The following is a 141,644-nucleotide window of genomic DNA, read 5'->3' as shown; positions in this document are numbered from 1 at the left end:
GCTCGGCTCATAAAATTAAACATATTTAACAATTTGCAGAATCTCTGACAAAGAAAGGCTGCATATACATGGATTTAACAAAACAATCTCATTTCTAAAGCGAAGTGTCAAATTTCACTCGATTATCAAATTGTCGCATCAGAGGGAGGCGTGTTTATTCTTGAGGGTCACTCATGGAGCAGATTTTCAATGGCATTGGGGGGGGGGGGGGGAGCGAAGTGAATTTTAGACCTTTGTTACTCAGAAAAAAAAGTCGTTTTGATTTTTTTTCTTCTTTTTTTTCTTTCTCTTCTCTCTTATTTTTCTCTTTTTTTTTTTTTTGAGACTAACGTTTCGGGGGGGGGGGGGGGTTTTGTCCCCCACCCTTTAGCTACGCCCCTGGTCAAAGCAAGTTATAAGTTACGGCATTTGTTTGTTTTTCCTTTTTCATCCGTCATTAAACAGTGGCTGCAGCGCCCTCTATAGTTTATTGGAGTTGCGAATAAAAACACTGCCTTGCAAAAAGGTTCAAGTAAATATTCAACTTTTTCTTTTAAAATGTTTATATTCAATTCAAATTCTTAACAATGAAATGCACGTAAAATATTCATATCTAAATCCTCTATGCAGAAAAAAAAAATCATTCTAAGGCCAATTATATTTTTGTTTAAGTATCGTCTGCTTTCAAAATTATCTTCATTCTCGGTAAAAATCAGGGTTTCCAGACGTAGTATTTTTGATACTACGGTAGTATTTTTTCACCCCAAATTAGGGGCGTAGTATTTTTTGTAGTATTTCGCTAAAGATGGTTTATATGTGATATTTTTTTATTTAAAAAAAAGAGAGAGACAAAACAAATTACAAAGTTTAAATTTAAAAAAAAAAAGCAGAAATGTGTCCAATTTGAAGAAAAAAATCGGTAAAACAGGTAAAAATGAAGTGGAACAAGAAAAATGAAACAAATAAATATATATATATATATATCAGTGTTAAGATTCATATACATATATGTACTTGTAAATATTGTAGTTTTATAAAATGTAATGTAGATGGCGCCAAATGTAGTATTTTGTGGTATTTTTTCAGAGGAGGTGTAGTATTTTTCTGTTTCAAAAATCTGGCAACCCTGGTAAAAATGAATCCAATAAAATAAAACACTATAAATGATAGCACCAACACATTCTTTGAATATAAAGAACAGAAAAATAAAATGGTTTAAACAGGTTTGAACGCCTGAAATTTTGAAAATGATACTTCTCAGATGGCAGATTCTGTTACATTTGTTTTTACCTGTGCCTACGAGGGAGGTTACGGTATCAACAGAGCAAAATCCAAACAAAGCAGGATGTGAACGCGCTTAGTGTATTTAATACACTAATTACTAAGCTATTTTTGTTGTAAGTGTGCACTGTGCAGATACTCGTAAAACTGACTTGTAATAGTCACTTACGGTGAAATTAACCTAGTACAAGCATCCCTTGTACAACAGGGTACTTCTAGAACACAGTTTCGATAATACACGGTACCAAATTTGCTATTATTATACACGGTTTCGATATTACACGGTAAGAAACTTGAATTTAATACTTCATCTTTTTGATGTAACTTGAACGTTATATTTATAAAGATGGAATTTTTTTTTTTTTAAATACACTCTGTTAATGGTTGAAAATTCCAATAAGCTTTTACTTTGTTTTTATGAAACTTGGTTTCGATAAAACACGGAACACGGTTTCGATATAACACGATATATCTTTTATCTGATTTCTCTCATGAACAAGCATAATTAGTATTAAAAATAAGTAAAATGTCATTTTTAAAAAAGACTCGTATAAAGTGGTTTCGATACTACACGGAACGATTTCACTGTCTTAAACGAGGGACAGCTGAATATGAAGACGTTATTGAAGTTAGAGAATGTATTAACTACATTCATTAATTTTAAGTAAAGACTTTTATAAAAATACTCTCTAAAGTAGATTAGATAAGTTCTTTACGAAACGACTACCGCGAGTTGCGCATTTAATTAAGTCCCAAATCTAAGAAACGAAACGAGTTATAAAACTTAAATCATCAATTTGTTTTTGAGCTCTATTAATATGACAGTTGTGGTAGCACAGAATAACTGAAATAACTACCAGTATTTGGTGTCCTTCGATTAGCTAGGTTATATATATATGCTTTTTGTTCTTTCCCAGGCGGGTGGAGAGGAGGATTCACTATGCAGCGAGGTTTCGCCCATCAGCTTCGATGGCAATTTGTGGCCGCAAAGTACACAGACGGCTAAAACATAGTAGTACCTATTGTCGCAAATGGTTTAACAAATAACACGTTCTATCAATGAATACCGAAAATTCACAAAAAATATTACATCTGTCTAATCTACTCGTTGCAAGTGTCACTCTTTGACGCCTTTTGTTTTCCTCAATCGTATTTCTCGCTGAGCGGTTTTTATTAGAAAGCGAGATTTTTAGACAAAAGTATTCTTGAATCACGTTTTTCGCAGAGCGGTCTTTGTCACTAAGATCATGTTGCAGATGATAATAGGGAAGTTGCAACCTATTAAATATTCATATTTTGACTATTGGATATTGTTAATAGACCCTCAAAACTAAAAAATTCCCCATCGCGGAATTTTAAAACACCGTGATTGATTTTAAATGAATTTTTAAAAATCCACGCGCAAAAGTGCGTTTTTCTGAAACGTCACGAGCTTACGTCACAGGGCACTAATGGGCGGCCTTCCACCGAAGATCCCTTGTTTTCGCTACGGACATTTTGAGCGCGCTGATATTTTTATTTTTTAGAAATTCAATAATCCTTTTGAACACACTATGGAGGCCGGATTCGTTAAAGCACAATCTAAATAATCTTCCTCAAGTAGCATCAATGATGATATTCGAATATTTCCGAGAGGATGAGAGGTTTAATGTTCCAGAAACGCGAGGAGTTAAATGCGAGGAGATAAGCCTTTTACATTTCGTCTTCGAAGCCAACTTCGAAGCACGTCCTTCGGCTTCTCCCGTATCGGAAGAGCGCATGACGTCACTTCCTATGCCATTTGACGTCACAAGCGCTTGAACTTTAAAAATTAATTTAAAAAAAAAACTACTTATCATATCGCAAAATTTTTTTCAGCTATGATGTTCATACTATCTCTATCATATAAAAATAAAATTGAAAAATCGAAAGCTTCCCTATTACTTGTGGCAATGGAGCCACTCGAGATAAACTGTATCGGCCATTACATTGGTTGAACCGTGTTTGGGGGCAGGAGAACCATTTATTTTTCACTGCTACGTTGAGCATCATTATGCAGTTTAGTGTTACATTTTCTCAGGAGATAATATAGAAAACAGTGCCTCTTAATACAGAGCCACTTAATCTGTTTTCTTTTTTGCCCATACATTTATTAGTTTGCTGAACGAAAAGAAGTTATGGAAAATAGTTAAAATAGTCGCTTTTTCGGTTCAAAAAGAAACATAATGAGTAATTTGTCGTTAAAAAAATGGTGAAAATTTAGTTGGCATTATTTTGTGTAAAACGTTAAGGGGGACCTAGACCCATATTGAAAATTTTTTTATTAACTACTTCAGAGTTTTGAAATGTTTTGCACTGATTCACCATGTTTTTATAAGCAAAATCATAACATAAATATTAAAAAAAAAAAATTGAATTTATTGTTATTTTTTAAAATGTGGTTGCTTTAAATTGCTATAACTAGGTCAATTTCCAATTTGTTTTCAAAAAATTATGCACAAATTTCTAAGCTTTTATTTTTATTCGGCGATTTTAAAAATATTAATTTAATTTTAAAAAAAACTAAAAATATTTGAAGAAAAATTCGAAGATAAAGTCCTTTTAAGGAGAAGAAAACGGAGTAGTTTTTAAAATGATTTAAAAAAAAATCAAAATCAAAATTTGACGATTTTTGTGTCCCGGACCCCCCTTTAAAAGCGAGAGTGTGATGGATAGAGAAACCCATTTCACGGGAAGAAATAATGCTAACAGCATTGAAGAAATTCGGGCCCAGAGAGAAAAACCTTAAAATGCGGGGGAAAAAGTTCAATTCGAAAGAAACAGCAACCATATGTTAAGCCAATTGCTAAGCGAATATTCGAGAAGAGCAAATAAATCTTTAAGAAAAATAGCAGAAAAAACTCTATAAATACAGGGTGTCCAGCAAAGGACTCCCTGGTTTAAAAATTATATATCTCGAAAACAAAGGACGATATTGAAATAAAATAAACGGTATGTTTATTGTGAAACCCATAAAAATCATATACAAGGATTTGGAAATTAGTTTAAAAAATTGCCAACAGGTGGCTCTGCCCGCTGTTATTGCAATAAGTCTCCATAAATAGTGCTCCGAAGAGATTGGACGATAATTTCTAGCGTATATTTAAGCATATCTGAGAGACTAAACTACTGCTGAAACGACAGACAAACCTCTTCACAGCGCTATTTATAGAGACTTCTAAAGCCATTACATTGTAAAGCGCCACCTGTTGGCAGTTTTTTAAACTAATTTCTGAGTTCCCGTATATGATTTTTATGGGTTTCACAATAAACATACCGTTTATTTTATTCCAATATCGTATTTTGTTTTCGAGATATCTAATTTTGAAACCAGGGAGTTCTTTGCTGGACACCCTGTATGTACTCATTAATGCTGTACTATATAAGCATACTTAAAATAGTTTTAATCTAATTATATCTGTGAATTATGTTAAATATTACAGGGAGGTTCTTTACTGAAGATCTGGAATGCGACTCTGACTATGCAAAATGCGATGCTTCCAATAATTTTTTAAAGAAATTTTAGGATGCGAAATTTTTGTCGGGTACGAGACTCAATAGAGGGACTCCTATGCTCTATGTTTGTATGTGCAAGCAATGCAAAATGCGATGCTTCCAATAATTTTTTAAAGAAATTTTAGGATGCGAAATTTTTGTCGGGTACGAGACTCAATAGAGTGACTCCTATGCTCTATGTTTGTATGTGCAAGCAATGCAAAATGCGATGCTTCCAATAATTTTTTAAAGAAATTTTAGGATGCGAAATTTTTGTCGGGTACGAGACTCAATAGAGTGACTCCTATGCTCTGTGAAATAATTGTGAAACAAAAGGGGGAAAAAAGAGATGGATTTTGATGATTTTTATGTTCTTGGAATCAATTTTTCCTTGTAAGTAGAAGTTGTTCGTTACAATCACGATGCAATTTTGTTCGTCAATCAATACTTTACTTGCATTAGTTCACACTACAAGTACTGAACAGTTCAAAATTTAAAAAGAAAACGAGCTGATGTGTGCATCACATGACTTCCTTTTACTCCAATTTAATGTAATTTTCTCATTATTGACAGTTTTAATGTGATTCAATAGTTTACTCTCTAAATATCACCAACAGTGGCCAAATTGAAACCAGATTTAAAAAATTAAAATTAAAAAAAATCGCCAAATTTGTCGACAAGTTGGCGACAAAACTTGGCGACCAAAAGACTGGCGATATATCGCCAAGTGTCCTTCAAATCATAACACCACTTGAGTTTACATCGAAATTAACAATGATTTCCCCAAAAAAGGGGCTCCCTTTGGAGCATCCGAATGCAACCAAAAAGAGAGGTGCACAACTAGACCCCACTAACAGTCTTAGTACCAAATTTCAACTTTCAAGGACATTCCGTTTTTGAGTTATGCGAGATACATACACACATACGCACATACATACGTACATACACACGTCACGAGAAAACTCGTTGTAATTACCTCGGGGATCGTCAAAATGGATATTTCGGGTGTCTGTACGCTCCTAGGCATATATCCACGTAATGTCGGGTTGAAAAATATACTCAACATTCATTCGGGGGTGAGCAAAATGGAAATTAAGGCCGATTTTTGAGTGAAAATTTTTTCGCGAATACAATACTGCCTTTTTTGTAAAAGGAAGTTAAAAAATGTGCTGGGTACTAGTAATATTGAAGGGAAAAAAAACAGTAAAAAAAATGCTTTGAGGTTGCTATTTATCTGTCAAAATACACAGCCCAAGGTGATTAAATCAAAATAAGCATGACAGCTATGGTAATACACTCTAAGATGTTGTCTGGTTCATTCATAGCTTTACCTTTGTAAATTGAGGGTTTATACGAAATGGCTTTGCTATAGCTATAGTTATTTGGCAATTCATTTTTTAATAATGCATACGAGTACATTGTAAAGTCAGTGATTTACGAAATGCTGACGACTTCTTAAAATAAATATATGTATTTATAGTGCTGTAACTTTGCAATATCTTTAAAATAAACATATCACATTTTAAATGACGATCGACGCGATATTAATTAAGCAAATAGCAAAAAATTGAACTTTAGAAAACAGAATCTCTGAACAATATTTGACATTAGTCTGCTGGATTGCGATGTTAGCTAATTTTCGGTATCTATAGAAAACTTCGGACATCCGATAACTGTTAGGACTAGATTTACTTACATTTTAATTATCTTTCTTGCCGCTAGATGGCGGCACCAATTTAGCTGTTGAGTTACTGCAGTAGTGGTGTTGTGAAATTAAAATAATATCAAATCTTGTTTGAACCAATTATAAATGTTCTACATAATTTTTTGCATTTGTTAATAATTTTTCATCATTGTAAAAACTAATTTTGTAATTTATATTTTTAAGTTTTTATTAATTCAAAACAAAAATCACCTAGCACACTGTAAAATATGTGTTAACTGTAACATGGAGAGAGTCTGAAGAGCTCGCACGGGAGGTAGAAGAGAGGAGATAAATATTTCCTATTCCTATTTAAAAATGACGATTGACGTGATCTTGATTAAGCAAATAGCAAAAAATCAAACTTTAGAAAAACAGAATCTCTGGTCAATATTTGACATTAGCATGCAATGTTACGAATAGCTGGACTGCGATGTTACATAATTTTCGGTATTTGTAGAAAATCTCTGTTTCGGATTGCCGATAAAAATTTCAACAATACGAATTACGAAGCAAAATTTGTCACAAATTTTATCAGCATCTTGAACTGATATCTAACCGATGAAACGAATACAATAACGCAGATTTGATTTCAAAAAAATCAATCCTTATAGTTAACGTATTTCCAGAAACCACTAGTGCATCCATAATTGCCTTTCTGTTGGTCATCATTAGTCTTTAAGTCCATATAAACTACTATACTAGGATTGGAAATTGGCTTTAAAACCGAGGACAACCGGGGCTGTTTCATTTTTTCGTTATGTTCCATTTTCCTGCGCCGCAAAGAGGTTGCTTTGCAACTCAGAAACAAGTGCATCGTTTTTCCTTGCTGTTTGTCATTTATCTTCACTCGAATTAACGAAATATTCATAAAATCTGCTTGAAACAATGTAATGCTTTGAAAAAAAAAAAAATCAATAACCACTTTAATCGAATTAAAATTGACAACAGAAAATTGAAGGGTTTGCAGCAACAAAGAGTTAACTCCATTTTTTGGTTGTTTGGCCCAACAAGAAGTTGTCTCCGGTTGAAAATTCTATTGTTATTCGTTAGAATGAGTTAGCTGCTTCATTCTCTTGAGGCAACATGGAGCTAACTCCAAGAGATTTCCCAACAATCAAAAAATGGAGTTAACTCTTTGTTGCTGCAAACCCTTCAATTGTCGTTTGATTTAAAAAAAAATTATTTAAAAATTATTTTTTAAAAAATTATCTTTTAATTCAATAGCTTTTCATGTTCCCTTTAATATTCCCCCTTCCACAGGAAAACTGAAATGACGTAGCTAATCATATTCGAAAATACGTCATAACTTTTGAGAGTTGTGCTACATTTTTCAGTGCAATTGGTTTGTCATTATGTATTATATTTATAACAAAGAAAAAATCGTTATCTTTTTAAAAACTAATTAAGTGAACGGTTTGCATTCATTAAATTATTATAATCTTTCCGCAAAAATAATTTCAGACACTAAATATTTATTTATACATAGGTGCATTCAGCCTAACTCATTTCAAAGCTTGAACTTCATTGTTTTACTATAAAGCTGTACGGGTTCCAAAAATTGCACCCAAACCCAACTAGCTAATCAAGAGGTGCGGATCTTGTGTCAATTGGATTCAGCACACTACTCTCACGTGACATTCATCGAACAGCATCACCCTCAGACAAGGACGGGTGCGGAGTGAAATTCCGATTTCGGTCAGATGAATCGTGTTCTATTAAAAAAACTGGTAACTAGATAGTTTAATTTTTACGTAAATGGTATTAAAATAACTTTTTCTGAATTTTAAAACACACTTTCAGCTGTTGTTACCGTGTTTCTCCATAAACATCTCATGTTTAAACGCTTAACATCCGCAAAATTTTCATTGATTCATATTTAACACAGCGATAAAAATTGGCATGGCGTTTAAAGCGATTCAACATTCTTCAGCTCTAACATCCTGAATAGATATCTCGTAAAAGTGCAAAACAAAGCTCAATTTCAAGTGAATACTCCAGTAATTTCTAACTTCACGCATTATTCTACCTAGTTTTTGAAAGAATTACCTTTACTTGCAATATTAATGAGCATCCAACTAAGTCGCTGTTAAGAAAACATTTGCTATTTCTAACAAAAGATGGCAGCAGAGTACTGAAGCGCCCTTCTAAGAAGAAAAATTCCTTCACTGAACAGTGCGCACGCATTCATAGAATCTTGCGGTCGGTAACAGCAGAGGGATTGCTAGTATAAAAGTGGCAACGTTTGTTCACTTTTTCCAGAGGGCGCTGTATGTGCACCGCTCCCGACAATCGCAGCAGATCAATGTTAATGATGCTAAGTTTCTCATTTTTTTAGAGGCAGCTATTAAAGCAAAAAAAGAAAAATACTACTGGGAATTGGTTGTAATAAGGGGCCAATATAGTGGACGATGTACGGCTTTCGTCCACAGGAAGTTAGCGCAGTATTTTGATGGAAAATTTTATTTTTTTTTCCTCGCCAACTTGCGGAATTCGTCTGCTATTAATATTGCGCTGTGCGATGTTTTATTTTTTACGAGTTGGAATGTTTCTATTCCTGTAAATAATTGACGAAATGAGAATGTAGTAGAATTAATTACGTAAATACTTTTTTTAATTTGTTGTAAATTTCGTGACATGTTTCGAGAACTAATTAAAGCGAAATAATTTTTTGCTTTCACGATCTTTAACAGATAAAAATAAATGTTAATGTTCTATTCACTTAACTTCAAGCTGATATTGATTATAATCATTTTATTCATGTATTTACGCACTGCTTAGAAAAATTGTTATCATTATTTTTTTATTATTATTGCATTTTTTTCTACAACCAAATCGAAAAAAAAATCGTGAAACCTTTTTCATTTAAAAAATACATATGATTAATTTCAACAGAAATCCCCACAAACTATCTCAAAAAAGCGTTCCAAGGTATAATTTTTTGAATGAATAAGGTTTCTCGATTTTTTTTCCATTTGGTTGTCGAAAAAAATGCAATAATAAAAAAATAATGATAACAATTCTCTTTAAGCAGTGAGTAAACACGTGAATAAAATGATTGTAATCAATATCAGCTTGAAGTTGAGTAAATAGAACATTAACATTTATTTTTATCTGTTAAAGGTCGTGAAAGCAAAAAATTATTTCGCTTTAATTAGTTCTCGAAGCATGTCACGAAATTTACAACTAATTAAAAAAAGTATTTACGTAATTAATTCTATTACATTCTCATTTCGTCAATTATTTACAGGAATAGAAACATTCCAACTCGTACAAAATAAAACATCGCACAGCGCAATATTCATAGCAGACGAATTCGGCAACTTGGTGATAAAAAATAAAATAAATTTTTCCATCAAAATACTGCGCCAACTTCCTGTGGACGAAAGCTGTACATCGTCCACTATATTGGCCCCTTATTACAACCAATTTCCAGTAGTATTTTTCTTTTTTTTTGCTTTAATAGCTGCCTCTAAAAAAATGAGAAACTTAGTATCATTTACATTGATCTGCTGCGATTGTCGGGAGCGGTGCACATACAGCGCCCTCTGGAAAAAGTGAACAAACGTTGCCACTTCTACATAGTAAAGATTTATCTCCTTCCCTTTAACCTCCCTGGAGCCCGCGGAGCGCAACAAACCTTGATTCCTATTGGTTCAATTTTTTGATGACGATTTTATGATCGGATGCCGGAGTTGTGAGCAGAGTAAAAGCACTTATTCTCGCGAGTAGTAAATGTAGCAAAAATGAAGATACCGGTGACTTCGCCAGCTAAAAATTTCGGGAATATTTTGTGAACAAGAGTGGAATTTATATATAAAGTTGAAATATTTCGGTAATCTAAATTATTGCAACAACGACGGGTTTGAGAAAATTAAAGCCTATGACAACAAGAGCTTTTACAACATCATTTTTTCCCATGAAAAGAAACGATGTTAAATCGTCCTGTTAGGACTTTTAAACTCTTAGGCTCTTGAGAAAATTGTTTGGTTACGGAGAACTTGTATATTCTCAGTCTACTCAGTAAAAATAAGGGTAAGTAACGGAAAACAAAATGCCCTAAAACCAATTTAACTAATAAATTAAAAAACTTAAGTAAATGAAAAAATACTTTTTTAGCATTTTATCAACACTGAAAATCTGGAGAAAAGTGCAACGCCAAAGGAAAAAAATTCTAGCTGCCTTTTAATGTAGATTGCCAACAAACTAATGATGTGGTTAGTGATCTTCAGCAGTAAAATATAAATCTTACACAAGAAACTCTATGTATCGGAGCCCCCCCCCCTCCCCCATTATCATAAATGCGCTAAATCTCTATCTTTACTATTAATAAAACAGACAATTTGGATGTCAGGATCCCTGGATGTATGTTTGTATGTCTGGATTTGCCTGTTTATGCCTGTCGTATGCCTGTGCTTTGCGTGAGAAAAAGATAGCTCGGCAAGTTTTTATTAAATTCGGCCTAAAATAGGTTTGAAGTAGGTGCGGGTGCCCCTAGAACGTTTATTTTTTCTTCTAAAATTTGAATACGTGTTTCTTTTTTGAATTTCAAGCTCATTTTTCACACAAATTTTCCAATCTGGGGACGAATTATTCGAACCACCGCAGAGATTTTGTCCCGTTGAATTTGTGAAATCGATCACTGGTGCTCCTGGAGAGAAATACAGTCGAAATAAGGAGGTTAAACCTGTTGCTGTTTTCCAAAATGATCAAAACGGAAACAAAGGCGTGGTGTTCGAAATGAAAACCTTCTGTTGTCAAATGAAAGAGACGAAAAGAGAAACAAACGGTTGTTGGAAGTTCAAATTTAAAAAAATTAATAATAACTTCGCTTTATATTTGTTAGCAAACGCTTTTAGAAATAATAACTCTGCTGAAATGTAGGGGGGAAAATTAAAGTTTAAATATGAAAACCTATCATAAACAAGCCGATTTCGACCTATATTACAATTGTATAGAAAGAAAAGGTTTTTAACCTGCAATACTTGAAACTAACCACTGATTAATCCTAGCAAAATCTGGCAAACTAGTGTTGATATATTTAAGGCCATTATTGCTTGCTGAAGGGGAACTTGAAATTAAGCATTTCTCTGATTTCTTAATGTTTAGTTCATTTTCTCATTTTTTATCCTCCATATACCAGTTAGACGATCTACCTGTATGGTCGTCCCCCTGTATGGTAGGCTTACCGAACGGATTGTAGTAGTCGAGTGTCCTCGCTTCTCCGCCACTTAACACAACCATAGAAAATCTGCCACAGCTGAAGTTGCTTCTTTTAGCCCTTAATTCCATTAGGAAATGATTGATCACCTGAGTCATTTCATAGAAATGTCAACCTCAGCCTCAGATTTTTTTTTTTTTTTTTACAAACCCTTAATTCTGACCTACCATCTCATGCAGCATACTTTCTGGTATTTTAATCCAGTAACAGTTTGCAAATCCATTCAGTGTTTCTCTTCTGACTCTAAACATGCAAGGTTGTAGAAAAGGCTTAGCATACACACACACACACACACACAAAAACAAAAGAATTTTGACCTCTTGAATTCAAATTATGTTTTTCGCAATCACGAGTGTGTGTGTATGTAGGCATGTGTGTTTATGTGAGTGGGGGGTTTGTGTGTTTGTGTGTAGGGGTATGTGTATGTGTGTGTAGGCATGTGTGTTTGTGTCTGTGTGCAGGTATGAGTGAGTGGGTAGTTGTGTGTATGAGTGTTTGTGTGTGGAGGGGAAAGTGTATGTGTGTGTAGGCATTGTTTGTGTCTGTGTGCAGGCATGAGTGTGTGGGTAGTTGTGTGTAGGCATGAGTGTGATCAGTGTGCGGGTAGTTGTGTGCAGGTGTGTGTAGGCATGTGTGTTTGTGTCTGTGTGCAGGTATGAGTATGTGGGTAATTGTGTGTATGAGTATTTGTGTGTGGAGGGGAATGTGTATGAGTGTGTAGGCATATGTTTTTGTGTCTGTGTGCAGGCATGAGTGTGTGGGTAGTTGTGTGTAGGCATGAGTGTGATCAGTGCATGAGTAGTTGTGTGTGTATGTGTAGCTGTCTGTCTGTATGTGTAAGTGTTTATATGTATGCGTGTGCGTGTATGTATGTCTTTGAGTGTGTGTATGTGTGTGTAGGTGTATGTATTTGTGTGGGCGCGCGTGTGTGTAGTTGTGTGCGCGTGTGTGTGTTGTTGTGTGCGCGTGTGTGTGTAGTTGTGTAGCGCGTGTGTGTAGTATATGGACGCAACCTGGAGACGGTTTTCGCTATAGGAGCAGCATCGTGAGTAGCCGGTCGACGGTGATGCTGCAGAGGGTGCTGGCGGGAAAACAAAATGATAGCACAACAAAACAGTCAAGTGAGAACAATAAGCAATCGTGATTGCTCAAAAAAATCATACTTCTAAGTTTTCTGACGTAAGGTAAAAATTTTCGCAAAATTCTGCCAACGACACATTGGAAAAAGATAACAACTCTGGAAAGTAATTGTGATTACAACTAAATTCATGTGCGTTACTCAGAAATATTCATTTAAATAAATTAACCTAAAAAACCTCTCGATTTAATTGTGTGTGTGCTGTTTCGCCATATGTTATTATTCGAATGTACTAATAAACAGGGTGTCCTACAATACTGACTGCTTTCAAATATTTTTTTTCAGGAAAACTTTTAATTTAAAAAAAAAAAAATTCCTGCAGAAAGCTTACGTAACAGGCTGTAAATTCCCCCCCCCCCCCCCCACGAGTTCCATATTTTGTTCAAAAGGTTTTCAGTAAATAGCGCTTCAGATAGTAAGTCCATAAATCAAAAAGGAAGAATTGAAATTCACCGAATCGTTTTACAGATTGTAACATATGATTTCCCCCGACCATAGACATTTTGAAAATATGGTTCTGTAATTTTTTTCGTAAAAATCTTTTTTCGAAAAAGAATGATGTAATTTTCAATATTTCTTAAATGGAAAGACTTATCTTTTAGAAAATTTTTGAACTAAAATTTGCAACTTTGTGAAGCAAAAATTATGACCCACCATATGAATTTTCAGCAGGATTTTTTTTTTTATCATTCACCATTTTCTTGTTATAAGTTTTTGAAAACAGTCAGTCTATTTCAGGATACCCTGCAAAAAATCAGTCCTATTCATTAAACAATGGATGCTGAAACAAATGCAAAAGAAAAAAAGAAAGCAAAAATAGAGCGATCACGAAGATTTTGTTAGGGCATGACATTTTCATTACGTGATAGCTGTACTGGGTATTTTTAGAAGATTGAAATTTATTTTGGAAAAATGAAATTTTTGAAAAGAGCGATGAGAAAAACAATCATTTTGAAAAAAACCCGCTTGTGAACAGTAATATTTTCTCTTTTTAGGTAATTAAATTTTATTTAGAAAAAATGAAATTTTCGAAAAAAGCGAAGAGAAGAAAATGGTTTAAATTTAAAAAAAAAAAAACCCGCTTGGGAATAGGAATATTTTCTCTTATTAGGGGATTGAAATTCATTTTGGAAAAATGAAATTTTCGAAAAGAGCGAAGAGAAAAACGATCGTTTTAATTCAACAGAACCGTTAGTGATTAGTAATTATTTTCCCTCACTAGATGGCGCTACAAAGTATTTTTTGTCAAGTTTGGAAAGTAATTTTCCGGAACCAGTTCCAGCATATCCAATGACCGGAAGAAATTAGAACTACACATTGGATCACAGAGTCACATTCTGTGAAAAGCTAGTTTCATATCAATCGCTTGCCCTTCCTGTTTAAGAGCTTGCGTTCAAGTAATAAACAAGATAATGTAGAGACTGCCTTTGGTATTCAAAGGTTTTAAATATTTATTGCTATTGATGTGCGAATAATACTGGTAGATAACATTAGTTGAAAGTTTTCAGCAAATACAAAGTAAATAAAATTTAACTAGTGGAAAACTATCTACACTTTTTGCCAAATTTAAGTTACGGTCAGCAGGCGGTTCTTAGTAACATATTTCACCAAAATATAACGTTTGATGTCAATGTGGAATAAATTTTAAAAATTCTGAAAAAGCTGCATCTGAAATCAAATACATGAGGGCACAAATCATTGCACAGACAGAAATAAATAATACTAGTCGACCCGTGCGGAACTCCGCACTGTGCTTCGAATCGTTTCATAAGGTATTTCGCTCTTTAAGAATTTCAAAGGAAGAACATTATGAAGAAGAATCGAAAAAAAAGTAAGCGCAGAAGAGAAAGCATGTAATTTAAAAACATCAGTAACAAAACCTCGTTAAATACAACGTTGTGATAATTTGATCATCGCTCACCTTTTGGTCGTACATATTTTCAATTCAAACATAAATATCATTAAAAGTGTGGATGAGTAGTGACTCGTGAAAAAGCAATAATTGTGCATGTAAAAAAACAGGTTGTGGCAAATACAGTCCTGCCCATGTGAGCATCTAACGGGAAAAAAAGAAATATTAAAGAGATATTTATTGGCACGGATTCGAATTGGCGCCATTCTGATTAACAGCCCGACACCCCAACAAACCTAGCAATTGCGCATTCCTTTTCGAAAGCTATTCATTGAAGGAATGCGTAGTAAAAAACAGCAAAAAAGCTTTTTGCCCAAAAAAAAAAAAAAAATACAGTCGACGCTCATTATAACGACCAGTGGTAGAAGTCCCAACTTTGTCTCTATAAACTCTATGTTAATTTGCTTTCGTTATAACGACCGTTCTGTATCGTCTAATCCAATACAGCGACCGAATCAGCGGACGCTATTTCCTGTGTTCTTTCCAATAAAACAAATTTGTAGCTTAAAATGACATTGATTATTGTTTACAGACATCTGCTTGAAGTTTTCAATGTCAAATCCAACTTTAAGAGGGGTGGGGGGGGGGGGATTACCATTCACCACAGCTAGCACAGAAAAATAATGGGAGGAAAAATCGAGGAAATTCCAGATTCCTAAGAAAAGGGAGTTGACAGATGTATTGGTAGTTTGGTGTTTGAATCTAGTATTTTTAACGACTTGGGGTTCTCGAGGGACTTTTAAATGTTTCTTTGGAAAGCAAGAGAAACACAATTTATCACCTATATCTGAAACAGAAAATAAGTTTTTACAAAAATCACGTCTGCTAAAAAGGCAGACCTCTGTTTCTGGTTTTATCTTCAGAAATTGTTGTGGTAGTAGTAGTAGTAGCAGATCTGAAAGTGTGTAACATTTTCCTCCCTATATTTTCTACTTTAAAACTTTTAATATTCTGTCATAATATTTTGCACACTACTTTTCTAAAAATTCCTATGATAAAAAACATTTGGGCATTTACTTGGGCATGCATGATGACGGTGTACATTTTTTAAATTTATACCTCTTATAACGACCACTCGTTATAAAGACCTTTTTCTCTGGGACGGAGATGGTCGTTATATCGAGCGTCGACTGTAATAATAATAATAATAATAAGATCATGCTTCTATGTTTTGTCATTAACCAGCATGATACGATTTAAAATTATTCGAAAAGCATGGAATTTGATTAAAGAATGACGAAGATCTCACGTAGCGATTGAAACGAACATTCTAGAGAAGTAATAAATTAGATTGAAAATAAGTGTTTTTATCTTTGAATATTGAACTATTTCACATAGAAGGTTGCTTTAACAGTTACGGCTTAAATGCCCGCACATGTTTCTCTTTTAATCGAACACTTAAAATTCAAAACCAAAACCAGTTGAACTGAGTCCGTTTTTTAAATGTAATTTTTCGAACGTAGACAAAATGTATTTTTTTTTCCAGCAGAAAGCAGAGGAGTAGAAAATGATTTCTTGCTAATGAAGTTGATAATAATTTTAATGCTTTATATAGTATTCGCGGGAATAAAAAAATAAAGGTTTACTGGGTGAAACTCGTAGTTTTAATTTGGCGTAGTATTTTTCATTTGTACAAAAGGTCGAACACTGCTATAAGAAACATCTACATTTCAGCATACAATGAAAATGCTTTTCTGCACAAAAAGGATTTCCTTTAGGTAAATCTAATACTTTTTTATGCTTACATTATGCTGAGTATTCTGGATGTAGTCAAAGCTTTAACAAAAGGAAGAACACTCTAACAGTCAACTTATCCGAATGATAACTGTAGCCTGCATAAAGGAGTCGAAACACCAAGTAGCATTCCCACTGCATTTATTTTATTACGTTTGTATGTTATGAGTACATGTAATGCGTAATACTAATATAAATTTGATATTCTTTCTGACAGCCCAAACTTGCCCGAAGTTCAGATAGTTTATAGCCGAACGCTCTACCGAAAAAAACTTATCAATTTAACCGAACAACTATGTCCAGTGCTTTTAAGCTTTATTAAAATATGAACACACACACAGGCTATTTTTTTTTTGCCGAAAGCTACGTAAAAAATGGAAAACTGCATTAGAACTTTGCTTTTAAAAAATGCATAAGAACTACAGGCAGCATCAAGGTTTTGAAACAGCAAGGGGCGTTTTCGAAAACTTGATTTTTCGACCGTAAGTCTATTTTTCTTCATTAGCCAGCCTGATAAGTTTTAAAATGAGAAGGGAATAATATATAAGATAAGATATCGAAGAAACATTTTTTTATTCTTGAAAATTTTTACAATTTGTTACCGCAGACTGCTTGAACCGTTATGACTTAGATGGCAGCACGTGTTCATCATTTAACAGCACGGTTAAAATACAAAATAAATTGAACTATGCTATTTTTCAAGCGTAGCTTTTCGAATGTAGTAAAAATGTGATAAGCTATTTGTTTTTTTTTTTTTGCAAAAAGAAGAAAAAATATACATTTTACCCTTCAAATTGATGTAGTAATTTTTTTATTTGTACAAAGAGTCAAAAACTCATTTGAAGAATATATATTTCAATATACGATTTATTATTTTTTTCTGAACAAAAAACAATTCTATTGTAGTCTGAAATCTTAAACCTGTTACTTATATTTTCGCTTGCATTATGCTTTAATTTTCATACCAGAGCCAAAGCTTAAAAAGAAAAAAAGAAAAAAAAAAAAAAACGTGCAATTCCGAAGTAATTTAACACAAACTCACTTCAAGTTTTCACATCAGCAAGGAGCGTTTACTTCTCATTTATTCTATTTCTTCATAGTTGTTATTCACTTAATTAAGTGTTCATGTAATGCGCGATATTTCTCTAATTTCTTGTTGCAGATTGTCCGGACGTAGGCCCGAACACGCATTCTCCTGGTTACGAAGAGAACGCTCTGCCGATCAAGCTATTCAGCTCTGTCGGTCATAGCGCAAATTAAAGTTATAAGTTTAACCGAAAACCTCATTCTGGTTCTTTAAAACAGGTTTTTCGGCTGCAAAAAACAATTTTTAGACCGTGGGTCTATTTTTCGTCAGTAGCCAGCACCATAAGCTTTGAAATAAGGCGTAAATCAAAGAAATCGATCAAGAATTGAGGAAAATCTGGCGTAGAAACCAAAAACAGGCTACAGAAATAATATATAAGGATTCGCCAGAGCAAAGCTCTTTTACCAGGTATAAGCAATATGACAGGAAGGAATTGACTTGGAGCAAGATGTGGAAGGGGTGAGGGAACAATATATTTTTTTTAAAGAGTATTTTCTGGCATAGAAAAAAAAAACACACGAAGCACTCAGAATCATTTAGTAACTATACGTACGGGGAGAGGAAGAAAGGTGTCACCCAGCATGGATCCTCTTGAAAACATCGTACAATATTAAATTGTAATAAGGGACCATACGTAAATTAAAATGAACACAATCTCTGAGTTTTTAAATAAGAACCCCTGTTTTACACTACAAAAAGAGTTCCTCACACTAAAATCATTTAGGTTACATTATTTCATTGCATTCTGAAGAGTAAATCCAAAGTTATCAGCGAAAAACGATTCAGGGACCGCCACCGTATTCAAAAATGGTACTTTCAAAGTCAAAGTATACTTACTAATGCAGTCGAGTTTATTAAATTGTAATTGATTTTTTGAGAGGAATTAACTGCTGCTACTCACTATAATGCATTAACTTTCAGGACTAATTGATAATTGTCGGGGTTTGTTAAAGATATACAGGGTGGTCCCGAATTCATGGTACAAACTTTAATGGTAGGTACAGGACATTGTAACAAGGATTTATTGTACAGGAATGTATAGTCGCAAATGACGTGGTTAGGCGTAAACAGGGGAAATAACGGCCGAAAAGGAAAAACAAAGATTTTATTGAAATCGTTGTTGACAAGTGTCATGTTTACAGTAAGTGTTCAAAATTGCGTTCACCATTAGCGATACATGCTTGACAGCTTCGGTGCAGCGATTGGCGTACACATTCAAAGATGCCTGGTATTTCACGCACACCTGCAGCAGCTACAGATATGCGAGCGACGAGATCCTCATCTGAGTCAACTGGAGTCTCATAAACAAGACTCTTTAGATGTCCCCATAAAAAGTAATCGAGGCTCGAGAAATCGGGAGATCGGGGTGGCCAAGGGACTGGTCCACCACACCCAATCCATCTAGCACCAAACGTGGCATTCAGGTAAATCCGTACATCAATGCTGAAGTGTGCTGGCTCCCCATCGTGCTGAAACCACATGCGGTTACGAATGGCGATCGGAACATCATGCAGCAGTTCTGGTAACACTTCTTGCAGAAAAATAAGATAGCTTCCGCCACTGAGTCGCGTGGGTAGTAAGTATGGGTCAATCAAAAAGTCGTTCACAATACCAGCCCACACATTAATACTGAAACGTTGTTGAAACGCATGTGGACGCGTTGTATGTGGATTATGTGGGATCGGTTGCCCACACATGGGAATTGTGCGCATTAAAGACACCCTCGCATGAAAATGTCGCTTCATCTGTAAATAGCACATGACCTACGAAATCCGGCTGCAACGCACATTGCTGCAACACCCACTGGCAGAAGTTCACGCGAAGAGGATAATCTGCCGGATTCAATGCTTGTACTTTCTGAAAATGGAAGGAGTGTAAGCGATTTTCCTTTAACACTCTGCATACAGTCTGATGACTCACTCCTACGTCACGCGCAACAGTTCTTGTGCTTGACTCGGGTCTATCAGCCACAATGTTCAAGATGCTTTGTTCCAGCCTTGGAGTGCGTACAGCTCCGATACATTCGTAACGCAGCTCTGGCGTTACCATTTGCACGGCCGTACATGTAATGCATGTCTGCTTTTTCTGCATACGTAAAGTCACCCATCGTCTACGGCAGCATAATTGTGAATGGCCCTTTTCCCTACTGCGATGCATCATGTTCAACGGCGGCTAGAGATCTACTGCCCTCTACCGGCAGTGATACCAACCGATCACTCCATTTCTCTTTCCTTTTATTTTCCCTGTTTACTCCTTAACGCGTCACTTGCGACTATACATTCCTATACAATAAATCCTTGTTACAATGTCCTGTACCTACCATTAAAGTTTGTACCATGAATTCGGGACCACCCTGTATCTATTTTTACTCAACTTGGAAAAACAAAGTTGCGGTTACAGATTTCAAAAAAAAATTCAATCTTCTAGCACTTTGCTTAGAACTTGAAAGTATAATTACCCCCACTTTCTAGCACAGCTAGGATAAATATTTTGGAGGGAGTTTTAAACGGCCTTATATGCATATAAACTATTGTACTAGGATCCGGCAAAGAATGTTAAAACCAACGCTTTTTGAGGAATTTTTATCCCCCTAATCTGCATCACTGCCTCTAGGACCCTCAAGCATGAAAAAAAAAAAAAAAAAGATATTTCAGCATATTATAACCCCATTACACGCAGGTGTTAACGACTTACTCAAGGTCTCTCTTTATTTAAAAACACATAAAATTTTCACCATTCATTTTATTAGTCTAACTCTTGTCGCATTATAATAGTGGAGTAGTTATTGCAGCTATCACTTATTAAAAGTTTCTCCCTGGGCGAATTCACTCCAAGCTATGCTAATAAACATTTTTAAAAAATCCTTTAAGTACCAACTCCGGGTGGTTTTATCTTATAAAATGAATCTGAGAAAGTGGCCAATACTTTAAAAAATGATAAAGTACACCTTGATGCCTTGGAATAAGACTGCGACCGTGCAATACTATGTGATTCCGAACCGTCTAGATGTGCTCTATCACCCCTTAAAGTTTTGGCCACATTTTTAGATTCACCCTGCATAATTAGAATTTTTTTATTTATTGAAATAAAAGGTTTAAAAAAAAAGATCATGCTTTATAAAACCTTCACTAGGCCAATTCTGCCTAATGGTTCAGAGGCATGGGCAATGAACCATAAGCACAAGTCTCTTTTGCCAGTCTACGAAAGAAAAATTCTACTCAGCATTTTTTGAGGAGTGGAAGTAAACGGAGTATGGAGAAAAAAATATGACTTCGAGCTCTACAAATGCTATAAAGGTACGGACGTCGTAAAATACATTAAATTATAAAGAATAAGAGGAGCAGGACATGTATCCGCATGTCCCCTGAATCCATTCCACTTAAAATCCTAAATGCAAGACCAACTGGCAAATGCCCGAGAGGAAGACCGAAAATTCGATGGCTGGATTGCTTGGAAAGAGACTTCAAAACTATTGAATCCCAAAATTGGAGAAGCACTACAAATGCTATAAAGGTACGGACGTCGTAAAATACATTAAATTATAAAGAATGAGAGGAGCAGGATATGTATCCGCATGTCCCCTGAATCCATTCCACTTATAATCCTAAATGCAAGACCAAATGGCAAACGTCCGAGAGGAAGATCAAAAATTCGATGGCTGGATTGCTTGGAAAGAGACTTCAAAACTATTGAATCCCAAAATTGGAGAAGCACTACAAATGCTATAAAGGTACGGACGTCGTAAAGTACATTAAATTATAAAGAATGAGAGGAGCAGGATATGTATCCGCATATCAAGCGAAAAATAGATCCAACTGGAAGATACTTATGGGAAAAACCAGGATCCATAATGAGTTGTCGAGCCAATGATGATGATGAAAAATCAAAGGTATAGTGGAATTAATTCGGAGGCGAAGAACATCCAGCAAGAGATATATGACAGCTGATAGAAAAAAAAATCACATACGAGAAACTAGGCTAGGTTAGTTCTGTATTAACTTCTGTAAAGCTTAAAAGTTCTTGCTGCGACACCATGAAAATTCACAAAACTGTAGGTATAAAGTTAAATATTAGCTACTGATGCAGGCTTTAGTGAGAAGTAACAGTATTTTGGAGAACTTTATTTTCATTTATTGAAATACAGAGTAGAATACAATGAATGTGTTAATATGAGATTTCAAAAGCAGTTGTTCTGGTACACGATATAAGCCAAAGGTGAGGGCCAGTTACAACGCCCGGATATTCTACTGTTTGCTGATATCAGAGATGTCCGACTCAAACTGCGATCCAGCTGCAAATAAAACAGAAATCAAAATTAGGTAATGGTATTGAGTTATTTTGTATGAAAATGTTTAAATCGGAAATGATTCAAATCATGAATATTATTCTTGACACATATTTATGACGTTAAAAATTACCTGTTATGACTTCTACTAGAAGTCTTCTAGTCAGCTAACATGATTAAAAGAAATTGTTTTTACAACAAGCTAAAATTAATTCTATGTAAAATATATGTTCCAGCTCTAGTCCACGTGGTAAACCCATTTACCACGAATGCAAATAAAATTCTTCAATACTACTTTTAATGCTTTTTGTCCAGTTAGACCCGACATATCCTTTGGAGAATCTTTTTTAAACATAGAAGATACCGAATACGGTTCTTTTTTAACTTTACTTTTACTGTTTTTTTTTTTTTTTTTACTGAAAGGATACATGTCAGCTGATAATGTCAAAGTTTCCAACACATTCTCGATATTTTGCTTATGAATTTTGTCAGAATAGTGTGTAATTACCCCTACGCACAAGCGACGTGGAAGACAAATCCGATCGACGGTCATTAGTTAAGAGTAGAAATATTACTATACGGTTGCACAAAATGCACGTACAATGGTACTTACAGGGTGTCCTCAAAAAGACTGATTGTTTTGAAAAATCTATCATAGGAAAACGGTTAATGATAAAAATATAATGCTTGCAGATTATTCATGTGGCGGGCCGTAAATTTTTTCCCTCCAAAGTAGCAAATTTTAGTTCGAAAAATGTTTTTAATGAACAAAATTACGTAACAATGGGGTCGTTTCCAAAAATTTAAAAGTAATTCTTTTCTGAAAGAGCATGCATAAAAACATAGGATCTGACCATTTTTTAAATAATTTATTTAAGTTTAATATTTTTTAAAAAATATTTAAATCGGCGTGCTTTTATTTTTTACGCTTTTGTCGTGTGACATCACAAATGATGAAATGCCATTCACGGTCCAAAATATTTAATTCACATCTTTACTCACGTGTATTGGCAACGATATGGTTGATAGCAAGCGTAGAGCGCAATTTTAATTCGCTGCTTTAGCTCCTGGACTAGTTCAAAATTCTCACTAACTGTTTGATCCGGTGATGGTGCTGCCATCTATCGGTATATAAAATAATGGAGGCAAGGCACTTAGTATGCAGTCCTCGACACAAATACAGTTGAAGTCAGTTGTGACTCTTGAATAGAATAGAATAATTCGCTGCTTGATTATCATAACGTGGAAACGTAGTAGAAAGATGCTCCAAACTGCATAATTTGTGACGTCGTAAAGACCACGCCTTGTTAGAAAAATCGGACATTTAAAAAAATTAATTAAAAAAAAACTGTTAGGAAAATGAAAGTATTTTCTGGGTCCATGTAATTTTTTTTGCTCATTCTATTCATTTCAACGACTAAAAGTAGTACTCTTGACTGAAGGAAACCGCCCCATTTTTCAAAGTGTCGACCGTCGGCTGCAATCACGTGTCGCAATCAAAGGAAAAATCGGTGTATTTCAGTTCTTCGTGTTTGACTTACAGGGTTACTATCTGCAGCGCCATCTATTGAAAATTTTTTGAACCAAAATTTGGAACTCTTCGGGGAAAAAAATTACGGTGCACCACATAAATATTCTGCAAGAATTTACTTTTAATCATTAACTGTTTTCCTGTTATAAATTTTTGAAAACAGTCAGTCTGTTTCAGGACACCCTGTTGTTGCATCAATGGCGGTCCCGTTGTCTCATTTTAAGCATGAAGCCAGGGCTCGAACTTCTCAAAGCTGGAATGCAGAGTTTTTGGCATCATAAAAATTTTTGTGGACCAAAAGGTTCTTCCCATCTATCTTTCGGCGGTTGAAGTGTAAAGAATTCTTTACTGGTTTTAAGCTAACACAAATTCTCACAGGACATGAAAATATTAAAAGTTATTTGTTTAGATTTAATTTGGTAAGTGATGATTTGTGTTCTTGTGGTCAATATTCTGAAACTGTTGAGCATATTTTCTTCTTTGGTAATATTTACTCAGGTTCAAGGAAATTTTTAAGAAAGACTTAAAACAGTTGGGTTGTTGGCCACCTAGTTTGTCTCTATTTGTAGAGAGCTTGTTTTTCGTAATTTTATTTGTCACTTAAATTTGTAAGATGTCTTTACCTTATTTTGGACTTTCTCGCACATTTGTGTTTTATTTGTGTTGCTTTCATTTATGAGTGCTTCCGGTTTCTCATTGCTGGAGATATTTTAAAAGCCGTAATTGTATTATTTCCGCTGGTTTGTTAGTGCTTTAACTTGTAAACTGTTTAGTAATGTTGTAAGATTCTGGGCTGTTGTGCCGTGGTCTGAGTGTTGTCACTCCAAGCGTTTCGGCCGCATCTGCGGCGGCCATCGTCAGTGTTAGCGCGGTCGAAGCTTCCAGGGAAGCGACTTCCTAGCAACTGATGCAGATATCGAATTGTTATCACTATTTATGTGGGAAGAGCTAGCTCTTCCTTTGTCTTGGACCAGGATTGGCTGATGAATATTCGTCCTTGTTTCTGGTGGGCTAGAAGTATCTCTCGGGGGGGATAATCCGTCTAATGTAGCATGCCAGAGTATGTTGATCTTTATTCCTTCTTCCTTTTTGTTAAAGTTGTTGGGATGTTTGAAAATTTTGATCGCTTCTCTGTTTAATCTTTCGTAATGATGGGAAGTCTTTGAAAGTATTTTGGACTTCATTCTTACATCATGAACTGTGTATTTCTATTTCAGTCATCTTCTTAACTTATGTTTTTAGAATATTGCAATTGCTGTTTATCACTTACTTCTGTAAGCCTCATGATATACTGTGTATAGCATGAGGAGTTTTTTTGTGAATCTTTTTAAATAAATTAAAAAAAAAAAAAAGGTACTAAGTGCGCGTTGTGGGAAACGTCAGATTAAAACATGTATGAAAGATAAACGTTGGATGCAATGTACCGACAGTTCGGTTATCCCATCCAGAGACTGAAGATTCGTTCTTGTTTCAACCCATCAGTTTAGAATAAGGACTAACCGAGCTGCAAGCAGATGTCATCTGACTGAAGCTGAGAGCGCCAACAAACAGGTAAATAAAGTAAATTTGTTCGCCTAAGCCATGATTTGAGAGCAGTAAGTTACTGCTTAATAACGTTGGAATTCAAATTTTACTTTAAAAATAAAAATTTATTTGTCGGGCTGGAAAGGGAAAAAAAAAAAGTCGTAGACTTTGCTCTCTTTTTCAAATTTTCACATCGCATGGCAGTCTTACATTTAACCAGGATAGACATTGGTGACAAGGACGGATGCAGAAATTTTTCAAGAAGGGGCGGTTGATATTTTAACTTTTCCACGTATTTAATTGAAACATAATAGGGTGGGTGAAGGAGGGGGGGGGGGGAGGCGTACAACATTTTTATCAACCTGGGGAATTCTTCATAATCCTTTTTTCTAACATCGCCAAAAATCGTCTGATATTGTATCTTTGTTATTTCAACTCTGTAAAATTTCTGAGAAAGAGATTCGAATTCGAATCCCATTTATTTCCTTAACTTCGTCAAATCTGGCCTATGTTTGCGTTTTAAGACTTCAATTCGAAAAATTTGCTGGTGCGAGCTTCCTCAAGAGAGGGACGATAGCTTCTACCTTGTATCTGTGATTGCCTGGTGAGAGTTTTAGCGTACTTACATCCGATGTTGGTATGTTGATACTGTTCTTCGATCGAGTGCTATGGTGAAATCCAGGAGCCGATGACATGGAAATTCCGGATGATTCAGCAGATGGAGGAAGGGTGGTCCTCCACGTATAGACAATCCTTGCCAATTGCTGACGGAACAATCTTGTCGTCAGAGTGTAAAGCAGAGGATTTAGAGCCGAATGGATGGGCAACAGAAACACAGCAACCCAGGCGTACAACTCGGAAGGAATTTTGATGCCTATAGAAAAGAGGAAAAAAGAAAGAGGGTACATTTCCGTTAGCCGACGCAAGCGAAAATTGCCAAATGATTACGCCCAGCGCCAAGCGATTATTCGCCAAATTGATGTAGAAATCCTCCAATTTTCTTACTACCCTTGTTGGGCGTATTTGCTTGGCGAATCATTAGACGAATCATCGATTGGCGTTGGCGGTAATCATTTGGCGATTTTCGCTTGTGTCTGGCTAATGGAAAAAGTACCAGAAAGAGTACTGCATACACCTGTTTCAAAGCTACAAAGAAGCCCTTTCTCCATGCAAAATAGGTGAGTTTATGGATGAAAAGATATCCACTTTCGTCGGATGTCTTTTCATTACAGCTCCCTTATTTCCCATTGAAAAAGGAGTTCTTTGTAACCCCTAAACACGTGTATGCAGTAATCTGCAATATTTGTGCAATTAAACGTTGTTATAGCTTGTTTTACTTTTCAAGCACAAAGGTACGTATTTATTTAGCTTTATACTACAGATCAATTCCCACTCAAATAACAGCTAATTACAAGGTCTTGGTAGATCTCATAATTAGCTGTAAAACTATTGATAAAGAGATTGTATTACCGATAGTTTCCCACATACATAACAGCTAATTGGAAATTCTTAGTTAATTTTTTTAATTAGCTGTGAAACTATCTATAAATCGACTGTACAACCGATTGCTGCCAACACAGCTAACAGACAATTGGAAATTCTTTGTAGATCTTTTAATTAGCTGTGAAACTATTGATAAATGGGCTGTACAACCAATTTCTGCCAACACAGCTAACAGATAATTGGAAATTCTTAGTAGATCTTTTCATTAGCAGTGAAACTATTGATAAATCGACGATACTACCAACTGCTGCCAACACAGCTAACAGATAGTTTGAAATTCTTGGTAGATCTTTTAATTAGCTGTAAAACTATTGAATAAATCGACTGTACTACCAATAGTTTCCCACACTGATAACAGCTAATTGGAAATTCATAGTAGATCTTTTAATTAGTTGTAAAAGTATTGAATAAATCGACTGTACTACCAATAGTTTCCCACACTGATAACAGCTAATTGGAAATTCTTAGTGGATCTTTTAATTAGCTGTAAAAGTATTGAATAAATCGACTGTACTACCAATAGTTTCCCACACTGATAACAGCTAATTGGAAATTCTTAGTAGATCTTTTAATTAGTTGTAAAAGTATTGAATAAATCGACTGTACTACCAATAGTTTCCCACACTGATAACAGCTAATTGGAAATTCTTAGTGGATCTTTTAATTAGCTGCACCCCTATAAGAAATGAAATACCTGAGACGGCACAGATCTTGATGAGTATGATGGGCAGCCAGCAAGCCATGTCAGTCGCCACAATAAATGCAAATCGTTTGGCAAGTGTTCTATCCAGCTGTTGCTGAGAAGATCTGAGGCCCAGTCTGGATCGACTAATTGTTAGGAACATCGCAATATAGGCATATGACACGAAACCAAAAGCAACAGTGTTAATGCCACAAAATATCACCATAGAATACTCCCAGCCTCTGCAAGAAAACGCAATTATAATAGATTAATTTAAAGTAGAGCCCATTTAGAGGACGGGCCGATTTATCCGACATTTTGGCTCCAACAGAGCGTTGCATCCAGTCTTCTTTTAAATACTTGTAATATTATTAAACTACATAACAACGGCAAAAGTTTCCTGTGACCAATTGCATTGTGATACTTCACGTGTTTCTAATCCGAGTTAAAGAAATCTTCACGTTTTAAAGACTGAAATAGTCAAACATCATTCAAGCAACAAATATGAAGCTTAGACAACAGTTTTCTTTAACTCAGTTAGCAACGTAAAAAAATACGTTCATCAATTTCCAGTGAAAATCAAGTGTCTTTGTCAAAAAGTTCATTGAATTGCTAAAAATTGCACGAATGCAGACTTTTTACTGTTATGAAATAAATTTTAACTACCAGTTTAAAAATTGACTGACCGTAATACATTTAATGTATCACGTAATATTCAAACGGCTGTTTCAGTTTGCGTTCGACAAACCTCAATGGACGACCGGTGAGTAACCGGTTACTAACCGCAGCGTTCTTGAGAGCTGCCGGTTAACTGGTTGCTTCCGAAGTCGTTTAATGAGCCTCACCGGTCAACCGCAATTTAAGCTGTTTCATTGGTTGATGGAACCACGTGACATTTTTGACCAATTATAAGTGTTTTTCACTTGCGTGATATTCGTCTGCGCCATTACTGCGCAAGTAACCGGTGATCAACCGAAAGTGTTCGATGAAGCATTGGTTCGTGAACAACCGGTTAGTAACCGCTGATGTCATTGCGGTCACGTAATTAACCAAACAGTCGCTACTGGTCGTGCTCGTCGAACGTAAGCTTAGATTGACTAACTTATAAATAGCCGCGCTCTCAACACACTTTTGAACTTCGCAAATAACCGCTCTGGCTCCGGAAAAAAAAAAAAAAAAAAAAAAACAGGTTAAAGAATTCCCGTTTACATATTGAAAGAGATTTTCCAGCATCCTTAGCAGCTATACCCAGCAAGTCGACTACTTTTTGTCGCGTAATGTATTCTAGGTACAAACTCTGCATTTACTCCAGAAGGAAGCAGGAAGGGGAAAAAAAATCCACATTTCACCGGTAAATAACAAGAAAGCGGTGAAAAGCAGGTTATTTGCGGGATCGAAACTGTCCATGTAAACGCGGCTAATGAGAGCGAATAAGTCTCAGGATTCTGTAGTTTTGTAAGGTTGATATGCAAGACGCTTAGCACTTACTTGCAGTTCCGTCTTAGCAATGGCCATGGTTGCAACCGTGCTTTAGGAGCTCTCCAGGTAAATCATATAAAGGCCAAGCTATAATTTTATACCTACTTAAGTTTCCGTTGAAGGTTTTATATTTGTTCCAGAGTCCTGTTGCACCGAGAAGATTTGTGAATTATCCAGAAAGATTCCAAGTTAGTTTTAAGACGCGATTAACCGCGTCTTTAGTGGAAAACGTACCTGTTTTTTTTTCTTTTTCTTTTTAATTTTTAAAATTTTTTTCCAAGATATTTTATTGGTAGAAATTAGATACGTTAGCTGCCTTTTATTTTCCAGGAACACTTCTGAAATATTTTTTGTGTTCACGCACATATTAACGACATCATTCGTACACATTTGGAACAAAAATGTTGAATGGGTAGACTCCTCTAGTACAGTGGCCTTACATTTAAATGATACCAACAAAAAATGTTGAACAATACCTGAAATTTCCTGCGGCGTAACACAATATTAGGGGAGCCAATTCAGGTGACATATTTGTTCCAAAGGAGAACACGCGGGGATATATACGCGGTAGTTTATGTACCAAAACTGGTGAATAAGCTCCTAGGGAAGCCCCAACGGGACGTCACTATGACCTTTTAAAAATTTATTTATCTGGCAAATTTTGTCTGATGATTCGACAAATTTGGATTCATTACTGCAATATTGAAATTAAAAAAAAATAATAACAATGATTCTCATTTTTTTTCCAATTAGAGATGTAAGTCATTCGGTAAAATTTCTTCGCTTCATTTCGTAAACTGAGAATTTTCCTTTTCGAAAATTCAATTTTGGGGAGTCCCTGTAAGTCTTAGATGCGTTGCTGGATTGATGATTGACTATTTTTGATTATTTGAAACAAGTGATGTATGAAACGCAATTGAGGCAGTGAAAAGCAAAGCGATACAAATGATAAAATTTTGGAGAAAACCAGTACAAATGGTAGGAGAATCTCTCCATTGAGTTGGGGCAAGAGATAGTTCTAGTAGTCCTGATAGGTGCTGCTCAGTGGCGCAGCAAAGGGACGGGGGTGTGAAAACACCCCCCAAGCCATTTGTTTGAACATAAATGCAAATCCTAATACAGTAGTTTATGCATAAAAAAGGGCTCTTTTGATAAAAAAAAAAACCTTCAGAAGGTATTTTTGATCAAAGATCTCCTTCAAAAGATTTCATTGATCACCCCCTACTAGAAGGCATTTTTGTTCAAAAAAATCCCCTTCAGAAGATGTTTTTGATCAAAAAATCCCTTTCAGAAGGTATTTTTGATCAAAAAACCGCTACAGTAGGTATTTTTGATCAAAAGATCTCATTCAAAGAGTTCTTTGGTTACCCCCTTTTCAGAAGGTATTTTTGATCAAAGATCCCCTTCAAAAGATTTCATTGATCACCCCCTACTAGAAGGCATTTTTGTTCAAAAAATCCCCTTCAGAAGATGTTTTTGATCAAAAAATCCCTTTCAGAAGGTATTTTTGATCAAAAAACCCCTCCAGAAGGTATTTTTGATCAAAAATCCCCTCCAGAAGGTATTTCTGGCTGCGCTAGTGTGCTGCTGTATAGCATAATTATAAAAAAACATTTAATGAAAACCTACAAAGAACCAGACTTTTAAACGATTTCCAATCAAACCTTGCTTCTCATCGCCTCAGTGGGGTTGTTTTCTTCAGTCAAAAGTAGTACTTTTTGTCACTGAAATTGATAGAATAAGCAAAAAAAAAAAAAAAAACATGGACCCAGAAAATACTTTCATTTTCCCAACAGTTATTTTTCAATTATTTTTTTTAAATGTCCGATTCACAAATGATGCACTATGGCGCATCTTTCTATCGCATTTCCACGCTATGATAATCAAGAAGCGAATTACAATTGCGCTCTACGCTTGCTATCAACCATATCGTTGTCAATGCACGTCAGTAAAGCACGTGAGAATTAAACATTTTGAACCGTGAATGGCAACACTGAATGACATTTCATCATTTGTGATGTCATCGGCAGAAGCGTTAAATGATGAAAGAGCACCGATTTAAGTAATTTTTTAAAAATATTAAACTTAAAGAAATTATTTAAAAAATGGTCAGACTCTATGTTTTTAAGCATGCTCTTTCAGAAAAAAAAAATACTTTTAAAATTTTGGAAACGACCCAATTGTTCTTTGCAGGAAACTTGCCCCGATAAGCTGTTTTTAAATTCAAATAAACAGTTAACTTGCTTGTTTCTCTCAAATTGCGGTTGATTCAATGCTTTATCGGTTACTTTTGTACTTTAGCAACCAAATGGCGGCCATAAAAACGCATTCTCAAATACTTCAATTTATATCTGAAATTCACCAGGAGCCAAAATGTCGGAAAAGGTGGTTTGTTCTTTGAAGTGGTTCAAGTTTTCCCTTTCGTCTGTTTAAAGACGAAAGAAAAATGTAAAGATAAACGGATTATATTGGGCAAATTTTCTTTAATGGATCATTTTTTGTTCTCTAAAAATGTAAGGATAAATCCACATGGATAATTGATATAATTGATGAAGAGAATTGTAGGATTTAAGTAGAAGATGATAAATTAACGGAGACTTTTTCAAAAGGAAAAGAAAAAACAGTTAGTTTATAATTTTCTGAAGATAAATTTAGAAAAAGCTGCTTCGTATATCATGTACTCCTTTGTCATTATTGTCAAACCAGGGAAATTGTGAACAGACGGGATAAGAATGACTGAAATTGAATAATTGAAGGGGAAAAAATGCTGACGACTCTGTTTGTTATTGTTTATGTGGATTACGCTATGAAAATCCTTGTTAAAAATTCTGTTGCGGTAAAAATAAGTATGCATCAATCTGTTTTCCAAATACAGCTAAAACTGTTTTTATGCGGTGGATAGGGACCGCATGAGAAAAATCTCACATAGGAAATAACCCAAAATGTTATATTTAAATTAAATCAAAACAAACCAAGTGATGATAATTTTGCCCACTTCCGAAAAATTTCCCGAATAAGGAAATTTTTAGGAGGCACAGCGACTTTCTATCGGGATGCCTCTGTTGTCACTTGAAGATACTACCTCGCACTCGTTTTATAAATAACTTCCGTTTGTTTTATAAATAATTTTCATATCCCGCAAAAAAAAAAAAAAAAAAAAAAAAAAAAAAAAAAAAAGACCGCACAAAAACAGATCTGGTTGTTCTTAAATGATTATTACATTTGAAAATTATTTTTAATTATGAAATAAGTATAAAAAGTGGAAGTTTATTAAAAAAAATATTCGTGAACGTTACCTGGAGAATGGATCGTGTATATGGAGAGGCAAGCAAACGCCATTGTTTCCGTAAAAATCGTCTCCAAAATAGCCGAAATTTAGAGTGGGCAAGATGGCAATGGCAAGAGCAGCACTCCAACTGGCTCCCACACAAAATACTGCCCACAGTAGCGTGCGCCGGCGCATCATCAAAGGATATACTATTGAAATGTACCTGAAAAGAGATTTTAGCCGGAATAGTAACATGTGTTAGGCAATAAGATGGGTTTGAAAATTGACATGCAGCAAAATTTCCTTCATTTTTGGATACGCAATAATAATTATTCATCATACGAATTACACTCGCCTGCACGTATTGTTTCCAAATTGGCTAAATTGTCCGAAGTAGGTTCTGTGCGTCTACAGTGGATTGCCTCTCATGTTGGTATCCATGGCAATGATGCCGCTGACAGACTCGCCGTGGAAGGCAGTTACCTTTCCATTCTCCCATCATCAATTTTAAGAGTTTCATAGGTTCGTTCCATGTTAGTTGACAAGATAAAATCAACTTGGAGGATTCCACCTGAACGCGATTGGTACACCGCAGAGTATCCTGGATTGACCTTGCAGAAGAGCTGCGCAAGCCTTGCCCAAACTGCCTTAGCTAGGCTAAGGTCGGGCCACATTCGCAGTCTGGTCTTCGATGATTCCACCAAGGCTTTTTCTACTTTCCCATGCTCAGTTATTGCCTCTTCCCCTCATATTATTTGTTGTATCGGTGCCTTTGTGGGTCAACTGACGGATGAGATTATCTTAGATCTTTTAGTGCGACTCGATCTCTTGGACTTGGTCTAGGGGGGGGGGGGGAAGGGGGGCGGGGGCTAGACCAAGTGGATGCACAACAACAACAACACACTCGCCGGCGAATTTAAACTTTTCGTATGTTACCTTAAGGAAAAAAATGGGATTTTCTATAGCGTTGATATGCTGAATCGGAATTTTTAACATGATTGCTTCTACCACAATAGGTTTTCTTGCGAAATAACTTAACATAGTTGTGTAATTACATGAATTTCATTAGAAACGTTTTCTCAATCCTATACAGTAAAGAAAAACAGTACTTAATGTACACAATTTACTTAAATTAGTGTATATGGTTGTTAATCCTTGTTATTGGGGTGTTGTTCCTTTTTTTTTTTTTGGTCTCGTTTACTTCTCTATTGCAAAGTATCAAAAGGTTCCTGATTTTTTTTAGAAACTTGACTGGCCTTGACCGGGAAGATGCTATGACAATTTTAGAAAGGTTGCTGACTTTAAGCCGAAAGCGTTCCTGGTTTTTGCAAGATATGCTACTGGCTAAAATTGGGCATATTAGCTGGCCAAATTTCCCAGGAATGTTTCTGAAAGCAAAATTTGTATTGTAAAGCTATAATACCTCACTTGTAAAATGATGAAAAGTGCTTTGGGCTAGAATATGAGCAAAGTGGGGGAAGGGGGGGGACATTAATAAACCACAAATTGTCAAGAAAATACTGCAATAGAAATTTCCAAGTTAGTGGAATGTTCATCAGTTCAAAAAAGTACTCAATGCACAATAACACAGTTGCGAGGAAAAGATGCAATACACTGTAAAAACGATTCAGAAACGTTCCTGGAAAATAATAGGCAGCTGATGAGCCCAATTTCTGTCAGTAACATATCTTGGAAAAATCAGGAACGTTTTCCGATAAAAGTCAATAACCTTTCTGAAATAAATCTTGAAACTTTCTGAAGAAGTGCGAAGTTTCCCCTGTTTAAACCAGTCCTGTCTAGAGAACCTTCCAAAAAAATTAAATAGGTTTAGTGTTATTGATTAGAACCTTCCTGAATTACCAACAAGGCTCCATAAAAATCAGAACGACCACGGCTATACAAGGGGGAACCAAGCATATCTCTTGCCTGCATTTCCTGCCTTGCAAATCTGCAGCTATCCATTGACTTTTCCGCTCTCATTGAGAGCTTAGTCAGGCAGGACAGGCCGGTGAACAACCTAAGGCCGATACACTTAATAAACACGCTCATTCAATCTTTAAACTGGTTGCAAAAAATATTTTCCACAACAGTGAAAAGTCTGCACGCGTGGGCGATTCAGGAAACTTTTTTGTGAAGATACTTGTTTTTACGGGGAAATAGGTGGAAACGTGTGAAATCCTGAGACGTTCCACGGAAATAACAAGTAACGTTTCTGAATTTTTTTTAGTGTACCTTGTTTAAAAACGCAGTTCGGTTATAATATGCATTTAGAAAGTTATATACTGAATCAGAATTTTTACCATGTTTGCTTCTACCACAATAGGATTTCTTGCGAAATAACTTTACATATTTGTATAATTACACGAATTTTATCAGAAACGTTTTCTTAATCCTATAAAGTAAGGAAAAAAACAGTACTTAATGTACACAATTTTCTGAAATTAGTGTATATGGTTGTTAATCCTTGTTATTAGGGTGTTTTTCTTTTTTTCTTTTTTTTTTTAAATCTCGGTTACTTCTCTATTGCAAAGTATCAGAAGGCTCCTGATTTTCTTAAGAGACATGACTGGTATTGACCGGGAAGATGTTATGATAATTTTAGGAAGGTTGCTGACTTTAAGCCGAAAACGTTCCTGTTTTTTGCAAGATATGTCACTGGCTGAAATTGGGCACATTAACTAGCCAAATTTCCCAGGAATGTTTCTGAATTACGTTTACAGTGTAAAGAGACTGTTAATGGGCTCAAGTTATGCACCTTAGCTGCCTCCACAAGAAACCAGAACGCGCATTAATTATTTAATAGTAGCAAAATTTGTATTGTGAAGCTGTAAGACCTTACTTGTAAAATGATGAAAAGTGCTTTGGGCTAGAATATGAGCAAAGTGGGGGAAGGGGGAGGACATTAATAAACCACAAATTGTCAAGAAAATACTGCAATAGCAATTTCCAAGTTAGTGGAATGTTCATCAGTTCAAAAAAGTACTCAATGCACAATAACACAGTTGCGAGGAAAAGATGCAATGCCTTGTTTAACAACGCAATTTGGTTATAATATGCATTTAGAAAGTTATATACGAAGAAGAGAAAGCTATGCGAGCAATTCAACTTTTAAATATCACTAATAAAATAATTGTCATCAGAAACTGTCGAGTTGAAAAGAAAGAAAAAAAAACTTTAGGAACTAAAAATTGAATTGAACTTACCTGTCCGCTGTAATTAGAGTGAGAATAAAGACAGAAGCCTCGCTGCTAACAGTACTTAGCATACCCGCTAGTGTGCACTGCCAGCTGTGCCTCCATTTGACGTCATAACGGATGTACTCCCCACGGAATGCAACGTCATGTCCGGCAATTAAAAAGAGGTACAAGCACATCAAGAAATCAGCAACGGATAAATTCTGTTTTGAAAGAAGTTTCAAAGTACAGATAAAAAATGGGAATACATAAATAATTAAAAATACTTTATTTTTAAATTATGTTCTACAAAGGAATAAACATCTGATTTTTTCAAATTGAATTATGCAAAAAGAAAAAAAAACAACTGATTCGAACGTTTAACTTTTTAAGCGCCAATGTTCCCAAACGGAAACATCAACTTAAAAAAATCGTATGAAATGAAGTATCACCTGAAGGGTTTTTAACTTTTTTTTAATTAATTGACAAAGGTAGACTAGATTTTATTAGAACAAAACTAGTTTTTCTTTTACAGTTGTTGTTTTCTACAAAACTTCGCAAAAAATGGTTTTTTGTTGATTTTCACGAAGATTGATAAAGAAATATATAAAAATTTCAAAACAAAAGCGCAACTGTTTTGACATTTTAGAGTGACAATATTGATCATTTCGTTAATCATACATGATAGAATAATTTCCAGCAGAAATGTATTTTTAATAAGATCGATCTACTTTCTTTGCTTCTGTTCAGGAACATTGGCATATTCTGCTATACCAAATCGAGCACTTTTGCACCACGATGTAAGTAGCGTTGACGCCGATATTTCAAAATATGCTCTAATCTGTCTGCTTCAAGCATTTAGCGAAGCATACTCTCTTGAATTTCTCTTTCTACACAGAATTAGTGATATCTACAACAGCAAACTTTTTAAAATTATATATACAATACCCCATGAATGTAACTGGTAGGCAATACGAAAAAAACAATTGATTTGATTAGTATTATTTTAAACAGATTTTACCTTGACTATCAGTTTTCTCGTTAGTTAAAATGTATTATTTGAATAGAATATTTTGCAACTTCATTAGTCATTATAAAATAAAAAATATTATAATAATGTAATTAATAAACTCCATGATAAAATGATTAGTTGGTTATTATTTTCACAGATGGCGCATCTAACCTCAAATCTGAAAAAAAGTTCCGTTTTTAAGCACCATATGTTAATACTAATAAATTTCACTCCCTTGTTACGTAGACTTCTCAGAGACTTCGCCCCCCCATTTCCCCTCTTTGTTGAAGTTAAACTTTCTATTTTGCTAGAAGTAGCGACAGTGCAAATCAATGGGCGCCCATATAGGGGGCAAGGGGGAGGTCGAGCCCCCCCCCCCCTTAGAAATTAGGACTTCCTTGTTTTTAAATATATTTTTTTCTTTGCAAAAATGTAAAAATATTTCTTTCCCAACCATTAATGAATAAGTAATTACAAGAAGTTCTGTCTAGATCTAGACGAGCCTACTTTCCCATATACCCAGACTACTTTCTAGTACCTGATCAATATTCTCAAAAAATAGCTAAAATCGCAAATTTTTTAAAACATATTTTTTTTAAATATTTTAAGCTGATTTCTAGGAATAAAATATTCCTAACTTTTCTTTAAAAAAAACGAACAAGATAAAATAGCAGCACCTTTTAAACAAAGCAGCTAATACACTTCTTTCCATTAAAAAAAATAATCTTTAACAGCTTTCAAAACAAGAAAATAATAATAATAAATTCATTAAAATAAATACATCATATAAAAAAAACCGTTTCTTTTTCCCCTGTTGCCAAAAATAATTTTTTAAACGAATTAATGCACTTACCAAAATAAATAAAAACAATAAAATGTCAACTTAAAGAAATAATTTTCATTGTCAAAAAAAAAAAAAAAAAAAAAAAAAAAAAAAAAAAAAAAAACCGTCTGCGCATATCTTGAACATAAAATGACTTCGAGTTTATTCGCCGAAAACTGAATTCGGAACTCCAGCGCTCGAATACGCTACCTTGCGGTGATTTACAAAACTGCAAATGAAACTAAAACATTGCCACGATGCGTTCCACGTGTGTCTGTTGACGTAAACAACAGGCAGTTTGTTCTGAGTATTTACTAACGCAATCGATGTGTCTTAGTTTGCTTTCAGCTACAGAAATTAATTCGTCCCTTAGTAGTATTCTCGAGCTTCTCAAAAAAATGTTCGTTTTCATTATTTCCTTAATAATAGGTGAAAGCGAAAATTCTGGTGTTAACAAACTTGGATAACGTTATACAAGGTAAAAATTTTTATTGTTTTGTATGAATTTTGTAAGAATATGGGGTTTTTTTTAATCTTAAATTAATTAAACTTACCATATTTTACAGCAGCATTTAGTTGGGAATGGACAGTATGCAAAATATTTTCTTGAATATATTATCGTAGAACAAAATGAATTAACCGAGAAAGAATTTACTTTATTCCTTTTATTCTCAGCTGAAAGGTTTTCGCCAAATTTGTTTAGGGTTATAGTTTTAGTAGAGTGCGAGCAAAGTAGCCTTGGCGAGGATTTCGCGTTTTTAGTTAAACCATTTTTAATTTTTATCATGAGTGGAATAAAATGGCAGTAAGATTACAGAATTCGATAAGTGAAAAGAAATAATGGTCAATCAACTGAAAAGAAAACTACCACCATATATCCGTGAGAATTTTGTTGATGATTTGCATAACATTGACACAATTAAATCGTAACTCAGAAATTAGAAAAATCGAAACAGAAAATTTTTAAATAAACCGATTCGGGAATTCGAGAGAAATAACTCAGCAACAAATGGAAAACAATAAGCGCTAGCCAAGCAAGGCAAAAAAGTATCATCTTCTTTCGATAACAATTTGTAATGTCATATTGAATTTTCTAGCATTAATTGTTATTCTTGTCAGGCCACAATTATTATTTAGTTTTATCAATAATTGATAAATATCGAATTCAACATCGTGGAAATAGCTGCTTAGAACTACGAACTACGTAGTTTGCATTAATCTTTGACGTTTAGTAATGCTTCTTGAATTCTCATTTCTTTCTACGTGGGCCAGAATGTCCACAAGACTTTGAAAATTAATTTAAAAAGAATAAAGCGAAAAAATCATACGTACGAACAAAAATCACAACACTTATAGTATTTTCTTCGTTACCATGTGCGTTTGTTTTAGTTTTTAAGTCCGCCATTAGACAGTGACTTCAGTGCTCCCTATAGTTCGTTGGAGTTGCGAATACCTAAATTAAAACTTTAGCGTGAAAATAAAAACAAGTCATATCAACAATAATTATTTCACAGTTAAAACCACAGCAGCGGAGTCGGAATCGGAGTCAATCTCATTTTGGATAAAAGAGTCGGAGTCGAATATCCAAGAATCTGAGTCAGTCATTTGTCCTCCGTGTATAAATGTTTGCCAAAGCTACGAAGTCAGAGTCGAAGTCGGAGAGTCGGAGTCCGATTAATTGTCGGGCACAGGAGTCAGAGTCAGGTGCCCCTAAATTCTCGGAGTCGGGAGTAGGTCGTCAAGAGCTATTTCCAACAAAGTTTGTTTGAAGTAAATCCGCCTTTAAGTTCGGAATCTATATTGACTTTCAGTTTCCCCTTAGGCGCTAATGTTAAGAGAATTGAACTGTTCAAAATTGAACGAAAACTTGTTCAAATCAAAAAGATATTTTCGATACATGTTTTTTATCAAAAGCTTTTCCCTACAAAGATTGTTTAGAGCCACTTTGCATCTATGTTCAAGATTTATTTTTAATTTGAATTTCCCCGTAGGCGCTAATGTAAAGTTTTTTTGAACTGTTCAAAATTGAACGAAAAATTGTTCAAATCAAAAAATGAATTATGGGACTGAGATGTCCTCGCCGAGATCTTTCTAACAAAAAAATTTGTTCGAATCGGACTATTCATTCAAAAGTTATTAGGGGGGGGGGACAGACAGACAGATCGACAGACAGACCGACAGACAGACAGACCGACAGCCATTTTTCCCCATCTCAATACCCTACTTTCCAATTTTTAATTTTTCAATATTTATCTAACTATTTGATTTATTTTGGACTTTTTTTTTTGTTTTTCGGGATATTTTCAAGATGTATTAAGCCTTTTTTGTGCTTTTTTCTCCTTTCTCTGATTTTTACTGGGAAAGTAGGCTACAAAATGTCCAATTTTAATGACTCTAATCGGTCCTGAAATTGGTTTTCATGGGCAAAATATCATGCTTAACCATGGTTAAAATATCTGAGCCCCCCGCTTACGATTTTGCATATGGGCGCCCATGGTGCAAATTAAGGCTCCTATATAAGGGGAGCTGACTTATCCGACATTTTGGTTCCAAAATTGTCGGGCGAAAAAAATAGTATTTGTACAAAAGCCTCATTGCAGAAAATTGGTGTCCAAGCTGTAGATGTGTTGATTGATTGATGTTTGATTATTTTATTCTGTAGATGAATACGATTTAATTACTACAAATTAAAAACAAATAAGGTGTGAAAATGAGGTTTATTACGGTAAACATTCCCCGATACATTTTTGCTGAATTTGTGAACGAAGTTATCTTTCTAAATTTACCTTAAGTGAGATTTTACTGAACTTATCATCAATTATTTTACGACTTAGCAACCAGCGAATATTATAACGTATTTATAAATGCTAGAAACGAGGTTGGATCCAATTCTGTCGTGGATCCAAAATGTCGGATAAGTCAGCCTGTCCTTTTCAAGGGGCTCTAGTGCAAATAGTTTCTACCATTGCAAGAAGTGATTGAATATTTACAGCCATATCTGATACAGATGAATCAGCAGATTCTGTTATAAAGATTTGCCAGACTTTGGACGCTTTCTTAAAGAAGTGGATTTGAGTTTACTTCGAATGAAATCGAAATTCCATGTCACCTTACTACCGAACGGCACGACCTTGAGGGTCACGGATTTGGGCAAAATTGTAGACATATTTCAATTCCCCTTAGATATGAGCCCAGGTAGAGCGGTTTGACTGCATAGGCCCTAGTTCGGCTGCAACGGGGGTCCAAAGTTTCTAAATTGGACCCAAAAATTACGTGTATTGACATATAGTTTCAAGATATTTATCGTTTGTAAATGAAACTAATTATTTTCATTTTATATTGATAGTCCGCTAGTATTGACTTTTTGCCAATAACAGCCATTCACACTGTAAAAAAATTCCGAAACGTTACTGGTTATTTCCGTGGAACGTCTCTCGATTTCACATGTTTTTACCTATTTCTCTGTAAAAACAAGTATCTTCACAAAAAAGTTTCCCGAATCGCTACAAGTTGCACGTGTGCAGACTTTTCACTGTTGTGGAAAATATTTTTAGCAACCAGTTTAATGATTGAATGAGCGTGTTTTTTAAGTGTATCGGCCTAAGGGTGACTTACGGCCTATCCAGGTTTACTAAGCTCCTAATGAGAGTGAAACAAGTCAATGGATAGCTACAGCTTTGCAAGGCAGGAATTGCAGGCAAGAGATATGCTTGGCTCCTTCTTGCATAGCTTTGGCCGTGGTCGCTCTGATTTTTATGGAGCCTTCTTAGTAAATCAGGAAAGTTCTAATCAATAACGCTAAACCTACTTAATTTTTCTGGAAGGTCCTAGAGACACGGCTGACTTTAACAGGGGAGGTTTCGCACTTCTTCAGAAAGTTTCAAGATTAATTTCAGAAAAGTTACTGACTTTTAGCGGAAAACGTTCCTGGTTTTTGCAAGATAAGTTACTGGCAGAAATTGGGCACATCAGCTGCCTATTATTTTCCTGGTACGTTTCTGAATCGTTTTTACAGTGTACTTTAACTGGATATTTACCATCTTCTATCAAAGATATTCCCCATTGATAAGCAAAAAATGGTAAAGTTCCTCATCTACCATTTAGCTCTGAATTTATTGTATATAGCACATTAAACGACCAAAATATAAGATTGTTTCGTTCAAGTTTAGTACACTTTTCAAGTTTATTTGTAATAATGCCTGCAAATAAATAGACTTTCTCCTTTCCACTCGTAGTACTAATAAAAGACGCCGAATGTGTTGGGAAAACGAACATTGTGCTGAAGTCTGAAATTCCAACGGGAGCGCTAATGGATTTCTGGGGGTCAAACTAGCAACTTTGAACCCTCGTTGTAGCCAAACCAGGGCCTATGCAGTCAAACCGCCTTACCAAGGTTCATATCTAGTGGGATTTGACGTAAATGTAGAATTTTGTCAAAATCCGTGACGCTCAAGGTCGTGCCGTTTGATAGCTAGATTCTTGCGCCCATCAAAAACAATCTGCGCCGCAATCAGACGGCCACCATTTGGTATCATCACATGAAAGACGCGGTGTTGTGTGTCAAAACAACAACAGCAAAAAAAAAAAAAAGTCCTTTGAGTGCCAAAAACGTTTGCATAAGCATTCCTTCCCTTCTTATAACTTACAGTAAAGTGCATTGAAAAATAATTATCAAAAGAAGTTAAGAACATTTTTAGTAAGGTAATTTGATTTTTAAAAATGTGTTACATATGGTAGTTGTAGAGTTATTGTTTTTAGTTTTAATTGTAATTTTAGAGCTTTTTTTTCATTCAGTTTTTTCTACATAAAAGTTATTCTCAAGTCTTCAATGAATTTGTTCAAGAAAATTCACATTGATTTTTTTTCTTTTTTTACCATTTTTTAAAACTTAAAATTGAGGTAAATGTGACAAAGAGGTTCATATATATCAAGCGTTTCTACATAAATATAAAACTGTAGCCATCTAGCGTAAAGTATAATCCATCAAAAACTTCAGTAAAAAAACTTAACATAACATGCCCAAGATATTCAATAATTGTTTTTTCTTTTTTTTTTTGAAATTTTCTTCTTGGATAATTTAAAGAGATGCCTAATAGTCTTATTTTTATAATGCAACTTAATTTTTAATACATGGAACATAGAAGGGATTTAAAAGGATAAAATAAAAAACATTGAAACATCAATAACAAATCATTAAGTAATGTAATCCTCTTTGAGCCTGAATAATACACAAATGAAAACGGATAGATTCAGTCACAATACGAAATAATAGGAGCAATTTGGTAATTTTTTTAAAAGTTAATAGTATTAAATATCTAATTACTTCAAAAACAAACAATTAAAAAGGATAAATGAAATAAATAATATTTACTTTCTACACAATTTCAAGAAAGAAACGTACAAATTTTATTTGGAAAAAAGATTATGTTCATAAAATTTTAACAATTTAGATTTAAAATACAAATGATGTTCAACGTTAAAAGAAGCATTTACCAGGGTTTAAGCTGGGTTCAAAAGTTCTTTAGCATAAAAGCTAAAATTGATGGAAAAATGTTAGCAAAATGCTAAAATGTTACACATTCTCATATTTATATATGCCTCAGTGTGTTTCATCTCCAGTTGAAAATAAAATTCATATTTCATTTTTGACATCCTTGAAGAAATAAGTACAACAGCAATTTTTTAAAAACATAAAATAAAAAAAGAAAACATGATTGGTGTTTAGAACGTTGCATTCCCCTCCTCCTAATAAAGCAGTTTTTGGGGGGACATAATGCTGTATAAGACTAATAGTTATTGAACTTAATTGTAGTTTAAACATCTAAGCTAAGATTTTAAAAAGATTAAGTTGATTATCGCCATGCACGCTTCCTCTCTAGGATCATACATTTCTTCTTTATTTAAAAAACTAATTTATTTTTATTTGAGCAAAAAAGCGAAAATGCATTGCTTTATTTTCGCAATTCAGATAGTGTTTTCGCATTGTGCGAAAAATGCGACTGTAGCGGAAACCCCGATTTATACCAATGTAATCGTCTAACTGATACATTATAAGAAATCGGTACGTCACTATTAATAGGAAACACTAACAGAAACAGCAGAAATAAGGCTTTTTATTAAAAAAAATGATAGTAAAAATACGAGCATATATGTAAATATTGCCAACACTTGAAATATACACTGGTTAAGGTAAAGTAAGGAAAAATAACAAAAACAGCGATAACTTATTCAAAAATGGGCCAAACCGTGTAAGATTTGTATAGGTTGCCAAGTAAGAGATACCGAGTAAAACTGCAACATACAAGTTAGTGACGCGGTGAACGGAAAGCATGATAGGCGCACTGTAAAAAATTTCCGAAACGTTACTGAGTATTTCCGTGTAACGTTTCGAGAATTCAATGGTTTTTATCCGTTTTCTGGAAAAATCAAGCATCATAGTCGAAAGGTTTCCTGAATTGCTACAAATCGCACGAATGCAGACTTCTCACTGTTGTAAAAAATTTTTTAGTTCCCAGTTTAAAGATTAACGGAGCGTATTTATAAAGTGTATCAGCTTCAGAGCGATTGCAGTCCGTCCAGACTGAAAAAGCGTCCAAAGGGCGCAAATCAGTCACTTGACAACGTAGCTTTGTAAGAATTGCAGGAGGGTGAGATGCTTGACATTTGCCTGCAAATCGGTCTTAGCTTTGGCCATGATTGCGATACTGTTCTGGGAGCTTTCCTGGAAACGCACGAAGGTGCCAAACTTTTATAGTTTACCCACCTATGTTTAGTTTAAAATTCCAGAGATACGACTGACTTTAAACGGGAAGGTTTCTGAATATTTTAGAAAATTTCCAGGATAATATCAGGAAGGTAACTGAATTTTAGCGGAAAATGTTCCTGGTTTTTGTGAGCTATGTTACTGGAAGGAATTGGGCACATCAGCTGCCTATTATTTTCCAGGTACGTTTCTGAATCGTTTTTACAGAGCGAGGAATAAAAAAGTTCATGTTTGAAAGCTAGGCCTATTTTATTATCCGAAATCAATTTTTTTGAGAACAGAGTTATGTACACTGTAAAAACAATTCAGAAACGTTCCTGCTAAATAATGGACAGCTAGACTGTCCTATTTCTGCCAGTAACATATCTTGCAAAAAACAGGAATGTTTCCCGCTAAAATTGAGTAAACTTCTTGAAATTATATTGGAAGCTTCCTGAAGAACTCAGACATCTTCCCGTTTAAGGCCAGTCGTGTCTCTGGAAATTTTCAGAGTTAACTTAAGTAGGTATAATATAGTAGCTTAGACCCTTCCTGGTTTATCAAGAAAGTTCTTAGGGCAGTATAGTAAACATGGTCAAAGCTAAGACAGAATTTATTGCAAGTAGGTATCAAGAATGTAGTTCGCCTGCAGTTTTTTCAAAGGTACGCAGGCCAATGATCTTCTTGCTTCCTTTGGGAGTTCAATCAGGCTAGACGGCCTGTAGTTAAAATGAGGTCAATACACTTAATAAATACGCTCAGTTAAAATCTCTACTCTAACTTTGTGTTTTTTCTTAAAAACCGTGAGAAGTTTGCATTCGTGCAACTTGCAGCAATCCAGGAAACTTTTGGACAATAGTACTTCATTTTCTCAAGAAGTGGATAAAAACAATTGAAATCCCGAAACGTTACACGGAAATAATCAGTAGCGTTTCGAAATTTTTTTAACAGTGAATGACATAAAAAGCATGACATAAAAAACATGAACAGACTTGAGTATAAAAGAGAAGCATTCCTTTTTTTAAGAAAAGAAACAACTTTGACCTTAATATAAAAGGCATGCACTCCATCTGTCTCTCGTCTTATGACAATCATAGCTCGTCCAATGATGACAGCAGCATTTCCGAGACAGGCGATTCCTGCCACGATCCACACACCTGCGCGAGCTAACACGTTGTCCAACAGGTGACTTTGTGAACTCAGACCATCCCCTCGAGGCTCGCACACTCGGACCTTGCGCGCAATGGAACACGAGTAGAAGCTCGAAAAATATCTGCAATCAAAAATTAGAAAGTCATCGAAGAAATGAGTTGTTGTAAAACATAAATAATATTTACAGAAGTTGATCTTGAAAAGCTTTAAAACAAAACAGATTTAACCTTAAAAAAAAGTTTTTTTTTTAACTTACCTCCTTCAGCTGGAAGTGGTGTCCCCGTTTGTGACCACCACCCTTCTTGAGCAGAAATTTTTTTCTGAAGTGGTTATGTTTACCTCATACAAAAATTGGAATGATTGCAAATATTTTAAGTTTAAGCATTCTTATTAATTTTTTCAGCAATTTATAACATTAAGAATATTTATAATGCAAAATACAATGTTTTTTCTATAAAAATTCTAAACTAATAGTGAAGAAAAATTCAAGAAAGTTCATATATGTTATCGTAAATAATTTAAATAAGCAACTTAAAATTGCTAAAACTATTTTTTTTTTGCCCATTGCTATTGATTTATGTGTATTCTTTTTGTGCAACAAAATATTAAAAAAAAAAAAAAAAATGCTACTATATAGTAACATTAAAAAAAAAAAAAAAATCAAAGCTGAGATTGTAAAAAGTAAACAACTGTCTGACAGGAAAAGCAAACCTCAAATTTGTGCAGTCATGGGCATTCAAACTCAGCTGTTCTACGTCAAGAACCCAAGATAAATGAACAAAACTGTTTTGGAAACGATTCCTTTGGGTCCCTTTTCCCCGAAATGTATTATGTTACAACTTTCGCCCACTACAATGAGATCAGTGCTCTAGAAGCGCCGTGTCTACGTTTGGGGACACTTGGAGAGAAGCCCCCTATGCATTCAAAAATGAACTCGAATCTTTTGCAAAATAATAACTGAATTTCTCAAGGTTGCTGGGGGAAAATGGTTTACTAGTTTAGTTTAGGGTGCGAATTTTAAAATCTCGAAAAAATTATTGTATTTGAGCTTGAAGATTGAGATTTTTTGAACAAGAAATTAAGCCAACAAAAAGAGTCATATTTAATAGTCCTGCCATCCATGTGCTTTAAAGAGAAATAGAACGTACTTATGCAGCGATTTTTGAGGTTTTAAAGAAGAAAGATTTTTTTAAAAGAAATTTTTGAATTTGGTGTCCTTTTTTGTGACCACCGAGCCGGAAAGGGTTAATTCTATCACTAACTTAAAACCCGTATTGAATGTCAGTGGCTTACCTAATTAGTATGACAACATGACCAAACTAATATCTGGACGCTGTTCAAAATTATTAACCATCCCGATTGAGTACGAAGGAAATGAATTTAATTTTTAATTGTAAAAACATAGTGAAAATAAAACCGACTACTTTAAACATGCACAAAGTTGCAAAAGTTGCATACAAGGAACTTCTTTCGCAGTGGAAAAAGATGTAAGTTTTGTTGGTAAATTTTAATTATGGGCATTAAATGTATAAAGTCTTCAAGAAGAAGAATATTACTGTGCATGTATGCTAATGAGTTTCCTCATATTAGAAGATGCATTTCTGTGATAAGTGTGATTCTGAATTCCCGGTATGCTGGTCTTCATTTAAGCTGTACTTGGTTTTAGTTAGACATTTAATAAATATGTTACTGTTGGATAACTGTCTGATTTTTAAAGACGAAGCTGCAACTCTGCTATGTTGAAAAATACCCAACTTGTTTATTGGTGAAAAGACACGCAACGGAAGTTTTACATTCAGAAGCCGATTTCTTTTTGTATTGAAAGAGGGGTTCCTTGTAGTCGCGAAACAAGTATCTGCCTTTTTCTTTTTTTTTTTTTTTTGCAGCTTTGAGTAAATTCAACGATGTTGATTTTCGTAACGACGTGTTGACTGTCAACATTGTTCTTAGGCTGCGAGAATTTTGAAATAGGCAAAATTCTCGCAGCAGAGTACCAGAAAACATGATAACATTCTGGCAGGATGGGGGGGAAAAAAAAAGAACTTTGACATCTTGAATTCAAATTATTTTTTTCGCGATCACGAGTGTGTGTGTATATAGGCGTGTGTGTGGGGGGAGGGGGGGGGTATGTTGTGTGTGGAGGTTAGGTGTATGTGTGTAGACATGAGTGCTTATGTGTGTGTGTGTGGGTAGTTATGTGTATGTGTGTTTGTGTGTGTGGGGGGGTATGTGTATATGTAAGTAGTTGTGCGTATGTGTAGGTGTATGTATATGTTTGTGTGTGTATGTGTATGTGTGTGTATGTGTTTGTGTGTGTGTATGTGTAGGTGTCTGTACGTATGCGTGTGTGTATGTGTTTGTGTGTGTAGGTGTATGTGTAAAGGTAGGCAAGTAAGTGACGCAACCTGGAGACGGTTTTCTCTAGAGGAGAAGCATCGTGAGGCAACCGGCCGACGGTGGCACTGCAGAGGGAGACGGGGAAAAATAAAATCATAGGAATTCAAAACTGTCAAGTGAGAACAATAAGCAATCATGATTGCTCGAAAAAAAAAAAAAAAAAAGATCCGCGAAGTTGCACGCGCATTAATACGTCATTTACCCCAATTCAGCCATTTTTCGGTCCACGTGTGACCTTGTGACCGGAGGGTCCCTGGTTCGATCCGACGAAGATCCACCGTTTTCATTAAGAGTGACTGGGGGACGTTAAATATGCTCGTGATCACAAAGTCCTCCAAGTGAAACGATACCTCTGGGGGTGCTAGGCCAGAAGTTATTCAGCTTCTGATCTGGTTCTAAATTATCGAACTGACCACAGATGTTGCTGCCATCTATCGTGTTGTCTGAGCCAAATCGGACTTCTACCTAGAAATGGGCGGTCGTTGAAACGGAAGCCGTACGTCTCTGCCTTAAAATCGAGTAGCATTACTACTCGAATTCGGGTTCCCGAATGGCATAGATAACAACGAAAAATCAACTTACAAGCTTACAAGTTAAACACTTTTGTGAAAATGTCTGGCAGTAGGTAAATACCAAATAAATAAACAGGTATAATTTCCCATATATTTATTTATTTCTTAGAAATATATAGAATATGAATGTTTTAACAAAAACAACCCATGGGGGGGGGGGGGAGCATGAGATATTTCCTTTCAATTGTTTTTTAGAAATTCGATAAAGTATAAAAATAATAAAAAGCTCAGAAGAACAGATCCTGTAAAACTCAATTCATTGTGCATTTATTTCCCCAGCAATTAAATCCTCTATTGTCTATTGTAACAAAAGGGTTAAAAAGCGAAACACTGATCAGTATCTACAAGCAAAGCGATTAGTCAGATTTCTAATAGGAAGAATATTTAAAAAAACTTTTCAACATACCTATTTAGCTTTTACTCAGGCATTCATTTTAGCTTTATTCCGATTTAATATAAGAAGCGTTTTCGTAATATTATGAATGTTCGAATAATTTAAAACCTTTTGAAACTCCGCTGACTTTTTCACCAACGAATGGATAAAGAAATGAATACTTACATGTAGCGAAGCGATATCAAAGGATTGAAACAGGCTGCTTGCATGTGTCGTAAAGGATTATTCTTCAGGTTCCTAAAATGAAGCATTTTAAAAGTTACAGTAAAGTGTCAAAAATCCAAACGCACTTCCATGCTCCTTTCAAAAAGGTTCCTTTTTGTTCAGTAAACAACAAGGGTAAATTTTTGTTTAAAAATGAAATTACATATTACAGTTGGACCTCGATATAAGTTCACCCCTCGGGACTTCACGAAACTGACCTTATAAGCGGGTTGACCTCATAACCGATTCATATATATTCATTGATAAATAAACATTTAATTCATTAAATCACTTCAAAATTTAATACATTCAAAACTATCAGTTAATTAGGTTATTATAGTTAAATTGATTTGATCCAATTTAAATTTTCGGAATCAATAAGAAATTTTGAAATTATTTTTTTAAACTTTTCATTTAGAGGAAAGTTGCATTCAAATATCCCCAAGCAAACAACTGATGTGCAACTTAGCTTACTTAAAATTGTCATTAATACAGGACTAATGTGTTTTTTCTTTAATTTAAACAAAATGGTTTCTAATTATTTTCTGAAAATTTCTTCAGCTTCTCATGATTTTTAAAAGAGCGCAATATGTACACGCTGAGTGCCCGCATTACTGCGTCATATTTTAGTATCACTATCGTAATGCTCACTTGCTACTACATTCTGTGCACTACCTGCGACGTTAATAGGAAAAACGACTTGTCACTTTTTTAGGATCATATATCGCGGTGAATTCTTGGAAGTGAATCTGTTAGGCACTGAAATCATTCAAAGAAATATGACAAAAGTGACCTTATAAGCGATTCATGTATTATGACCTGACCATTTATCCGATAATACATGACAGAATTCCTATTCAGTGAGCCGGGACTTTAAAAAAGTGACCTCATAAGCGGGTGACCCTATATCGAGGTCTGACTGTATAGCGTTATGTACTCGTATGTCGTGTACCTATACATACATATTGTATAACCACTCTGTTTTATTGAACGGCATACTATTTTCCTAAAAGGTATTTTCTTGGTTATTTCCGAAAATCCGAACAATTTGAAAATCCAAAATACCTATGGTCTCAGTTAGTTCGAATTTTTGACGCTATACTGCATATTATTTGATTCTGATTACATGTTTCTTTGGCTAAAATATAGGTAAAAATCAATGTACAATTTTATGAATACATTGCTGCTCGAATTATTTGCAACTGCGTAAATATCAGTAAATAAATAAATTTGTAGATTATGCTTAGGGATTGCAATACCGGACCAAAAATGCAATACCGGTATCCTGTATTTTTAAAACCTGATACCGGAATACCGGTATTAATACCGGTATTAGAAATTTCTAAGAAAATAATCGCAAACATATTGTTTCGCTGCCACACTTCATAATTTTGTGCAAAAATTGTATTGTTTATAAAAGTGTTGTGAACAAATTTCAGATAAAGGAACAAATGTCATAATTAAAAATCAACAAGAGTAAGAAATCTAATGCATCTATTGAATTGTCTCTAATCCTCGTGATTATTTTAGTGCACGACTTTTCTGCAATTGAAAATACTCTTTCTGAATTCACGCAGCCCGCTGGTACTGTTAACAAAGAGCGATACACCTCCTCTAATTGCCTCCTTCATCTTCAAATAATCCTTCATCTTAGTCTTTCATCTTCAAATAATTTAGTCTCTTGCGTATTATTTTCGGATAAATTCTTTTTTTTTGTGTGTATGTTATTTATTTTGAATTGTATGTATTAATATTTTAATCTTCTTCTTCCTCTTTTTTTTTGAATTTATCACTTGTTGTAATTTCTCTTCGAAGGACGAAACTTTTCCATTATTAACATCACCTTCAACGATTTTCTCTTGATCAGGATGGGCTTGTGTTTGCCTTTATCAGCAATTTGATATGAAATTTAGGATGTGTTTAACTAAATTTGATCATGTTAGTTTATTTTAATCGTTTTCGTTTTCTCTACCAAATTCTTTAATAATAATTATGCAAATATCTGACAATATGTTTCAGTTGTTTGTGCCTTACCTCTATAGTAATTTTAAAAAACACTATATAATTTCCAAATCTTATTTTGCCTTCTTACCAAGAACACTGTAAAAACGATTCAGAAACGTTCCTGGAAAATAATAGGCAGCTGATGTGCCCACTTTCTGCCAGTAACATATCTCGCAAAAACCAGGAAAGTTTTCCGCTAAAATTCAGTAACCTTCCTGAAAAATCCAGAAATCTTTCCGTTTAAAGCCGTCGTATCTCTGGAAGTTCAAAGTTATCTTGGGTAGGGATAATGCTACGCAGCTTGGCACCTCCCTGATTTATCAAGACAGTGCCAAAAGCAGTACTTCAAGCATGACCAAAGCTAAGCTAGAATTGCAAGTAAGTATCAAGCATCTCGCTTGCTTGCAATTCTTGCAAAAGTACGAAGTCCATACTTATTCGCTCCCTTTGGGAGTTTAATCAGCATAGACGAGCCGCACATGAACTGAACACCTTATAAATACTCTCAATTAATCTTTAAACTAGGAGCTAAAAATATTTTTTACAACAAAGAGAAGTCTGCATTTGTGCAACTTGTAGCAATTCAGGAAACTTTTTGTCAATGATACTTGATATTTCCAGGAAGTGGATAAAAACCATTAAAATCCCGAAAGGTTACACAGAAATAGTAATGTTTCTGAATTTTTTTACAGTGTATAAAGTTAATAGCGAGACAGGAGAACAAACCAATACCGGTGACGACAAATTACTATTTGTAATTCTAACAAGAAAAACGTTTTTGTCAAATTCAGTACAATAAATAAATAAAGTATTACTATAATTGATCGTAGGAACAAATTACTTAAGAGACAAATTAATTCTAAATTACTCTTGAAAATAACTTTCAGGAAAGGGAAAGTGAGTGATCATGGAATTGGAAAAGAAGAAAAACTTGGAGCACATTAGAGCATGAAAGTGCGATTTATCTCACCATCCAGTAATGAAAATATCATAATGGAATCTTTTTGCTACTTTTATTTAATTATGTTCTATTAGTTTGTGCTTTTGAAGCTAAATTTTTACATCAATGAATTGATTTTGGCTCTTTATCATGGAAAAAGAAATGTACATTTAAAATAAAAGGACGTACAGTGCTGGCCAAATTATTGGACTAAGACTGTTTTAAAAGCAAATTCTTTATTGATTACATAACTATAGACACATTAACGAACAGTGAAATAACGAACAGTCTAATATTTAGTATGCATTCCCTTGTTCTTGATGAGCATTTTAAGTCTTTTGGCATACTTTTCACAAGGTTTACACCATTTCTTAACTTTTTAAAAAAGGAGGTAAAATATTGTTTATACTCACTATTATATATACTCACATACACATACTCACTAACTAACTAAAACTAACTTTAAATATAACAGAACACACTAATGAAAAGAACTAGTGAACTGTTTAAGCTGATTGAGGTTATGTTAATGGTAGGCCACAAACCTTAAATTATGCTAAAATAACGTAATAATCAGTGTACAGTATGTACTGTACTTTAACTGTAAAATAAATAGTATTTTAGTACAAATAGTGTACAAAGAACCAAAAAAAAAAAAAAACTCTTTTGTCTAATAATTTGGCCAGCACTGTACATTTAACAAATTAAATTGAAAACTCTTTAACTAAAAATATTGGTTATTTTCAACTAGTACCGAAAATACCGGTATTTTACCTCAGCAAATACCGATATTTCGAAATTTCAAAATCACTCGAAATACCGGTATACCGGCATTACAATCGCTAATAATAGCCGATGATCGAGTAACGCGCGTGTTTCAAAACTGCGTGTGTTGATGATTTGATAATGTGTTTTGGTAATGTTTAACATGCAGGGAAAGGCTTTATTGTGACAAGGCTGAACTCGATCCGGCAACTTAACAATTTTACTGGTAAGACTGTGTCATTTCAGGGGAATGAAGAAACGAAAAAATGGTCAACATTGAGCGCTACCTACTGGAGTTTACATTGTAAAAAAATTCAGAAACATTACTGACTATTTCCGTGTAACCTTTCGGGATTTTAATGGTTTTTATCCACTTCCTGGAAATATCGTGTATCAAGGACAAAACGTTTCCTGAATTGCTACAAGTTGCACGAATGCAGACTTCTCTCTGTTGTAAAAAAATATTTTTAGCTCCCAGTTTAAAGATTAATTGAGAGTACTGATAAGGTGTATCGACTTCAGTTCGTTTACGGCTCGTCCATGCTGATTAAACTCCTAAAGGGCGCGAATAAGTATGGACTTCGTAGCTTTACCAGAATTGCTAGCAAGTAAGATGCTTGATACTTACTTGCCATTCTAGCTTAGCTTTGGCCATGCTTGCAGTACTGCTTTTGGCACTGTCATGATAAGTCAGGAAGGTGCCACGATGTAATATTATCCCTACCACAGGTGAGTTTGAACTTCCAGAGACACAAAGGCTTTAAACGAAAATATTTCTGGGTTTTTCAGGAAGGTTACTGAATTTTAGCGGAAAACATTCCTGGTTTTTGCGAGACATGTTACTGGCAGAAAGTGGGCACATCAGCTGCCTATTACTTTCCAGGAACGTTTCTGAATCGTTTTTGCAGTGTAGAGTTAATCCATTGGAGTTAGGGTTACAATTTCAACTATCAAAAGATCACCAAACAGGCAATGGCTTCGCTCAAATGTAGAAGCAAGTTTCACCCGTCATACCTTGATGAGCGACTTCCTAGTAAACTTATAATTTCACAAAGTAAGTCCTCCCTAAAGGAGAAGAGATTTAACGTGTAGCAATGATTCCGAAAAAGAAAATATTTATAGGTGGCTGATTTCGAAACCTAAAAGCACTTATTGAATTATAATGTTGCAATGCTTTGAAAGAGAGTATTATGCAATTGTCAGCATTGCTACACAATAACTTCTTTCCAGATACTTTACGTGAAAGATTTTTCGTCACACGGAAACATTTTTTCATGAATCAAGTAACACTGCAAGAAAAAAATCTGTTTCATATACTACCGAAAGAAAATAGCTGGAAATATTCATGCAATCGTTTTAAAGATACGAAAAAATGCTATCAACATGGATGGGTTGAAGTAATATTCGTTTTTTTTTTTTTTTTTTTTTTTTTTGTCTCGACGAAAGAATTTCTAAGCGTCTCTCTGGAACTATTTCTTAGTATTTTCCACCCCATATATGGACGGTTAGAATGACAGAAGCGTAAGTCAAACATTTTTAAAGTTGAAGTAAGACTGGATTGGGTTCCTCTTGAGTTTCTTTACTGAGTGTAATGGCGCTACAAATACTAAATTACATTGCCCAGAAGGGGAGCACGAACATTGTCCACTAACCGAACACTGTTAAAAAATTCCAAAATGTTACTGAGTATATTTCGGGATTTTAGTGGTTTTTATCCACTTTCTGGAAATATCAAGATCATTGTCAAAACGTTTCCCGAATTGCTACAAGTTGTACGAATGCAGACATCTCTCAGTTGAAAAAAAAAAGGTCCCAGTTTAAAGATTAACTGAGAGTGTTTATAAAGTGTATCAGCTTCAGCACGAATATGGTTCATCCAGACTGATCAAGCTCCCAAAGGGAGAGAATAAATCTTTATTCAACGTAGCTTTGCAAGAATTGCAATCAAGTAAGATGCTTGATACTTACTTGTAGTTCTGACCTAGCTTTGGCCATGATAGCGATGCTATAATGCCTAGAAAGAGTAGTGTGTCGACCGCCGCTGTTTTGCCGGCGATTCTTGAAGACGAAATTGAGGAATTCCGCTAGAGGGCAGTGCGGTTCGGGAGCACGTTATTTTTGACGGAGTTCATATTATTTGATGCGGGATTTAGTTATAATTCGGTTATGCGTTTATGTTGTTTTTCCGCATTTCGTAAAATAATTATGAAAGAGTTTTAAAATATTTTAATGGACTCATCAAAGTTGAATATTAAGATAGATAAAAGCTACATCTTGTTTTATACCAGCGCCAGCGTGCAAAAGTGGTTACGGATCAGGCAAAGAAAACGTTTCGCTTTTCATTGTTACTAGAGATGAGGAGAAACTTAAGCAGTAACGCGTACCCAGCATCGGTGTCACCCTGGGCGCAAATTTGTGGTGTCACGCCCCCCCCCCCCTCTCCCTCGACAAGAAAAATTAGTATCCTTTGTAAGCATGAAATTCATACTATTTTCAGTCCAAGTACTGACAATATAAATCTAATCCTGAGTATAGTATTCACCCCATGATGTGGGGTGAAAGAGTAGTGTTCCGGGGGTTTACCTCCGGAAAAATTTGAATTTTGTAGTCCTAAAAATGCATTTTAGCTTCATATTTTTCAGAAACTTGCAATTCCACTTTGGGTGTCACCACCCCAGACGGGTGACATCCGGGCCGAAACGCACCCCCTAGTGACGCCACTGACTCAAGGAATGGAACTCTTTGATTTTCTCTAAAAATTTCAATGGTGCTGTCTGCGCCATAATTCCGATAAGTAAAAAATTTAGCAATTTAGGAAACGTTTTGACAAAAACACTTGATTTTCATAGGCAATAGATGAAAAGCAGTGAAATCCCGAAACTTTCTACCGAAATAATTAGTGACGTTTCTGAATTTTTTTAGTGTTCAGGTGAGAAGGACAGTGGCAGAGTTCTATTTCCAGGTTGCTGATTGGACCAGCCTCCCAGAATTTTCTGGATTCATCTTACTCATAACAGTTCTTGCACGTATTTGGCTTTCAGTAAATCCATTGTAATTGTAGAATGACCATAGCATAGACCTTAGAGCAGATATTAAAATGGAGGGAATAATTTGAATCATTGGCTTAGCAAAGGCTGACCTAAGGACCCCAAGTCACGTGACTCAACAATGACGAATGATTGGCACATTTTGTGTGAAACGAGTGAAAGAAACCTGATTTCTTCCAATGCTTTGCTTTAAAATCTATCACGTGACTTGGGATCTTGGTTTCATGAATGAAAGTCTTCACTCTCTCCAGCTTACCGTTTCTGAATTGGTTAAACTAGAACCTCTTGAAAGGGACAGGCTGACAAATCGGACATTTTGGTTCCAAGACGGCTTTGGATCCAACTCTGTTTCTGGTATTTATAATTACGCTATAGTATTCGCTGATTGCTATTTCGTAAAACAATTGAAAATCAGTTGAATAAAATGTCATTTAGGGTAAATCTAGAAAGATAACTTAGTTCACAAATTCAACAAAAATGTATCGGGAAATGTTTACTGTAATGAACCTCCTTTTCACACCTTATTTGTTTTAAATTTGCATTATTTAAATCATCTTCATTTGCAAAATCAAAAATTCAAACATTCATCAGGCAATACATCTATAGCTTGTTCACCAGTTTTCTGCAACGAGTCTTTTGTACAAATACTAATTTTGCCCCTCCTTCCCCGACGATTTTGGAACCAAAATGTCAGATAAGTCAGCTCCCTTTATATAGTAGCCTTAGTGCAAACAGTAGCGTCCTGCGGGGGAAGGGGAGGAAGGTCAACCCGGACGACGCTTTTGAGGGGCGGGTGGTGAAACCAAAAATTTATACCTGGAAGTTTGTACCTTAAGACCTTGAAATGTACGTAAAATATTACTCTTAAACGCGATTTTCTCAAAACGTTAATTTAAAAACTCATGTTCCTTTTTCAAAAACCCTACTTCACATATTTCTTTGAAATTTTCACCTCATTTTATTTTTAGACTCGTAATTATCCTTAAGTAAAATTTCTGATTTTGGACTGACAGTTTTTCCTAAACAGCTGTTTTTACGGTCAAAAACGGTCTTTTTCTTCATTTTTAAAGTGACTATGGATTGAAATTTAATAAATAATGAAATAAACAGAAATGCCTTAAAATTTCACTTCAGTTAAGTTCTGGATATATCTTGAAAATGCTGAGAAAATTGTAAGTTTCAATCATTAAACGTTTTGATAAAAAAATACATAAAATTTTGCAATTTAACATTTTTTATATATGGGCGATTTCTCTTAGGAATTTTTCATAAAATTATCAGAACAAATTTGAATTATCAGAAGTTAAATGCGTACGATTTCACATATATTTAAAAAGAAAATGAAAACTATTAATAGTTTTAAAAAACCAATGCTAGTTATGAAAGTTTTTCTGTGTTTTTATTTAATTTATGAAAATGTCGAAGGTACAATCAGCGACAGCATAATTATAACGACATCCTTGTGCGTTAAGTTAAACGTTATTAAAATTGCAATATTCTGAAATTTGTTCTTTGTAAGCTTTTGTATGTGCAAAATGTGAAACTTGAAAATGTCGATTAATGACTTTCCATCAAAATCCAGTTTATTGTTAAAACTTATGTTTAAATACAACTAAAATATTTAAAAATATCCATTACAATAATTGCCAAGTGAATTAATTTAAAAAATAATGAAGCAAATAATGTCTGCGAAAAGTAAGCAAAATTGGCTAGAAAACCTTGGAAAAGTCCGAGTTTAAATTACGTAAAAAACCCGGAAAATCAATTAGCTTAGTTGGTGGTTCTCCTAATAAATATAAATGTCACTTTTACAAGTATTAAATACCGCGAATATCAAACAATAATGCTCAAAATAAAGTTCCAAATGCATTTCAAAGGCCAGAAAGAAAAATCACCATAATGAATTTAAATTTAACTTTTCGATAAAATTTACTTAAATTTCTTCGATACTTACAGGGAATCCAATCTTTTTAGCATATCAAAAGCATCGACTTCAATTGTGTAAATTCCGTTGTCTTGTAGATCTCTGAAAAGAAAAGGAAAGGGTATTTTCAATGCTTTTATCTAACCGAAGTAGAAGATTGTGATGAGACCATTGAGAAGAGATAAAATGGAGGGAGTGAAGACTTTCATTCATGAAACCAAGACGCCAAGTCACGTGACAGAGTTTAAAGCAAATCATTGGAAGAAATCTGGATTCTTTCGCTTGTTTCACGTAAAACGTGCCAACTATTCCTCGTTGTTGAGTCACGTGACTTGGGGTCCATTTTAATGCCTGCTCTAAAGGTGAAACACAATGAAACCCCGATTTTACGTTTCTCAAGGGACTGGGTTAAAAACGTAAAATGCGAGAAATACATAGCAGCAAAACTGATGATACGACTCGATGGGAAATGTCGTATGTGGGAAAATGTAGGTTTGGCGGACGTAAAATCGGGGGTTTCACTGTATATGCAAGTATTATCCAGTCTTAAACGAAATCAAAGTAGAACGGCTGTAACCGTCTAAAACAAAATGTCTTGCAATTTTTTTATGACTATTATTTTTCGCTGTTAAAAAAAAACTATCGCGTATTTTTGAATTTTTTTTGAAGAGTGAGAAATGTTTTGACTACTGTATACTAAATTTTCAAAAAGAAATCTCTCATACTTTTGGCGGGATGGGTTTAGAAAAAAGTTAAACCCGGGAAAAAACGCAAAATTAAAGTTTTTTCAAAAATTCATAAAAAATTCAAAAATTGGTCAATCTTCAAACTTTTTCGATCATCACATTTTATGGTGAATTCCCTACACTAAAGTACGAAAAAAATATTTTCCTGACGTAATTGGTTGGAAATCTGTGACGAAGTAAACACAAAAAAGGGCTAATAATCATTTAAAGCATTTAATTAAGAAAAAACTAATTAGAAATTCGGAATTTGGGCTTCAAGGTGCACACCGCCGTGGTACGTTCGAATTTTGTGCCAAGTTTCAGAGCTGTAGGTGCTATGGAGTCTTCTAGCCATCGGGTACATAGAAAGAAACAGAAAGAAAGAAATAAACCCGTCACCTTCATATATTTAGATTTAAGCTGTTTTAAATGCTTTGAAATTACCGAACACTATGACCACGTAGTCGTACAATTCAAATTAATTTTGTTTCTAATCTCTGCATGTGTTTGTGTGTGAGTGTGCTCAATAGCTAAAGGGTAAGTGACTGAGTAACCAAGTTCCCAAACCATAAAGTGCTCTCGTGTGTTAAATGTAACTAACAAACAAACATTCGCTTACACCGCCAGCTCAGTCATTTCCTTCAGTTCCTTCAGTCATTTTTTCACGTATTTCTGCTTTAGCCCTGGCTAATGGGCGGTAATTTACTGAATATACCTTGCCTCGCGTTCAATCTTCGAGTTGAACCGAACCATTGCTTCGGTCACTCGTCTGGTCTGCTAATTCTATATTAGCTACCAGTTTGTTTCGCACTCTTGGCTTCCTTAATTGGTTTTCCATCTCCAGCTCAGTCACTTTCCTATGCCGGGCTGTTGAGTGTTAATAAGCACGAAACTGCAGTCCTCGGCTGGAAATGACTGAGCTGGCGGTGCACTTCGTGTATTTCTGCTTTAGACCTGGCTAATGGGCGGTAATTTACTGAATATTCGCTTACACTGTTTTTTAAAGAAAAAAAGAAATTAGTCTGGAAAATAAAGGAGAATCTAATGTGTGTAATTTCTTTCAGTAACAAATATAGCAAGAAGCAAGAAAGTTTCCCGTTAAAAGTCTGTACACTTGCTGAATTGACTCGGAATCTTTCCGAAGAATTCAGAAACCTTACTAATCAAAAACAGATTGATCCTGGAATAAATTGAGAACCTTCTAAGAAAAGTTGAATATGTTTATAGTAGTAGCTTAGTGCTATACTGATTGGCCAGGAAAACTACTGAAGAATTTTAGCAAATATAGCCAAAGTTATGCAAAACACTTTTCAAATAATGTAGGTTTTCGGAGATTTCTTTTATTCACGTCATCTATTTTAAAGTGCAATTCCCCTTGCTTAAGTTCAGCCTTGAAATTTGTTTTTGAACTTTTGTTAACAATTTAACTTTTTAGTAACTATTATTTTTCATTGTTTTTCGCTACAATTAAAAAGCGCATTTCGAGCGTTGTTTCCAGAATTTATAATATTTTTTTCAGTAAAATACACAATTTTGTTGTGCATTTTCACCAGTTAGGCACAGAAAGAACAAGAGTTGTGTGAGAAATACTGTGAGTGAAGTGACAGCTCAAAATGCAAAAAAAAAAAAAAAAAAAAAAAAAAGAGAAAAAGGGAAATAAAATATAAAAATTTTCCTTCTATATCATGTGTCTTTACGACACACCCATTTAAAAAAAAGTTTTTTTACTAAAAATTTATTTCCGAAAAGAAGTAAAATCAAGAAAATTGCTTTGGCTTTAGTTCGAATACACGCTGTTCATTTTGATAACAATAAAAAGTTAAAGCCAGTGCGGAGATGTCATTCCAAATTCTAATTTTACTGGAACTTAATGTTGAACTTCTGACAATAAATTATTCATTAACGTTTTGTTAAGGATCCTTCCCGTAAGATTTAGTCCTTCCAAGCTCACATCCCTGCGAAAAACTTGTGATCGTCTCATTTGCATTTCAGACAAATCTCTGTTTGTCTTATTCTAGTTAACAAGCTCGTCTATTTGACATTTGATTTTCAATGCTTATTTCCGAAAACAAACTAAAACTTCTTATTAGAATAAGCGTAGGGTAGTTAAAAATAGAGATAACGAGGCGCAAAAATATAATGAATGACTGTATGTTAAAATTTAATAAAAAGTATGGGGGGGGGGGGGGAATTAAGGCATTTGAATTTCGACATCTTGGATTCTCAAATTGTGTTTTCGTAATCACCGATTGCGATAGGACGCAACGCGTTGATGTTCTTATTACTTTCTTCTATATCTAATGTATAGAATAAAGTATTGGATTCGTGCAAATTTTCGAATTTCGACTTTTGACGGATTCGAACGTTTTAAGATGTGCTGAGTCCATTTCGACTATTTTTGGAAAATGTCTGTCTGTGTGTGTGTGTTGTGTGTGTCACGTCTGTGTGTGACCAGTTTTTTGTGGCCGCTCTACAGCAAAAACTACCGCATGAAATTGAACGAAATTTGGTACACATATATGCCCCTATGTGAACTTGTGCCCATTGGTTTTTGGCGCGAATTCCTCCAAGGGGGGTGGAGCAATGGGACGTTTTTTGAGTTATGCGTGCTTGCTATTCCTCAGGAAGTAACTGGCGGAATAAAACAAAATTTAGTCCATATGTTGCCCCTAACAGGAGCAGGTGCTGATTCAATTTTGGTGTCAATAGCTCAAACGGGGGTTGAATTATAGAACGTTTTTTGTCGTCAATTGTAACTGCTGTATCTCAAGAAATAACTAACGGAATCAAACAAAAATTTTTTGACAAGTAGCCCTTAGTGGGTATAAGAGCTGATTTTATTTTGGTGTCAACAGCTAAAAAGGTGGTAGCGCGATCGCTCGTTCTTTTTTTCCATTGTGAGTGCCCTATCTCAAGAAGTAATGCTACGTTCTGGTTGAAATTTGGAATATATGTGAATCCATACGTAAACAGGCTTTGGTTCAATTTTGACTCCAATCGCTCCAAGAGGTGTTGATTTTTTTTTTTTTTTTTTTTTTTGCGAATAAAAATAGTTTTATTAATGCAACAATAAGAAAGATAAATCGTAATAGATTGTCGTCTGCGTATTTCTCGTGATTTTAATTGTATGGAAATGATCGGAAATATTATCTCAATGATTTAAAATTTTAACTGTTGCCATCTTATGTTTGTTAATAAATAAAATATTTGTAATTAATTCAAGTAAGGCTTTTAAAGTAACTTTCCATTTTCGCTCTTTGTTTTGTTTTTACAATAATTCAGACATTGGGATGGTCGTCAAGTTTTTGCATGTGTAATTTTGTTTTTGTTAGGAATATTGCTTCCTCGTCAAGCATGGGGAGGGATCAGAAAAAGGAAAAATATAGAAGAAAGTTTCGTGATGGCCACAACATACTAGTTTTTACAAATGGACTGGAATAGAAACGAGGGAGAAATTCGCACCTGTCATATTACAGTGGTGGTAAAAAAATTTGCATCAACCGCGCCGCAACCGTGCATCAAAGCAATGGCGTCCCTTTTTAACGTCACAACTGAGTGAAAGTTAAAGTTCTTTTTCAGTGATTAAAGCTTCTGATTTTAATTATTCACCAAATTAAGGGGTTACAGTAATTCAAAAATGATGAAATGATCAAAAATATTTTTATTGCTTATTTCAAAACTAAAAACTATTCTGAACACAGGGGAAAAGTTTCATTGCTTTAGTTCAAATATTTAAAAAGTTATGAGTGGTTTTAGGCCATGCTCGCTATGTGTTCTTATGCAAAAAAAAAAAAAAAAAAAACTTTGAACTGCTTTTTCTCGATAATGGTATTTTTGTGTTTTCATGTCATTAAAATCCCTAAGGATTTTTTTCTATTAAAGATACAGCTTTAAAGTAATACTTTTTGCAATTGGGATAACATATTTGATAAAACTGTGCATTGGATAAGCATTTTATAAATTACTCAAATGTTTAGAGCATGTTAAACCTTTAAAAGCTAATTTTTTTAAGAAAAACTTTTTACATAATTAATCACAGAGAATTTTCTAATAAACTCATAAGCAAGTGAATGCACAGATTTTTTGAGATGATTATAGTGATCGTTTAGCAAAAAAAAAAAAAAAAAAAAATAATTAGTGCAAAAAAAAAGAAAAAAAAAGCCTTAGGGATTTTAAAAAATTGAAATTTTCTTCAATTTTTTGAATTTTAAAAAAAAGTAGGCAATATTTTTAAATTTTGAAAATAAATTATTGATTAAGAAATAAGTATGCATGTTATGGTTTCAAAGAAATATAAAATTTACTTTAATTAAAAAAAAATGTTTGAAAGACTGTGACCCCTTAAGTTAAAAAAGTGAAAAAAAAAAAAAAAAACAGACTGAGAGTAAATCCGTCTTTGTTTCTATTAATCATGTTCTCGAATAAATTGAATAAAATAAACTCCCTTTATTGATCAGAAGTAATTTAATCAAAAGAAGAATGCATATTTTCTTTGACTATAGATAAGTCTTTGAGCCATGACGCAAGAGCAAACTTATGCTCAAATTCCCAAGCCTTAAAATATCTTTGCTAACTAGAATAGTTATTGCCTCCGGGGGAATTAGAGAGAAAATTCAGCTTTGCATTTAAGCACAATGATGATATTAGTGGAAACTAGAATTCTTCTTACGAGGAGCAGGTGGCTATAGCACTTAGATGCTGCATTTTACGAAACTATGTGAATAAAAGCACAACAATTCATTTAAAACGTACATTTTGAAAGCCAATTAAAAGTAGAAAATCAAAGTAATAAGAGCCGTAAATCATTGTAAATCCCAAAAGCGTTATTATGATCTTAGGGCAAAGAAATATACGTTGCAGTTTAAATAAAATTGTTCGCATAACACATTTTGAGAAACTAATTAGCATTCTGTTATTGAAGCGTTATAAGTTTGGCAGTTTATGTAATTGAAATAATTATAATAACTTCTCTTATTAGGAACAGGAGGTTTTAGCTCGTAGATGTTGCGTGTTGCAAAATTTTTATCTTGTTGGTAAATGGAAGTATAAACATTTATTCGATGCGTATATTTTAGAAGCAAATTAAGAGCAGAAAATAAAAGCAATATGAAATGATCAATTTTAGAAACTAAATAGCAATCAGTTATTGAAGAGCACAGTATTCGCCAGTGTACAGATTTTGCATTTACAATAATCAAATAGGTAAGAGACTGTCCTTAAAATATGCCACACTTTGGTCACCATTTTTTATCCGCCACCTCCCTGTGCTGCACTCCATCTTACCCTTCCCCATTGCCGCATGTCACGCAGCTTTTCACACGTATATTATTAAATAATAATAATAATAATAATAAACCTTTCGAATTTTCAAAATTAATTTGAATCCTGAAATTTTGAATTCAAATTATGTTTTTCGCAATCAGGAGTTTCGACAGAACCCTACTAATTGGTTACTACCCCATTCGCTTGTTTCTAGAAACGGTTCCTATCCCTGCTCTTGGGCGGTTACGTGTGTAAAGTTATGAATGTGTAGGCTTGTGTGTGTGCGTAGACTTGTGTGTATGTACACTGGCGTGTGTGTATGTGAGCAAAGGCGCGTGTGTGTAGGACATGGATGCCACCGACCAGGAACAGCCGCTACCGGGAGGAGTCGCGCCTGCACTGGATGGTGGGGTTGAAAAAAGAACCGGACATCAAGGACAGTCAAATAAAAACAATTAGCAATCGTGATTGCTCAAAAAAAAAAAAAAAAAAAAAGAAAGAAAGAAAAAGAAAAAAATTAATTTGAATTTTGACATCTTGAGTTCAAATTATGTTTTTCGCAATCACGATTATGTGTATGTAGGCGTGTGTGTTTGTGTGTGGGGGGTATGTGTGTTTGTGTGTAGGGGGTATGTGTGTTTGTGTCTGTGTGCTGGCATAAGTGTGTGGATAGTGGTGTGTATGAATGTGTGTGTGTGGTGTATGTGTATGTGTGTAGGCATATATGTCTGTGTCTGTGTGTGCAGGCATGAATGTGTGGGTAGTTGTGTGTATGTTTTTGTGTGTGTATGTGTAGGTGTCTGTATGTATGCGTTTGTGTGTGTGCATTTGTTTGTGTATGTGTGAGTGTATGTGTGCGTGTGTGTGTGTAGTTGTGTATGTATGCGTGTGTGTGTAGGACATGGATGCAAACTGGAGACGGCTTTCGCTGCAGGAGCAGCATCGTGAAGAGCCGGTCGACGGTGATGGTGCGGAGGGTGGCGGTGGGAAAATAAAATGATAGGACATCAAAAACAGTCAAATGAAAGCAATAAGCAATCGTGATTGCTCAAAAAAACCCTGCGATATCACACTTCTTGGTGTCACATTTCCTTTCTTACCTTTGTCACAAACTGTTACAATTTCACGAACCTTCTCCTCCCTCCAGGGGCGGACTGGGTTCCACAAGAGGGCGCCAACCTTGGCCTCTAAAGTGGGCAAAAAAAGGTGCAAAAAAGTGCCAAAAAAAAGTTGCCAAAAATAAAAATAAATAAATAAATTCAAAGAACGGGGGGGGGGGGGGGGGATCATACACAGGTTTACGAGTTTAAAGAATAGAAAAAAAAAGCAAAGTGAAGTTGCACAATTTTGTGAGCAAATAAATAAATAAATAAATAATTGCACAATTTTGTGAGCAAATAAATAAATAAATAAATAAATAACAATAAAAAAAAGCTGTTGAGACTTGAGGGAGCCAGCCTGCGGGCCGATGGGGCCGCGGTCCAGTCCGCCCCCTGCCTCCCTCAAAGCGTGATATCATTTGTAGACGTCACGAAATAGAATCCCTTGAAAGGGACAGGAAGACCTATCCGACATTTTGGTTCCAAGACGTCTCTGGATCCAACCCTGTTTTTAGTAAAATATTCAATTATCCAACGTCTTGAAGCACAAAACATGCAAATTATTTTAGACACGTGTTTCGGTGTTACAAGGAACACCTTTTTCAATACAAATAAGTGTGAGCTTCTGGATGAAAAGTCATCCGATCAGAAGAAGCATGCTTTGCATTGAAAAAGGTGTTCTTTGTAACACCGAAACACGTGTCTAAAATAATTTGCATGTTTTGTGCTTCAAGACGTTGGATAATTGATTATTTAAATTTTCAGCACAAAGGTATTTATTCGTTACTTGTTTCTAGTATTTATAAATACGTTATAATATTCGTTGGTTGCTATGTCGTAAAACAATTGATGACAAGTTGAGTAAAGTGTCACTTAAGGTAAATCTTTCACACCTTGTTTGTTTTAAATTTGTATTAATTAAAACTTCTTCATTTACGGAACAAAATAATTAAACATCGATCGGGAAACACATCCAAAATCTGTGCACCACTTTTCTGCAACGAGGCTTTTGCACAAAGACTAATTTTGTCCCTTGATAGATTTGGAACCAACATGTCGGATAAGTCAGCTTCATTTATACACTGTAAAAAAATTCCGAAATGTTACTAGTTATTTCCGTGGAGCGTTTCGTGATTTCAGAGGTTTTCACCTATTTCCCCAAAAAATCAAGTATCTTCGCAAAAAAGTTTCCAGAATTCCTAAAAGATGCCGGAATGAAGACCTTGCACTGGTGTTAAAAATATTTTTTGCTACCAGTTTAAATATTGACGGAGCGTGTTTATTAAGTGTATCGGCTTTAGATTGTTTATGGCCCGTCCGGATTGACTAAGCTTCCAATGGGAGCATATAAGTCACTGGATAGTTACGGCTTTGCCAGGCAGGAATTGCAGGCAAGGAATATGCTTGGTTCTTGCTTGCAAATTTCGCGTAACTTGGCCGTGGTTGCTCTAATAGTTCTGGAGCTTTCTTGGTAAATCAGGAAGGTTCTAATCAAATAAATTAAATCTATTTAATTTTTCTAGAAGTTTCATGACTGGCTTTAATAAGGGAGATTTCTTAATATTTCAGAAAGGTTACTGACTTTTATCGGAAAACGTTCCTGGTTTTTGTAAGATATGTTACTGGCTGAAATTGGGCACATCAGCTGCCTATTATTTTCCAGGAACGTTTCTGAATCGTTTTTACAGTGTATAGTGGTCTTAACCCGAAAGGAATCGATTTGTTATGAATAACTCTCAAACGAAAAAGTACAATAAAAATGAAAACAGCATTAAAGCTTCTTCGTAAATCTCTCAGCTTTGGACGCATACGCAGTCGAAAACTCAAGCTCTTGTAAAAACTTTCCCCTGTATCAACTGTATCCGGTCTCATATTTCGTTAAGATTTACTTTTTTTGCAGCTATAATTGGAAAGCAGAGATTATTCCTGAAATAATTGAAAATATATCTTCCGAAAAGATTATTTAGCGCAGTTTTGAAACACCAATTATCGTTTTTTTAGTAGTTTAACTTATGAGATTTAGCAGCGTTTTTAAAAACGAGATTTGGGGAAAATTTGGCAGAAAAAAAAGAAGAGAAATAGTCTATCATCATAAGAAATGAGTATGAACCAATATAGTATGCAATAATATTACAAACTTTCTACATACAGTGTCAGTAAGTACGTCATGTTTCCAAAATGTCGTCTTTTCAAATGCGTCAAGGAGTTCGATGTCAAGTACCTAAAAGGAAAATGAGAATTGTTATTTAGATTAAAATAGTTAATACTTCATGGGGGGGGGGGGAGAGAATGTGAGATTTATAAAATACCAGCCTATTGCAGCTCCTCAAATGGTGATGACGCCATGCCTACCACGTGCAGGCCCGACGAGAGGCCATGTCAGCCTAGTCGGAAACTAAGGGCCCGGGCCATGAGGGCACCCGGCGACACTGACGCAAAAAAAAAGAGAGAAAAAAGAAGGAAAGAAAAAAGAAAGAAAAAAAAGGGGGGGGGGGTAATAAGAGAGAACGTAAAGATTAAGTAAAATTTACTCTTTTGGTATTTACTGTTGGGGCACTTAAAATAGAGTTAATTGTTTTCTAGTTAGCAGTTCCATTTTTTTTTCTTTTTTCTATTTTCTTTCCCCTCTTCTTCTTTCCCCTTTTCTTTTCTCCCCTTTTTTATCTTCATTTACCGCTTCCCTTTTCGTTTTTTCTTTTTTTTTTTTGCCCTCCGACATAACTGACAAGGGGCCGGCCTTGGCTCTCTGCGGCCCTGGCCACGTGAGAGTGATGATGTCATGAGCCAAACAGCCATTTAGAAGTGACAATTCAACGGACTGAGATACATATATATATATACTAGCTGACCCAGCCACGCGTTGCTGTGGCAAAGAAGTTGGATTAAAATAAAATTTTACTCATTATTTTGATAGAATCAAATAAATATTTTTAATGGAGTTTAAAATAGTATAGCCGATTTTAAAACATATGAGATTGATAATGGGCGTGATTTAATGTACAAACGATTCATAAATGTTCCTGGAAAATTATGGGCAGCTGATGTGGCCAATTTTTGCCAGGAACATGTCATGCCAAAACCCGGAAAGTTTTCCTATAAAAGTTAATAACCTTCCTGAAATTATCTCGGAAACCTCTTTAAAAATTCGAAGATCTTCCCGTTTGAAGTTAGTCGTGTTTCTGGAACTTTAGTGTAAACTTAGGAAGGAATAAAAAAAAAGCTTAGCACCTTTCTGATTTATTAAGGAACTTCTATAAGCAGTAATGCAAACATAGCCAAAGCTTAGCCAGAACTGCAAGCAAGTATAGAAAATTTTTACTCAGTAACGTTTCGGATTTTTTTTTTTTTTTACAGTGCAGGCTGAAGAAAGTACTTATTGAATTCAGTCAGTACTAACTAAATTTTTTTATGGAAAAAGCACTATACTTACGCTTAGTAAAATTTGTAAGTATGACTTAGGCCAAAAAAAAAGCAAAAATAACTTGAAAGTGATAGTAAATATCGAAACTGATTGTAAAATAACCGATTGTAGAAGCTAAGCGTAAACCACCATACGCTCTTAGATTCTACACAACATTTTATTCACGTCTGCTTTCTCTATAGTTTGTAATCAATAACTTCTTTACAAAATACACTAACTAAATTAAAAACATAATAATTAAATTTTTTCAATGAAGTAGATAACATTGACTTCGAACTATTGTTTCTATTATTTGCAAACTGAAAACTGTCTAAGCACTAAGTTGTGCACAATGTTCTTGCTTAACCAGTCTTTTGCTAATACGAAAAGTATGATAACTTTCCACTTGTGAGTAGGTGATATATGGTTGCCCATGAGAGAAATATTTATGTTTCAAGTCCAAACCGAAAGAAGACATTGTTTGTTCTTGAGATCTATTTATGGTCTTTGCAAAAGCTAAACGAATCAAAAATTGAAGCCTTTCAAATGTGTTTGAAAATTATGACGCTATTAATGGATTACGTGGCAACACAAACCTTTCTCCTTTAAACTTTATCGTCAAAATTGCTGAATTTTGATGAAGAAACGTGTACCGTTGCAAAATTTAGGTGGGTTTAAATCGCGAAAAATAATAAACTGTTGAGCCAATTTTCAACCGGAAATCGTGTAGTCGCATTCCTGGTGTATCCAGGGAATTTAAAAATTCAGTTGGAATGTTTACTGCTTTGTTTTCATCGACAACTGTATAGACTTGTTCAGCATCAATGGGGAGCTTTTTTTTCCAGCCGTCAGTAATGGCCCATTATTCGCAATAATTGTAGCTAAGACAGCGTCATTGCTCTGTTGTTATACGTTGAAAATCAGTGTTAACTAAGTCGGTGGCCCAACTGTCAGGTGACGGCATATCATAATAACTAAGTGGCAAATTTGAAATTAAAACGCAAACACCTTCAGTTAAAACTAAAACTTCATATTTATCTCTGGTGTAAAATCTGGATTTAAATATTTGTGTGTTTGGTAAACATTATGAAATACGTCTTCAAACGTTAAATGTTATATAGTTTCTCTTTAAAAAATGATGATTGTGTTGGATAGAATGTCGTCAAAATTGTTTTAAACAGTTGACGAATACTGTTTCTCCTTACGTCAAACCTGCATTAGAAAGTCTCAACTCCCAATGACTTTGTGCGACCAATAAATACAATTTGTGACATGCATAGGGCTATGTATTTGACAGTCGACAATTGACGATCCACAAATACTCCTGTCTGTTCGAAAATGTTTACCGAAACCAAAACTGCTACAAAACCAGCGCGATTACAGAGGCAATTATGATTTAAAAAAAAATTAAATTTATCTGGAAATAGACTCTTAATCAGTTCACTTTTCGTCTCAACGGCAGTGTAGAAAATGTCTGTCTATTTGTTGTACTGTATATTTTGATACACTTCCATTTCACCGTTTCCAATACCCAGCAATTGCTTAGAAAATACTTCAGGGATTAGATTATTTTGCGTTTATACTCGCATGTTCATGGCCAATCGCATTATCTCGACATTACGCTATAAAAACGATTGTTTTAAACATGCGTTGATTTCATCGGAATAACTGGTAATGTCTGCCGGAAGTCCCCAGACAGTATTCAGACAATTTCGCCTAAAAGTTTATCGTTGCCGTTCAAATCTTGCACAATCTTATGATGTGCTTCGAATGAATGCTTTTACTCATGAGCCATAGTACACTTATCCGAAATTTTAATTTCACTCCTCTCTTGCAACACTACATCCATTCCACTTTTTTTTCTTAAATGTTACACATTGAGTTTTGTTTGTTATGAATATCTAATAGGCAACTTTAAAGCTGAATGTGCTGTTCGTCTACCATCTAAAAAAAGTAGCAGCAATGCCTGACGATGCAAATGTCACTGCAATTTTCTGTTGCGAACGTATCTTTGCAAGAATTAATGATATTAAAAGTTTCTTGAGGAATAAAATAAAGAAAATAATTGTTTTCCGCTTAAATTCATTAAACTTCCTGAAATTAACCTGGAATATTTTTGAAGAATTTAGTAGTCTTCTTAGTTAAAGGAAGTTTTGATTCTTGCACCTTCAGAGAAGTCTAACGCAGGTTTAATATAATAGCCTGGAACCTTCCTGCTTTTCTAAGAAAGCTCTCAAAGCATTAATGCACACATTCCCAACGCGAAGACAGATCTCAAGCAAGTATCTCGAATGCAACTCTTGCAAAGCTTCGTGATCCAGATGTCTTTTCGCACACATTGGGCGTTTAGTCAATCTGGACGAACCGTAATCGCTTTGAAAACGATACACCTATTTAATACGTTTAGTTAATCTTGATACTGGTGGATAAAAATATTTTTCACAACGGTGTGAAATCTGCAATTTGTAGCAATTCAAGGAAACGTTTTGAAAAATATTGTTGATTTTCTCAGGAAGTGAATAATAACCTGTAATATCCCGAAACGTTATATGGAAATTCTAAGCAACATTTCTGAGTTTTTTTATCATGGTGTTTTTAGGAGTAAGTCATACGATGTTAGAGTTATATCGATTAATTAACTTACACCGCCATCTATTAAGAATTTTTAGAACTAAACAATTAATTCACACTATTATTGCATAATTAATATGAAATTTGCAATAAAAAATTATAAAAACTATCCTATCTTTTAAGTTGGACCAAATTACAGATACGTATGAAATTTGATAAAAATCGGTTCAGTAGTTTCGGAGTTTACCCCGAACAAACATCGTGACACGAGATTTTTATATATATAGATATAGATACGGTCAGATTTTAATACTTTAAATTACAAATTCATAAAATTTTAAGAAATATTCTAACGAACATTTAGCTTTCTAAATATAGTCCAGGCTAGTGTCCATTAGGGTGCATCAAACCCCCCCTCCGGAAACAAATTTCTTTGTACAGTCATAGAAAAAAAAATGAAACACTTTTTAATATTCGACCATTACACATGCTAGAAAGGAAAGAAAGGTGTCATCCGACAGGGTTTAAAGTCTTCTTTAAAACTACGTAGGGAAAATTTTGATAAGGGACCATATACAAAGCAAAATGAGCATCAACTCTTGATTTTCAAATGGGAACCCCTAATTTTTGCTACATAATTATGTTTAGACAGCAAAATATAGCCAGGATACGAAATTTCACTGCATTCCGTGCAGTAGAACAGAAGTTATTAACGAAAAACGGTTTAGGGACCGTCACCACATTGAAAATGCTTCTTTCAAGGTCACGGCTCATCAAGTAACGGAATGTAAACAAAGGAAAGATCGAGATTATCCAGCTCAATTCATGATTTAATGAAGTTCTCTTTTTTTCCGTAATCCGATACATTTTAGCCGATTATGTTGCGGCAAAAAGCGATTTACGATCGAATTTTATTTATTTATTTATTTATTTTTTGAAAAAAAAAAAAAAAGTAATAATATTTACTGATTTTTGTCTATCTGGATTAACCTAAGAAAGACGGATGGGGTTTGGCTGGTCTATCGTATAGATCGTTGTTTAGTAAATCGAATAATGACAAATTAAAAGTAATGGAACTTTTTGCCTTTTTTAATATGAACATATTGGATTGCTTATATAATCATTCAGCAAATTAGCCTCATAGAAATGTAAATATCCAACCTTATACCTAGAAACATGATGTGAATATGTTTGATAAATGTATTGCACCTATGTTAAAGGTTTATTTTGGAATGAATAGAAAGTCTTTTGATGTAAAATGGAATTGCGCGTTTTTAATTTCGCAGAACATCGGCAGAAGTTTGGGTCATCGCACACAAAAATATAAAAAATATACCGCACTACGTGGGAAGACGCAGCATTAAACAGATTGGAGACTCGAGCGAAGCAAGGTCAATTTATTCCGTGAAAATTTGCTCTAAATACATAAAATGAACGAAGTATCAATTTAAAAAATAAAACAGAAACAGGAGAATATAAATACCCGTTGATGAGCAAACCGTTCATACTCGAACTTTATTTGGGGAAAATTTGGTTATTTGAATTAACCCAGTGGACAAACACTGTAATTGTTCTGGAGGCTTTTTTGTGATCAAAAAAAGAGAATTTGTTTCAAATCCTAATTTATGTGAAAGATCATAATGCGTGGTATTATTAAAAAGTCATAACACAACCGGCGCGGCGGTTTTAGTTAAATATGTAAGGGCTTTTAAAAGCAATTTAGGAAAGTAATTTCCCGATGCTGTTTCTAGCAACGAGATTCGAGATGGTCCAACCCGTAATTTAAAAAGACAAAAGTAGTTTTAGCTTAAACCAAAGTGAACCGGATTCTGACTTCTTGTCATTTCTCCGATTTTATAACATTACAAACAAAACTTAGCATTATTTGATTTTGTTTCGCGCACTATATACCTGCAAACTAACATATGCTATAGGACCTGGCATTAAACTGGCGCACGTGTAGCAATATTATGCGCAGCATATCCGACAGGCGGGTTGAGCTATCCAGAAGCTACAATTTCGACCTCGCTGTAAATTTCGCAGATTGGAAACGAAACTAATCATGCGGGATGCAGAAGTCACCTTATTGAAGCTGAGAGTGCGAATAAACTGGTAGATAAAGTAAATTTATCTGCTGTATGTTTACGGCACCTCACTGGTGAGAAAAATTTTCTTCATCCACCAGTTTTTAGGCACTCTCGGCTTCAATGACATGACACCTGCTTCATTGTTCGGTTAAATTTGGTTCAGGGTTGCTGTGCTTATCATTAGGACCCACAGCAGCCTTTGAATGGGATAACCAAACCGCAATTAAATCGCTGTGAAGACGCGGGTCACATTCAGCCCGCGAATTTGGTACATGTGGCCCGTTGTATCTTCAAAGAATAAGAAGAGAAAGTAGAATTAGTTCCAGTGTCATAAAGTTGGAGCCGAATATTCAGATAATGGATTCTGAAAAACATGCATTTAATAAAATAGGCAGTTGATCACAATAATTTTTTTCACTTTCTTTGACGATATTTTTCCATGTTGTTCGAAAGGGAAGAAAATAATTTGAAATTTTATCTTTGTCTTGCGAGAATGATTTTAATGTGAAATGCACGGACAATGACAGAGAAAGTAAATAGAAAAATATTATTTAAATTATAATTAAGAATCGACAAAAACTCAATCTAACACGCAAATTAATGTTTTGTTAAATCTTTGACGAAGTCAAAAAAAAAAAAAAAAAAGTTCACAATTAGCCACAACTACTACTTTTGTGCAGAATACTCCTCTAATACATCCTAACGCATGGAAAATTATTCAAGCATTATCCAAAAAAAAATTAATTCCTAAAAACCAGTAAACTTATCTAAGAGCAAATATTACCTATTGACCCATCTGGATACTGTTAAAGGCGAAACTTCACGCTGTCGGCTATTTTTCGAGTTCTTTTTACCGATTTAGAAAAGGCAATAATTTTTCCTTTTAATAAATTATCTCCGGGAAGAGTCATTAATTCTACACTGTCTATTGCAACATGACTAGCAAGACAATGAGGTTTTGTTGTATGTTTCTGTGAAAAAGTTGTGCATGCTAATTTTTTTGAGCAATCACGATTGCTTATTGTTTTTATTTGACTGTTTTGATGTGCTATCATTTTATTTTCCATACCAGCACCCTCTGCAGCACCATCGTCGGCCGGCAGCCTCACGATGCTGCTCCTCTGGCGAAAACCGTCTCCAGGTTGCGTCAATATCCTACACATACACACGCATACATACACACACCTACACACACACACGCATACATGCACACACCTACACACACACACACGCATACATACACACACACACGCATACATACACACACCTACACACACACATACACATACACATACACATACACACACATACATACACTCATGCCTGCACAGACACAAACACACATGCCTTACATGCACACACACGAACGCCTACACGCACACGCGCGTACACACACAGCACTGCATACACTGCATACACAATACGCGCATACGCGCGCACATGCATACATACACACACACACGCTCGTGATTGCGAAAAACATTATTTAAATTCAAGATGCCAAAAATTCAAATATATATATATATATATATATATATATATATATATATATATATATATATATATATATTTTTTTTCTTTTTTTTTTTTGAGCAATCATGATTGCTTATTGCTTTCATTTGACTGTTTTGATGTCCTTTGATTTTATTTTCTCACCGCCACCCTCTGCAGCATCACCGTCGACCGGGTCCTCACGATGCTGGTTGCATCCATGTCCTACGCACATGCGCATACTTACACAACTACACACACACGCCTACATGCACACACTCGTGATTGCGAAAAACATAATTTGAATTCAAGATGTCAAAATTCAAAACATTTTTTTTTTTTTTGAGTTATTGTTTTACAAAAGGCAATGGCTAAACGCAGAAAGAAAGAAAAAAAAAAAGAAAACAGAAGTATTTTAAGTGTAGCTTTTAATTTAAAAAGTTCTATAAAATATTCTTTTATTAGACAATGAAGGAGTGTTTCGCATTATTTACACATTGACGTCTGAACGATATCCACAAAAAACTGACGGTTGCAATATTGTGTTGTTCTTCTGCGAATAAATTTATGTATTTAAAAAATTAATTGACGTAATTCTAATGTAGAAAAACTACGTTATAATTGGTTTGCTTATTTTGTTGAACAATTTTTTTCTTTTTTTACGAAGAAACCAACTTTTATAATTTCTGTTTTAAAAAAGTATACGGTCCCCTAAAGTAGGAAAAACTGAATTTTTAAGCATAGCACAAAAACTACTGAATATTTTGAGCTAAAATTTTGGATTCCCACATAAAAGCTCTTCTAAATTGTTTTTCTGTTAAAATTTAATATGGTTTCAGATCATATTTTTTTCAAAAAATATTAAAATAATTCATAAAAAAACTAAAATTATATTTTAGGTGTTGTAAATTATGTTTTTTTATTGGGTCGATTCATATTTTGATATAAAAAAAAAATCTTTGCCTAGCCTAATCTAGTTTTTGTGTTATGAGTAAAAATATCAAAATACGTTTTAACATTACGAGAGGAATTTTTCAAAACTCGATTCTGAAGTAACGGCTGGATCGAATTAAACAAAACTTTGTATACAAAGTTAAAAAAGGATGCTGATCACAAATATGTGATAAAAAAAGGGGGTTCTCATTGAAAAATTTGAAGTTGATGCTCGTTTTAATATGAAGACGACCCCTTAACAACAATTTTTTAACATAATTATGTAGAACTTTTTATTCCTGAAACAATAACACCTTACACGTGTCTCTAGCGTCAATAGTCTTTAAATACGATCGAGTGTTTCGTTTTTTTTCTATGACTGTACCTACTCTAAAAATGTTCCATTACCCTTAAAACTTGTTCATATCAAATATTTTTGTTTTCCTAATAATTTTAAGTGGTCCACGCCCACTTTGAAATTTCAGATTTTCCGCAAAAATCGTCTAAAATTAGTATTTTTCATAATTAATTCCTTCATATTTTAATTAATTTTATCTTAACATTCAGTAAGAAGTAAATACGTAAGTGTAAAATGCAAAATGGATCATAAAGTCATTGAATTTTAATAAATAATACGGTTTTTGTGCTTTTTAATCTGCCTCTCCGACGAAAACAGCTAAATTAATTTTTGCTATAATTTTTTGGTAACATTGAATAGTGACTACAACTTTAACTCTGTTTACAAAACAGAGCAATATCTGCTTTTGTCAACTTGTATTTTTTACTTTTAATTTTGAGCCATTAATTAACTTTTATTTTGTTCAACTTTTGTTTTCATTCAAATTTTAAAACGCTAGTCTAAATTTAGAAGTATTCTATTTTGCTTATTTCTACTTTTTGTTTTGATTTGGAAACTCATGCCTTAATTTAAGTTAGTTTTTGTTCTAATTGCACTACGGACACCAGATTGTCCTCGCATATTTTTATTCACCTATTGCCTCAGTGTGCAAAAGAAGCTAGGACGTGTATTTCTTTGGTTAGCTTGCTGTAATCATATAGGCAAAATCATTTTGACCCATGTGTTTGATGATTTAAAAATAGAGGCTTCAAAGTCTCGAGATATATGCCTATTTAAACGATTCCGTGATAATTTCGATTATCTTGATCTTGATTATAGCCAGTTGGCTGAAGAAGCTGAACGCATAATTAGTGGTCTTAAAACTAATGCAATCAAAACAGCAAAATATGCCTTAAATTCTGAAAAATGCAGAGATGATTACATGGAGTTCGTGTGTGTAAAATTTTGCATACTATATCTAGAGTCTCCCAATATGACACAAGAAGTAAAATTGAATCGCTCAGGAGCCTTGCACAAAGCATGTTGGACGGCTAAGTTTTTATACACAATTAAGATCTACCTTCTTGAGGAACAAATAACACAACTACCTACAGGCAACTTCAAAGAAACAGACTGATTATAAAACTGTGTGAGTTTGCAAATTTTGTCGCTCTTATATACAGCACCTAATGGATAACCTATAATTCTGCCATAAATGTCCCTTGGAATGATTTACAAATGCTTTGCTCTCTAATAGAATACAAAGCTGTCCATCCCACCATATCCGATGGTGCAATCAGTGCCTTTGCAAGTCACTACTGGTGTCTTACAAAAGAAACGGTGCAACAATGTTCCGACACAAGAACAAAAAGCCATATCTATTGCACTGCTAGCTACAAAACCAAGTTTTACTAATACTGGTTTTAAATTGAAAGGTAGATGGGTTTTGGGATACCCAAATTTCCAAAAAATGCCTACTTCAATTAAAGGATTTCTGATTTAATTGGAGCAGATTCTTGGTTTTCGTTTCCTTTGGTGGAACTGGACTCGAATTTTTTAAAAGAAGACGTTTCAGTATGGCCTAATTCTACATCCTACAACACATTCTTTGCAAAGTTACAAGCACGAAATGACTGTGCAGAACGTGGGGTCAAGCTAAGTAGTGACTTCATCAAGTCCTCAAAATGTGAAGAGCACTATCAGCATGTTATGCAAGTTGTTGAACAAGATCGACAAAAGCGAAAAAATCTAAGAAATTGACTAAAAAAAATTAAATGAATCTAAAATAGAGTGCTCGCAAGAATTAAAATAAAGATAGAAAGCAATTAATGCATGTACATTTGTTCTTTTGTTGCATCCTAAATCACTCTAATGTTTATATTTTTGTTCGAATAGATAATTATTTTTTCCTCATAACCCTGTTTTTTTTAAACAATTTTTATATTTCGGAGGACCGGGGAACCACATGGATATTATTCAAAACTCATGAAACTTTATGTGCATACGTTTTCTGGCATTTGGAACAAAAATAACATAGGTACAGTCATAGAAAAAAAAACACGAAACACTTTTAATTATTCGGCCATTATACATGCTAGAAAGAAAAAAAGGTGTCATCTGACTTGGTTTAACGTCTACTTTAAAACTATTTAGGTCAAATCTTGATAAGGGACCATATATAAAGCAAAATTAGCACCAACTCTTGATTTTCAAATAGGAACCCCTACTTTTTGCTACATAATTATGTTTAGACAGCAAAGTTCAGCCAGGGTACGAAATTTCATTGCATTCCGAGCAGTAGAACAGGAGTTATTAACGAAAAACGTTTTAGGGACCGTCACCACATTGAAAACGCATCTTTCAAGATCACGGTTTATAAAGTAACGGAATCCAGCTCAATTCATGCTTTTTTTTAAAGTTCTCTTTTTTTCCGTAATTCGACACTTTTTGGCCGATAATGTTGCGCCACAAAGCGATTTACGGTCGAAAACTTTTTGTTTTTTTGAAAAAAGGTTAAAATATTTACTGATTTTTGTCTATCTGGATTAACTTAAGAAAGACGGATGGGGTTTGACTGGTCCATCGTATAGATCGTTGTTTAATAAATCGAGTAATGACAAATTAAAAGTAATGGAACTTTTTGACTTTTTCTAATATAAACCTATTTTATTGCTTATATATTCATTCAAGACTCATAGAAATATAAATATCCAACTTTATACCTAGAGTCATGATGTGAATATGATAAATGTATTGCACGTATGTTACAGGTTTATTTTGGAATGAATAGAAAGTCTTTGATGTAAAATGGAATTGCACGTTTTTATTTCGCAGAACATTGGCAGAAGTTTGGGCCATCGCACACAAAATATATAAAAAAAATTATACCAATATTATTATATAATTAATACCATTATTATAAAAAATTTTATTGAAATAAATTTTTCTGTAGTATCAGACATTAGGCTGTCGCACCGGTAGCAAAACAACACACTGCATACCCGACAAACGATGTAATTGATCCAGAGGATACAATTTTGTCCTTGCTGCGAATTTCGCAGACTGGAATCAGAAGTAATCATGCTTGAAGCAGAAGTCACCTTATTGAAGCTGAGAGTGCGAACAAACTAGTAGGTAAAGTAAATTTATCTGCTGTATGTTTACGGGTTCTCACTGGTGAGATAAATTTTCTTCATCCACCAGTTTGTAGGCACTCTCAGCTTCAATGACATGACATCAGCTTCATTGTTCGATCAAACCTAGTTCAGGGCTGTTGTGCTAATTATTAGGACCAACAGCAGCCTTCGAATGGGATAACCAAACCGCAGGTATATTGCAGTGAAAATGCGGGCCACGTTCAGCCCGCGAAGCTGGTTTATGTGGCACATTGCGTGCTTAAAGCATAAGCTCAGAAAGCAGATTTAGTGTCAGTGGCATAAAGTTGGCGCCGAATATTCAAATATTGGATTCTGAAAAATATGCATTTAATGAGATACGCGTTCAGTACTTGATAACAATAATTTATTATAACTTTCTTCTTCGATATTTTTCTACGTTCTTCAAAAAAGAAGAAAATAATTTGAAATTTTATCTTTGTCTTGCGAGAATGATTTTAATGTGAAATGCACGGACAATGACTGAGAAAGCAAGTAGAAAAATAGTATTTAAATTATAATTAAGAATAGACAAAAAACTCAACTTAATCTAAAACCCAAATTAATGTTTTGTTAAATCTTTTGACGAAGTCAAAAAAAAAAAAAGTTTACAATTAGTCACAACTACTACTTCTGTGCAGAATACGGGCTCAAAGCACGCGGCCCACTACTGCGACTGACATTTCTTCTCCTAGATCTTATCACAATGAAAATTATTCAAACACTTTACAAAAAAATGATTCCTAAAAACCAGCAAACTTATCTAAGAGCAAATATTACCTATTGACACATCTGGATACTGTTAAAGAGGAAATTTCACGCTGTCGGCTATTTTTTGAGTGCTTTTTCCCGATTTAGACATTTCAATAGTTTTTCTTTTTAGCAAATTATCACCAAGAAGAGCCATTAATTCTACACTACCTATTGCAATATGACTAGCAAGACAATGAGATTTTATTGTATGTTTCTAAGAAAAAGTTGTGCATGTTAATTTTTTTCTGAGTCATTGTTTTGCAAAAAGCAATGGCTAAACGCAGAAAGAAAAAAAAAAAAAAAAAAAAAAAAAAACAGAAGTATTTCAAGTGTAGCTTTTAATTTTAAAAGTTCTATAAAATATTCTTTTATTAGACAATGAAGTAGTGTTTCGCATTATTTATACATTGACGTTAGAACAATATCCACAAAAAAACTGACGGTTGCAATATTGTGCTGTTCATCTGCAGAGACAGCGAATACATTTATGCATTTAAAAAATTCATAGAAGTAACTCTAGTGTGGAAAAACCACGTTATAATTGGTTTACTTATTTTGTTGAACATTTTTTTTTCTTTTTTTACGAAGAAACTAACTTTCGTAATTTCTGTTTTTAAAAAGTATACGGACCCCTAAAGTGGAAAAAAAAATGAATTTTTAAGCATAGCTCGAAAACTACTGAATATTTTGAGCTCAAATTTTGGATTCCCTCATAAGAGGTATTCTAGATTGTTTCTCTGTTAAAATTTAATACGGTTTTAGATCATGTTTTTTTTTCAAAAAATATTATAATAATTCATAAAAAAAAATTAAATTTACAATTTTGGTGTTGTAAATGATGTTTTTATTATTGGGTCGATTCATATTTTGATATAAAAAAACAATCTTTGCCGTGCCTAATCTAGTTTTTGTGTTATGAGCAAAAATATCAAAATACGTTTTAACATTACGAGAGGAATTTCTCAAAACTCGATTCTGAAGAAACGGCTGGATCAAATTCAACAAAATTTTGTATACAAAGTTAAAAAAGGATGCTAATTACAAATATGTAATAAAAAAAGGGGGTTCTAATTGAAAATTTTGAAGTTGATGCTCGTTTTAATAAGAAGACGACCCCTTAACAAAAATTGTTTAACATAATTATGTAGAAGGTGTTATTCCTGAAACAATAACACCTTACACGTGTCTCTAGTGTCAATAGTCTTCGAATACGATCGAGTGTTTCGTTTTTTTTTTTTCCATGACTGTACAAACAATTTGTAGAAAATTTTTTGAAACATGGGGGGGGGGGGGGGGGGGGGATTGAACTACTGTGTGCAGTAAAAATTCTCGTGAGCACCCCCAGCTTGCTGCTATTGATGACATTTGATGTCACCGGCACGACAGTAACTTTTATCGCCATGCCTCGAGCATAACACAGGACTGCAAAAAATATTAGTGCGCCAACTCGTCTTTTATTTACACAATCTGTACATTTAAATGGCTGCCCGGATAAAGCGCAGTCCGGTTTAAAAAGGTTCGGATGAATGAGGGTTTACTACATATTTTGTCCTGGTTAAAAATTACTATAAGTTTTAAATTTATAATATATTTCATATGTTTCCTATTTTTGCTTTTTACCTTTTATAGCCGCCGTCTTGAATTTTGCCGTTTTCACAAAAATGCTCAAGGCTTGGCGTCTGGCTCTCAACGGATTTGGAATCAGCAGGTCAAACAGTATAAGAGCAGTCAAAAAACATTATATATTTAAGGTTACTTAAGTAATTATTTACTTAAGTAATTTATTTATAAGTTTAAGTTTTCAAATTATATCTCTGGTACACAAGTTATCTTCAAATATTTATCGAAAGTTAACTCGCATCATTAAAACCACGAAGGAAATATATTTAAGTCATATCTCATCAAGCATCAAGACAGGTTTTTATATTTTCAATCGCTTTGATATTTTTTAAAATAACAGTTCCGATGCTAAAAGTTTTTTATTTGTTCCATTGGCATTTTTTTTCTCTTATTTAATAGCTCCACATCTTCAGCTAGGCTATACTGCGCCAGAGGTTTCCTTTTAGTGTTAAAAGGAAAATTCTTTCAACAAAGCTAATTTCAAACTTTATGCAATTTTTTACAGCATTGTTAAGAACAATTGAAGACAGGAAAATGATACAATTGAAATTCTTAGCGGAAAAACAGGTACTTTATTAAATGAAAAACGATTTTCAAAACGACTTTACTTCATCTAAATGTATTATCTCAAAAGTGAAGAAAATGAAACTAAATCAAATTATAAGCTAAATAATTAAATATTGCAATATTGCAAACCTTTAATACAATGATCGAAAGCCATAAAATAAAGAATACAAATTTAAAAACTTTATATTGTTATCAGGGTTAAACAATGAGGTTGTTTCCATCAGTCAAAAGAGCTACTTTTAGACACTGAAGTTGATAGAATGAGCAAATAAATAAATACATAAATAAAAATAAAAATAAATAAATAAATAAATAAAAATAACATGGAGCGAGGAAAATCCTTTATTTTCAAAATGTTTACTTTTTAATTGTTTTTCTAAAATGTCCGATTTTTCAAACAAGGCGTGGTCTTTAAGACATCACAAGTGATGAACTTTGGTGCGTAGTCCACTGGCGCGCTGAATGCTCACGCGTCTACCGCGTTTCCAGCTTTTGATAATTTGCGCTCTACGCTTGCTATCACCCATATGTAAAGATGCAAATTAAATATTGTGCTCTCCGCTAATGGCATCAAGGAATGGCATTTCGTCATTTGTGATGTCATGTATAGAAGCGTAGAAAATGAAATTGAATAAATAGTTTTTCAAAAATAATAAAATTTGTCAAATTATTTAAAAAAAAGGTTAATCCTATGTTTTTAAGCATGCTCTTTCAGAAAAAAAAATATTTTTAAAATTTCGGAAACGACCCCATTATGATATTATATTTCAATGATTAATGGGACAATTTTCAATAAAGCAATCCTGTAGAAACATTGCCATCCCTGAGAAAAGAGGCTACTAAGCAGTATTTGAAAGCTTTCAGGAGTTTCGAAAGCTTAAGCGACGTAACGTATGAGCTAGAGCTTTTAGCGCAGGCAATTCATCTTGCCAAAATAAGACCACTTCCCGGAAAACAATTCCAAGGGAACTCTACGTCGCATTCATTTATAGAGAATTACCGTTTCCATGATGAGGATTATATGACGACCATTTCAATAAATTTACGGCGGTAAATGTTTATTATCGTTCTATCAAAAGAGTACATGTAATTCGATTCGAGGAGGTTTAATTTTTGTCTTTTTTCCTACATTTTGATTTGTGAATGTTGTTTTTTTTTTTGAAGTGAAATTTTTTATGTGAGGGCTTTGAAATTCTGATCCACAATCTTTTTTTAGTGTGACGGAAGTGATGTTGTTGTTTTTTAATTGTTGCCAAAAGCAATGGAAAATAATAGTAATTAAGAATTTAAAATACTTCGTCGTTTAAAATGTTGCCAACAACATTGAGAAATAATAGAAATTATAAAGTTTTTAAACGAAATGTAAGAAATTAATATCAGGATCTCAGGCGTTTTAAACTTTTTAAATAATGAAGGGTTTTTTTGAAAATTTCTACAAGTAATCATTCAAGTCAAGTTATCAGTTTAAAAACTAAGGTTCAGTCTTAAAATTAGTCTATTAACCCAAATTAACAAAACTAGCTTTATAATTATATAGATTTATAACTATAGATAGATTTTTTCAAATAACCAGTTATTTTTTAACGAGAGCATAAGAGCGTCAAAACTTCGGAAATTATATCGAATATAATTATTTTGTTCAATAGAAAATTAATTCAGCGATGATATTAGGTTTTAAACTAATGAAATTGCGAAGTCAAGACATGTCTCGTACGTGATCAAGCACATGTGTTAGGGGTCAATAGTTTCATTTTCAAAATGGTTTGTAAAATATCTACGTCTGAAGATGCTTCCATTAAGGCAGACTGCGGAGCTGTTATTGAGTATAGAGGGTTTTCTGGCTACTACATCTAAAAATTTAAGATAAGGTATGTGCAGAAAGTTTTTATTACCTCAGGGCAGCAAAATAGCTAAAAAAAATTCTCATTCTTCATTTTATTTCTCGAAGCTCTTACTCCGTTGCAAAAAGGAAATCTTCTAAACTGCAACTCGTTTTTCTCAAATTGTTTCGTTATTGTCATTTTATCAGTTGATTGGTTCGTTGCACTGTCTACCTCGAAAATAAAAGCTGCGTCACGTGACATGTGTTCAATAATCCGGCTTAAATAAAAGGAAAAAAAATAGTGTAAAACTTCCCGATAACGCGTACGTAAGAGCAATTTTGTGGTTCAAAATATAAATTTAGGCCTTTTCAGATGTTTTTAAAATATGAAATGGGAATTCCTGAGCATTGAAGTATCTCTGTGCCAAATTGGACAAAGATTCGACGTAAACTGGTGAATTTGAACAAGGCACATACACACACAAACACCGATATATCTTTTCATCAGTTTGTACTTATAAGGTTGTTGAACCCTAACTACTCGTACACAAAACCTTTTGTGTTATTCACGTTTTCACCCAAAGTATTATTTTTTAATAAACTCCTGCTCGTGAAAATTGCAACACCATGAAGGAAGCATCATAGTTGAATGAAATTTAATACACAGTTGAGTGGTAATGATACAAATAAATAATTACATTTTCAAACCAAACAAACAATAAAAAGAGATAGAAATTAGTATTTTGTGTGGCCATCACCGCCGCAATAAGAGCTGCTACACGACTCGGCATGGAGTAAAACAAAGTTTAAATATCTGCCTGCGGAAGAGTATTCCATATTGTTTGTATGCGCAACCAAAGTTCGTCCGTCGAAGCAACAGGACGAGGATCACGAGCGAGACGCCGCCCAACGAAATCCCGCACATGTTCAATCGGTGACATATCCGGGGAATATGCAGGCCAAGGAAGAAGCTGTCCCTGCTGCGAATCAAGGTAGGATTTGACAGTCCTGGCGACATGTGGACGGGCATTATCCTGCTGGAATACAGCTCCTGGCAATCCTTGCAGGAAAGGAATAGCTTGGGGCTGTAAAACTTCGTTTATGTATCGGTTACTGTTCAAATTGCCCTCAATTCTTAGCAATTGTGATTGTCCATGATATGCTATGGCACCCCAGACCATAACTCCGGGTGTTCGTCCACTGTGGCGCTCGATAACGCACTCCGGAATGTGCCGTTCACCGGCATAGCGCCTAACACGAATTCGGCCATCATGGTGCCACAAATTGAAGCGGGATTCGCCAGAAAAGACGACCTGCTGCCAATCAGCATGCCAGCTCCTATGCACATTGGCCCATTGTAGCCGCAGGTGGCGATGGTTTTGCGTGAGAGGAATCCCGTATAAAGGAATCCTTGCGCGCAGCCCACGCTGCAGCAGACGTCTCCGAATTGATGAAGCACAAAATGAAACACCTGTAGCTGTTGACCACTGTGCTGCCAATTGTCTAGAAGAAGCTGTGCGGTTCGACATCGCCATACGCACCAGGTGTCTGTCATCGCGAGCTGACGTCACATTTCGGGGTCCACTCCCGGATTTCCGAACTGTCCGGCCCTCGTCCGTCCACTGCTTCCTAACACGCATGATTGTGCTGCTGTTACGCTGCACACGAGCGGTTACTGCACGATAAGACAATCCAGCTTCACGAAGGCCGACAATTCTGCCTGTCTTGTTCAAACTCTAAAATTTGCACAAATTTCGCTTTCTTTCGTCGAAGAGGCATAGTTTTGTATCCTTATTTAAAAAGAGCTTTATTTCAATATTATTTTTTAGTAGAAAGTAAAAACTTCGAAAAACGCAATTGAAGACATTTTCGCTAGCTTGAATTTCTATAAGGAAAGATTACAAAAGTGCACAGTACCTAACGCTTTCTTTTTTTTTCTCTTTCGCTCTGGAAACGAGGTAAATTAGAAAATAAAAGTGAAAACTTTGTTACACAAATATATGCATCCATGACTTAGGAAGTATAAGAGGTCTAGTCTCTGCCCATACGTAAATAGCATACGTTAATCATGACGTCATCGCTCGGATGCATCGTAACGAACCCTAGCAACTTACGCACTTACCGTACGTACGGTAACTGTCGTAGTCTCTGCCCAAAAATACCGGAAGTTCGTTAATATTCACTGGGATAACGAACGTACGGTAAGCATTAAACCACGCCTTTCTTCCTGTCCCTGTAAGCCAATGGAAAATTAGGATCGTTGGCATGAGAACGCTCAGGAGACGCGGCTAGCCTCAGTTGTTTTGTTTTTGTCTTTCGGACGTCTGCTCCCAATCACAGAAACATGGAAAAAATGTTCTTATTGTTACTGACACCACTCGGGTACCCAAATTAGAAAAAAGGAGGCACAAAAGAAGAACCTTTTGACCTAAGAACCAATAATGATAATAAAAAAGAGCATTTTTGTTGGATTTTTTACCATTTTTTTTGAGCATTAAGTAACAAGTTCCTTAAAATTAAAATAGGAACTAGAAAAGAAAACAAAGCAATGGAAGGTTGTAATTAAATTCATTTCTAATATTTCTTCATTGATCTGTCAACATGATAATGAAATAACAAAATATTCCTAATGTAGCAAAATATCATTCTTTGAAACATTATTTTGAATAGTTTTGTACATTATCAAAATAGCTTTAAGACTATAATGTTTTTTTTAAAAAAAAATGGCTCAAAATACTTTTGTGCCAGATCTCAAATGAAAAACAGGCACTTCTGGCCCCATGGACATATCCAACGGGGGGGGGGGGGGGGCAAGGCATTTGTCAATGAGTTTGAAAGTCTGAAAACATCTTCTTCCGAGTCCATTAAAAAAAAATATTGGTGTTGAGTTAATACTGCTATCATTTTAGAATTACATTGCTTCTAAAATCTTGGGCGGATCGGGGGGGGGGGGGGGGGGGCTAACAGACCAGTCCCCAAACTGTCCAAATTATGGCCCTGTCCAGGAGGACCCTGAACTTAAATCTTTGGGAGGGAAAAAAGTCTCAACTATTTGCTGAATGGAACGCTACAATGTCAATGGAATGCTACAAATATTGTCGCTGAATGAGGATAATTTTGCCTAATAGAACTCCCAATTTTGCTGAATCGGCAGAAAAGGAAAATTTTGGAGGTCACAACGACTTCGCATTCGGGCCCTCCTGGGCCTGCCCTCCCCTTCCATGTTGATATGGTGACACCCTTGTCTGACTTTGATCAATAAATTTTGGGCCCCCCTGGCAAAAAATTAGCAGAGCCCCTAACTGCCTACTGGAGTTCTACGCCACTGAAAGCCAGGGGCCCCTTTAGTATAGTGAGCCGCCCCGCGCTGCGGGTAAGTAGATCTTGAGCTGGGGCTAACTGAGCCCAGGTCCAAGGAGTTTAGAAAAACATCTCTCTTTAAATATTCAATGAATGAAATTTAATTTGTATTTATTAGGCTTTACATATGCAATTACGAAAAGAAAAATAATTGCTAAAATGTTTTTTCGTGAATTTCTTTCTATTAGTAGTTTGAAAATTAAAACATCATTCAGAACAATTTGCATAACAGATTATCTGATAGTTGATAATATTAATTTCCGTGACTGCCTGTCACTAATCGCATCTCCTCTGGACTGGAAATGTCTGCCAAGTCAATACTGGTACTGTTGAATACATCACACTCTAGGATTCCCCGTACCTACCATTTTTTTCTAAACTGTTCGATGGAAACCTGAAGACAGCTGTTTTTTGATCCAGGCCAGAAGACGAGCAATATCTGGTCCAGCATTCCCAGAGGTATTAATTCTTTGAAGGACTTTGACTGCGACATATTTAACTTGCCCCAGTCACCATCAACAAACACGGAAGATCTTTGACCGGCTGGCATCAGACCTGGGACTCTTCAGGTAAGCAGGGGTCCTCCCCCAAGAGCAAAAGCACCCCCTCCCCCAAAATACCTCTCAATTCTCCCCTCCCTTAGAAATTCTATTGGCGTAGTCTGTGCCATGACCCCTTCCAGGTGGGCACCCTGAGTTAAGAGTCTAACACCTTACCGGACCGGCCAACACACCCCACCGTCGGATACGGGTTGTTAATCTCCGTATTTATTGCACCCTGTCTCACCCCTCTAAACCTTGAGGGGCCGGATATCCAGTACTGATTATGCCTTGAGGATATCCAAGGATGCCCAATCATGATACCCTAAAAAGTATAAAATCTTTGAGGTGGATGGCAAACGGGTTGGCGTGCAAAGCGAGCAGGAGGGGGGGGGGGGGGGCTAGTCTAAACTGTTTATTTCTGTGTCTGTAACTATCTTCTCCGGATTGACTGTGTCTACCTGTACCATTGGATACAGGGCAACTAGGGGAAGCCATTTCCACTCTTTAACACCCCTCTAAACCTTTAAAAACGTAAAGGTTTTCCTCTAAACCTTTATTCCTGAGGATATCTAGGGATGTCTAGACACCCCTAAAATCATTAATAGTCACCTGCTGCAAGTGGCTTTGAGCTCCCACAGGTGGCAACCGGGGGTTGGCGAGCCAAACAAGCAGGGGGCAGAGCCTCTAAAATTCCATTACAACTATACTGCAGTTTGTACAGAATATGTTTTAATATTCCTTTTTATAATAAAATGACAGCTTAAGTAAAGAAATTTGTTTGAAATCAGCCGAAAGAATGCAAATAAAGTGCATATTGAAGAAACAATGATGAACATTGATGTAAATGTGCATTTATTGGTTCCGCAACTGTGTAAAATTTTGTGATGTGTATTGTGGGAATGATGATATGTATAGTGAAGAGCATGAATTCCAGATCCATCAATTGGGTGGTAAGGCGACCCTCTGGATTTTAGAAACAATCAAATTTGGCATTATTGTGTATGCATTTTATTGTTTTTTTCCCTATATAATCCACTGAGCACAAATCTTTAGCCCCCCCCCCTCCCATGGAAAATTGTGAAATGAGACCCTACTGTAGCTTGAGGGGAGTCCTATGGAAGTATACATGTGTACCTGAGCTTACAGTTATTATGTGCAAAGTCTATGATGACTGCTAAGTGCTGAATTTGCTGCTTTGAGTGTTCAACAAGAAGCAGAAAAATTGGAATGCATCAAAAGACAAGTATTTCAGGAGTCTTATACAATGTGTTGAATAGTTCAGATGCAAAGTTTGTCAAACTTTTTTTTTCTGACCAAAAAGGTTCAGATTAACCTCACAGCAATGAAACATTGCTTTCCGTCAGCAATATTACCAGCTCATTTGCTCCTTCATCATTATGGGATTACCAACTAATTTATCTCATCATTCGGCAAACACAACATCATAATTCCTAGCATTCATTTATATTTATTGATGGGAGTGAAGTAAAAGGTCTTGTGTGTGTGTGCAGCTTGGCCCTGGAAACATTGTTGTTTATTTTATTTGCACAAATTAATATTATTCGACGCGCAAATGGATCATATCAAACCCATAAATAAATAAATAAAATTCTCAACCTGACCGTCTCAGATTTTCATAAAAGTTTTAGAAGCCCTACTCTCTGACATCTTAAATGTAACAGTAAAACCCCTCCTAACGGCCACCCCTCTGATGTGGACAATATTTTATTCTCCGATTTCAAGTAAAAATATTCAAGTATAAAGCAATTGCTTCATTCCAAGTACCTTTGCAAGAGATGAATTAAAAATGAATTTTCACTTACTTTGAATTGCTTCTTGCTCTTTTTCGATTCAATGTAGGTCCTACGAACTTCCAAACGTAAATGAGAAAAATGTTTTAAGGGATATTTTTTCCGCTCTTAGATAAATTAGTTAATAAATCAAACATTTTAAAACATACATTAAAAATGTAAAAGCTTTAAATGAAAAAGCTTAAAATGTTTAAAAGCTTTTTTTTTTTACTGCGCTTCAAAATTTGAGCAGGTAACATGTAAATATGCTTCACATTTCAAAAAGTTTCGTCTAAAATAAAATTTAAAACAAAAGCGTTTAAAATAAAGTATTAAAAAAAATGATTTTTGAATCTAAATTCATTTCTACAAGAGAAATACCGTTCCGTTGGACTAAAATGCAAAATCACATATGCTCTAGCTGCTCAGTTTTACTTTTTGTTGCTTTTTAATGGTTTGATACAATTTTTTGATGGATTATTTAATTTTTTCTTGGAGGTTTTAGCGTTGCTTTTTATTTGTCGAATTAGTTGACTCTTTAGTGGTTTAGTAGTTTAAATATATTATTCGGCAGATATTTATTCAGTTTAAGTGAATTCTTTGCCTTTTTTGACGGCTTGTTTTGTTTAAAAGTAAACTAATATGAAATAATAAACTAACAAATTGCCTAAAAATTAAAAAGTTAAAAAGAAAAGAAAAACATCTAGCATCCAGCCTCTGGCATTTATTTTAATTTGACGTCTTAAATTAAAATTATGTTTCTAGCGATTATGAACTGTGATAGAACCGTATTTGTTGGCTTTCTTGTTTCTACAAATGCAATGAAATAGAAATGGAGAAAAAATTCCCACCCGTACTAATTATAACAAGTGATTTTTTAGATATGGTAATAAGAGACATATCCATAAAAATATTAATTAGGATTCGCAAAAAAAAAAAAAATATTGATATGACGGCCAATTAGCGGTCGCACACTTATCATAAAGATTATACTATTTACAGTGTATACCGTTATGGTATTTCTATTTCTTATCAATCTTAAATGATGATTTGGAAATTTGGTATTTAGCTAGGTGTTCCGGTTGTGTTGTTGATCGAAGTGTTCGTTTAAAAAGGCGTTTTTCCTGAAAAAATCGTGATTTTACACATAAGAAAAACGCTTTTTGTGTAAAATCTGCTTGAGTTAAGCAGAATTTACACAAAAAGCAATTTGTGATCATGGCGCAAAAATTAGTTTCTCTAAATATATATATATATATATATATATATATATATATATATATATATATATATATATATATATATATATATATATATATATATATATATATATATATATATATATATATATACGACGAACTAGACTTATTTTCTTTGTTATGGAAATCGGAAAAATCATAGGAACATTAAAAACGGCCAAATAAGGAAAATTAGCAATGGGGCTGTTTCCTTCAGTCAAAAGTACTACTTTTAGTTACTGAAATTGATATAATAAGCAAAAAAAAAAAAAAAAAAACATAGACCCAGAAAATATTTTCACTTTACCAACAGTTGTTTTTAATTAATTTTTTAAATTTACGATTTTTCAAACAAGGCGTGGTCTTGATGACGTCTCAAATGATGCATTTTGACGCATCTTTGTACCACGGTTTCACGTTATGATAATCAACAAGCGAATTAAAATTGCGCTCTACGCTTGCTATCAACCATATCGTTGCCAATACACGTGAGTAAAGATGCGAATTAAATATTTTGGTCTGTGAATGGCAACACTGAATGGCATTTCATCATTTGTGATGTCATCGAGCAGAAACATATACAATGAAAGCGCATCGATTTAAGTAATTTTTTTAAAATATTAAATAAATTAAAAATATTAAACAAATTATTTAAAAAATGGTCATATCCCATGTTTTAAGGCATGCTCTTTCAGAAAAAAATACTTTTAAAATTTCGGGAACGATTCCATTCGTCATTGCTCAAAAATAATGCATGGTAAAACCAAATAAGTAGTTTCTAAGTTACTTTGACCAAACACAACCGCAAATAGTAGGGTTGCCATACAGATGCAGAATGTCGCCAAGATTGAAAAATGTAAGTTTACAATAGCGATAAGTACCACTTTATCTTCTCTACTAAACTGTAACCAAAATGAAAATGATCGATAATATCAGAAAATAGCCAAATAGTGTTGAAAATAGAAATTGATCTTTTGGGCAATCTACTTGAAAATTCCATTCGAGCACGGATAATTTGCCTTTACGATGTGCTTTAAAGTACCTGTAATTACTTAACCGTAAAATAATTCCGAAACGTTACTGAGTATTTCCGTTTCGGAATTTCAATGGTTTTTATACACTTCCTGGAAATATCAAACATCATTGTCAAAAAATTTCCTGAATTGCTACTAGTCGCACGAATGCAAATTTCTGACTGTTGTGAAAAAATATTTTTAGCTCCCAGTTTAAAGATTAACTGAGCACATTAATAAAGTGAATCGGCTTCCATTCGATTACGGTTCTCCTGACCTGATTAAGCTTTTAAAGGAGCGAATAAGGCTGTGGACTAAGTCTCTTTTCAAGGATTGCAGGCGAAAAAAAAAGGTTGTGGACTACGTAGTTCTGCAAGGATTGCAGGCTAGAAAAATTCTTGATAGTTATTAGCAATTCTTTGAAAGGATTGCAGGCGAGTAAAATTCTTAAGACTTACTTGCAATTCTGTCTTAGCTATGGCCTTGTTTGCAATGGTGCTTTTAGAGCTTTCCTGGAAACGTAGGAAGGAGTTACTCTATTAAGTTATGCCAACTTAAGTTTACTCTAAAACTCCAGAGACACGTCTGGCTTTAAACGGGAAGATTTCTGAATATTTCAGGAGGTTTCCAGAATAATTTCAGGAAGATTACTGAATTTTAGCGGAAAACGTTACTGAATTTTGTAAGATATGTTACTAAAAGAAATTAGGCACATCAGCTGCCTATTATTTTCCAGGAACGTTTCTGAATCGTTTTTACAATGTTGTATTTTTAAAAAATAAAATGTTTACTCACAGTGTACTTAGCTTCGGAACACCGTCCAGCTGCTTGGCATCAAACTGAATGAGGCTGTTTCGAGACAGGGATCTATAAAAGAAAAAAAAAAAAAAAAAAAAACTGAAATAGTTCAGAGAGTTTAAACTTAATTTTTAATTTGAATATCTAACTTGTGATTCTGTGAGTATTTTTAAAAGGAATAAACAATCCCAGAGTTTAGACATGAGTTATATGATTAAATTATTTTGTTATACTCATATATATAGTAGTCGTTGATCGAGTAACGCTGACGTCATTAACAGTGAAGCTTGCGCCACGGCATGATAATTTGATAATATATTTTGGTAATGTTTAACATGTAGGGAAAGGTTTTACTGTGACAGGGCTGAACTCGATCCGGTAACTTAACTGCTTTACTGGTAAGATTGTGTCATGATGTGATGATGAAACGAAAAAATGGTCAATAATGAACGCAACCTACTGGAGTTTAGGGTTAATCCACTGGAGTTAGGGGTGCAATTTCAACTATCAAAAGATCACCAAACAGGCAATGGCTTCGTTCAAATGTGGAAGCTATTTTCACCCCTCATACTTGGACGGGCGATTTTCTAGTTAAATATATATTTGTGGAAAATTCCTGCAGCAAAAAATCTTACTAGAAATGACGAACCATGTTCTTGAATATAGTTATAAGTTTTATCCCCCTCCCCCTTGAGAATGGGTTGATAAAATGTCACGTGAATATTGCAAAATATGCTTTATGTCGTTTCAAGGGAATAAAGAAACGAAAGAATGGTCAACAATGAACGCTACCGACTGGAGTTTAGGGTTGATCCACTGGAGCAAAAGTTAAAATTTTAACCATGAAAATATCCATTAACAGGCAATGGCTTCGTTCAAATGTAGAAGCAATTTTTCCCCGTCATACCTTGACTGGCGACTTTCTAGTTACGAAAAGAATAAGTGATGTGCATTACAAGAATCACACCGCCAGCTCAGTCAATTCCATCCGAGGACTGCAGTTTCGTGCTTATTAGCATTCACCAGCCCGGCGTATGCGTGACTGAGCTGGAGGTGGAAAACCTCTTAAGGAAGCTAAGAGTGACGAACAAACTGGTATCTAATACATAATTAGCACTGACCAGACGAGTGACCGAAACAATGGTTTCCTACCTGTTTTTCCTTCCTGTTGGTTGCCTACAAAAGTTTCAATAATTCAAACCTTTACACAGAAAAAGGTTTTAATCCATAAAAATTAAAATGTCTCTTACTTTTCAACAAATTTTTTAGTTAGTTATAAATCAGAAACCTTGTTGTCACTGTGTGTTGACATCAGCTTTAGACAGAGCTAGAATATTTTGATGCTCTTGACTAATGTCTTAATTTTGAGCGAGTTTCACTCAAAACTTTAAAAAACATACTTACATCCTTTTGCTTCTCCCCGTCACCTTTTTCGATTCAAGTTAAACTTTTTCAGAATTTTTTACAAAATATTTCCCGTTCACAAATAACCCCAAAGCATTGTATTAATGTAAAATAAGTTGAAAACCTATTTGTGACAATAAATCAATTTTGATAAAAAGTGCCGAAGATAAAGGTACAGTTTGTGCTTATCACGACAGAGTACTGCTTGTTCAACTGGTCCTCTACTCGTTAAACATTGAAATTGTCCTTTCAACAGCTGACATAGGTACAGAGAGAGTGGCTAGTATGAAGAGCAGAATATTTGAAATTGACGTAAAAATCGTAATGTCATGCAATGCTATTTGGTAATGTTGTAGGAAAGGGAGTTTCGGGTGCCCTCCCGAAATGTTTTCAACATTGAAGTCACTTTTTAACTAACTATGGTTACATTCGGGAGTCAATAGCTTCTTCTGGAAGACTTTCAAAATGAAGGTTTTTTAAAATGTATTTTTAGGCTACTTTCTGAGCCATAAGCGGAGAAGTGGTGGGTAATATTGCTCAAATTAGTATACGAAAGAAAAAAGGGATTTGTTTCTGAAATTGAAAAGGCATTATTTTTATCATTTTTTTAAAATAAAAACTTGAAATGTGTGTAAAGATAACTTTTAAGAATCATGGAACCATTAAAGAGCTCCGTGGAACTCTGGGGCTCCACGGAACAGTTTTAGAAACTCTGCACTAGCATATTCAACAAACTAATGCAGCTCTTGCAATTTAATCTATATTTATACTATAATTATAAAGAGAAAGGGCAGATTTTGTATGTTTATCTATGTTTCGGGTAATCTCCGGACAATCGGGATCGGATTTCCCAGTCCTTTCGCCTTGACCAATAAGAGCATTTTCCATTTGCAAATTGCTCCAATGAGTGCTTCTTCCTTTTATGTTTTTAATTTGTCAATAATACTTATTGTTACTGATGTTCTGGACATTTTGTTGAATATCTTTGCACTTTTCTTATGGCTTTGCCTCTTCATGATGGTTTTTTCTTTTACACGGGATTAACCCGTGATTCGAAGACATTTAAGTATTGGACTGTATAGTTTAATATTATGAAATCAACTACCGAATTTCCCATTTGAGACTAGGTAAAAGAGGGTACTCCCTGTACTGCTAATGACGACCGCCTGCGGCGGGCGCACATCCGAATGAAGTCAAGCGGTATGCTGAGGGTCGGAACCATGAGGGAAAAAAATTGTGAACTTTAGACCTATATCAAAAGCTATATGAATGTGAGGCTGCGTTACTGAACGTTGCAGTTTTGCATAATTTACGGGTTTATTCTAAAGGTATTATATTTAAACTAAAATCAAATGGAAAACATCTGCAAATGAATTTGCTAACGTAAATTAAATTAGAAAGTTCTTAAGTGAAAGAGTAATCGCACATAATTACTGCTCATTTAAAGTTTATGTGTAATGTAGCTTTGGGTACCTTTTTCTTCCATTGAGCTTAAAATTACATATAATACAATACCGTATTTGCCAACGCACTTGGGTTCAAATTTCCCAATATCCTCCAACCAAAGGGGGGAAGCTTACAGCAAAATAAGTAAAGAAATAACACAAAATAAAAAATAAAAATTCAGGCTATCAATTGGCGAGGGATGAAAAACTTTTGCTTGAAGCAAAATCTAAGCTGTTATTTTTCATAAAGAAAAATGCCATAGTTGTTATGAGTTTTTCAAGCGTGGATGGCTTCCAATCTTTTTAAATAGTTGAACTTTAAGCAAAAACTTTTTGATCTTTAAAAGTATCCACTCCATCGATTCGCTTTTGGTTTTATTCGATTCACCGTACGAAAATGCACATAGAACAATGCCCAACTTGGCTAGGTACCAAGGTTGAAGTTCCCGTTTTTTTCCTCCAAACATGCGAAAAAAGCCATGGACTTTTTAGATATCAATGAGAAAGACATACCAAAGCTTTTTTCTTTCTTTTTTTTTTGGTTAAGAAAACCGAGGGTATGATTTTTTTTTAAAGAAAAGGGAATTTTACCAAACTATACCGAAATGTTTATCAATGTAAAATTACTGGTACAGTTTCTGAAATAACTAGTTCATTCTACATTTTTCTGTGTGCTACATCAAGTTTAGCCAACCAATGTTAATGAAGCCTTTAGCTACCAGTTGTAGTTTTTACTTGCTTATTATATGTAACTTTAAAGGCCTGATCTTGATTCGCCGAGGTTTTTTTTTTTCATATTAACGTTTCAAAAGTCCCCTCGGCAGATTGCAAGAGGGACAAGAAGTGAAGCATAATGGGCGTTGTTGTTGAGGCTTATCCTAGATAAGGTCCATAAGACCATTGACATTTATGAAATCCAATACCAGGAGGGGAGAGGAGCAAAGATCTTCCCCTACAAGTCCCCAGCAGCTCATGATATGTTCAGGCGAGGCCCGCAGATAGCAGTTTGGGAGGCTCTGTCGCACTGTAGAGAAAAGGAAGATCCGGGCTGTTTACTTTTGTACCGGCGATGGTGGAGAGGTGTCTTCCATTCCCTAGAAATTTCAGAATTTTCTCTCGCCTGATGTTCAGAGTAGGTCAGAGCAGTGTAGATAAGTGAAGTAGTGCAACAATCCTCTTTGGCCAAGATATCTGCATGTTCATTACCCATAATGTCCAAATGGGACGGAATCCACTGGAAATGGACATCATGGGGCTCTGATATTTGTTGTTTGTGTGAATAATCACCAAATGCGCTAAACCGCCAGAAAAGACAACCATTGAAATATGCGCTCCGATCCAAAATGATTGATCTTAAGCAGATGCGCCGGCTCTTATATATAAGGCCTTAGTCAAGACAGATGTCTCATTTGACAGGTCACATCCTACGTAAGTTGGTGGGTCTTGGTTTTACTTCCTTCAACAGCCATTGGTCAATAACAACGCCTCTTATGCTTCACTTCTTGTCCCATGGGTTGGAACCATGAGGGAAAAAAATTGTGAACTTTAGACCTATATCAAAAGCTATATGAATGTGAGGCTGCGTTACTGAACGTCGCAGTTTTGCATAATTTACGGGTTTATCCTAAAGGTATTATATTTAAACTAAAATCAAAATGGAAAACATCTGCAAATGAATTTGCTAACGTAAATTAAAATAGAAAGTTCTTAAGTGAAAGAGTAATCGCACATAATTACTGCTCATTTAAAGTTTATGTATAGTGTAGCTTTGGGTACTGCTTTCTTCCATTGAGCTTAAAAATACGTATAATACAATACCGTATTTGCCAACGTACTTGGGTTAAAATTTCCCAATATCCTCCAACAAAAGGGGGGAAGCTTACAGCAAAATAAGTAAAGAAATAAAATAAAATAAAAAATAGAAATTCAGGCTATGAATTGGCGAGGGATGAAAAACTTTTGCTTGAAGCAAAATCTAAGCTGTTATTTTTCATAAAGAAAAATGCCATAGTTGTTATGAGTTTTTCAAGCGTGGATGGCTTCTAATCTTTTTAAACAGTTGAACTTTAAGCAAAAACGTTTTGATCTTTAAAAGTACCCACTACATCGATTCGCTTATGGTTTTATTCGATTCACCGTACGAAAATGCACATAGAACAATGCCCAACTTGGCTAGGTACCTAGGTTGAAGTTCCCGTCTTTTTCCTCCAAACATGCGAAAAATGCCATGGACTTTTTAGATATCAATGAGAAAGACATACCAAAGCTTTTTTCTTTCTTTTTTTTTTTTTTTTGGTTAAGAAAACCGAGGGTATGATTTTTTTTTAAAGAAAAGGGAATTCTACCAAACTATACCGAAATGTTTATCAATGTAAAATTACTGGTACAGTTTCTGAAATAACTAGTTCATTCTACATTTTTCTATGTGCTACATCAAGTTTAGCCAACCAATGTTAATGAAGCATTTAGCTACCAGTTGTAGTTTTTACTTGCTTATTATATGTAACTTTAAAGGCCTGAACTTGCTTCGCCGAGGTTTTTTTTCTCATATTAACGTTTCAAAAGTCCCCTCGGCAGATTGCAAGAGGGACAAGAAGTGAAGCATAATGGGCGTTGTTGTTGTGGCTTATCCTAGATAAGGTCCATAAGACCATTGACATTTATGAAATCCAATACCAGGAGGGGAGAGGAGCAAAGATCTTCCCCTACAAGTCCCCAGCAGCTCATGATATGTTCAGGCGAGGCCCGCAGATAGCAGTTTGGGAGGCTCTGTCGCACTGTAGAGAAAAGGAAGATCCGGGTTGTTTACTTCTGTACCAGCGATGGTGGAGAGGTGTCTTCCAGTCCCTAGAAATTTCAGAATTTACCCTCGCCTGATGTTCAGAGTAGGTCAGAGCAGTGTAGATAAGTGAAGTAGTGCAACAATCCTCTTTGGCCAAGATATCTGCATGTTTAGTACCCATAATGTCCAAATGGGACGGAATCCACTGGAAATGGACATCATGGGGCTCTGATATTTGTTGTTTGTGTAAATAATCACCAAATGCGCTAAACCGCCAATAAAGACAACCACTGAAATACGCGCTCCGATCCAAAATGGCTGATCTTAAGCAGATGCGCCGGCTCTTATATATAAGGCCTTGGTCAAGGCAGATGTCTCATTTGACAGGTCACATCCTACGTAAGTTGTTGGATCTTGGTTTTACTTCTTTCAACAGCCATTAGTCAGATATAACAACGCCTCTTATAATTACCTTCAAGTGAAAATTGGCCAGAGTAGGGTTTCAATAAAGAACGCAAAGCTCACGATTTTTACTTTTTCGGCAACTCGATGCAGTTATTACTGCAACTTTAACCTTTCAGGTCAAAATAATCACAGAAAGAAAATAGAATAGAAGTACGTTTTTTTTTCTTCATATCGCCAAAATGTTGCTAAACTCTAAAATACGGCACGCGTCCTTTCTTCCTTCCCAACCAATTTTAAGGAATGAACTCGTTTTCTCAAATGATGTCAAGGGTCATTTGTTTGCGATCGGACTATAGTAATAATGATGTAGTAGTATTGATAACAGCTATACTTTATAGTTTGCAACCCTTTTCTGTGTCTTCCCATGTTAGCCAGAAATAATCTAAGTATATTTAAATTTTTTACGTGTTTCGGCTCGTGAAATTCATCCTAATGTAAGGTGCAGCGCTCTAAAAAAAAAAAAAAAAGAAAAAAGAAAAGAAAAGAAAACAGGGAAAAAATGGTTGATCCTACACGATTGAGAACAAATATACGTTGTGAGCTGTTCATCACGTTTTAGTTCCTTCCAAACAAGGAAAAATGTTCGCAGTTTAGCAACGAACAAGAAGATTATAAGTACATACAGGGCGTCCCAAAAGTGACCGGTCACTTTTAAAAATCAATAAAAACTAAACAGGTAGAGATAAAGACGCGGTTTGTTTTCATAGGACAACAGCAAAATTTTCATACATACAAACATAAAAAATTAGTTACAATGTTTGACAATAAATGGCGCTGCAAGTATTTGGAGGAGGCTTCAGATGTGTCTGTCTGAAAATTTACTGTTTTTTCAAGCATATTGCAAATTGACGGTGCATTTCTGTCACTGCCCTTTCAGTCTTTATTGATGTTTTAAATATACCAGTGATTTTGGCGGTCTTAAAGACTGCGTTTTCTTTTATACCTTTTAAACTGTCTGAAGCGCCATCTGTTGAGAAACATTGTAACTATTTTTTTTTTTTTGTATATATGAAGATTTACTGTTCTTCTAAGCCTATTGCAACAAACCGCGTCATTCTATCTCTACCCGTTTAGATTTTATTTATTTTTAAAACTGACCGGTCACTTTTGGGACACCCTGTATAATGTTTTTTTTTTTTTTTTTTCAATTTCATACGCACTGCATTGAAAAGTTATACATTGCCTTTGTGTTGTTCATTACATTTATGCTACAGTTCCCTGTAAAAAAAATTCCGAAACATTACTGACAATTTCCGTGGAAGGTTTTGGGTTTCCACAAGTTTTCACTCATTTCGCCGTAAAATCAGGTATATTTGCAAAAACGTTCCAGGAATTGCTACAAATTGCAAAAATGAAGGATTTTCACAGTTGAGAAAATATTTTTAGCTACCAGTTTAAAGATTGAGAAAGCGTGTTTATTCTATGTATTGTCTCCTGCTTTTTATCGACCGCGCGGATTAACTACGCTCCAAATTAAGGCTCCTATATAAGGGGAGCTGACTTATCCGACATTTTGGTTCCAAAATTGTCGGGGGAAAAAATAATCATTTGTACAAAAGCCTCATTGCAGAAAACTGGTGTCAAAGCTTTAAGTGTGTTGCCCGATTGACGTTTGATTATTTTATTCTGTAGATGAAGACAATTTAATTAATACAAATTAAAAACAAATAAGGTGTGAAAATGAGGTTTATTACCGTAAACATTTCTCGATACATTTTTGCTGAATTTGAGAACGAAGTTATCTTTCAAAATTTACCTAAAGTGAGATTTTACTCAACTTATCATCAATTAATTTACGGCTTAGCAACCAGCGAATATTATAACGTATTTATAAATACTAGAAACGAGGTTGGATCCAATTCTGCTTTGGAACCAAAATGTCGGATAAGTCAGCCTGTCTTTTTCAAGGAGCTCTACTCCAAATGAAGGCGTATAAGTCACTGGACACCTGCAGCTTCGTAAGGCGAGGGAGATGCTAGGTTCTTACTAGCAAGTTTGTCTTCGCCCGGATTTTACAAGATTTGTTACTGGCAGAAATTGGGTACATCAGCAGCTTATTATTTTGCAAAAACGTTTCTGAATTCTTTCTACAGTACGGTTTATTTAAGAAAAAAAATGAGGCGTAGTAAACCCAGCAGGACATTAACTGCAAGAAATTTTGCATTTGCAATATAAATCAGATTCAAGTTAAAATTATAGTAATAGGAGAGTTTATATGGCAAGCTAGAGAAATTGATACGGCCGTTAATGTTATTTACCGTTTGAGTCTTGTTTTTGTCCTATAACAATCTGTGCAATCGTATAAAAAATATCTAAATGAATAAATAAATATAATAAAAAAACTTACAACAACTCAAGATTTTGAAGCCAACGAAAAACGCCATCAGTCAAAGTCACCAAATTATTTTCATCCAGCCAGCTGAAAAAAGACTACACTGTTTTCAAATTGTATAAAACCTTTGTAAACAAATCATTAAGTAGCGGACATGAAAACTGAGAAAATATGCGAAATATAAGCAAAAAAAAAAAAAAAAAAAAACTTACTCTATTACTGTGAAATTGTGAAGGGAATATTAGCATTCTAAATTAAGGAAAAAAGAAAGAAGTTCAGATATTTTTTTTAATAGTTTGGGCATCTGTTCGGAAAAACCCTCAGTTAAGCATTGGTTTCCTACGAGCGAATCGTCGACCTTCGGCGTCGCTTCTCGCCGAGAGGAAAACTTGATTCTTCTGCGCATGCGCCCCCGAGCTAAATCGACGTCGTGAATGACCACGTCGGATTCACTTGACTTTGATTTCAGCGTCACGCCGAGTTGCGACGCCACAGCTCGGTGATTTCGCTTCTAGGAAACCCAGGCTTTATTTGCTTGAATTTATTGACTCGTTTTAAGCTATATTTTATTGACGTCAAATGATTTTTGCATTTGATAGCATAGTTCATTAATACTATAGCAAAAAATTTTGATTTTCAAAATGCATTATATTAAATTTAAAAAGTAAAAAGGTTAAAAAAAAATATTTCCGATAATCTTACTACTATTATATATGCGAAAGTTTGTCTGTATTGATGTTTGTTATTCTTTTACGACATTAACCAATCTACCAGCAAGGAATCTCGCCCAACGTTTTGCAGAAAGATTTCAGTAGCTGAGGCATTTAGTAATTTTTCCAATTGTCGCTGTTTTTGAAGCTAAAGACTACGTAATACTGTTTCTCGGTTATCACAATGTTTCCTAAATATCGACATGAAAAGAATGTAAAAACCTCTGTTAAAATGTAAAATAATCTAGCAACTAAATTAGGCAAATCCATAAACACAAAAGCTTCCAATAATTTGTCTTTGTGCACAATTTCAAACAGTTACCAAATTTTACTACTTATTTTGGAAACATTTCGGATGAAAATTTTTAGCATCTTTTTATGGGCACCAGAAGTAGTTCAGTATTTGGCGACAATATTTCTTCGACGAAAATTAGTAACAGACAGTTTTACGAAGTAGGGAGAGGATGCATTATCCAAGGTATCCCAAAACGATTACCACAAATTCGGTAACATTTTAAATCACAGTAAGAACACACAATAATTGAAATTTTCCAAAATAACTAAAGCAACTAAAGCAAGTATAAGGGAAATACCGGCAGTTACATTTTTTTTTAAACAGTTTGTTCTTCAGTACCCACATAGAGAAGGTTTTAGACTATGTTCAAAATAAAAAATATTAATTGATAAATCTTTTTAGACAAGTGAAGTTTAATTTCATATTTTAGAAATTTTTCAAATTTGTATGCAGTGCTTGCCAAATTATTAGACTAAGACTGTTTTAAAAGCAAATTTTTTATTGATTACATAACTATAGACACATTAAACGAACAGTGAAATATTTATCTAATATTTAGTATGCATTCCCTTGTTCTTGATGAGCATTTTAAGTCTTTTTGGCATTCTTTTCACAAGGTTTACACCATTTCTTAACACTTTTTAAAAAAGGAGGTGAAAAATTGTTTATACTCACTATTATATATACTCACATACACATACTCACTAATTACCTAAAACTAACTTTAAATATAACAGAGCACACTAATAAAAAGCACTAGTGAACTGTTTAAGTTGATTTAGGTTATGTACCTGGTAGACAGATAAGCAAAGAACATAAACAAAGAAGACAGTGCTGCCACAAACCTTAAATTATGCTAAAATAACATAATAAGCAGTGTACAGCATATACTGTACTTTAACAGTAAAATAAATAGTATTTTAGTACAAATAGTGTACAAAAAAATTCTTTAATCTAATAATTTGGCCAGCACTGTATGCTGAAATGTGGTGCTTTTCGTCTCTAAAAGAATGCTATTTTATTCTTCATGCTTATTGCCATTTTACTTTTATGGCTAAACAAGAAGCTAGATTTTCAATCTCGTCAAAGCGGTGTGTTTTGAGTTCTTTCAGTGAAAACAGAAAACGAATGGAAGTAGCAGTTGTTGCTCATAATGGGGTTGTTTCTTTCAGTCAGAAGTACTACTTTTAGTTACTGAAATTGGTAGAAAAAGAAGAAGAAAAAAAAAAAAAACATGGACCACCCAGAAAATACTTTAATTTTCCCAACAGTTATTTTTAATTAATTTTTTAAAATGTTCAATTTTTAAAACTATACTTAGTCTTTATGACGTCACAAATGATGCACTTTGCCGCATCTTTCTACCGCGATTCCACGTTATGATAATCAAGAAATGAATTAAATATTGCGATCTACGCTTGCTATCAACCATATCGTTGCCAATATACGTGAGTAAGGAAGCAAATTAAAAATTGTGCTCTTGGAATGGCATCAGTGAATGGTATTTCATCATTTGTGATGTCATCGGCAGAAGCGTAAACAATGAAAGCGCACAGGTAAAAGTAATTTTTTTTAAAAATATTAAACTTAAACAAATTATTTAAAAAATGGTCAGATCCCACGTTTTTAAGCGTGCTCTTTCAGAAAAAAATACTTTTAAAATTTTGGAAACGACTCCATTATTACTGACCCTGGCAAAGCCGGGTATTTTTGCTAGTTGCTTATATTTCTTATTTTCGACTTGAATGGGGTCGTTTAAAAAAAATTAAATGTATTTTTTTTCTGAAAGAGCATGCTTGAAAACATATGATCTGATTATTTTAAAAATAATTTGACAAAGTTTAATATTTTTAAAAAAAATATTTTAATCGGTGCGTAGATTCAATTTTATTTTTACGCTTCTACAGATGACATCACAAGTGATGAAATGCCATTCACTGAGGCCATTAGCGCAGAGCGCAGTATATATATATATATATATATATATATATATATATATATATATATATATATATATATATATATATATATAATTCGCATCTTAACTCGCATGTACTGGCAGGGGCCGATACAGCCTACCATTTTGGGGAGGGTCTTGCGAAAGAATGACCCCTCCACCGGTGAACGACCCTACGGTTTCTGGGCACGAATTTTTTTTTCTTAATGCTTGGGTATCGATAAAAACACTAAATAGGTCATTAATAGCGCTCTTAGTGACCATAAACGTTACAAACTAATTTCATAAGCGATGAAAGAAAAAATTTCAAAAACTTACTTTAAAAAATAATTGATGAAATGAAAAGAGAACTGAAATCGTTTGAATTTTATTCAGTGTTTGATCACAATATGGACGGATACTATTGTCGACGGTTTGGGGGGGGGGTTCCTGACCCCCATGACCCTCCCCTAGTACCCGCCACTGTGTACTGGCAACGATATGGTTGATAGTAAGCGTAGAACGCAATATTTAATTCGCTTTTGAATTGTCATAAGCAGGAAACGCGGTAGACAGCAAGAGTCAGCATCAGTATTCATGCGCCAGTGGAGTATATGCCAAAGTTCATCTCTTGAGACGTCATAAAGACCACGCCTTGTTTGAAAAATCGGACATTTAAAAAAATTATTTTAAAATTAAACGTTTTGAAAAGTAAAGGTTGTAAGACTTTCCTCGCTCAATGTTTTTGATCAATCACGATTGCTAATTGTTTTCATTTGACTGTCCTTGGCGCCTGGTTCCTTTTTCAATCCCACCGTCCTCTGCAGGTGCGGATCTTCCTGTCCTGAGCACTGTCCCCGGAATCTGCTTCTCCTGGTCGGTGGCGTCCATGTCCTATATACACACACACACACACGCACGCTCATACGCACACACAACTATACACACGTAAACGCAAGAAGAGGAGGGGCAGGCAGGCTTGGGGAGACAGGAGTCGTTTCTAAAAACAATTTAACTCCAATAGGTAGAGTCCTGTCGCAGCTCGTGATTGTGAAAAACATAATTTTAATTCAAAATTTCAGAATTTAAATTCATAATTTTCTCTTTTTTTTTTTTTGCTCATTCCATCAATTTCAGTAACTGAAAGTAGTACTTTTGACTGATGGAAAAACCTAATTCTCCGAATAAAAATAAAATATTTTTATGAATATAAAACCAGAGATGTACTTACAGCGATCTTAGACTCTTTAGTGGTTTCAAAGCCGATGGATTTACAAAAGATAAGGAGCAATGTCGCAAATTCCTGGAAAATCAAAAATGAAAGCTTAGATGGTTAGGGAAAAAATGTAATAATCATTCGAAAAATCACTTTTCTTGGAAATTGGCGCACCTCTCCAGTTCTTTTTGGAAAACATTTCTCTGCAGTAAGAATGAAATTTTTTAAACTCGATTGGTGAGCCCTTCAGTTTGCTGAATTGCCGCTTAAGTAAAAAAAGTAGCCTTTTGTAAAAAATTTTAAATATGAATTTCGGGAAATTCTCTTCTCCTTTCCTTCTCCTTTTTAGTTCAACAAACTCAAAAGCACTTGCGCCAGTTTTAAAATCGATGCATAAGAATCATCAGCTTCCGCCAGGAGAATAAAATTAAAAAAAAAAAAAGGAATTGAAAATTTATGGAATATTTGCTTTAGAGATGATGTTTATTTTTAGATGAAGACTAAACGCTGGTAATATAATTGAAAAAATTTACTACAATAAACGTTTGTGGACATCTTTTGGCTTATCTAAGAAAAAATTTCTATTGAAATTTGGAAACAGTATAGCGATGAAATTTTAATGTTCGTGATTTAGTTTAGGTGTAAAATTACAACTGATGCAGTAGTCTTTTCTAATGTTTTTTTGTCCGGAACAATTTTTAGTTACTAAATAAATTTGAAACTTATGCAGGACAAATCGAGTTCAATATTTCATTGTTTAAGTGTAGAAAAAAAAAAAGGTTATGCAGCCAACTAATTATTGAAACAAGAAATTCATGAAGAAATGTATAAGCAGAGCTGCTAAATAACCAAGAATTTTTTTAACATTATCCATTTCTTTCTTTTAAACTACTTTCATCAAAAGATTCCTCAGATAATACAGATATCAGACGTATATGATGCACCAATTTCTATTGATACACTGTTAAAAATTCGGGAAGATTTTCTGGTAATTGTTACTGTAAAATGGCGGACTTAACGCATCGCTGATTTTTACGGTAATTTATACCGGAGAAATAAGCGAGCCCAGCTCCAATTGGTTGCTGCGGCCTACCGAGGAAACCGTAAAATTTTACAATAACATTTGATTTTTACGGTAATAGTTACTGGCAACATGGATGCCAGTAACAATTACCGTAAATTTTCCGGAAAATTTTTAACAGTGTACCCCGACAACATAGTTACGGTATTGCATTATTTGAATACTTGATTTCGAAACTAGTATCAAATAATTCATTATTTGATACAAGTGTTTGAAAGTGATTTTGTTAAGAGGATGCCGTGTCCTATGTTGATTCGTAGTCAGAAAGAAAGTGATAGCACAGTTAGAATTGGATACATTTTAGCACTTAGGAAGTATTTGGTGTTAATTTTCTATCCATACATTCTAGAGAAATCAGCAATTGACAAGTTGCTTTACTACTCACAATTCTTCTAAATTTTCCAGATCCATGAAGGCAGCATCTTCCAATTCTTGAATTGGGTTGTGAGATAGGTACCTAGAAAATCAGAATTAGGAATTCTATAGAAAAATGGCTTTCATTAAATATTCAGCATCGTCTCTTAATGTAAGGAGACCCCTGTGTATCCTTAAAGGATGTCTCAATTCTGAGTCATGGTATAACTTTGTTCGACATGCAAGTTTTGAATAAACTATTTGAACATAAATTTCTTGAAAAACTGTTAGAAATGCTTTTTTTTAACCCCCGACACACAAATAAAAAGGGTTATAAGTTTCGACGTGTCTGTGTATCTACACTGTAAAAAAAATCCTAAACTTTACTGAGTATTTCCGTGTAACGTTTCAGGATTTCCATGGTTTTTAACTACTTCCTGGAAAAAACAAGTTTTCTTGTCAAAAAGTTTTCTGAATTTGTTCAAGTCGCACGAATGCAGACTTATCCATGGTGAGAAAAATATTTTTAGCTCCCAGTTTAAAGATTAACTAAGCGTATTTATAAAGAGTATGGGCTTCAGTTCGATTGCGGCCCGTACAGACTGATAAGGCGTCCAAAGGGCGCAAATCAGTCTATCTGCTACGTAGCTTTGCAAGAATTGCGGGCGAGAAAATGATACTTACATGCAATTCTTTCTTAGCTTTGGCCAGTTTAGCAATTCTGCTTTTGGAGCTTTCCTGGAAACGTAGGAAAGTGTCAAGTTTTATTATACCAAATACAAGTTTACTCTAAAGTTCCAGAGACATGACTGGATCAAAACGGGAAGATTTCTGAATATTTCAGGAATCTTCCAGGATAATTTCAGGAAGGTTACTCAATTTTAGCGGAAAACGTTCCTGGTTCTTGTAAGATATGTTACTGGATGAAATTCGGCACATCAGTTGCCCATTATTTTCCAGGAACGTTTCTGAATCGTTTTTACAGTGTATGTATTTGTGTATCTGTTTGCGGCACTTTAGCGCCTAAACGAATGGACCGATTTTGAAAACTTTTATTTTGTTCGAAAGGAAAGTTGATCGAGAATCGTCTTAGCTAAGCTGCGTCTTTGGACGACATTAATTAACGAAGATATTAATCAAACATCTCTAAATGGTTTTTCGCTACTTTTGCAGTAAAACGTATTTAAAAATTTAAAAATTTAGTGCCGAAATAAAGAGTAATTTTTTCTGCGTGTGATGAATTGAGTTTAGAACTTCCATGCTTAAAGAATTCAATGCAGATTTTAAATATGGCTAAGCCTTTATTCACGCGATTGGTAACCGAATTCTTTGTTAGTCGACAAGGAAATTAAACGCAGTGATTGAATATTTTTATCTGCTGCCTGTTTCTATTTGTTAACGAATAAAATATTCGTAATTGATTTTTAATACTACAAGGCTTTTAAAAGAATTTTCATTTTTATCTCTTGATTCTACAATTGCGACCCAGTCGAGGTTTTTTTTTTTTGAAATTTTAAACTTTAGTTACTTGTTTCAAATAGAAAAAGTTAATCAGCTTCACATACCTTTATCTCCGGAAAGTTACATTTAAAAAAAGTAACTTTAGTTACTTGTTTTAAATAGGAAAAGCTAATCAGCTTCACATATCTTTATCTCCCGACGAACACACACAAAAAAAAAAAAAAAAAAAAAAAATGCAGCACAATAAAAAAAAAATAAAAAAATAAAAAAAGAAGAAAATAACTTTCAGGGCACAGGTGGGAATTAAATCCACATCCTCCGACATACAAAGCAAAGCTTCTGCCACAGAGCCAAGGTGGCCCCTATATGAAGTGCTTTCCACTGCTCCGCGTTGTGGCAGAGCGGTGTAAAGCACTTGCTTCGAAAGCTGTCAGCACGCAGTAAAGATGGTAGCGTATTTGATTCCTGCTTCTCTCTGGGTGCAATTTTCTTCTCTTTGTATTGTAAATTCTTCTTGCCTTGTCTTGTATGTAAAGAATGAAGCTCTCAAATAAATTAACTGAGTCAATAAAAAGCCTTCCTGACATAATTAGATATTGAACGCGAGATGAGTTAAATTTCAAAATGCGTTTATTGTAATGTAAATTTAATCTTGTGAAACTCATTATAAAACTCATTCAATCTGTATTAAATGCAAAAAAAAAGTCATTAGATGTCTTTGGAAGGGGGGTGGGGGAGGGGATTTTTTTTTTGTTTCATAATTATGCTACAGAATTTCAGCAAGAAAAAAAAAAGAAACAAGTAAACTAGTATAGCTCAGGTCATCTCATTCTTGGAGCTTTATTTGTTTAATTACAAATAAGTACTTTACAATTTAATATCAAATAATTTCATTTTTTTACAGCAAACGTAGGGGTGTTAAAAATAATCAAAAGAAGAATTTATATCTGTTAAATTATGAAACATGACAGCAAAAACATGATAATGATGTTCAGATTTTTCCATAAGTTTTCTTGGAAGCATATAAAAACATATTGTAATTTTTAATTGCAAAAAATAGCTTAAGGAGTAACAATGCCTTTGGTTGGATTTTTTTAATGCGGAACACATTTTTTTTCGTCATTGTTTAAAAAGTCAATTATGTATTTGTTTGCTAATCCTAAAAATTTACATCATGGTAATTAAAAAAAATGAATTTCATCAGCTTTCGTTTTTAATTAAAAATGCAAAGTATTTAAGCCGAGTAAATAGTTTGCAAGCTTTATTAACAAATTTAAACGCAACTGTGCAATTCCCCGAAAATGTCAACCTGAGCATCAAAATTTCAATATTAACAAAATCATAAGTATTGTATGGCATCTAAAAATCTTGAAATATATATTTGTAATGTGTACCAAACTAAATTTTAATTTATAGTTTTTCGTATTGAAAAAAAAAAAAAAAAAAAACCGTAACAGATGCCTATATCTTTTCCGGATTTTTCGGAGAAAATTTGACATGTAGTAACCAAATTTTTTTTCTACAACAAATTCTAACTAAAAGGAAAGAAGAAGGATAGTGTATTTTGTTGCACTCATAATACAGTTTTATACTGGAAGCTTATATCAGTAAATATCTTTATAGTGTTTCGTTCAGAAGCAATCTTAAAATCAGTTTAAAAATGTCAGTCGGTTACTATAAAAAATCAACTTTTTCCCCTCAGCATAAATATTATTGGTGGAAATTTGCCAAAATTCATATTCTCCGCCTACATCAGAGGTATTTAAATGCTGAATAAGAAGAATTGGAAGTTTAATTGGAAGTTTACATACGAAACACCAAAAATTAATTGGTAACTGACTGACACACTTGATACAGTAAATGACTGACGGACATTCTGTTTAACTTTAAAATGACTGCAATGTATTTAATTTAATAATCCTGAAAAGAGAATTATTTTATTTTTAGCCCTATAAGTAATATCAAACAACCCAGCTCTTTTAATTCTTAAGAATGATAACATATTTTATTGATTTTATTCATTATTCATTCTTACATAATTTAGTCATACTTCAGACTAATTTCAAAAATAATTGCCTAATATTCGAAAAATACATCAATTCAAAAGAAAAGAGAAAAGCATTTTGCAGTCAGTACATCCAAATGACAAACTTATAATATCACAACTTTCACAAGGAAGAATGAAATTCAGAAATATGGGAAGTGACTGCTAGTAGAGAACATTTCTATGAAGTTTCTTATGATTTACAATATTTTGTAGCAAGAGTGATAGATGGTAATAGGGGAAAGGCTAAGGTGAAATTCTTGATAAAAGGACATGTTCAATCATATCAGTGGCTAAGATGATGTTGAGGAAATAGAAATATCTTACTTTTTATAGCTCAGTAATTTTACAAGGATGTGTCAGTCAGTTAGCTCACGAAGCTATTCTAGCTACTCTAATTTTGATATTTCAATAATATTTTTGAAATGAAATGCCATATGCCGGAAGGTTATTCATTTTTGAAATTTATGAATAATTCCTTTTGCTTTTAGAGGATGATCTTTTATTGAATCTATATTACTTTTCCCGCAGGTTGAATTCATGTCAGTCAGTTACCATGCTTTTATCATTTTTTAAATCATCTAAAATGCATTTTAAAAATTCAATTATATCATTAAATTCATCCTGAAAAAAAATCAATAAACTATGAGAAAATGTTTTTTTTTCCTTAATAGATATTTCATGTTGAATGTTTGTAATATCAGTCAGTTGCCAATCTGTCAGTGAATTACCAACTTGTCGTAAATACTGCAAATCTTTATTTTAGAAATGCACTGTCGCAGAGTATATGAATCCCATTTGTTCTGAACAGTTTTCTTTACTAATAATAAAGCTGACAGTCTCTCTGACTGGATCTCTGTGGCGCGCATAGCGCCTAGACCGTTCGGCCGATTTTCATGAAATTTGGCAAAGTTAGTTTGTAGCATGGGGGTGTGCACCTCGAAGCGATTTTTCGAAAATTCGATGTGGTTCTTTTTCTATCCCAATTTTAAGAACAAAACTGTCATAAGATGGACGAGTAAATTGCGAATAATTGCGCATAACGTAGAACCGTAACATGGGCAAAGCAAGTTGGCGAGATATGAAATTATCATAACGTGGAACCGTAACATGGGTACAAGCCAATTGCGAGAAAATTCACCATACATTATTTGTAAATATACAGGCGAGCCAAAAGACCTTTTATTTTTCTATTACGGGCAAAGCCGTGCGGGTACCACTAGTGATTCCATAAAGCGGCTGATTCAATAAAGCTGGATCTTGTTGGTTTTGACAATTTGATTCATTAAAGCGGCTGGTTCAATTTTTCACTGATTCAATTAACCGGAGTCCATTGTATCAAATCTAACAAATGTATTTTCATTGCTTGCCTTTTATGTAAACTTACTTATTCGTTTTGCTGCTTAATTTTAAACATTTGCATTAGTATATTTACACTGTAAAAACGATTCAGAAACGTTCCTGGAAAATAATGGGCAGCTGATGTGCCCAATTTCTGCCAGTAACATATCTTGCAAAGCCCAGGAACGTTTTCCGATACAATTCAGTAACCTTCCCGATATTATGCTGGAATCCGCCTGAAAAATTCAGAGTTCCTCCTGTTTAAAGCCAGTCGTGTATATGGAATTTTAGAGAACACTTAAGTAGGGATAATATAATAGCTTGTCACCTTCCTGAGTTATCAAGAAAACTGCAAAATCAGTATTGCGGACATGGCCAAAGCTAAGACGTAATTGCAAGCAAGTATCAGGAATTTTACTTGCCAGCAATTCTTGCCAATCAACGTAGTCCACAGACTTATCTGCACTCTTTTGGTGTTTAATCAGACTAGACTGGACGGACCATAATCGGACCAAAGCTGATACACTTTAGAAATACGCTCAGTTAATCTTTAAACTGGGAGCTAAAAATAGATTTAACAACTGTGAGAAGTTTGCATTCGTGCGACTTGTAGCGATTCAGGAAACTTTTTGAAAATGATCCTTGATTTTTCAATTAAGTGTATGAAAACCATTAAAATCCCCAAACGTTACACGGAAATACTCTGTAACGTTTCGGAATTTTTTTACGGTTTAGAAAATTTCAGAAATGTCAGTCAGTTACCGGGATGTCAGTCAGTTACCAAGCAGTTCTAATTGCTGTAATTCTTTATTCTAGCAATATTTTCCAACTCAAATGCCATAGGCCGAAAGTTTATTCATTGTTCTTTGATCCTGATCTGAATTTAGTAAAAATTCCCGTTACTTTCAGAAAAATCTCTTATTGAATCAGTATTACTTTTCACATAGGTTGTATTCATGTCATTCAGTTACCAAACCTTTAACAATTTTTCTAAAATCACCCAATATGTATTTTGGAAATTAAATTATATCGTAAAATTCAGCTGAAAAAGTACAATAACCGAGGAGAAAATATCTTTTTAAAAGTTAATATTTTGTGGTTTATGTTTAAAAATACTTATCGTTTTGCTCTGTGAATGTCAGTTCGTTCCCCGTGGAATTGTACAACTATAAAAATTTTTTTTTATTAACACCACAAGGATTTGATGCCTTTCTCGATTTCCAACTATTCTATTGTTAGCAGAAAACCTTGATAGAAATTTATTGATTTTTAGAATATAGCGTAACAGTTTTTTTTAACTTACAAACCTTTTTCTCTTTTCTTTTCTAACTAGAGAGTCAAGTTTGGAGAACAATAGAGTAAGGACAGTTGCTCGTGAAGAAAGAACCGGATAAAACCTAAAAATGTTTTTTACTTTTCCGTATTTGTTCAACCTTTTTTTTTTATCATGTTTCTTTCATTTTTGTATTATTTGACAATAATTCATGCATACGTTTTGATTTATTTTCATATGAGTATTGAAATTTCCCATTCAGAACCACGGATATTATTGACTAGTGGTACCCGCACGGCTTTGCCCGTAGTAAAAAAATTAAAAGGTCTTTTGGTTCGCCTGTATATTTACAAGTAATGAACGATGAATTTTCTCGCCAAATGGCTTGTGCTCCTATTATGTGTTCCACGTTATGATAGTTTCGCAATTTACTCGTCCATCTTATGATAATTGTGTTCTTAAAATTGGAATAGAAAAGGAACCACATCGAATTTTCGAAAAATCGCTTCGAGGTGCACACTCCCATGCTACAAACTAACTTTGTGCCAAATTTCATGAAAATCGGCAGAACGGTCAGGCGCTATGCGCGTCACAGAGATCCTGACAGACAGAGATCCGAACAGAAATCCTGACAGACAGAGAGACTTTCAGCTTTATCATTAGTAATAAAAATTTTTACTCGTCTAAGCTAGGAAACTTTTAAGAATTTACGTCTCTAAATCGGGTGATTAAGAACAGTGACCCCAACCTATTATTACCTAAGGGCCAAACCTCCTAATAAATAGTTCCTTGCGGGCCAGAAGACGTATAACATTTCGAAATATTTAAATCTTTTTCTAAATAACATGGAAAAATATTGAGAATCGAATTACATTTTAAACCAAGAATTTTTTCATCATTACGTGATGCTTATTTTATTAATTGCATCTGTTTTCCAGGAACCAGTTTATGAATATTTGAGTTCAAACTTACGGCATTGTAACTAATCGTGGTTTTATATTTGTAACAGTAAACAAAACTCCGTTCAGGAGTCTTGGCCGATATCTTGTTTTGCGGAAATACTCGTTTTTTAGACTTCTTTATTCAACAATTTTTGCTTAAATACATATCTCATGAAAGCAGTTTCAAAGTAATTTTAGTTTTAGTCTTATATTATCACGTGATTGACAAAATATTATTTAAAAAAAAATAATAAAGTATACGTAACTGTAGCATGCAAAACATTTAATACCGTTTTTGAATGGGATTGTTTCCTTTAGTCAAAAATACTACTTTTAGTCACTGAAATCGATAGAATAAGTTAAAAAATAATAATAATAACATGGAGCCAGAAAATACTATTTTCTCAACAGTTATTTTTTAATTAATTTTTTAATTGTCCGATTTTTCAAACAAGGCGTGGTCTTTATGACGTCGCAAAGGATGCGCTTTGGCGAATTTTTCTACCGCGTTTACACGTTATGATACACAAGAAGCGAATTAAATTTGGGACTCTACGCTTGCTATCAACCACATCGTCGCCAATACACGTGAGTAAAGATGCGAATTAAATATTTTGCTCCGTGAATGGCAAGAGTAAATGGCATTTCACCATTTGTGATGTCATCGGCAGAAGCATAAACAATGAAAACTCACCAATTAAAGTAATTTTTTAAAAATATTAAACTCAAACAAAGTATTTAAAAAAACGGTCAGATTCTATGTTTTTAAGCATGCTCTTTCAGAAAAACATACTTTTAAAACTTTGGAAACGATCCCATTGTAGATCAAGAATGTTATTTACGTTTTTATGCAACAAAAAGAGGACTAAAAGAAGTAGGTATATAGTGAAAGAATTTTTTTACGAACGCTAAAACTGATGATTGAATCTGTGATTGCTTTAGTTGAGAATTAATGTTTATTGCTAAACTTTACTAACAATTAACTTTATAATTGTTAGTATTTATTATTGTTTTAGGCAAAAATACAAAAGATTGATGCAGACTTAGTTTAATTAAAGTTTATAATAAAAGCTTGCATTAAATTATTATCTTATTTTTTCAGTCGAAAACAAAAATAATTTGTTTTTCAGTTACTTAAAAGAAGTCACTTTCACGTTTCTTTACCTGAAACTTCCTGACAGAAGACTTCTCTAAGAGGCATGGAGTTTATGCATGGACGACTTATCACGAACAGCACTTTCCACCGCTCGTCCATTTACGGAAGCTTCCCTCCCCCCCCCCCCTCCGTCGCTTCCGGAAAATTTCCCCAGAATACCCATAACTCTATCAGCTCTTCCCAAATCGTTTATTCTATTTGGAGGAGAAAGCTTTTTCGTCTTTCGTTTACTCTGCTCCTCTTTTCTACTTTTCCCGAAAAAATGAAAATGAGCTTTAAAAACAAGGATAAAAGCGTTTGAAATCAGACCTTATTTCCTAAATAAATTTGAATGAGAAAGTTAGGTAAACTTAATAAAGTAGTAAAAGTAAAATTAAATGTAATAAATTTAAATAGGAAATTGAGGGAGAAATCGTAAAATATATTTATGTTGATTGATTTTAAGGTAGTCTGCGATTTCCAACTTTCTGATCCAGTGTCATGTTTAGAATGAGATGGGCGTAAGTCATTCTAACAGTTTCAAGTTTGATTTTGTAAAGCCATCTCTAATAAATAAAATAAAATAAACAATGCTACATAAATTTTAATTTCAAGAGAAGGATTCCTATCTAATCATAGGCATGAACGTATGATAATTTAATTCCCAAATTTTTTACGTGTTGTCTTTTTTTTTCTTTTTAAAAATGCGTAGAAATGACCGAAAAATCTCAAAGGAAGAAAATTCTTCTGGAAATATTTGAATGAACGTATTTTGGAAAAGATATACATATGCTTGTTTTAGCTATACATCTGATTTATGCTTATCATCTAACTCGAATTAATATTCAAACATTTTAAAAGACTCTTTTTTACAAATGACTCTTAAAAACTTCGTTTTCTTGCTTATTGCATGCGCGTAACAGTTTATTCATTTGTGTATCTATTTCACCTGCTCAAGTTGATGCATTTGGAAAAAGAACACAATTGATTTTTTTTAATATGAAAAAATTATGTTAGCAAAGATTTTAAAATAATTATTTGGCTGGAAAATAGTAATAGTATTACATAACACTTAATTTTGGTACCTGACATTAGTAACAAAAATTAGAAAAATCCAAATGTAAAAAGAGTATCAACTGCTTCCTGTCTCCCCTACCAATATTTAGTATTTTCATTTAGATATTTCCCTCAAATATTATAAGAAACATTCATTAGCATTTTCTGAACATTTTATTCACAGTTTGAATCTTTTTTTTTTTCGTTTTTGCTATCAGAACGAAACTTTAAAGTTGCTGTTTTTTGACCTCTTTTACCCCACTTGACCCTACCCTAGCATTTTACACTTACAACGCTGTTTTAAGGATTCACACACTTCCCAGTTCTAAAAATACAGTTTACGTATGAGCAGTTGTAATTCTCTAAACAGTTTTGAAGCAGCATTTTAATAATGCCAACTTCTACTTTTAAGCGTCGTTTTGATAAAGATATTACAATAAATTTTATTTCAAATATATATGTTTTTTTTTTTTCGCACACTTTTCTTTTGAAAAACTATTTTTGCTGTGTTTACAGGAAAAATAAATTTTTTCGCCTCAAAAGTTCTTTAGCAAAGCTGTATTGAAATATGTAAGCAGTGGGGCACGTAATTAATTAACACTCATGGTAATTGGCTTGAATAAATAATAACGAGAATAAATATGTTTTTTTTAAATATATCACAGAAAAAAAGGATATTTATAGCAAAATTAAATATAATTTTTAATTCTAATTTTTGTTTTTTAACGTTTCATGGTTTTGCTTTTGTTACTTTAATCTTGCTCAGGATTTTTTTTCCCTTGCATCATCAATGTAAGTACTGTGAAGTTCAAATATTTAATTTAACTCTCTAAATTCTTTATTTCATTTCTTTTCAGGTTACAATGTTTTAAAATAGAGTAACTGTTTCGTATTTAACTCTGTTTTATTCTTCTGATAATTTTTTCTCATATGAAACCCATTGCTTTCATTTCAAAAATAAAAATACTTTCTGAAATAATTTACAAAGTCGTCGTTAAAGCGAAGCTAATTTTATGTTTAGTAGCATTAAAAAGTTAAAAAAGTAAGCAATCAGAATAAAAATTGAAACTAATAAAATTTAAAATAGTTAAGTAAATAAAAATAAAATTTAAACTTGAAGAAATAAAACTGTAAAAACTTGCTTTCTGCAAAAATATTTTTACTAGATTTTGTACTAATGGGATTACAAATTAAAATTTTGAGGCGAGCAACTACAGAAAAATTTTAATTGATTCTGTTGTTAGAGGGAGGGGGGTGCAAATTTAACTTGGCAGCATTGTGAAGGCTCTGAAAATCCTAATCACATTATTACAAACCCTGCCACGTTAGGTTTGCAGCAAACTCTACACTGTAAAAAAATTCCGAAACGTTACTGAGTATTTCCGAGTTACGTTTCGGGATTTTAATGGTTCTTACCCACTTCCTGGAAAAATCAAGTATCTGTGTCAAAAAGTTTCTTGAATTGCTACAAGTCGCACGAATGCAGACTTTTCACTATTGTCAAAAATATTTTTAGCTCCCAGTTTAAAGATTAACTGAACGTATTTATAAAGTGCATCGACTTCAATTCAATTACGGCCCGTCCATGCTAATAAAGCTTCCAAGGGGGCGAATAAGTGTGGACTACTTTGCTTTGCAAGAATTGCTGGCGGCTAAAATTTTCGTCATTTACTTGCAGTTCTGGCTTAGCTTTGGCCATGTTTCCAATAATGCTCTTGGAACTACCTTGGTAAATCAGGAAGATACCGAGCTATTATATCATACATTCCTAAGTTTAATCTAAAGTTTCAGAGCCACAACTTGCTTCTAATATGACGATTTCTGAATTTTTCAGGAAGCTTCGGGGTTAATTTCAGGAAGGTTACAGAATTTTAGCAGAAAACGTTCCTGATTTTAGCAGAAAACGTTCCTGGTTTTTGCAAGACATGTTACTGGCAGAAATTAGGCACATCAGCTGCCCATTATTTTCCAGGAACGTTTCTGAATCGTTTTTACAGTGTAATTAAAAATAGCAATATACCTTAAAAATAGCAATATATCCCAATGTGATTCACGAGTCAGAAATTGGTAATCCAACACAAACGAAAGAAGGCTGACTAAACTCTCGCTTATAACAAGTGTGTGTCTGTGCTAAATTTATCTATTAACTTTCTTCAAAATCTTTGTTTTTGTTCTCTGGATCTAGTCCTCTGGATCTAGAGCTTTTAGTGGAACTGGAAGTGGAAACAGACCACTTTATTTTGTAACAGGTAGGAGCAGCGAGAACGCGCAAGCATTGAAATTTCTACTTCTCGAGCTTTTTCGCTGATCGTGCGATCAGCGAAGATGCTCGAGAAGTAAAAATTTCACCTCTTGATGAATTCACTGTCAAATGTCACTGTAAAACTTCACTGTCTCCTGAAAAATGAAGTGTTCTGTTTCCGCTTCCAGTTCACCTGCAATCTTCCCGAAGCATAACGAGTGAGTTCCTTTCAGTGTACACTGAAAAAACGATTCAGAAACGTTCATGGAAAATAAGGGGCAGCTGATGTGCCCAATTTCTGCCAGTAACATACCTTGGAAAAACCAGGAAAGTTCTCCACTAAAAACCAGTAACCTTTCTGAAATTATCCTTGAATCTTTCTGAAGATTATACAGATATCACCGGTTAAAGCCAGTTTAGGTCCTCCAAAGGATACTCGGTAGGTTTAATACAATCTATATATATAAAAATGAATGTTTGTCTGTATGTCATCCATGAACTCAAAAACTACCCGGCAGATTTGGCTGAAACTTTCACCGTTTGTTATTTTTGATACTGGGAATGTTTATAGGCCAGTTCGAAAAAAAATCCGATCGATAGTTCCTTTTTTATTCCAATTTAAGTCACAATCCATTGGATAAATACGAATAAAATTATCGGCTGCAGAAATTATTTCGCGTGAAAGATCTCATTGATAAGAAGTTAGCTGTAGCCATTTTTCTTGAGTTTGAACAAATAAATTCTTTCTTTATTGTTTTATGGCTTTTCATGCAACGGGGGGATTTAAAACTTTTTCTATTTGATATTTTTAGCGATTGATTGATCTTGCAAACTGCGTGAGTACAAAATTTGAGTATAGTCACGGCTTCACTTGATACCTGGATCGATTATTATGAAAATTGCTATATATATGTATTTTTCCACGGAGAAGGTGCATAATATGCTCAGTGAAGCCTCTCGCCACCAGGTGGCACTGCAGAGTAGCAACTTCTGCCCCGTTTAACCTATTGTCATGAAAATCAGTATAATGATGTATTTTTTTGTTGGCGTAGCAACGCGCGTCGGGTACAGCTAGTTCATTATAAACTTTCCACAGTTTCTATGAAAGTTCCGGAATCCCAATGGAACTACGGCCAATGTGCCACGGCAGAATTGCAAGCAGGAACCAGGCCTCTCCCTTGCCGGCAACTCTTGTCTTGCAAATTTCCGCTCGTCTTATGAGCTTAGACAGCCTGGATAGTCATAACCAATTTTGAGACGACACACTTAATTAATACACTAGGTTTATCTTTAAACTGGTAACTAAAAATATTTTTTCTACCACTGAGGAGTCTGCATACGTGCAACTTGAAACAATTTGGGAACCTTTTTTGCAAAGGTACTTGATTTTACGAGGAAATAGGTGACAACCCGGCATTGGTGAAAATCCTGCAACGTTCCACGGAAATAATCAGTAATGTTTCGGATTTTTTTTACAGTGTATGGCTGATCTTAAGACATAAATATTGAATGGGATTTTAAAAATGCTGTCTGACTTATTTTTTGAACGCTTTCTCCTCATTTGGAATGTTTGAGAAATTCTTTAAAATAGCCTTACTGAGAAACGGCGGAAAGAAAATAAGGTATGTAAATTGAAATACTCTCAACTATTTGGCTTGTAATGTATTACGTAGTTATGAGCTTACTATTTTTTTTTTCATTTCGATTATTTAAATTGATTGCTTAAATTCCACTAGGATAACGTTGCTATGGCTATGGTATATTTTGTGCTAATATTGTGATCACATCTAGAGAATAAAATAATTTTCAAAATAGCTCATGGAAATGAAGAATGTTGAAAAATATTTATCTTGATAATTTTCCCCGTAAAAAGTACGTAGACAAACGTAACAAAGTAGCTTAGGGAACAAAAAAGTGAAGAGACAAATAAGTGTTTTTTTAAAAAAAAACATACTTAAAAATTCATATTTTCTCTCTCTTTTTCTATACCTTACACATTCGCAGACATTTTTGAGCGACACTGATATGTTGGTATAAACACGTTTTTATTACCAAATATATATATATATATATATATATATATATATATATATATATATATATATATATATATATATATATATATATATATATATATATATATATATATATATATATATATATATATATATTAAATTTAAGCAGAAAAAGAAACATGTTTAAATATTCGTTTTTCTCACTTTTTTCTACACCTTACACATTCTCAGACATTTTTGCGCGACACTGATATGTTTCTATAAAAATGTTTTTATTACCAAATATAATTTTTTTAATTTTAAGCAGAAAAAGAAACATGCTTAAAAATTCATTTTTCCACACTTTTTTCTACTCCTTACACATTCTCAGACATTTTTGTGCGACACTGATATGTTGGTATGAACAAGTTTTTATTACCAAATATATATTTTTTTAAATATTTTAAGCAAAAAAAAAAAAGAAAAAAACATACTTAAAAATTAATTTTTTCTCACTTTTTTCTACACCTTACACATTCTCAGACATTTTTGCGCGACACTGATATGTTGGTATGAACACGTTTTTATTACCAAATATAGTTTTTTTTTATATTTTAGGCAAAAAAAAAAGCTTAAAAATTCATTTTTTCTCACTTTTTTCTACATCTTACACATTCTCAGACATTTTTGCGCGACACTGACATGTAGGTATGAACACGTTTTTTTTACCATGTATATATATATATATATACATATATTTTTTTTTTTTTTTGCTGTGAAGTTCGTTTTAATGTCGATAATTCGAAAAATCCCCTTCTTCAAACTATACCAACCTTGTCCTGCCATGAAAAATAGTTTTATTTGAAATGCTGGAGGTGAACAAGAAATATTCTATGCTTACACTACTTAAGCGTTCTATGTGTATTTATTTCAAGAGCTTAAGCTTCTCAAATTAGTGTAGAAACAGGAAATTGTGCCAGAAGTAATTTTTAGATCTGGGATCTACACCGATTAGTTTGCCTAAAACTATCGGAATTCCTGGAAAATATTAAAACTTAAAAACGCATCTACACTGTTAAAAATTCAGGAAGATTTTCTGGTAATTGTTACTGTAAAATGGCGGACTTAACGCATCGCTGATTTCTACGGTAATTTATACCGGAGAAATAAGCGATCCCAGCGCCAATTGGTTGCTGTGGCCTACCGAGGAAACCGTAAAATTGTACAGTAACATTTGATTTTTACGGTAATAGTTACTGGCAACATGGATGCCAGTAACAATTGCCGTAAATTTTCCGGAAATTTTTTAACAGTGTAGTACTTTCAGATAAGATTCTAATTCCAGTTGATAGGAATGATTTAGGGAATAAATACTAAAAATATCAAAGTAAAAACAATAAGCGATGTAAGTGTGTTTTTCTTCAAAAGTTGATGGATTTTTTTTCCTTTTCTTGTACTACTTCAGATAAACTGAAACAAAAATAGTGCATTTCTCACTAAAAGTGTCCACTTTTTAGTATGTTCGCCGTTTATGGTTTCAAAAAGATATTAAGATGTTCATACACACGAAAATTTAGTTTCTTCAAAACTGTCAAGGGTCTAAGGACATTTAACCTTCAAAGTTTTTCGACTTTCCGGAAAAAATATATGTTATGCATATTTTAATTCTGAACAATTTGATACCTTATTTATTATCATATGCCAATTATGTTTCTGACCTGAACCTAATTTTTTTTTTATTATTTATTTATTTTTTTGAAATTTTATAAGTTAATATCAAAATTTTCCAAAATTTTGGGCAAAAAACATATATTTTTTAAATATTATCTTTCATTTTTGGTTAAAATTTAGGTTTATATCCTAAAAATGTACCAGACTAACATGCATGAAAAGTTTTTACGGAAATATATAAGAAACTTTTTGAGATATCATGTGCGCAAAACGAGAAAATCAAAGAAACCGGCACCTGAGAAAAAGAGGCCTAAACAGCTGCTGTTAACATAAATCTCTATGGGGAAAGTTTACGAATTTTTACGATAACTTGAAAAGTTTTCTGCGTATGGTAATAAATAAGGTATGAAATTGTTCAGAATTAAATTATGCATAACATATATTTTTTCCAGAAAATCGAAAATTTTGAAGGTTAAAGGTCCTTAGACTCTTATATAAATATATTAACCCAGTTCTTAATATATAACACGATTTATGCCTAACGAAGCCTGTTTCGGAAAAGATAACACGTTAAGTTGCTTCTAGCTCTTTTTAAAAGGCTATTTAAGATAAATATTACAGTCAGTTAAATAAAAATTTGCAAACTTTACCTCTCGTTTCAAAGCAGAGATAGAGAGTATGCACTTTTTAGAGTAGAGGTGGAAGGAGTTCAATCAATTTACAGTGCACACGAGCTTCATAATTTATTCTATAAGTGATAGTGTTTCACTTGAGTTTGGAGCAGTTAATTAATTAAATTACTGTAAATTAAGTTAGTAATTCGACACAAATTAAGAATTTGATTAAGCGAAAACTTTCCGGCACACTTGACATAATATTACCGTTCGGTGCTGTTACTTCCTGCTTGAAAGTAAATTTAATGCAGATTTCCGATGATTTGAAACGAGATAAATTGGTCACTAAATTTGCTTCGATGTTTATTCTATTCTGGAGAATCAAATAAAATGATTTAAAACTTATTTGTGTGCACTTAGGAACTTATTTTTAAACGTAGTGATAATTATGCACTTGTACATTCTGTCCTGTTCTACTGGTGCAATTATTTTGAAAAAAAATAATGTAGTAGAACCTCGATTAGTCGAATTTCGTTTAAATAGGTTTTTGTGATCTCAATTTTTAGGTAAGTTAAAGAGAAAACAATTTTTGTTGTAAGATCCAAATATTTCGTGAATTTCTATCATTTCTCCCCCCCCCTCCTCCACTCCAGGCTCATCAGTAAATTTCTTAAACACTAAATAATCTTGCGTTTTAGCTGTTGAATACAAATGCGTCATTTGGAAGTGAAAGTGATGTATCGCCCAGTTAAGTAATTGCTTTTTGTTAGCATATTCACATTACGACGTGAAAACTTTACCCCTCTCCCCACCACCTCCGAAAAAAAGTGAAGTTTTAATAACACAGTGACGGTTGATGTTTATTTCTTTATCATTTCTTGTTAAATATACGACTCATTTTCTGGTTTGTGGGACATTAATTGAAAACATTTATTGTTTGTAATTATCTTAATATAATAAAACCTGTCACATTTAGAAGTTATTTTGCAAATGTAGAAGCGCTAAAGTTCAGTGTTAAACTTCAGCTGTCTCTCAGTGGCCATTTTAGGTATTTCCTTTATCCGAAAGTTTCGTTTAATCAAGATTGTCCGGTCCAATCAATTGGGTTAATCGAGGTTCATTGTGAGACAACATGAGAAACAAGAAAAAGGAAAAATAATCACAACTGCCTAGTTTTTTGTTACTTGCAGATGCAGAATCAAGAGGATAAATTGAAAACTCTTTTAAAAGCCTTGTCTGTTAAATCAATTACAAATATTCTATTTATTTGCAAATAGAAGCAGGCAGCAGCTAAACGTTTTTAATCATTCATCTTACAACAATGAAATCGCTACCGACTGCTTGAATAAAAACTCAGAATTATGTTCAAAATTTACTAAAAAGAGAAGATAACTGTTGTTGTATATAATGCGGAAGTCTCAAACAAATTTCAATACACGCAGAAAATATCGTTCTTAAAATTGGTGCCAATATTTTAAATGGAAAAATAAGTTTTCACTACCAAAAACTGTGGAAAATGCTTACTCGGTTTATAATTTATATCTCTGGTAAACCAAGTTCAACTAGGACGAGACCCATTTAAGAAATACTTTCTATCAAGTTACCTTTTGAGTAAACACTAAAAAAATTCCGAAACATTACTGAGTATTTTCGTGTAACGACTCGGGATTTTAATGGTTTTTATACATTTCCTGGAAAAAATCAAGTATCATTGTCAAAAAGTTTTCCTGAATTGCTAACAAGTCACACGAAAGCAGACTTCTCACTGTTGTGAAAAAATATTTTTAGCTCCCAGTTTAAAGATTAACTGAGCGTATTTATAAAGAGTATCGGATTGAAGACCGTTCCAGACCGTTTAAGCTCTTAAAGGGAGCGAATTAGTCTATCGACTACGTAGCTCTGCAAGACTTGCAGGGAAGTAAAATTCTCGATTCTTACTTGCAATTCTGCCTTAGCTTTGGCCATGTTTGCAAGAATTGCTGGAAAGTAAAATTCTCGATACTTACTTGCAATTCTGTCGTAGCTTTGGCCATGTTTGCAATATTGCTTATGAAACGTTACAGATAAATCAGGAAGGTATTCTGTTGTTAAAAAGCTACGGACTAAAGTAGGTATAATATAAAAGCTGTAGCTGTTATATTATACCTACATAAGTTTATTCTATAGTTCCAGAGATCCGACTGGCTTTAAGTGGGAAGATTTCTGAATTTTTCAGGAAGTTTCCAGGATAATTTTAGGAAGGTTGCTGAATTTTTGCGGAAAATATTCCTGGATCTTTCACAATACGTTACTGGCAGAAATTTTGCACATCAGCTGCCCATTATTTTCCAGGAACGTTTCTGAATCGTTTTTACGGTGAAGAAAGAACTATCAAAATCGGTTTCTTCCGTTTTGGAATTACGATGACACAGAAAGACGCAGATGCACTTTTCAAACTTATAACCCCCCTTCCTAGCTGCGCCGGGGGCGAAAAATGGACTTTACCTTACATTTTCTATAAGAAATAAAAATTAACTTGAATCGAATTTAATAGCATTTTTTATTGAAATACATTTAGAATTTCAAATATGTCCGAAAATTTAATAATGTAAAAGGTCCACTTTTAAGGTCCACCAAAATCGTAACAAATACGGATCTTTTTTTCCTTCGTATATCTGCGAATAACGGATGTCCGTACATCACTAATGCATACCTACATACGGTAGAATTTTATTAGTGTAACATTTTTCAAAAAAATACGATTGGGTTAAATTACTTCCGAAAATTTAAAAGTATTTTGTTCCGAAAGAGCATGCTTAAAAACATAACAATTGACCATTTTAAAAGTATTTTGACAAAGTTTGGTATTTTTAAAAGTTATTTTAAAACAGTACGCAGATTCAATTTCATCTTTTACGCTTCTGCGCATGACATCACAAGTGCTAAAAAGCCATTCAGTGATGCCATTAGCGCAGAGCGCAATATTTAATTCGCTTCTGAATTATCATAGCCTGGAAACGCGTTACACAGCTAGCGTAATCATTCCGGGGGCCAATAGAATACGCGCCATTTGTGGCGTCATAAGGACCACGCCTTGTTTGAAAAATCGGACATTAAAAAACAATTATTAAAAATTAAATGTTGGTAAAATGAGAGTATTTTCTGGGTCCATATTATTATTTTATTATTATTATTATTATTATTATTATTACTGTTTTTTTGCTCATTCTATCAACTTCAGTGACTAATAGTAGTACTTTTGACTGAAGGAAACAATCCCATTGCTGATGATATGTTTTAAACTTTTTTTTTTTTTTGTACTTCATAAATATATCACGCTTTTATAACACGATGGGTTTATCTAAATGTAACGAAGTCTTCATTCCATGGTTTATTTCTATACAACAATAACAGCTGCAAAATTTAAAAGACTGAAGCAAACGTTTTTTTTTTTTCTATTTTTATTTATTTTTTTTATTTATGAAGTCAAAATCAAATTTCTACTCATTACAATCAAAAACATATCTTCCAGAAAAAAAAAATTTTCTTTGCAAAATTTGACTAATACCAAATTCTGCTCATTTAGTTTTATACGTTAATACTAGTTTTAACTACATAAATATTCAACAATTCACATTAATAATTCTTATTCATGAACTTCCAAAAGCTTATTAAGAGTATTTTCGTTTTGTGTACATTTTTAATAAGTTTTCCAAGAATTTTTAACAGTCGAGGTTCATTAAATCCTTTGAAAATAAATGTCTTTTAAACTAGCGGTGATAAATCTATTGAGTAGCTTTGAATTCAGTATTGTTTACTGGGAAATCCGTCTCTCTATTTATTAAAAGGCTTTACACTTTTAGCACTAGTCAAGTTCTAACATTTCATTTTTATTTCTGATTTCCTAGACTTTTGTTCGCAAAATACCTTATAGTCAAATATATTTTAAAAATTGAACTTAAAAGTTTTCTGAATGAATTAAATTTCTAAATATCCATTATTAAATGCAATTTTTTTATGGACTCTTTTCATGGGAGAAAGAGAGCAATTACTGATTTGAAGATCAAAATTATGTGTAAAATGTTGTATTCAATAAACAGAGCAGTAAATAAACATATCATTACTTCTTGGTTTGTTAAAATTTAGATGCCATCACCAAAAGAAGATTATAAATAATGGGTAAAAATATATGAAAAAAATAAAACATAAATTATATGTTTAAACTGTATCACTGAGAGAAAAATAAAATCAACTGTTCATTATATTGGTTTTAGGTAATTTGAATTTCTAAAGTAATCAAGTTGACTTACAATATTTCCTGAAAATCTATTCATTACAAGAACACACGCTCAAGGTTGTCATGTTATTGTTTCCAAGTTTGGAAAGAATTCACTTATTGAAACGTGTTAAGTAAAAACTGATTAAAATAAAGTTGCAAGTAGTTCCGAAAACGTTGACAAAATTATGGTAACGGAAAGCGAAAAAAAAAAAAAAAACGATTCACCAAGAGAATTGATCTATAGTTGGGGCAAACCTAACGTGCCAGCATTGTGGGGGCTATGCAGATCCTAATCAGAGCATTACGAAACTGCCAGGTTAGGTTTACCACAACTATAGAATAAATAATTGATGATTCTTTCAAGATCACTATTTGGACAAACCTAACCTGGCAGCATTCTGGTGGCTACGCAAATCCTAATCACAGCATTACGACACTGCCAGGTTAGGTTTACCCCAACTATAGAATAGTTACTTGATGTTTCTTTCAAGATCACAATAGTTGCAATAGTTGGAACAACCCTAATCTCTCGGCATTGTGGTGGCTACGCAGATCCTAATCACAGCATTGCGACACTGCCAGGTTAGGTTTACCCCAACTATAGAATAGTTACTTGATGTTTCTTTCAAGATCACAATAGTTGCAATAGTTGGGACAAACCTAATCTCTCGGCTTTTGTGGTGGCTACGCAGATCCTAATAACAGCATTAAGACGCTGCCAGGTTAGGTTTACCCCAAATATTGGATAGTTACTTGATGATATTTCAAGATCACTATAGTCTGGGCAAACCTAACGTGGCAGCCTTGCTACGCAGATCCTAATCACAGCATTACGACGCTGCCAGGTTAGGTTTACCCCAACTATAGAACAGTTACTTGATGATTCCTTCAAGATCACAATAGTTGGAACAAACCTAATCTCTCGGCATTGTGGTGGCTACGCAGATCCTAATCACAGCATTACGACGCTGCCAGGTTAGGTATACTCCAACTATAGAATAGTTACTTGATGATTTTTTCAAGATCACTATAGTTGGGACAAACCTAACCTGGTAGTACTTGTAACGGCTACGTAGATCCTAATCGATCGTAACGATCCGCCATATAAGATAAGAAATCATTTTAAAAAAAGGGAAAAGCTCGATTAAAATATTCCGCGTGATAGAAGAAACATGAAAAACTCCATTATAAAACAATAATGGAGTTTTTCATGATAATTTCAATCACGATCATTTCAATCATGATCAATCAAATATGTTTTTAAAATGTGCAAATAGGTATATCGAAATAAATTAAAATATAATTGTGAAATAATCGTCAAAAACTAACTTAAAATATTGTCTTTTATTATCCAAGCAATTTTCTTTCACAGTCAAACGAATACAAAGTTGCAATAAAATTTAAACGGACCAACTGTCGCCAAGCAAAAAATATTATATTTCAATTGAGTATTTATGAGAGACTCAGGTTTCTCAATTCTAAAATATATTTGCAATTTTTCGTGTGTAAATGAAGTATTTAAAAGGAATATTGATAATTTACCAAGAAACATTTTTCCATGTGAACTCCGTAAACTCAACGGCAGCACACGTATTTACATCAAAATACGTAAAAACGCAGCTTAAAGGCTTCGCATTAACAGAGCTTACACGCTCTCCAGCGCAACGGCTGAGACAGTTAAAAACCAGACTAACTCTCGTCTCATTCACATGTCACACGACTATTTATAACCACTAAGAAATTCCTATGCGATTCGAAGCATTTCCCGAAGTTCCATTTCTTTCTAGATTCATTCACAAAGCTTATATGGGAATCATATACTTCATTCGAATATTAAGGGGTTGTGCACTTATTATAGGAAACTACAGTTGGCTCTCTGTTTAACGACTTTCAAGGGACCACAAAAAATCGTCCTTATTTAGAAATCGTCCTTAAATAGAATGCTTTTAAAACTAAAACGGACCACCTGGGACCGTGAAAAGCCGTCGTTAAATAGAGAAAGTCGTTAAATAGAGCGTCATTAAACAGAGAGCCAACTGTATTTACAAGTTAAGTTTTTACGATAATTTTGAATGAAAATTAATGAAAAAAACGAAAAATTTAGCCCGATTACAACAAATTGATCATAAAAATAATAACTATTTACAAAATTTGTGACAGTATTGTAATTTTGCATGCATTTAATTGGTCAAATGTCTTTTGCTTATTGATGAGTATGTCAGTCGAAGTCTTTATTGTAGTTATATTTTAATGCTAAGAAAAATGTTCTGTTTAATTTCTTTAAGGTTCTCTAAAAGACTTTTTAACGACAAAGCTGTTGAAATATTACTCAGTTAAGTCAGTTATTAATAACAATTTCAAATGATAGGTCCACCTTTTGAATTTTTAACACATTTCCAATATTATTCCAAAGCAAATTAGTAACAAATCAAGGAACCAAAGCGAATATGCAAAAAATTTGATTGAAAACGAGAATGAGTTTTCGTAATAAATTTATTAGCTTATTCGCAAAAAATTTTCAATAAATAAATGCATAAACGCATCCAAATTTTACAACATTTCTTAAATTTAGATACAAAAACAACTAATAACTAGACATACTAATTAAATTTTTTCCTGTAAGTTGTTTGGCTCTCTTGGCTCCTTTCTGAGGTTTTCCGCCTCCAGCTCAGTTACTTCCTATTTCGGGCTGATGAGTGCTAAAAAGCACGATACTGCAGTTCTCGGATGGAATGACTGAGCTGGCGGTGTATTTTATGTACTACTAATTAGATGTTTAATCTTATTTATTTTGTTATGGTGAATAATTTGCATAAAATAGCGCAACGAGTAATTATGAAAATCTTTATTGCTATAGTGGACAAACTATGTCAAAGTTCTCCATATTTTTCTGTCTTTTGAATCACACTGCCTTTTAAAAAGCAAGAAAAATATGTATTTTTTAAAAGCCTCGGCATGATTTCGAGGAAAAATATTTTTAGAAATAAATGTCACTCACACTAAATGCAAACAATTTTTCGGAAAAGTTTACAAGAATTCGAAAAATGTGTTTGGTGAAAACGTCAACAAAGCATAAAAGAACAGGAAGGAGGAAAAAAATATGCATCTGAGATATGACGTGATGCTAAGAACTGATTCTTATTATGTTGTTTGGGTGAACTCTCAATGCAAATGAAAAATTTAGTCCTCAACCAGATAAAGTGCTTTTCAATGAAGATGGAAAGCACATATATACATATATATATTCATTTATTTATTTAGATCCTCTAGATACTATTAGAAAACGCAAAGCAATGGCATTTTGAATGAATAGAAAAGATAACACCTCTAGGAAAACACTTTCAAAGCAAATCAAGGTAAATGGAAAGACAAGTCTTGCGTAAAAGCTAACAGCTGTTTCAAGTTTTAGGAAGCTATCTCATCTCTTTTGATGTTAGTCACTGAAACAGGTAAACTAGGTTTTTTTTAGATCCTGTCTCCTTTTATTATTTTTTTTAAAATTGAATTCTGGTGAAATATAGGTTTCCGAGACAGTCAAACAGCACTTTGCTTTTAGGTATTTTTTCGTTCATGCATTACTCACGTTGATTTGTCTACTAAAAAAATTTTTTTTTTCTAAATGACTCCTTTTTAAAGTCACCTTTCCAAATCAATTTTTTCTCTCTTTCATATATGAACTATAGGGGCAAACATATGATGATGGGAAAAAAGGTTAAAATAAATGTTTGCTCAGTTAGGTATTGGGTGAACAAAAACGGGCATTGCGAAAAAGGGAGTAAGTTTCATCCAACGGTACTACACCGTTATATTGAGTCTTGTGATAGTTACTACTTGACTGGTTGTTTTAACGGTTTTCTCTTCTCTCGAGCTTCATTTCATTTTAGTTTTTCGATCACTGAAGAAACTCAATGTCTAGCAGAGAAAAGAAAATATTTGCTTAAAATGAGTAGTTTTCTGAACTACTGTAACAACCAGAGCATAATTTATGCAGAACTGTTTGAACAAAATTTGCCCCTGAGTCGGGAAAAATGAACGCATGCAAATTAAAAAAAAGTAAAACTCGTTATTCATGAATGGGTAAATCAATTTAAACAACTACACTGTAAAAAAACTCCGAAAAGTCACTGAGTATTGCCGTGTCACGTTTCGCGATTTTAATGGTTTTTATTCACTTCTTGGAAATATCAAGTATCATTGTCAAAAAGTTTCCTGAATTCCTACAAGTTGTCCGAATGTAGACTTCTTTCTGTTGTTAAAAATATGGTTAGCTACTAGTTTAAAGATTAACTGAGAGTATATAAGGCGTATCGGCTTCAGATCGGTTACGGCTCGTCCATGCTGACTAAACTCCCAAAGGGAGCGAATCAGTATGGACTATGTAGCTTTGCAAGTATTGCAATAAGTGAGATACTTGCAATTCTGTCTTAGCTTTGGACATGTTTGCCCTACTGCTTTTGGAACTGTCTTGGTAATTCAGGAAGGTCCCCAGCTGTTATATTATCCCTACCAAAGATTACACTGAAGGTCATGAGACGCGACTGGCTTTAAACGGAAAGACTTCTGGATGTTTCAGGAAGATTACTGAATTTTAGCGGAAAAGGTTCCTGGTTTTTGCGAGATATGTTACCGGCAGAAATTGGGCACATCAGCTGCCTATTAATCTCCAGGAAAGTTTCTGAATTGTTTCTACAGTGTATTCGGATATTATTTTAACACCTTATGGATGATTGCAGATTGGAAAAACAGATAGATTTTTATATGGGTCAAAATATTAGAATAGTCTATTCATTCAATGTGAATTTTTAAAAGTAGCGAAAATATTTGCATACCTGTTAATTGACAGTTTGTCACAAGTATGGAGCTTGGCGCCCGGTTAATTTTACGCTCCTTAAAAAGCCTTTTATTGCACAAAATGGGCCGTCAAGGTGATAAATAGGAAAAAACGAAGTTACATATTGTGTCATTTCTTAAAGTTAGAAAAGAACTATTCAATTCAATTCAAATGAACGTTTTACAATCTATGGTATGTAAGATTTTAAAAGAATATAGAAGAACTGACCACCTAAACAGTAACCGAAAAAAAAGAGGTAGAAAAATTATAACACCTGGCAGAGATGAACCCAAATTACAGTAAATTGTCCAAAATAATCGTTGAAAAGTGCTTCTTACGTCCATAAGTGTTGGAAAGAATGTATAGTTATCTTGTCCACGCTAACTACACTTGGATGGTTGCATAAACTGCAATTTTAATTGCGGATCTACGAAGTAAGACCAAAGATAAACATGAAGCAGAAACGTGCACTACTCTCCTGGAGCAAGGAGAAGCTCATACAAGTGCAACAAGGTTGGAAAGGTCTTATACTCAGTGATGAATCTTCTTTTGAAATATTTGTGAACAAAAAAAGGTGTTCGGGTTTGACGTTTAAAAAGAAAAGCGTATGAGAAATGTTGTGTAATACGTTCTCTCCAATTTGACACATTCTTTTTGGTTTGTGAGTGCATGAGGGCTGCAGGAATTGGGAAATTATGTAGATCTTAAAATAAAATAATGCGTGAATTCCGCTGTTTATCAATAATACTGCATGATACTATATCTGAGACACAGCAGTTACACATTTAGTGACACATTTTATCTTTCAGAAACTTTCTACTCCATGTCATGTCTTCAAATCAACTCATAGATTTTAAACTGAAAGAGGAATTAAACTGGTCAAGCAACTCTAACAATCTCAATACGATCAAGAATTTGTGGTACTGTCAAATCAATCCCAAAGAAAGCTTTTCAAGACCTAATGGTGCCCGCCAGCAAAATTGAGCTCGTTGCCGCATTGAAGAGGGTATGGAAACTATGTCAAGAGCGATTAATGTAAACAGGTGGTAGAATCCGTAGGTGAAAAGCAAGCATTGAATCTAGCAAAAAATGACGCATTCTAGCATTGATATTGTTTCTTTTGAAAGTGTTTTTCCCCCTTTAATTTGAATATTCTAATTTTTTGACTCAATGTAAACTCTCATCACTATAAACTTTTAGATTATTCCGTCTAAGATTATTTCTAATTGAGTACATTTGAAATGAAATGCACACTTTAAGGTCTAAGAAAGGTGGCACGTTAATTTTAATACCTAATTTGCATTTATATTTGGTCAGAATAAACTTTTTTTGCAAAAAGTGAGAAGTATTCTATTATTTTGAATTTGAGTTGCAGACTCCTCACTGGTGTGAAAAAAAACTTTAATAACAATTTAAAGATCAACTAAGCGTATTTCTTAAGTGTAAATCTATTACGATCAATACGAATTATATCTATTGTAATTCTATTACGATCCGTATAGGATGACTAAGCTCCCAATGTGGACGATCAAGTCTCTGGATAGCTGCAGTTTTACAGGACAATAACTGCAGGCAAGGGAGATGCTTGGTTCTTAATTGCAATTCTGCCATGGTTAAATGGACGCCTCTGGAGCTTTCTTAGCAGCTATGGAAGGTTCTAACCAATTAAATTAAACCAACCGAATTTCCTTTAAGGCCTTAAATTCTGGCTCCAACTGTCGACATATCCGAATTCTTCAGAAAGATTCGAGGATAATTTCAGGAAATTTACTGATATTTAGCAGAAAACGTTCCTGGTTTTTGCAAGATATGATATTGGCCGAAATTGGGCACATCAGCTTCCCATTATTTTCCAGGAGCGTTTCTGAATCGTTTTTTCAGTGAGAAGAGTGAAAAAAAAAAAAATCTACAGATTTTGAAAGTTTTCAAATTTAGTAGACTCTTTTAATAATTTAGAAATTTTATTTCTCAACAAAACGTTTTTCAATATTTTAAAAATGTTAAAATAAAAGCAACTTTTGAAAGATTTTGTCTCTTCTTTATAACACCTATTTTGTAGTTAACTCCGAATTCGAAAAACCGCGCAAAAGAAAAAATAAAATAAAGATTTTTACTTGGTTTCTAGTGACTTAACTTGCACCTAAATGCTTACCTTAACATTAAATAAGAGTAATTTTTTGCATAACACAAATTGAACAAAAAGTTTAACTCGCAGTAAAAATGTTAGTTAAAAACTTGATCCCAAAGTTCCAAGATATTTTATGCGATAAAAAAGGTTTTTAGTTCAACCTGAATATTAAAAAATGCATACACTTTTTCACTTCTTCGGGATTGCCAACTGCTCCGCATTTTGCGGAGTTGGTCCACAAAAAAAGCGAAACTCCGCTGCTCTGCAAAAAAATTTTGCTCCGCATTCCCTGGCCGTCTGTTTTCAAGCATGGCAAAGTGTTTAAATCTGTTTTTTATTTTTATGCTAGTGCTTAAAATGATTATCAAAGCTCAAAAACAATTTTAGATACGTGGTTTAGAATTTTTTTATTGAATTTATGCAATATATGAAGCTGCTCCGCAAAACTTCAAAATGCTCCTCAAGCTATTTCTCCAATTTAGGTTACCCTGCTTACACCATTATTTTAATTTTTGTTAGTAATTTTGAGCCTTTTTTTAATATGCTATAATATTACATATATTTTTAATACATTATAATAATTTTTCATTTTTTTTTTGTTCATGTGGCAAAGTGTGAAAAATGAAATATTTTTTATTTTATTGTAAAAAGTATTTTTGATCAAATGAATCAGTAAATAAAATTTTGAATGATTAAATGAAAAGAAAACGGAACAATAAACGAATAATTGAATTAATTAATTACTTAATCTATGAAGAAAAATAAATGAGTGAGTAAAATAGTGAATGAAAAAGAAAATAAGAGAATGAATTAATAAATAAGTGAATTACTAAAGGAAGGAATGCAAATGAGTTATTTAATACATAAAAACGTACGTGTTTTAGTAAATGACTGAGGAGTAAACGAAATAAACTATTTCACTCTGCCCCATCCACTTTGCCTCGCATGTACTCGACTACTTGAACAAAATATTTAAAACACAAATAAGCTTAATCATTAACTAAATTAATATTGCACTGCATAATAGGTCTCAATTAATGCTTAAGACGTTAATAAAAGGAACTTTATCATTTTATAATACAAAAAATAAATTTTTACTTTCATATGCTTTATATTATCATATGCTTTAATATTCGGCCGTATTTTTTCCTGACTGGAATAGACTCGATGAGCAACTACAAAATATAATGTGCAACTGTTAAAATATAACCAGATAGTGGCAGTAAACACAGAGTAAATATTTTACCTTTTCACTTTGCCCCACATGTCCTACTAAAAGTACACTATCTTAAAAATCAATGTTTTGCAAATAGTGCTTTATGGCATTAAAACAAAAAATTTAGTTCAAGATTTTGTTTACACATATGCAAATGTCAGAAGGATTTCTGAAACTTTAAATGTCAAGAAATGCGTAGGAAATAAGTGATTTATTTTTCGTGGTATAGGAATAGTTCTTGCAATTAGCCTGAAATTTTAGTGTTTGAAGGAAAACAAGAAGTACCATCTAGAACTAAACGAGCCTACTTTCTCGTATCTCCTTACTACTTTCTAGTACCTGATCAATTATCTCAAAAATAGCTAAAATCGCAAATTGTTCCAAACATAATTTTTTTATATTTTAAGCTGATTTCTAGGAATAAAATATGCCTCACTCATCTAAAAAATTAGATGCGAAAAAAAAATAAATAAATAAACAAACAAACAAAATAGCAGCACCTTTTAAACAAAACAGCTAATACACTTTTATCAATTAAAAAAAAATCTTTAACCTCTTTCAAAACGAAAAAATAATAATTAAAGAAAATAAGCTCATTAAAATAAATACATCATATCAAAAAAAAAAAAAAAAAAAAAATCGTTTCTTTTTCCTGTGTTGACAAAAATAATTTTTTAAAATGAATTAATGCACTTACCAAAATAAATAAAAACAGTAAAATGTCAACTTAAAAAAATAAATTTCATTGTCAAAAAAAAAAAAAAAAAATCGTCTGCGCATATTTTTATGTAGAAACATAAATGACTTCAAGTTTATTCACCGAAAACTGAATACCTAAATTAAAACTTTAGAGTGAAAATAAAGACAAGTCATATTAACAATAATTATTTCACAGTTAAAACCATGGCTGCGGAGTCGGAGTCTATCTCATTTTGGGATGTCGAAGTCGGAGTCGAAAATCCAAGAATCGGAGTCAGTCATTTTTCTCCGTGTATAAATTTTTGCCAAAGCTACGAAGCCAGAGTCGAAGTCAGGGAGTGGAATCCGACTAATTGACGGGCACAGGAGTCGGAGTCAGGTGCCCCTAAATTCTCGGAGTCGGAGTCAGGAGTTTGTCGAGCTATTTCCAACTAATTTGCTTGAAGTAAATCCGCCTTCAAGTACGGAATCTACATTGACTTTCAGTTTCCCCGTAGGCGCTAATGTTAAGGGATTTTAATTGTTCAAAATTGAACGGAAAATTATTCAAATCAAAACGATATTTTATATATAAGTTTTTCATCAAAGTTTGTTTGAAGCAAATTCGCCTCACTATTAGGAATTGCCTTGAATTTCCCCGTATGCACTAATATTAAGTTTTTTTGAACTGTTCAAAATTGAACAAAAAATAGTTCAAATCAAAAAGTGAAATATAGGAATGAGGAGCACCGCCGAGATCTTTCGAACAAAAAAAAAAAAAAATGTTCGAATCGGACTATTCACTCAAAAGTTGTTAGAGGGGGGGGGGCAGACAGACAGACCGACAGACATTTTCCCCCATCTCAATACCCTACTTTCCAATATTTAATTTTTCGATATTTATTTAATTATTTTCTTCATTTTTGACTTTTTTTTGTTTTGTTGTTTGTAATATTTTCAAGATGCATTAAGCCTTCTTTCATGTTTTTTTCTTCTTTCTCTGACTTTTACTGGGAAAGTAGGCTAAAAATGGACGATTATTGATTATTAAAAAACAAAGATTTAGTGTTAGGTTGGCTGAATACCGTTATCCTTTTTAAACGACAAAATAAAGCAACGAATTTAGTTCTAAGTTTTGTTTACGAATCGGTAATTGTCAGAATGATTACTGCAATTTTAAATGTGAACTTTAAATGTCAAACGTAAGAAAAAAACGATATCTTTTCGTGGTGCAGGTACAATTAGTGTTTAAATTAGCGTTTAGCTTAGGTTTAAATATTTGAAGTAAAATAATTGACAATTTGTGATTAGTCAAAAAAAAGAAAAAAGGTTTGGTGTTGTCTGAATATCGTTATTCCTTTTAACGACAAAATAAAGCAGCGAATTTAGTCTAAAGTTTTTTTTACCAATTGGCAACAGTCTGAATGATTTGTAAAACTTTAAATGTCAGGAAATTGCGTAGGAAAAACAAAAAGATATATTTTTCGTGCTATACATATAGTTAGTGCTTAAGTTTGCGTTTAGTTTAAAATTTTAATATTTGAAGGAAAAGAATGAACGCAATTTGTGATTGATTAAAAACACAAAGGTTTGGTGTTAAGTTCGTCTTAATAAATCTACTATGTTTTTTTCATGACAAAATAATTGAAGCTAGCTGTTAATAAACAATTAAAGAAATGCATTCGAAGCACATTGTCGGAATCACCTACCTTTTCAAAGGTTATTTATGCAGTAATTTTTTTTAGAGCATAGAAATAATGTAATGAATTATATTTTTTTCATCAATTTATTAGCCATGCTTCTAGCAGTATTATATTGGAAAGGGAAAGCAGCAGCGAAAATACTATGTGGAGATACTATCCCTTTTCCATGCGATTCAATTATATCAAGATGCATACTTAAGATGTACGCTTAAAAGTGGATTTTTTTATCAGTGTATTTTTTCTGCACTTGGCTATGCCAAGAGGATGTTAAATTAAGACGAGATTATTGAATTTTCTGTATATGCTCTCTTGGGGAAAAAAGTAGTAATTTTTTATATAAAAGTCCTAAACAGATTATTTTACATCCAAAATAAAGAATACGATCACTTATTCTACGCTTGCAGTGACTCGCTTTCATTACATATATTTAATACTTTAAGAAGATTTGACTTTGAAAAATGAAACAAGTAATTGTATTATTAGTTACGGTATATTTTTAAAGCTTTGAAAAATAACATTTAAAGGCAGAATCAGAGTGTTTTCTCAACCGAAAAAAAAAAGTGCTGTAGCATTTTTGCTGCTTTTTGAGATTACTGAGTAAAAAATTAAGAAGTCTGTAAACTTTGCGTCGCCAATTTCAAGTGAAGCCGTTGCGTTATATACCAGTTAAAGCAATATATGAAGCGTACATTTAAGCGAATTACTCAGGTATTTACTTACGCTAGTTTTTGCTTTTAATTGGCTACTGAATGTATATTTCTTGGAAAGGTACGCAAATTATTCAGTTCACTGCGCTAGATTTATTACTTCCGTTTTTACAGACACTAAATGCATGAATTAAAGATACGGTTAATTTGGTATTTCAATGATGTTTGAAAGGGTGTTGGTTGAGTAAAGATTCCGCAGTTAATAATGCACGAACTAGAAAAATCCCTAGCTTATTCGCACTAACCCCGAAATCGCATAGTGCATATCAGCTTGAAAAATCTTAATAAAATCAATTAAATTGAACGGCAAAAACTGTTATTACACGGTAAAAAATTCCGAAATGTTATTGAGTATATCCGTGTCACGTTTCGCGATTTCAACGGTTTTTATCCACTTCCGGGAAATATCAAGAATCATTGCCAAAAAGTTTCCTGAATTGCTACAAGTTGTCCTAATGCAGACTTGTCTCTGTTGTAAAAAATATGTTTAGCTACTAGTTTAAAGATTAACTGAGAGTATTTATAAGGCGTATCGGCTTCAGCTCGGTTACGGTACGTCCGTGCCAATCAAACTCCCAAAGGGAGCGAATCAGTACGGGCTACTTAGCTTTGCCAGTAATTGCAATCAAGTGAGATATTTACTTGCAGTTCAGTCTTAGTTTTGACCATGTTTGCTATACTGCTTTTGAACTGTCTTGATAACTCAGGAAGGTGCCCAACTGCTATATTATCCCTGCCAAAGATTAAACTGAAATTCCAGAGACGCGACTGACTTTAAACGGAAAGATTTCTGGATTTTTCAGGAAGGTTACTGAATTTTAGCGAAAAAGGTTCCTGGTTTTTGCGAGATATGTTACTGGTAGAAATTGGGCACATCAGCTGCCTATTAATTTCCAGGAACGTATATGAATCGTTTTCACGGTGTAAAAATTGCGTGAGGTTAAGGTTTAGTTTCGAGAAAACTTTTACCCTGTTTAATTCAAATGATGGCTGTTTTGTGGCAAAAATTACCTTTCCAACTGCATTATATATAGAAATTTTCATTTTCAGAAAAATAGTATTGTATAGTATATACTTTAAACCAAATTTTGCACACCCGCATGAAAACTTTCTAATTCTCTTCCTACACTGTAAAAACAATTCAGAAACGTTCCTGGATAATAAAGGGCGGTTAATGAGCCCAATTTCTGCCAGTACCAGATCTTACAAAAAAAAAAAAAAAAAACAAGAACACGTTTTCCACTAAAATTCTGTAACCTCCTTGCAATTATCCATGAATCTTTATGAAGAATTCAGAAATCTCACCGGTTAAAGCCTGTCATTTCTCTGAAACCTTCAAAAAATATTTAAGTTGGTTAACCTAACAGCTTGGCGTCTTCCTAATTTTCGAAAAAAGCTCAAAAAGCACTATTGCAACTGCTTTCACACCTACGGAATCCAGAGATGTATTCGCTCTCCGTGGGAACTAAGTAAGTCTGGGCAGGCTGCAATTGAACTGAAGCCGATGCATTCAATATATACGCTCAATTAATTTTTAAACTGGGAGTTATTAATATTTTTCACAACAATGAGAAATGTCTGCATTCTTGAACTTGTAGCAATTTAAGAAACAATTTGAGATAGATACTTGATCTTCACTGGAAGTTGCTGAAAACCTGTGAAATCCCGAAACGTTCCACGGAAATAATCAGTAACGTTTCGGATTTTTTTCAGTGTAACTGTTAAAAACAAAAATGCACGGGACATGTGCTTGTGTTATTATTTTTACATTGATTCTTATTTCTTTCCTCCTTTGATCTTTAAATGACAGAAATAAAACAAGTTAATAATGTTAATAAATTTTTGTAATGCCCCTAATTATAGGCATTATAATATTATGCATGTTAAAAATCATGCATGTATTCTGACTTCTCACTGTTGTAACATTTTTAGATATCAGTTTAAAGATTACTTGAGCGTGTTAATTAAGTGTTTCGGTTTCAGTTCGACTGTGCTTTCCGGATTGACTAAGCGCCTGCTGCGATCGAATAAGTGCTCTAGCTTTGCAAAAATTGCTGGCATCAGGGATGGTTGGTACTTTCTCGCAACTGTATCTTGGCTGTATTCATGGTTGCGATAATGCTTTTGGATGTCTTTTGGTAAATCAGAAAGGTTTCAGGCTATTATATAAACCCTATATACCTGAGTTTTCACTGAAGTTTTCAGAGGCATGACTGATTTTAGCGAAGGAGATTTCTGAATTCTGCAGAAAGATTAATGCATAATTTCAGGAAGGTTACTGAATTTTAGCGGAAAACGTTCCTGCTTTTTGCACTAAATGTTACTGACAGAAGGTTTACACATTAGCTACTCATTATATCCCAGGAATGTTTCTGAATTGCTTTTACAGAGCATTTATTTAAGTAGAAATATTTGAAAAATGTAATTAGCGAAAGTTTTGTGCCTAAGACACACGAGTGAGTGATTTCTGAGGCTAAAAAAATGTTATATACACGTTTTGAAATGTTATATAGAGCTGTCATGTGCAGGAAAAAATTTCTGCTTTCCTGAAGAGTGCCCAAAAAGAGTAAAGACACTACATTAATTAAAATCTATCGCAACACAAGCAACAAAACTTTACACAATTAAGTATGACATTAAATTTAACTTACAGGAAACGAAGTGATGTACTTCCAGCAAAAGTTCCATTTTGAATAACTAAAAGCTTGTTTCCATTCAAGTACCTGTAAAAATAACTACAATAAATAAATTGGGTAGCATTATGTTCATTAAACCACATAGATAAATTTTTGGTTCAAAACCCATATTTTTATTATAGATCTTTTCCAGGAAAATGCAGGATGTCCAAAATGTTCCGCTCCATATGGGCTCACAATATAAGTCTTCAGTATTCGTTTAATCCCGTTTAAAAAAAATCCAAAACTCCAGCACCATAAGGGCTAAATTATATGCTTCAATATGGTAAGTGTTCATTTTTTTTTTTTTGAGCAATCACGATTGTTTATTGCTTTCATTTGACTGTTTTGATGTGCTATCATTTTATTTTTTCGCCAGCACCCTCTGCAGCATCACGGTCGACCGGCTCCTCACGATGCTGCTCCTATAGCGAAAACCGTCTCCAGGTTGCGTTCATATAAACACACACGCGCATGAATACACGCACACACAAACACATACACACACATACACAAACACATACACACACACACGCATACGTACAGACACCTACACATACACGCACAAACACATACACACACGCATACATACAGACACCTACACATACACACACAAACACATACACACAACTACCCACATATTCATACATGCCAACAGACACAAACACATATGCCTACACACACATACACACACCCGCCCCCACGCACACAAACTTTCATACACACAACTACCCACACACTCATGCCTGCACACAGACACAAACACACATACCCCCCCCCGTACACACACAAGTACACACGCCTACATACACACACACACACACTCGTGATTGCGAAAAACATAATTTGAATTTAAGATATCAAAATTCAAATTAATTTTTATTTTATTTTTTTTAATTATGGTAAAACTATGGGATGCAGAGCATTGAGGATATTCGGTAGAACGAAATCACTGTCATTCTGTGCTACCTTTTTCTTTGCTCTTTACCTAACAGTGTATAAGAACTAGTTCCTGTAAAGCAAATTCATAATTGTAACTTCTATTCTGAATTGAGATTACTAGGGCCCAATAAAATATAAGAGTGCTTTCTCTAACTTCACTTGGAGCTTTTAGCGCACTTTTCGAACGAGACGCATCCCGGACATATATTATATATGCAATAAAATGCACAGCAATTTCAAAAACTGTACACATATAGGTACTTTAAAAAAGAAACGATTGTGTCATGTTTATAGTGCATAATATACGTATATTGAGTAAGTAGAAAATTTGGAGATACATATCTAATTAAAAATTTTTAAAAAACATTTCTTCCCATTTTGAAAAAATAATTCTATGATTTTGCAACGTGCTTTGCTTTCTAAAGTCTTAAACATATAATTTTGACAATTTTACTTAAGTATTATTCATAAGCTGAAAGTCCAGATACGATTCGAATTTGAGGTTTTGTGGTATGAAGGCAAAACTAAAAACAAGCTTATGTGTGCATCACATGACTTCCTTTTACTCCAGTTTAATGTCATTTCCCCATTACTGGCAATTTTAATGTGATTCAATAGTTTACTCTCTAAGTATCACCACCAGTGGCCAAATTGAAACAAATTTAAAAACAAATCGCAAAATTTGTCGCCAAGTTGGCGACACAACTTAGCGACCAAAAGAGTGGCGATATATCGCCAAGTATCCGCCAAATTATATCACCACTTGAGTTTACATCGAAATTAACAATGATTTCCCCAAAAAAGGGGCAAAAGACCCCTTTAGAAACACCCGAATGCAACCAAAAAAGGAGGTGCACAACTAGACCCTATTAGGAGTCTACGTACCAAATTTCAACTTTTTAGGACTTACTGTTCTTGAGCTATGCGACATATATACGCACATGCATACGTACATACAGACGTCACGAGAAAATTTGTTGTAATTAACTCAAAAGCATTATGGGAATCAGCATTATGGATATTTCGCGTGTGTATACGTTCTTAGGCACTTATCCACGCGTGGTCGAATCGAAAAAAAAAACTCAATATTCATTCGGGGGTGAGTAAAATGGAAATTAAGGTCGATTTTTGAGTGAAAATGTTTTCGAGAATACAAAGGAAT

The 141,644-nt window shown here is 34.0% G+C and overlaps 2 protein-coding genes and 1 non-coding gene across 3 annotated transcripts in view; all 3 read right to left on the bottom strand.

The window, feature by feature from the left end:
• Nucleotides 1–8,025: 8,025 nt before the first annotated feature.
• On the bottom strand, nt 8,026–8,150 carry LOC129228853 (U4atac minor spliceosomal RNA). Its single transcript, XR_008581031.1, has one exon. It is a non-coding gene; the product is annotated as a U4atac minor spliceosomal RNA (small nuclear RNA).
• A 13,580-nt stretch (nt 8,151–21,730) lies between these two features.
• Nucleotides 21,731–91,562, bottom strand: LOC129227647 (relaxin receptor 1-like). The gene is made up of 10 exons (XM_054862237.1): nt 91,550–91,562; nt 66,225–66,296; nt 57,019–57,090; nt 48,270–48,341; nt 44,634–44,862; nt 35,043–35,236; nt 31,868–32,062; nt 27,105–27,334; nt 25,534–25,781; nt 21,731–21,858 (listed from the first exon to the last, which is right to left on the bottom strand). Exons 2-10 carry the CDS (start codon nt 66,242–66,244, stop codon nt 21,745–21,747), a joined length of 1,374 nt encoding a protein of 457 aa, XP_054718212.1. The 5' UTR covers nt 66,245–66,296; nt 91,550–91,562; the 3' UTR covers nt 21,731–21,744.
• An 8,429-nt stretch (nt 91,563–99,991) lies between these two features.
• Nucleotides 99,992–141,644, bottom strand: part of LOC129228688 (slit homolog 2 protein-like) — a 230,792-nt gene continuing 189,139 nt past the window's right edge. Inside the window, exons 7-10 of the mRNA XM_054863371.1 lie at nt 139,517–139,588; nt 105,604–105,675; nt 104,153–104,224; nt 99,992–100,067 (exon numbers count right to left, since the gene is read on the bottom strand). Coding sequence (XP_054719346.1) covers nt 99,992–100,067; nt 104,153–104,224; nt 105,604–105,675; nt 139,517–139,588 — 292 coding nt within the window. The remainder of the gene's footprint in view (nt 100,068–104,152; nt 104,225–105,603; nt 105,676–139,516; nt 139,589–141,644) is intronic.

Source organism: Uloborus diversus, chromosome 8 (genome assembly GCF_026930045.1).
Source record: "Uloborus diversus isolate 005 chromosome 8, Udiv.v.3.1, whole genome shotgun sequence".
NCBI classification, from domain to species: Eukaryota; Metazoa; Arthropoda; class Arachnida; order Araneae; family Uloboridae; genus Uloborus; species Uloborus diversus.
Note: the sequence above shows the minus strand (reverse complement) of the source record. Positions and strands in the feature narration are given on the sequence as shown.

What these genes read in the sequence shown, in the direction of transcription:
- LOC129227647 (XM_054862237.1), bottom strand. Translation starts at nt 66,244, where the DNA reads ATGACGTACTTACTGACACT. An exon ending in CTAAAAAGATTGGATTCCCT is followed by an intron (nt 48,342 to 57,018) that starts GTAAGTATCGAA and finishes GCTTCATTTTAG; the next exon opens with GAACCTGAAGAATAATCCTT. An exon ending in ATACACGATCCATTCTCCAG is followed by an intron (nt 27,335 to 31,867) that starts GTAACGTTCACG and finishes GTTTTCTTGCAG; the next exon opens with AGGCTGGGAGTATTCTATGG.